We start from the raw sequence: 129249 nt of genomic DNA on the forward strand, positions 1-129249 counted from the left end.
CCAAAATGGTCACATACTCTTTTATGATTAATTATTTGATAAAGCCCATCAGCCACTTTCAATATGGAACTCAATTTTTTTGATCCACCCCCCAACAGGATTGTCGGGTGTAGTCGTACAGTAATGCTGGACCCCTTACAAAACTGATTACCCAGTTCTCCCTCATGGCCCCCAAAGAGCTTGTTGTTTATGGTGGCTCAGGATTTAGAGTGGGTTGTCTCCTCTTCAGAAGGTTGAGGGTTCAATCCCCAGCATCTGTATGCTGAAGTGCTCTTGGGAAAGATTTTGAACCCCAAAGACACCCTGATGAGTCCATCTGGGATCGCATCCGTGGATGAGCATTAAAAATGTGTCTGTGGATCCGGCTTTCATGTAAAGAGTGCTCTGAGTGCTGGTAAGAGTGGCACTACATAAATTACAGTCCATTTACTGTGGACTAGAACACTGATGGAAAAACTGCTTTGTAAGTTCTCACAAAAGATTAGCACACATTCGTGATCCCTGCTGAGAAACTCAGCTTGGGGTTCAATGCTGACAGTGTATACAGTGTATTTAGATTAATTACATGAGTTAATCAAATAGCTGATCACTACTGGTCACCTTGCAGCAAGAAGGGTCAAAGTTTGAAGCTGTCCAAATATGTTCTTGTGAGGTTAACTGGTGATTCTAAAGTGGTTGTTGGTGTGATGATAAATGGTTAGCCTGCCCAGGCTGTACCCACCTCTCACCCAATGTCTGGGATAGGCTCCCATGAACTGGATTCCCCGGGTGAATGTCTGAACCGAGTTGCATGCATCAAAGGGATAAAAGTGTAATCCCTCAACCTGCACAGCACTGAACAGCTGCAATTGCCATCAGACCTTTGGAGAAATGTGCAAAATGCAGTATGTGTCTATTCAATTATCTTGTTCTACTCGAAACAGAGAAGCTCTGAAAAAGCTTTAAGTTTTAAATTTGACTTACTTCTAGTCAGAAAACATTAAAAGTGAGCACTAACCTCTATCCTGCAGCTGAAATTCTGCCTTAAAACAGGCCAAGTTTTACATTTTTGGAAATTCAAGTGGCTAATGAGATTTTTTCAATGTAATACCTCCAAGGGAACAAACATGCAACATTTGAAAGGCTGTTTCAGTTATGAGATGCACTATATCTCTGACATGCTAGAAAGATTAAAACTGACATATTTACTCATTAATCTCACTTATCTGTCCATCCATCCATCCATTTTCTTCCGCTTATCCGGGGCCGGGTCGCGGGGCAGAAGCCTAAGCAGAGAAGCCCAAGCTTCCCTCTCCCCAGCCACCTCCTCCAGCCCATCTGGAGGGACCCCAAGGCGTTCCCAGGCCAGCCGAGATACACAATCTCTCCAGCGTGTCCTGGGTCTACCACGGGGCCTCCTCCCGGTGGGACATGCCCGGAACACCTCACCCAGGAGGCGGCCAGGAGGCATCCTAATCAGATGCCCGAGCCACCTCAACTGGCTCCTTTCGATGTGGAGGAGCAGCGGCTCTACTCCGAGCCCCTCCCGGATGGCCGCACTCCTCACCTTATCTCTAAGGGAGAGGCCAGCCACCCTTCGAAGGAAACTCATTTCTGCCGCTTGTATTCGCGATCTTATTCTTTCGGTCACTACCCAAAGCTCGTGACCATAGGTGAGGGTAGGAACGTAGATCGACCGGTAAATCAAGAGCCTCGCTTTTACGCTAAGCTCCCTCTTCACCACGACGGACCGGTGCAGCGTCCGCATCACTGCAGAAGCAGCCCCGATCCGCCTGTCGCTCTCCCGTTCCCTTCTCCCATCACTCGTGAACAAGACCCCGAGATACTTAAACTCCTCCACTTGAGGCAAGAACTCGTTCCTGAGCCGGAGATGGCACTCCACCCTTTTCCGGCTGAGGACCATGGCCTCAGACTTAGAGGTGCTGATTCTCATGCCAGCCGCTTCACACTCGGCTGCGAACCGTTCCACTGCGAGCTGGAGGCCCCCCCATGATGAAGCCAACAGAACCGCATCATCTGCAAAAAGCAGAGATGTGACTCTGAGGCCACCAAGGAAGAAGCCTTCCGCCACCTGGCTACGCCTAGAAATTCTGTCCATAAAAATTATGAACAGAATCGGTGACAAAGGGCAGCCCTGACGGAGTCCAACACCCACAGGAAACAAATCCGACTTATTACCGGCTATACGGACCAAGCTCTCACTGTGGTTGTACAAGGACTGAATGGCCCGCAACAATGGGCCAGACACCCCATACTCCCGCAGAACCTCCCAAAGAACACCCCGAGGAACACGGTCGAATGCCTTCTCCAAGTCCACAAAGCACATGTAGACTGGTTGGGCAAACTCCCACGCACACTCGAATATCCTTGAGAGGATAAAGAGCTGGTCCAGCGTTCCACGACCAGGACGAAAACCGCATTGTTCCTCCTGAATCCGAGGTTCGACTAACGGACGCACCCTCCTTTCCAGCACCCTGGCATAGACCTTACCGGGGAGGCTGAGGAGTGTGATCCCCCGAAAGTTGGAGCACACCCTCCGGTCTCCCTTCTTAAAGATGGGGACCACCACCCCGGTCTGCCAATCCAATGGCACTGCCCCAGATCTCCACGCGATGTTGCAGAGGCGTGTCAACCAAGACAGCCCTACAACATCCAGAGCCTTCAGGAACTCAGGGCGAATCTCGTCCACCCCAGGGGCTCTGCCACCAAGGAGTTGTTTAACTACCTCAGTGACCTCACCCCCAGTGATGGTCAAGTCATCCCCCTCATCCCCAGACTCTGCTTCCACTACAGAAGGCGTGTTAGTGGGATTCAGAAGGTCCTCGAAGTATTCCTTCCACCGTCCGACTATAGCCTCAGTTGAAGTCAGCAGCACCCCCCCCGCACTATAAACAGTGTGAGTGAAGCACTGCTTTCCCCTCCTGAGGCGCCTGACGGTTTGCCAGAATCGCTTCGATGCCGTCCGAAAGTCTTTTTCCATAGCCTCACCGAACTCCTCCCACACCCGAGTTTTTGCTTTGGCCACTACCCGAGCTGCATTCCGCTTGGCCTGTCGATACCTGTCAGCTGCCTCCGGAGTCCCACAGGCTAACCAAGCCCGATAGGACTCTTTCTTCAGCTTGATGGCTCCCTTCACCTCCGGTGACCACCATCTGGTTCGGGGGTTACCACCACGACAGGCACCAACCACCTTGCAGCCACAGCTCTGAGCAGCCGCCTCAACAATGGAGGTGCGGAACATGGTCCATTCGGACTCAATGTCCTCAGCCTCCCTCGGAATGCTGTCGAAGTTCTGCCGGAGGTGGGAGTTGAAGATCTCCCGGACTGGGGCTTCTGCCAGGCGTTCCCAGCGCACCCTCACAATACGTTTAGGTGTGCCAGGTCTGTCCAGCATCTTCCCCCGCCACCTGATCCAACTCACCACCAGGTGGTGATCAGTTGACAGCTCAGCTCCTCTCTTCACCCGAGTGTCCAGAACATACGGCCGCAGATCTGATGATACGATTACAAAATCGATCATCGACCTGCGACCTAGGGTGTCCTGGTGCCATGTGCACTTATGGACATCCTTGTGTTCGAACACGGTGTTTGTTATGGACAAACTGTGGTTTGCACAGAAGTCCAATAACAAAACACCATTCGGGTTCAGATCGGGCAGGCCGTTCCTCCCAATCACGCCCCTCCAGGTCTCACTGTCATTGCCCACATGAGCGTTGAAGTCTCCCAGCAAGACTATGGAGTCACCAGATGGAGCACTCTCCAGCACCCCACCCAGCAACTCCAAAAAGGGTGGGTACCCTGAACTGTCATTCGGCGCATAAGCGCAAACAACAGTCAGGACCCGTTCCCCAGCCCGAAGGCGCAGGGAAACTACCCTCTCGTCCACCGGTGAAAACTCCGACGTACAGGCAGCAAGCCGGGGGGATACAAGAATACCCACCCCAGCTCGCCGCCTCTCACCGAGGGCAACTCCAGACTGGAACAGAGTCCAGCCCTTCTCCAGGAGACTGGTTCCAGAGCCCAGGCCAGGCGTTGAGGTGAGCCCAACTATGTCTAGCTGGTATCTCTCAACCTCACGCACTAGCTCAGGCTCCTTCCCCACCAGAGAGGTGACATTCCATGTCCCAACAGCCAGTTTCGATAGCCGGGGATCGGTCCGCCAGGGCCTCCGCCCTCGGCCACCGCCCGACACACATTGCACCCGACCCCTACGACACCTCCTGCGGGTGGTGGGCCTGCAGGAGGTGTCTCAAGTTAACTTACCTTAACACTTATCTGTCTCAAGTTAAAAATAATGTTAATTTAAAATTTCTTTGCTAGCCTTTAAAATGACTGTATGTCAGTGCCAACATAAGAAAACACTGTCAGCTGCTTAGCATTTGTCATAATGCTAAGCAGCTTTCTCCAGCATGTCGGCATGAAGCGAAGAGCTGAGGCAGAGTGATGTGACAGTTTGACAGGAGGCAGGTAGGTGTTGATGGTTTAACACGGAGGTGGGAGACAGGTGGGAGATGTTGGGAGGTATGTCACTTTGTGCTCGGAACATGATGTATTTGTAGAGTGACATAAAAAAAGGTTCAAGAGCAAAAAAAAAAAAAGAAAAAAAAAGTTTGAAATGATTTGTGCAGCTCTGTTCTTCTAACTAACAATGAAAGACCTTTTCTTTTAAAGCTCTGTAGAGATCAATAACGACAGTGCATTCAGCGAATGCCAAAGATCTTTTGAAAGCAGATGAACATGCTTTTTCAGCTTCATATTCTTCCTCTAACATTCCAGTGATCCCTCAGCCACAAAAAGCAAAACCCAAATAAATGAGTAAAGCGGCATAATGTATGCAAATGCTGCTAGACAAGGTGCATGAGGCCACTAAGAGGTTTGATTAATATGAAAAAGATATGAAATCATATGCTACGGCCTTCACAGCCATTCAGGGGATTCCTCTGCTAATTTAAAATAGAGAGCGGCACGGTTATCACGTCATGGTAGCATCCCGACCACCTGCAACAGATTACATAAAAAATACATCAGCCTCAGAAATCACATGTATGTACTTTGACTTATGAATTCATTTCCCTTTTTGCTTATCAAAGTGTGACGATGGTGGGGCTGCAGCCTATGCCAAATGATACTGGGATGCAACATGAAGAGGTATAATTATAGATTAGAACTAGAAGGTGCAGAATGTTTAGTGGTACCTAAACCTGTCAGTGATCTGCCCACTGTTGCACACACATTGCAGGAAAAAAACAACAACGGGTAACTAATGCTGCATGCAGCTGCTTTTTTTTTTTTATATAGAATTCATTGTACTTCAGCTCTACCAAACATCCACCTGGAGTCTGAGTCTTACTTCTCCCAGGAGGTAAGAATGCTGCACTAAGCACAGTGTTTCCTTGAAGGGGGAGAAGATCACCCTATCCAACACTAACACAACTGCATACTTAACATTCACACACTGAACCTGTGTTGTTTTTCTGACTGAGTATGGGGTGGTGTGAAACATGTTGTAAAAAGATGCAGTGGCCAAATAAAAGTGTAAAGAAGATCACTGTGGTGGAAAGAATTAAAGGTCAAAGGTTTCAGACAAAGCTTGGTAAAGGTTATGAAACATGTGCTTGTATTTTTTGTTTTCAGTAACCAATGAAAGCTGACTTTATAACTTTATAAATGGGCAATCACACCTGAAGAATGAAGTCATTATAAACATTAAATGATTCATGGTTCTTCCTGGAAGCTTCATTCCAGAAATAAACTGCTGGTTCATTCTACACTGTCACAGGTAAATAATAAAGTCTGGGCTGCGGTTGGAGAGGTTGACATTTTCTGCAGAAAAATACAGCATGACAAGATTCCCATTAGCAACAGGAAGGCTTTTAGCATCGGATCAATGCTGGACTTGCCTTCCATTTAAAAATCTTCATATCTAACCACATAAAAAAGACAGAACGGTGGATTGATGGATTGTTATTAAGAGCTGCCGGCTCTGTCCATTTCCTTTGTGATTCCTTTCTAATGTGATTTTTTATCACAGTTCTCCTGCAGCACAGATAACAGTTCAGGTCACGAAAGTCTCGTGAGAGGCTTTGAGTGCCCGTATCAGTCCATCAGTATCAATCATTTTGCATCACTTGAATTATTTTCTAAAGGCCTATTTATTTAGTGATCCTGAACATCTCAATAACAAGAGATTTAGTTTGTTCCATTCATCATGTCTCACGTGGAACATATTACCAAAAATACCAAAAATATAAGATGTGACTTGAAGAGAAATCCAGAGAAAAAGGAAAAAGCATAGAAGAGGTGGGTCAGGTGCCCTCTTTGATCATGACAGCGTCAGGTTTCAGCTGCTCACAGGGGTCGCATAGAACAAATGGAGTCACTATGTAGTGATGCACTTTCTTTTTCCAGCATGTTTAGGAGCTGAGACGACCTTCAACCTTCAGCCATCTGCAATGAGTTCTTCTGTTCTCCTCCATTGTCTTTCTGAATTATTTATATGACAACGCTGACGTGTCAGCAGATTCATCTAGCGCACCACTGCTTGTGTCTCATTGTTTAGCCTGAGGAAAGACTTACTTAACTCGAATGTCTCATTCTCTGTGTTAACCCAGGTCTTTTAACCCTGCAAAGCCAAGTGTATCATATTTGATACCTGAATAAATTGCACAAGTTGTATCTTGTGTTTGGTGTCAAGCTAAATAATAAAATCCACCCATCCTTTCCCCTCATCTTGACCTTCATTTCACATTACAGAAAAAAGCATTTCAGACAGCGTGTGCATTTCATGCATTGGTGCATCAGTGCAACGGGGGTAAATGTGTCTTGAGGTGTTGTTGCACTGTGAGAAGAGACAGGACTGACAAAATGTGCATAAGCTGGAAAATCGGGTCCTTTTTAACTTTGCAAGTGCAGATACAGTCATTTAAACATGATCGTGCCTTATCGCAGAAAAGCTGCTCAGAGCACCAAGTACAGAAACACATGGCTGACATTTTGCACAGACATAAACCCACAAAGAATAAACAACGAATGGCCAGAATCTACTTATAAGAGAGCGAGGCATCAGTCAGAGCCAAACCCTATATTATACAGTATAACAAGGGTTATAAACAATCATAAAATTAGAAACAGTTTCTAAAGGTTAACTGTTGAAATCTCTAAAAGGTTAAACAAATAACACAAAGTAGAAATGTGACTGAGATCATGAAAAGAGGCGCTTATCAGACTCCATTTAATACTGATAAAATACAATTCTTGACTAGTCAAAGGCACCATCTCCGACAATCGAATTTCATTCCAGATAACTGCTGTCACATTTAATGTCAGACGTCTAAGACAAGTCTCTCTCGTAACATTTGAAGGACAAACTTCTGTCTCTTTCGCAGCTGATTTGAAATTAAAGTGGGAAAGCCGGAGAGCGAGTGGTGTGGGTTTCAGCAACAGTCTGAAGTTATGTCAAAGTTTCTTAAAGGAAGCTGCAGAATTTTAAATGCAATATGTTCAGGTGACTAGGGAAGCTTCATCCTCATGTGCTGAAATTCTGCAGTAAAGAAATGCTCTCCATTCAGTGGTGTCAGCGTTTCAGACTGGATTCATATTGGACCAAAAAAACCCATCAGGTCATGTCATCTTTAATTCCTAGAAATTGCTTCTTCTTATCACGAATATCTCTTTTTAGTACTTTTTCTAAAATTTGATGACAGCGACTGATTGAATCAACAGTTGTTTTGCCAACACTTAATGTCCCTGTGTCCACATGGCCTCTGGCTGCCTGCGGCATGGCAACACTCACAGACTGAACAACAAGAAACGGAGACACATAGTTTCTTCTGCAGTTGACACACAGCTGGCAGAACCTGAATCACAGAGAAAGATCCTGGTTTTGATGAATGTAAAAGTTATATGAGAACTCCTAAAGGTTTTGACAGGAATGGCTGAGCTGGTGCATCATGACACATTAGTGATTTGGTTTTTTTTCTAAAACGCTGAATGAAAATGAGCTGCATGAATATTTTTGAGGCCACTGCTAACACAAACGTGAAGCAAACTCCCCACAGAGTGTGGCTGCTCCTGAACAGAATGAAGTGCTGAATGAATGTTTTATGAACGTCTCTTCGTGCCCCTCCTCTCCCCCTGCCCGTGACGTAAAAGCGGCTGCAGCTTCCCATAAATTGCATTATCTATACCGACTCTTATGCTGTGGTTTCCTGCTTCTCCCGATTGTTGAAAGGAATCACGAAAACAATCAGGGGTGAATTTTTGCTACTATTTATCATATGGGTTATCATTTTTGTATAAGAACACTAAACATATTCAACTTTTGCTGCTACTGAAACAGTGATAATATCAATTATGCTGTGTGTATACTTTAAGAACAAAGTATACATAAAATATGAATAAAAAGGCTCACACCCCAGCTATTGTTGACTGTCTTTGGCAGAAAATAATCAAGCCCAGTTTTCTGTTTTTGGTGCCATCACTAGTTAGATAGAATGTCTATTAGAGTGGTAATATTTTATATCTGTCCATATATTGAGGTTTACACTGATAGTTCCGCTCAAAAATCCCCCAAACCTCCAAATCTGTTATTGTGACATCTCTTATTATATTTGAAAAATAAATCCTGTTTTTTTCAACTAGGGTCACGGGGCACCTGGAGCCTATTCCACTGAGAGACGGGGAACAGGTTAGGTCAGGTCAGGCTGCCAGTCCATCTTAAAAGTGAAAAAGAAAAACAACCACTCATTCTCACATACATCGATATGGCCAATAACAATTAGATTTCTTTGGACTGTCGGAGGACGCCGAAGAAAACCTGCACAGGCACAAGAAGAACATTCAAACTCCACACAGAAAGGCTCAGCTGACCCAAATAAAAAGGTTTACACCCAGAACCTCATTGATGTGAGAAGGTTCTGAAGGTTCTAGGTGCACCACGTTTATAGAAATGCGGTATCTGGTTTTCGAGCATAGCACATGAAAGTGACTGCACAAAATGTCAATGGTATGATGGGGGTCACACTTTCTTAAGGGAACCTACTCATCCATGACCTGATGCCAATTAGCGACACAGGTTTTGCGAGTGACTTTGCTGTCAGATCGGTAATGCGTGAGCTACATGTGGTTGTTATTCAAGGCCGTGAAAAATCTGTAATTAAATGCATTTGATAGGACTGAATAATTTAACTCTAAAACATGTGTGTGTTTGACTGTCCTTTGTATAAGCGCTTTGAGTGCTCATACTGAGTAGAAAAGCGCTATATAAGAACTAGTCCATTTACCATTTACCATTTACTTTGCTTTTCTTTCTAACTCATCATCCAATCTGCTGTACTCTGTGTGACCCAAGGAAGTACAGTGTCAAGAGTGAAGTCATTTCGATGAGTGAGCGGCTTACTTTCAGCACTGACGTCATGAGCCTTCATCATTAGGACCCACTGACAGAGCATTCACAGCAGCTGACTGACTGACTGCGTTCTGAACTGTTACTGAATCCACAACTACTGCCCTCCTCTTCCCTCGATGACAGGTTGTTTTGGGCGTTATCTTCAGTATCAGCCGTCCCACAACTTCTTTCACCAGCATAAAGTAAGACGTTTTTAGACATTATTTGCACGGACAGGAAGGTTTGAAAAAGAAAATGTGAGATTATTGCTGTTAAATGAATGAACCTCTTCTTCTTTCAGTTGCTCCCTTTAGGGGGTTGCCACAGTTGATCATCTGCCACCATCTTACCCTATACCCAGCATCCTCCTCTGTCACACCAACCCTCTTTATATCCTCCTTCACTACACCTGTTAATCTTCACTGAGATCTTCCTCTTTTCCTCCTGCCCGGCAGCTCCTGATTCAGCATACTTTGTCCAGTATATCCGCTATCCCTCCTCTGCACAAGTCCAAACCATCTCAGCCTTTCAAACATTGTCTCCAACTAGCTCGACTTGAGCCATCCCTCTGATATATTCATTTCTAATCCTGTCATTCTGGTCACTCTCAGTGAAAACCTTTGCATCTTCAGCTCTGCTGCCTCCAGCTTGGCCTCCTATGTTTTTTTTTTTAGTGCCACTGTCTCCAAACCATACATGCATCATATGTGGGATTAATGAACTTGATTTATGTGCATAGATAGTACTGTGCAAAAGTTTCAAGCCACCCCTCATTTTTTTATATTTTGCAAGGAAAATGGGAAATGGGTGCAGTTATTTGTTGAAATGTGCAAGCATAAATGGAAATACAGTATAGAAGGCAAAATAGAGCTTGTACAATTCCAACAAGTTTGAAAGTAAATATTTGGTATGACCACTTTTATTCTTCAACACAGCCTGGACACTCTAAGGCAGCTTTATTCTGATTTCTTTAAGTAGTCTTCAGGAATAGTTCTCCAGGCGTCTCGAAGGACATTCAAAGCTCTTCTTTGGATGTTGGCTGCCTTTTGTTCTGTTCTGTGTGAAGATGAGCCCACACTGCCTCAGTAATGTTGGGATCTGGGGACTGATATTGACTTTTTTTTAATCCAGTTTTCCAGGTGGCAGTGTGTTTGTGATCATTATCATCCTGAAAAATGAAGCCATTGTCAATCAGATATTTTCCACATGGTATTTCACAATGGAGCAAAATCTGACAGAACTTTTTTGCGTTCATCCATAAATTTTGACAACAAACCCAACACCACTGGCTGAAATGCACCCCCAAACCATCACAGAGTCTCTACCATGTTTTAAAGATGAGTGTAGGCATTCACTGCTGCACCTCTCTCCCAACCTCTCCCATACATATTGACAATGGTTTGAACCAAAAATTTCAAATTTGTATTCATCACTCTACAAGATTCATAGATTCAGCTAAAGAGATGGGGAAAAATTATGTGTTTTTGTGACAGGCAGCTAGTAACAAAGTGTCTAAAGATACAATTTAAAATTGATTCTTTGCTAAGTTATCTGTCAGTGTTAAGTGGCTTAATAAACAAAAACAAAACCATTCCTCTGAAAATGGTCAGGTACAAGGACTGGACTGAAAATAAATGATAAAGCAGCCAATGTCCAAAGCAAAACTATAAAAGACTTGTAGCAAGCCTGGTGAACTGATCAAAACCACTTTTAAAAAACATGACAAGAAAGTACTTTTAGTACTTATATGCTCTGTTTCTCTCATTGTTTCCTTCCTGTCACACTGATCTCACTGACTTTGCTTTATGCTTGTTTGATTACTTGAATGAAATCAGTTAGCTGTTCTTGGTGTGTCTTTTCCTCTTCTTCTTATGTTCTTCAGTCATAGCAGGACATTGTCATGACTCACATTTGGAGAGTTTTATGTAATCAAGCGTCAAATAATTATGTATTGTGAATAAAATGCTTAATTGCACAGTCACACTCTGAATGTGCTTAATCACACATCAGTGTTTTTCACACTGAATTGCAGCAGCTGCATTAGCAGCAGTGGATTCTCTGCAGGCAAAGAGATTAATATCATGCTAATCAGGCAAAACAAAAAAAACAACAAAAAAACCTTAAATTCCTTCATATTTATATGTATCACTCATATGAAGGAATTGGAGACCTTAAAGAGATTCCGACTGACCAGAGTGCATTCAGGATTTCTGGATGGGGTTATAAAGCACACAATTAAAGGGATATGCTGAGACTTTCCTTGTTGCAGAAAACAAAATGTTGTAAGTTCGGAATCAAAACCCACTTCTTCTCACACTACACACATATTGCAAGCACAGGTGCCCTGACAGTAAAGGTTGCCAGTGCAAACAATGCAACAACAAAGTCATGATCTCTCACTGGCCTCCGACTCATGAGTACGGTTTTTGTGGGGCCAAGCTAAAAACAATAAAGCACTGAATCTGATTTTTTTTTTTTTGCTCGCTACAACATACAGTCAACCACCACCTAAAAAACACAAAAAGTTAATAGAATTGGCAATACAAGGCTTTCACATCACATAACAACAACAGCTTCACTTATTGACGCTCCACAGTAGCCGACATCAATTCCCTCATTACATGGTAAAATGTGTTTGTCACAAAATGTGTTGTTTGGAGGATCCATTACTGTTACTATAATTTCAGCTTTTCATTGTCTTACTTTGGTAAAGCAGGAATAGAGCCATAATGTGTATGTAATCTTATATTACACAGAATTGTGTGTCTTGCTGACAGTCACCAATAAAGTGATAACAGAGGCAATATCATTTCACAATATCAACACTTTATTGCCCATTACCTCCATGTGAAGTTTTATGCCTCATTCATATATAGCTCTCCAAGAAGGACTCTGCAGTGTCTTTACACAATACAGTGACAGCATTTTGTTTTGTTTTCTTATAATTCACCTGGTTCTGTAGATATAGACACAGACAAGTTTGACCTAATGTTACACTATTTTCTAACAGTTAGTTGTTGGATGAAATGTATTAAAAGATCTGAAATTTCCTTGAACATATCAAGGTTGTGGATACATAAATATTGACAGCAGGTGAAATCAAAAAAATTAGTGTGAGTTTGGTTTGAGATGCAGTTTTATCTAAAGTTTTAAAACATGTGTTTAATACAGAACTGTCAGAACCTGACATGCAAATGCAAATACTAATAGTAAACAACAGAGAAATGCACCGAGCTCATTATTTATTCATTATTATTTTAAGAAGAAAAAAAAAAGAAGCTAAACAAAAACAGCCAAAACACAATAAGGCATAGAGAAAGGAGGTCTAACAGAGACTGGTTGCTGATTTGGATTTTATTCATTAGACACACTGGAACCCAGGTGTGTCCAATGCTGCAAATTAACCTCTGACAGATCTGCAGCCCTGGGAGCAGAACATCAACAGGGACTGTCGTAAAATCAACAAAACATGCTACTGTTACCTACTTACACTATATTGCCAAAAGTATTTGCTCGTCTGCCTTCACACCCAAATAAACTCGAATGAGCTCCTATTCTTAATCCATAGGGTTTAAAATTATGTCGGCCCACCCTTTGCAGCTATAACAGCTACAACTCTTCTATGAAGGCTTTCCATAAGGTTTGGGAGTGTGTTTATGAGAATTTTTGACCATTCTTCCAGAAGTGCATTTGTGAGGCCAGACACTGATGCTGGATGAGAAGGCCTGGCTCACAGTCTCCGCTCTAATTCATCCCAAAGGTGTTCAATCGGGTTGAGGTCAGGACTCTGTGCAGGCCGGTCAAGTTCTTCCACACCAAACTTGCTCATCCATGTCTATATGGATCTTGCTTTGTGCACTGGCGCGCAGTCATGTTGGAACAGGAAGGGGCCATCCCCAAACTGTTGTATAATCATGAAATTGTCCAAAAATGTCTTGGTATGCTGAAGCATTAAGAGTTCCTTTTACTGGAACTAAGGGACCGAGCCCAACTCCTGAAAAACAACCCCACACCATAATCCCCCCTCCACCAAACTTTACACTTGGCACAATGCAGTCAGACAAGTACCCTTGTCATGGCAACCACCAAACCCAGACTCATTCATCAGATTGCCAAATGGAGAAGCAGGATTCATCACTCCAGAGAACACGTCTCCACTGCTCTAGAGTCCAGTGGTGGCATGCTTTACACCACTGCATCCAACACTTTGCATAGCGCTTGTTGATGTAAGGCTTGTATGCAACTGTTCGGCCATGGAAACCCATTCCATGAAGCTTTCTATGCACTGTTTTTGAGCTAATCTGAGGGCCACATGAAGTTTGGAGGTCTGTAGCTATTGACTCTGCAGAAAGGTGGTGACCTCTGGACACTTATGTCCCCCAGCATCTGCTGACCCCACTCCGTGATTTTACATGGCCTACCGCTTAGTGGCTGAGTTGCTGTCATTCCCAATCACTTCCACTTTGTTAAAATACAGCTAACAATCGACTTTGGAAGATTTAGTAGTGAGGAAATTTCACAACTGGACTTGCTGCACAGGTGGCATCCTATCACAGTACCATGCTGGAATTCACTGATTTCCTGAGAGCGACCCATTCTTTCATGTTTGTCATTCATGTTTGTAGAAGCAGTCTGCATACCTAGGTGCTTGGTTTTATACACCTGTGGCCATGGAAGTGATTGGAACACCTGAATTCAATGACTTGGATGGGTGAGTGAATACTTTTGGCAGTACAGTGTAAATGGGGAATGCCTTGATGGGATGGAAAACTGTATCAACAACGATTATCTCTTATTTTACTTTTAAACTCTTCTTATTTTAAAACATCTGTTCAGAAGCTTTGTTTGTATTCATCCCTAAGCTGATAACATGACTACAACAATGCCATAGCCCTGAAATCTTTTATAAAATGGCTTTTTTGTTGCCTCCCAGACGTTATTATAATTGTTTGTTTTTAATCATTTGCAAGCTTGCATTAAACTTCACAGCACATGACTGGTGAATGCTGCATCTTCTGTACTCATGTTTATGCTCCTTAGTGTCTTGATAACAGCAAATTGTGCAACAGATATCTTCCCCCAACAAATACATTAGGGTTAGTGATGTTTGGAAAATAAGTAAGTGCACTGTCATGTTTTAAGTTGTTTCTCACATTTTCAGTTGCTTTCCATTACACTTTTGCCATGTATTGTACCCAGCCCACTCAACTGGCTAAAAACCTACAGTAAATACTTGGTGTGCCGATAAAGGCACTGTAGCATCCAGCTGGAAGAACTTAAGTATTCAGGGATGCCCAGATTGTAAACAAGGCCATGAAGTAACTTCTTGCCTATTAGAATGAGAGAGCAGGGGCATGGAAGCCTGAAGCCCGTGATGCTCATATGCCACCATAATAGCCTTTGCCAAGGAGTGTAACAAACATTGGCAGAACAGAGGCACAAATGATAAATAAACCTCCCACTCTTTCTAGAATATTAAAAAGCCTGTAAACTACAGTAATGCACAAAAGTCTTGAGCCACCCTTTATTTCTTTATATTTTGCAAGGAAAATGTATGCTGTGCCTTCTAACAACACTGCCTGAAGGAAACATGTATAATGTAAATACAGTTGGTCTTAGCATGGAAACCTGTGGAACTCCAAAATTAACCTTAGTCATTGAAGAAGACACCCCCCCCCCCCCCCCCCCCCCCCCATTTACATGAACAAATTGGAGTCTATTAGATGGACATGAATACCTATAGCATGCTCTAATCGCTCTAATAAAATATTACGGTCACCAATGGCAAATGCTGCACTGAGGCCTAGCAAGATTCAAGATTCAAAATACTTTTAAGAATCTTGTGCAGACCTCTCAAGTGACAGTGTAAAAATAGCTATAAATAGAAATATAAAATACAAAAACAGGAAATAACAAGTAACCATGCAAACATAAGAATTTAAGATTATTTAACTTTAACAAGGACAAGAATTTCTTACCTGGTACTCCTAATAAATATATATTACAACGTATCAGGTTAAGGGAGATTGTGAACTGCTGTCTAACAGCAGATATTGCACGGTAACACAGTAAGACAGTATGCTGAAGAGCACAGTGAAGATTGCACAGATAATGAAGTGTATATTGCACATGTAGATCAACAGATATTGCACCAGTGAGTGCTGTTAGAAAGGAAACATATTGCACAATAAATTTTAGTTGCATAAAAATAGTAGCACAGTGGATTTTGGTTGTAAACAGTCCTTTACTCTGATTCAAGGAATGCCATCAGTCTGACTGTAGCAGGAAAGAAGCTTTTATGGAATCTAGTCCTGTGTGTGATGATCCTGTCTACTCTAGTCTTCCTCAAGCAGTATGCTGTGAGTTTGGGCCTGAGAAGAAAGTGGGCAGGGTAGTGTTTGTCTGATGATGAGCTTTGCCTTCTTTTCACATTGTTGCATGTAAATTTTGTCCCGTGGATGGAAGCTCAGTCCTGATCATTTTTCAGCTGTTTTTACAACTCTCTGGAGAGCCTTCCTCTCTGCCTGAGTGGTGTTGCCATACCACACTGAGATGCCAGTGGTGAGAATGCTCGTGAGGGGAGTGCAGCTCAACCCAGCCTTCCTGTGACAAATTCTGAATCCTGACTGAAACTCTTCAAATAAATCATTTCTCTGCAGATGATCAGTTATCTGTTTTACAACTACTCTTTCAAGAATTTTTTTTAGATAAAAAGAAGGTTGGAGATTGGCCTATAATTAACTAAAAGAGGTGGGTCAAGTGATGGCTTTTTAAGTAATAGTTTAATTACTGCCACTTTCAAGGTGGTACATAACCCATTAATAAAGACAGACTGATCATATTTTAAATCTAACCATTAATTAATGGCAGAACTTCTTTGAGTAGTCCTGTAGGAATGGGTCTAATAGACATGTTGATTGTTTGGAGGAAGTAACTATTGAAGTTAACTCATGAAGATCAATCGGTGAGAAATAAATCAGTAGTATTGAAAGTAGCATAATAATGGTACATAATGATATGCCTGTAAGATGCTTATGAATATTTTTTTCTCTAAGTGTTAAAATTTTATTGTGAAGAAATTCTTGAACTCATTACTAGTTAAGATTAAAGGGAATACTTGGTTCATGAGACCTCGGACTCTTTGTCAGCCTGGCTCCAGTGCTGAAAAGAAATCTGTGGCTGTTCTTATTTTCTTCAATCAGTGATGAATAGTAAGATGTCCTAGCTTCACAGAGGGCTTTTTGATAGAACAACAAACTCTTTTTACAGTATAAATGAAGCTCTTCTAAATTGGTTAGACGCCATTTATCTCCAGTTTACGGGTCATCTGATTGAAGCTGCGTGTTTGTGAGGTATACCACAGAGTAAAGCACTTCGGATTTGAGGATTTCTTGTTCAGAGGAGCCATAGTATCCAGGGTCATATGCAGTGAGGATGTAACACTGTTAACAAGATAACTGACCTCTGTGGGAGTAGAGTTTAGGGAGCTGCTTTGCACTGTGGTGGCACATTTTCATTGAAGAAGCTACCAGTGGAGGAGGATCATCCCTGAACTTAGTTGCAGCACTTTCACAAAGACTTCTACTGTAATGAAATGTATTCCCCTCTGTGGTATAATCCATCATAAATTTGATTAAAAAAATGATCAGACATAAGAGGGTTTTCAGGGAATATTGTTAAATGTTCAGTTTATATGTCAAACTAGGTCTAGAGTGTGATTAAAGTGGTGGATGCTTTCATTTGTATTTTGAGAGAAGCCAATAAAGTCTAATAATGGATTAAATGCAATGTTGAGGCTGTCATTTTCAGCATCTACATGAATGTTAAAATTACCCACTAAAATTATTTTAGCTGAACTGAGCACTAAATCAGATGAGAAACCAGATAGAAACTCTAAGTAAGGACCAGGTGGACAATAGACAACAACAAATAAAACTGGTTTTTGGGTTTTCCAATTAGGCTGTACAAGGTCAAGATGCTTTCAAATGAATTAAAACTCTGTCTGGGTCTTTGGTTCATTGATAAACTAGAGTGGATGATTGCTGCTGCTCCTAGTCCTTTTCCTGTGCTTCGAGGATTCTGAGTTAGTATGACTCAGGGGCAGGGGTTCTGGAATCTTCATTTAACCATTTAACACAGTGTACTGTCGCCGACCTGTTTGAAAAAGTGCAGGCATTTTTCCACACCCCCTGCCACTCTCTACGCCACGAATGTGCTGGTGTGTGTCTGTGTGTGTGTGTGAAGGGCAGGATTGTGGGGTTTTCTGCACTAGTGCGAGGGAAATTAGCATAACAACCACATATTGGCTGTGAAAACTATGTGATGATACCCAAGGGGGAGAACCCCCCGGCATTGTGTTAGCAAAGCTATACATCAATTCAATATTAACTTCAATTGATGAAACCAAGTGTTATTACTGCCGAAGTGATAATAATTAATACTTTAAAAATTCTATGTTTAGTCTTAGCCAGCAGTTTCAGGGTTCCTTCTATGTCACCGGCTCTGGCCCGTGGAAGACAATCAACAATGGTTGCTGGTGTCTCTAGCTTCAAGCTTCTCAAAACAGTCTCCAATAACCAGTTTGTTTCTCGGCAGGTGTGTTCCAGAGTGGGGCAAACAGTGTTGCCAACTTAACGACTTTGTCAAACTTTTCAGACCCCGACAGCGGCTATTTTTTTCAAAAAGTGACTAGCGACAAATTTTGCAACTTTTCCCAGTGACAGACGACTTTTGGATAGTTTTGGAGATAGCCCAGAAACCTGAATACTATGAATATAATTTACAAGTGATTCATCAGAGAGTCTGCTTTGGATAAAGCATGCAAAAATTACATTATGAAATAATTATCAAAAGGTTTTGTAATTAAATGAGCTACACCACTGTGCATTTTAACAGGAACAAAAAATGATACCACACTGTGCGAACACCAAGTGAGAGCCAAATCCATGACTGTGTTCCACTGTGTGCTTCCAGGTATGCTTTTACTGCATTGGCAGTATGTTTGGAATAATTTTCATGCTGTTGCCAGTTTCCAGATGGTATTACATGATGGATCAAAATCTAATGGTACTTTTTACTTTTTTTCCCATCAATTTTGACAAGATTCCCAACTGTCAGCTGTGCAGTAGGCAGGATGTGAACCCAAATGCAGGACTCGGGAGGCAAAACATAAACTCAAAGATTTACTGCTGTTAAACTGTAATAATAAACCAAAACATATGCAGAGCAGAGCAGGTACAAACTGGAAAGTCAGAAATGAGGAACACACAACCATGAGAGACGAGATGAAAAAGGACAAGATTCAGACAATATAGACACTAACGAGGGGGAAGGTAGCAGGTGGGAACACAGCTGAGGATGCTTGAAATAATGACTGAATAGGAAGTAAAAATAAACACTAAGTAGAAGAGACAAAAGACTACCACAATAAAAATGGGAAGTGACTAAAAAGAGACAGAACACAAAGGAGGCAGGAATACATAGAATCAGAAGGAATTGAAAGTAAACCAAACTATAACATGAACAGAAACCACAGAGCCAGATGGATCAGATGCATCTCTCAGGTCCTGTGTCAGGTCTTACTGACTATTTTATGCCTGTGAAAGTGTGTTATCCTTGGCATTTTTCACACATTCAACCAAAGGAACGGGAACAAATAATATGCTTTTGCAATTGGCTATTAGTAACAAAGTGTGTATATACAATTTTAAATTGTTTCTTTGCTAAGTTGGCTGTTATGTGTAGACATATCACTTGAATTTGTTGCCTTTTTTATGCTTGAGTGATTCATACTGTAGGTCAGGGTTAAGTGGTTCAATAAACAAAAAAATCTTCTGAAAATGGGGTGAATCAATACTTTTGCACAGTGTTGTAAAAAAAAACAAAAGAAAAACCTCAAACCTCAAAATGCAAAATTTGTAATGTTACCAAGACAAGAGAGACAAACATAAGCAATGTTTCCTTTCTACTACCTTTTATTCAACACACAATTTTGAGCAATCTGCCACTAAAATAAATGATTAACTTATGCAGCTGTATATAATGTATATTTCTGCTGCACCCTGTAGTCTGCAAAAGCAACATGCAGACGTTTACTCACTTTCTTTCTGTTTAGTCTTTGGGGTTTTAATCTAGCATGAAGAAATGGATTTGCTATAAATAAGAAGCAGCAGCCAACAATGGCAAACAGGTAGGTAAACCCAACCAAGACAGAAGCTGCCAAACATTTGAGTGAAGAACATGTGCCATGTGTTCATGAATGCAGTATGCAGCCACAGATTACAGTTTGCCCGACATGACCTGGTATCCAAGGCAACAACACATGCATGGTCATTTGTAGCGGAGTAAAAGTCACCCTCCTGCTCAGATGAAGGGAGCAAAAAACGTAAGAGGATGAAATACAGTGAGGGGCCAATAATGGATGTTTCCATCAAGCTACAGATGCATAGGAACAGGGATCTGCTGCTGTGTTCTGCTTTTGTGAGTGACAGAATTTAATGAATTGCCATAATCCCTCAGACTGTATGTCACTACATAACTCTATCCTCCCACTCTGGCTTTTTAACTTACAGCTCTCTCAGCCTGCTTTGTGTGTTAATCACACTGCCATGCTTTCTTTCTCATTTGCATAATGATAATGACAGGAGTGCGTTTGGGAGTGTGTTTGGGTAATCTAAGTTCTTCTTCTGCTGACTCTGTTAGGACTGCTATTCCCATTCAGCAACAAAAGGCTAATTCTCTTAAAAGCTGGGGATCCTACAAATGACTCACTATTCATTATATACTAATTTAATTTTTATAGTCATACACGAAAAAAAAAATGAGATCATCCTCACAGTGATTCGTCATCGTCATCAACAGTATAAAAGTGTTACCCAGGCACTCGAGTACAGGAGCCCTGTACTCACATTAAAGCCCTCACATTAAAGTGATAAGCTCCAGCTTCCTGGCAATATATCATAGTCCCAGCATGCCCTGCTTTTCATTCTCTTTCAGCCTCTCCCTCTTCCTTTTGTTTCACTTTTTCTCTCAGGTGGAGTTTGGTTCTCTGGTTCTCAGCTCCATCTTTAGGCAGGGCTGTACCTGCCACTCTGACCCAGCCAGTACACCTGTTTTCCATTTACTCAGTGCTTCTCGGGATTTTAGGCCAGACTGAAGTCTCATCTTTTGCCAGGTTGTTGTTGGTGCCTCTGTGGTGGTAATTTGGCCTTACAAGGTGTACGCCTGTTTTTCAAACCTTACCTGTTCCTCACAAAGCTTTCTCACGCCTTTCCTAGTTCGTCACCCTGCTTGTGCTCAGATGGATCTCTCGGAAAAATCTAATTATTTTCATGTGCTTACCTGTGATCTTTTAAAGCCAGTCTCAGTAAGCCATACTCACCTGCACTTACCTGCCTGTCCATTCTCAATCATTTCATTCTGGATTCATTCTGAGAGTTCACCTTCACCTGCAACCCAAGGAAAAGATCCAAGCAACTACCCTGGATAATCCCAACCCAGTCCCAGAAGAAGCCTTTCCTGAGTTTAACCTGTCAGCCACTGAGTCCAGGTTTCTGAAATCCTTTCAAATAAAAAGTGTTAAAACTAGTCACTTGTCTTCTGGGGCTTGGTTCAGAGTCCTTCTGCCTTGGTATTAGACAAAAAGCTGAGTAGAAGGATACTTCCAGCTGTTGAATATAATCTTCCAAAGCACTTTACCTTCATTTCTAGCTGTGGATATGTTAATTTCATCATTAAGACCAAACCAGACAGACCTTACTGGATCACACACAGTCTGCAGGCTGCTGGTACATTAAAGAAAACTTTGACTCAAACACAATAAATCAAGGAAACCTTTGAATGCAGATGGCTTGCTTTACTGAAATACATGAAAAAGCTTTTAGCAATAAACCAAAAAATAATAATTCAGCAGTTACAGCAATAAAAAAAAACAAGTGTATATGAAATATGTATTCACTTTGGTTCAAATCCACTTTCATAATCCAAAGTCAATACATACAACCAATACAAATCATGCCGGTTATTTGTACAGTGTTTTTCAAAATAAGCTTAACACAATTACACATCAACACACGGACTTGCAAGCTTTAATAGTGCGTGTCCACATGATTTGTCATTTCCACACTTCCCACTTCCCCCATTTATCATCTATTTAACAGCCCTGCAAAGAATTTTGGTAGCACCATGCTGTGTTTTAAAAGATGCTGGATGCTCCTCATTGCAAATATCTCTCTCACACACACACACACACCTACACACACCCACACACACACACACACACACACACACACACACACACACACACACACACACACACACACACACACACACACACACAGCTTTCAACTTGGGCATTTCAGCATGGGATCTTATAGAAAAAAAATGTATTGGTTCTTGTTTCAGGGATGGAGACCACGTGTCAATCATTGATCATGACACCATATATAGTGTCGTGAGCATTCAGCATCAAACACTGGTGCAGCAGTGCATCCACTTCTTTCCAAAAACACCTCATAGACAGATACTCCTCACTGTTATTACTGAGACACCAGGGCAAACTTTCCTGAAGAATTAGCTGACTTGACCCTGTTGAGATATTTGTACAGTAGACTACATTTGTATATCCCATCCATCCATCCATCCATCCATCCATCTATCCATCCATCCTAGCTGCAGCCTATCACAGCTGTGGGCAAATTGCCAGTCTATCACAGAGCAAACACAGAGAGCCAGACAACCAGTCACGCATTCATACACATGGCCAACTTTAAATCACCAATTAACCCCTCTGGAGAAACCCTACACCAGGACAGGGAAAGCATGCAAACTCCTTGCCCTGTATGGAGGTTTCTGCAATAATTGTGTTTCACTACTTTTTTACAGTTTTTTTTTTTTTTTTTTCATTGATTGTTCTTATTTGGTAAACAGAAGATCAAAGGTCACAAAGGGGACAACAGGGATTCACATAAATCTTGTTTTCAGTTCAGTTCACGCTCATTTTTCTGAACTTGTGTCTTCCTCCTTCCTTGAAACCTGCACCACCACGTACAGACTTGAGACAAAGATAATGAAAATTGCATACTTGAATTAAATCAAGCATTATATTCCATCCAGACAGGACGGATAATTAAATCTCTCCAAATCCAGGAGTCATTCGTGGTAACAAACAAAAACATCCTCTCAGAATGAATTGTTTTTGTCATGCATTATATGTATTTTGGTTTGGATAGATCTCTGAATTAGAGGCAAAATATTGGTGTATGTTTACAGAAGCTTCTTAATATCACTGGCCTTGGTTTTTTTCTCTGTTAGTACCAAAGGGTTTCTTTCACACTGCGGAGGCAGTTGTGAGAACAGTGCATGCATGGGGAGAGGTTATGTAACAAAGAAAGCAAAGTGTTGCATGTTTTAGTGCTGCCTCAGCATTTTGTTTTTAAGATGTGGAGCACAATATGGGCTGTAATCCCAGACAGTGACACCCCCCCTGTGATATAATCCAAAATATAAACATTTAATTTTCTCTTAAAATCCCCTTTTTCCATTAGGGTGCTTATCCATTAGGGTTTTTGTAATTACGAGCTGCTGCATGCCTACAAATTACCAAAATCACTTCTCTTCTCAGCGGCGGATAAATTGGAGCATTAAGAAAGGTTGGAGGCTCTAATTTTTGTTCCACTGCTTTAGTTCATGATCTTTTTGTGATCCGCAGAGATTAGGTAGATGCTCAATACATGCATGAATTATTGATAAATTTGATGAATTTTACAGCAGACAGTTCAGGTATTCCAGGTCAATAAATTCAAAATGCATGCCCATCATAAGAGAATATATAAGGCCAGGAGCCTGGATCATGAAATCGCATGTAAGATTGAAATGGAGGCTGAATTTTACATGACATGATGTATGTAGCATAAGAGCTGAGGCAATTGGTAGCCCATTAAAAGGTACAATTGTATTTTCAATCTTAAATTTAATTAAAAAACAACTTAATTTCAACAATATAATGCCCCGCCTTATCGCAGATATGCTATTAATGTAATATATTGTGCACGCTTGTCATAAAAGTAGTTTTTATGATCAATTCTGCTGTTACCTATCAGTGACTGTTGATAGCCAACAGCAAGTGAATGAAAATTAAAATAATAGCTTAATTAAGCAGAGAGCCGGGAGCCTTGTTGCTCCCTCACAGTATTGCACCTCGTTATTGTTCATCCTCAGCATCGTGCCCTGGTTCAGCTAATACATCCCCAGATGCCATCAGTGTCTCGAAAAGAAGCGCTTGAAATTACAGTTCAGACCTCTTCACTGGAAAAGATGTTCAGCAGCTGGAGAGACGGCGTCATTAGTTCCACTGCTGTGAACAACACCCAAGTCTCACGGCTTGAAAAGTTCTTCTCCAGCACGTCAGCTAGCGGCATTTGAGGTACTACATTCAGCTGGCTGTGAAAAAAAATCTGCTGTTGGATCTGGTTAGCTGCTCCTTGACAGCTACATGCACACTTGAAAAGAATGAATAGCCCTCAATGGGGTGAAGAGATTGTGCAAGCAAGCTGTCTATTGTGGCAAACAGTGCTTGTTCAGTTATTTTTACAGTATATTGTTCTCTGAACTGTAGGAGTTAGAAAGAGAAAGTTGCTGGAGGAAAAAGTTGAGAGAGAGTGTTATCTCTGGAGCATTTGGGGTATCAGTACCATGATGATCTGAACCACATCCTCATCACTAAGAATTATCACTTATTAATTTCCATGTACTACACAAAAAAATACCCACAATATTTTGTCCTTCATAAGAAACCTTTTCAGTATGAAAGCTTCTGTGTTACAGCGGTTCTCCTGAAAGCTTGTTTTAGAAAAGCATCAGGGCCAGGTCATTCGTCTTGGATTTGCATGTGTCAAAATGGGGAAATACCTTATGAAAAGTGCACGACAGATGCTTTGTAGAGTGTCATTCCACAATGAGTTGCTATTCCTGGTATGTGTGTCTGTAATTTGGCAGACGGTTAGTTGCCCAGCAACACAAGCTGCAGTTATTGTGGTCTTTTTAACATGATGCTGGAACACAGGCACTGAAGATGCAAATACAGGTCAGTGAGTCAAGGTCCACTTCCTATCTCCTCTAAACTAAGCATAAACTAGGAAGACAAATGAGGGACTCATATACTAGAAGTCAAGTCTGTTCTTTGTTGAGTGTTGCATAACATAAATGCATGTTGTAAAACTCCAACATCACTTTTTAAAAAAAAAAAAAATTCAGCATCATATTTTTATGGACTGCTATAGTGCCAAAGCAGAGCCACATGTTTGCAAAGCATTTTACACCTCACACACAAACATGGCTAAACAGGTCAAAAAGCATCTATTATTTAAGACTGTTTGGCAGCAGCTATATTTTTTTGTTCCTAACACACTGGCTGATCTTTTTTTTACTGTAGAAACCAACAGACTCTCTGCTCCCTGCCATTTGACATTCAGTGACACGAGAAAAATTAACGTGAGATGATGAGTAGAGGGAGCCCCACAGGACACACAGGGGGAAAAAACGACTGCATTTAATTTAAAAACACATAAAAGAACACTGATTTTTGTGGAGGAAAAACACAGACCGGAATATTTCTGTGCCAACATCAGTATTCATCTTAAAAGGCTTTGGGTTAAGCGTCTGAGGCACTCGTGCCTCATTATTTCAGTCATGTTTAAATAAATGTGAGTGCTAGAAACAGAAAATATTGTAAGCAATACTTTAAAACATCACCCTGCCTGTTCTGATAACTGCCCATTTGGGAATTGCTTTTGGTTAGACCTCTGTTCATACCAATGACATGTTTTCCAGTTTGCTATAATAAGAAGCTCCGAGGGGAAAATAAAGCTAAATAATATCCTGAAACTGCTGGGTATTGCAGCTGATTCATCAGATATGCTTAATAATAATAAATGCATCAGACTTTATTTCTATTATGAGCAGCTACCTGATATGATGCAGCACGATAGGAGGTGCCGCTGTGGCAACGGCAGAGGAGATAATTGTTGATTAGCGTCACATACAGACTGTTACAGGTAAACAGGACACTTTGAATTAACATCTAGCTGGCCAATATCTATTCTGTGCCAGTTTCATTTCCATTCAGGCGGCACCTGCTTTCTGGCGTGCACAACAAGATAGTAGAAACACCTGGACAGGAACTACAAACACGTCCGAGCCGTTTCCCTTTTTTCAATTCATTGCGTGTGCGTGTGCGAGCAACAAAGTAAGCAATATCTGTGTTGTCCCACATGCCAGGGAGCACTGTGAGCTAACACCCTCGCTACTCATCGTCTGATGTGCAGCGCAGCGAGTGTTTGAAGAGAGCAGCAATGAAAATGTCTTTGCAGCAGCACAAGTTGAGAACGTAAAGCACTCTCCACTCATCTGAAACGAGAGGCACTGAAAGCACCAGATAAAAAGTCGAAGTGAATATTTCAGTGTGACGGGTTATTTTTTTGCAGGCAGACTGTTATGCAACGCTCATTTTGTACATATAGTTTTAAACAAAAGAATAAGGGCCTGATCACAGCCTAGAAGGCGTTAGATGGCGCAAATGAATTCACATGCGCACAAAAAGCTGCCTTCCAAGTATAGTATGTGCCACTGAGATGAACGCTATCCAGCTGATAATGAGCTGTTGGGCTGCTGCGGGTTGAAGTCTCCAAAGGGAAAATGGGTAACCACAAAGTCAATGTGATAGGAAGAGAGGGAGGACTCCTGTGGGTTCTTTCTTATCAAAGCCACACCACATAATCATATCCTTGGGCAACAGCTTATTATACAAGGTGCAAACCCCAGTGCTTCAGCAGACACAAACACACACTCAAACATAAGCCAGAAGTCTAAAAGCATGAGTATTTTTCTCAACAGACTTTCTGGGTTAGTAACTACAACAGCATCCTGTTTGTTAGAAGTAGGAATCAGGGGATGTTTTTTTGTGGTTTGGTGATGTTGTTCAGTAGTCGTGCTTGCAGGGAAGGACACAGTGGGAAACAAATACAAGAGCTCAGTTCACTTGTATGGATTGCCCACTTCAGCTCTCAGACATGTATTGATTGGTCCATCTTTGTCTGACTGCTGCATGTCACCCGCCTGTGAAGACAGGAGAGTGCATAAGAAACAAAGGGCTGATTCCTCCATGTGTGCACGTATGCATGTGCACATTTATTTCGCCTAATACAGACACCGAATGAGAGTGGGCATAGAGTGGACAGAACAGAATCAGGAGACAATTATTAAAACCATCACTTCTCCAAAGAATCCCACTTAATTAATGAATCAATCAAATGCCAACAGTGAAATCCAAACCACCAGAGAAAGACATCATTCTGTCAGCTTTGTAATAGAGTTCCTAATTTCACCACACAAACTGTTATTTAAAAAGCTCATCACCCCTGTGTTATTTGTCCGTGCTGCTGCGGTATATGTGGCACATATTTTTTAGTGTTGTGGGGACCTAAACCTTTTTATTCAGACTGAAAGTTATCCCCATAATGTAAATCACTACATTTTAAAGTGAAGGCATGGTTAAGATTTGGGTTAGGGTTAGTAGTAGATCTGAAAAAGCTTAGAATAAGTCTTAGAAAAGGAATGTAGGAAGTTGTAATGGAGACTAAGGTCATGGATGTGAGTGCTTCAAAGCCTGTCAAACAGGTCTTTTCCCCAGAGGAAAAGTTCCCCATCTTCTTCGTGACAGGACGCTCCACCAATCCCATAATAATCTTGGATCCTGCAGGAGAAAGAAAAGGCTTACAAGAGCAGACTCACAGTTAAGACGAGGACACACCTACGCTGTCTATTATCTGTGAGTAATATTGCGAGGGTACCTTTCGTGTTATTTCTCTGGGAAAAAAAAGAATCTAATTCTGTGATGTGCAGTTGTTATGTATGTTTGCACATCCCATTCTGAACAAGCAGTATTCGATAGCTTACGCAACTTCAGCCCCACCACCTGCAGCTCTCTGTGAGCACCTGTCGTGGTCCTCATTGGTTTTGTTGAGTTCCTTTGTTTGCCTCTGTCTTCATTATTTATTTATTTTTATTTGTTTACTTCCTGGGCAGCATGGTGGCATGGTGGTTAGTGCTGTTGCCTCTAAGCAGGAAGGTCCTGGTTTCAAATCCACCCTCTGGCCTTTCTGTGTGGAGTTTGCATGTTCTCCTCTGGGTACTTCCGCTTCCGCTCACATTCCAGAGACACGTAGTTAGTGGGATTAGGTTAACTGCTGATTCTGCATTGCCTATTGGTGTGGGTGTGAATGGTTGCCTGTTATCTCTGTGACAGACTGCCGACCTCTCCAGGCTGTTCCCTGCCTCTCGCCCTGTGGCAACTGGAATGGGCTGTAGAGACCCTGAACTAGATAAGCTGGAGAAAACTGATGGATGTTTACTTCCTGATAGAAGAGTTGTTACTTCTGCTGACAGAGATCCAGCTTAATAACTGCCATCTGCACCTCATTGAAAATTTTATGACTTTTTAGCCTATTATTATTCACATCTCAGTAAAGACACCAAACAAAGCATCTGAAAGGGGGAAGAAAGGTGATTTAATTGACTCTGAATGTGACATGGTTGGTGGTGCAAGACAAGTTTTATCTGAATATTTCAGAAACTACTGATTTACTGGGATTTTCCCACACAACCATCTCTAAACTTTCCAGAAAATGGTATGAAAAATAGAAAATGTGCAGCAAGCTGCAGTTTTTTGTGAGAAAATGCCTTCTTGATGCCAGAAGTCAGAGGAGAATGGCCAGACTGCTTCAAGCTGTTGGGAAGGCAACGGTTACTCAAATAGCCACTTCTTACAACCAAGGTATGCAGAAAAATCACCTAACACATTAAATCTTGAAGCAGATGGGCTACAGAAGCAGAAGACCTCACTGTGTGCCAAATGAAAGCTTCTTAAACAAGTTTTTTAATGCTCTATTCTCAGAGAGAAGCATGCTGTCAGTAACGATCAAAAGGACAAAGTTATGGAAACAAGTCCGGAAAATTATTGACGCTATGGTTCTAATTTGAAAGAGTCTGTGGACGGTAACCAGATGAATTTTGTTGAGTGAGCAGTTTGTGCAAGCTTACTCAGCGATGCCCTTGTCTGCCACCACATTAATCTGAATTAACACCCCCCCCCCCCCTGCTGAGGTGTACAGGTGTGACAGAGCAGTGTGGGGAAGGTGACACTGACACTGGTGGAGAAAAATAAACAGCTTTTCTCTCTTTCAAAGTCTGAACTGTGAGATAACAAGAAGTGGAAAGTACATGGGAGGGTCACTGCAGCCCTCAAACATGGTTCAAAAACAGCAACAAATATCTACTGTATGGAGGATTAAGCTGACATCCAAAATTTTCCTCTTCACAATTTTATGTTGAGAAACATTATTCTGAAAATTGTTCCACAATTTTTAGGTGTAGTGTTTGCTTCTTCTTCTTTTTTTTTTGACTATTTTTAGCTCTGAGAAACTCTCTGAGATGCTCGTGTTACTGACATGTTGCCAGGTAAACTAATTAGTTCCAAAATGTTCCTCCAGCTGTTTATTTTTTTTAGTACCACTTAATTTTTGCAGCCTTTTGTTGCCCTTGTCTCAATTCATGAGACTTGTTGCTGCATTTTGAATTTGATCAAATTCAAAATACATTACTATTAGTCATAAAATTGTTAAATGTCCCAGTTTAAACATCTGATATTTTTTTATTTTCAATTGTGAATAAAATATGGGTTTGTGGGTGTCTGAAATAAAACAGTTTTCATTCAAATACAGTATGTTGTCTTTGTTAGGTATTAATTTGCCTTTTCAAAGAGGTCAAACAACAATACAGAGCACAGTAGCAGTCTGCTAGCAGTTTGGAAAATCCAAAATTTAATTCAATTCAGTTTAATTCAATCCAGTTCAATTCAATTCGATCGAATTCAATTCAATTTTATTTTTATAGCACAAACTCAAAGAACAGTAACCTCAAGGCACTTTATATTGGAAGGTAAAGACCATACAATAATACAGAGAAAACCCCAACAATCAGATGACCCCCTATGAGCAAGTACAGTGGGAAGGAAAAACTCCCTTTTAATAGGAAGAAACCTCCAGCAGAACCAAGCTAACTGTCACGGCAGCCATCTGCTGTGACAGTTTGGGAGTGAGGGGAAGCAGACAGGACAAAGATAAGCTCTGGAAGACAGCCAGAGATGAATAATAACTAATGATTAAATGTAGAGTGATGTATAAATGCATATAGAGAGCAAAAGGGGTTGAGCAAAGACAAAATACTCAGGCTTAGGGGAAGCCCTAAGCCTATTGCAGTAGGGTTGAGGGTCACTATAAGCTCGATCAAAAAAAAAAAAAAAAAAAGCTAATTGTAATCTCTCCGCAGCATTTTGGATCACTTGATTTTTCAGGGAGTTTTTTTCAGACAACCTGATTCCAGTAGTCCAGCCTGGAAGTAATAAATACATGAACTAGTTTTTCAGCAACACTCTGAGACAGCATGATTCTAATTTTAGAGATATTGTGCAAATGCAAATAAATAGTTCTACATATTTGTTTAATATGTGCATTGAAGGACATATCCTTGTCAAAAATGACTCCAAGATTCCTCACAGTGTTACTGGAGGCCAAGGTAATGCCATCCAGAATAAGTATCTGGTTAGACACCACATTTTTAAGATTTTTAGGGCCGAGTACAAGAACTTCAGTTTTATCTGAATTTAGAAGCAGAAAATTAGAGGTCATCCAGGCCTTAATGTCTTTAAGACATTCCTGCAGTTTAACTAATTGATATGTGTCATCTGGCTTCATGGATAGATAAAGCTGGGTATTATCTGCATAGCAATGAAAATGTATGCTATGCTTTCTAATAATACTGCCTGAGGGAAGCATGTATAATGTAAATAGAACTGGTCCTAGAACAAAACAATGTGGAACTCCATAATTAACTTTATTATGTGAACAAATTGGAGTCTATTAGATAGATATGACTCAAACCAGTAGTTCGATTCAGAACAACAATAATGAACGCTGCACTGAGGCCTAGCAGGATCAGCACAGAGATGAGGCCACTGTCAAAGAAGCCATGAGAAGATTTGCAACCTTCACTAATGCTGCTTCTGTATTGTGATGATTTCTGAAACCTGACAGGGACTCTTCAAACAAACCATTCCTGTGCAGATGATCAGCTAGCTTTTTACAACTACACTTTCAAGAATTTTTGAGATAAAGGGAAGGTTGGAGATTGGTCTATAATTTAGCTAAGACAACTGGGTCAAGTGATGGCTTTTTAAGTAATGGTTTAATTACTGCCACCTTAAAGCCCTGTGATATGTATCCAGTAAATATGGATTGATCACATTTAAGATTGAAGCCTTAATTATTGTTAGGACTTCTTTGAGCAGTACACACAGGGAAGCAAAACCAGAAACATATACAAAACAATGCATTCAAACTGACAAAGGGCAGGCAGGACTATTTATACACACAATGAGTACTAACTGGGGATTAGAGAGAGCTAGGGCTACACCGGGGAAGATAAACAGCACAATCAGGAAACAACAGTCATGAAGTAACACTGGTAGAGGACACAAAAAGCATTCAAAATAAAACAGTAAAAAACAAAGAAGAGTAATACAGACATGAATACTAATAGTTTGTGAAATGGATGAGACAAGGAAACACAAAGGAAACAGGGAATAAACACAGAACACAACAGAGTGAGACACAAACAGAACACTGAGAGACTTCTACTGTTACTACAAAAATAAATACTAGCTACTGCTATTAATAATAATAATTATTATTATAGTAATAAAAGCTAAAATAGACAAGAACCAAGACAGGCAAAACAGGCATGACTATATTAACTAAGGATTCACAATTCAAAAACCAGCCCCAAGGACCGTGCCATATAGTGATGAGGTCTGAATATATATTGATTTAGTAGTTGGTCCTGTGTGGGAGATTACTTGACTTTTTCAACAGCAGAAGTGACCAGACTGTGTTACTCTTGCACCAAAAGATCATTAAAATATACACAATGGTGATAACTCTGTTTTTTGCTTACTAATTGAAAGCCTGAAACATTAGTTCAGACTTAATTGTTCTGAAAATGGTTTGTGGGAAATATTGTAACTGAACTAACACTAGCATTGATTTAATCTTAAATACTATAAATCCAGCCATTCCTTAAAACAAGCAGTTTCCACGGTTCAGGCCTGGCCATTAATTATTTTTTTCTGCAGAAACGTTTGTCAGGAGGTTATCGACAAGTAAAGCAACACTCATTTATTTAAACTGCAGGGAAAACTGTTATTTCATTTCATTAACATTTTATTACATGGAAATGTTGCCCTCAACTGCAAACATTAAGCAATATTTTTAAACAACACAAACTGCTTGCACCAGTCCAATCAGCTCATATGCAAATGTGTATTATTATTACATGGATGGATTATGTGCTTGCATCTGTGCACATCTGCAGGTGTTTTGTGAGAGCAGGCACTTTTGGACAAGTTCTTTTCGCTCAGTTGTTCATGGTGATTGATTTTTGCAGGGCTCAGTTGACTGAGCAGGAGATGAAAGACTTCAGTTGACTGATAACACAGCCGTACTCCTTTTGAGCTCTATTATGCATCAAGAACCAGTGACTAGAACAACCAGACCTGACAATGAACATGCAGCACAGGGTTAATTAGACAGAAGCTTGAGATCAGCATCAGCTCTAAAGATCGTTTCCACATGAATGCTGACTGTGTATCAAACTATGCATTATTTTCTGTCCCTGAATACAGTCAGAATCACCGATATGAAAACACTTTGGAAAAAGGCTGCAATTACAGTAACTGGACCCAGGCATTCACTGAAGCCCAGAGGTTGAATATGTTAAAGCTTTGTCTCATGCAAGATGTACAGTACCAAATCAAAACACACCTTCTCATTCAGTGTCTTTATTTATTTATTTTTATTTTATTTATTTTTTCCCTACATTGTAAATTATTACTGAAGTCATCCAGACTACGAAGGAACACAACTTAAAAGTGTTAAACCAGAATATGTCTTCAAAGTAGGCATCTTTAGCTTTGATTTCAGCTTTGTACATTCTTGGCATTCTCTCAGTCAGCTTCATGAGGTAATCACCTGAAATAGTTTTCCAACAGCCTTGAAGGAGTTCCCAGAGGTGCTGAGCACTTGTTGGCTACTTTGCCTTCACTCCACAGTCCAACTCATCCCAAACATCTCAACTGGGTTTAGATCAGTTGATTGTGGAGGTCAGGTAATCTGATGCAACACCCCATCACTGTCTCTCTTGGTTAAATAGCCCTTGCATATTACAGAGGTGTGTTTGGGATCATCAACAAATCATGGTCCCACTAAGTGCAAACCATAATATGGATTAGAACATTATTGAAACAGGGGTATTCACTGTACACCAACTTAATATGTTTGAGACCACAGATGGTCTCAAACATATTAAGAGGCCAAGAAATTCAAGAAATTAACTCTCGACAAGCCACAGCTGTTAACTAAAAGCCATTTCAGGTGACTACCTCATAAGATGACTGAGAAAATGTAAAGCCGTGCAAAGCTGTCATCTAAGAGGTGCGAGGGGCCTACTTTGAAGAATCTAGACACTTTTTTGTTTACTAAATAATTCCATATGCGTTTCTTCATAGTTTGGATGACAATGAAGACAATTTTTTAAATAGGTGTGTCCAAACTTTTGACTGGTGCTGTATAATTCTCTCTTTTTTTTTGTTTCAGATAGACTTTTTAAAATTTGTGTTTTGTCTCCATAGTAATTTTTTTTTCATATTTATTCAGAAGATTCACTTTACTGTCAGAGCTTAGTGTAGGCTTTAATTACACGTGCCTCACAGAAACATCTTTGTTTTGTGACAGTTTCTGTGGATACTGACATTGTCATACATGTTATGCAAATCTAATCACAGATGAAGATCGATCTAAAAGCGATCATTTTTTAATTCAAAAGTCCTGTGCTCCTGAAAAACTGCTGATAACTCTCTGTAGGTTGAGGAAAATGCAACGTCATTAGAAAATATTCAGGTATGTGTTCAGCAGGATTCAGACAAGAAACGGGATTCATTTGTTCAGCACTAAACCCTCTGAGCTTTTGCAGTGCAAGCTTGCAGTGAAGACTATATTATACAGATTTAATCACATGAACATTTAAGCATTTTTGTTTGCTGATGTTGCTGATCATCTATTTCCAGAGCCTTTTCTAACACCACTGCAGTCATATGTTGACCAGGCAGCAATTCTGCATGTTCTTGCATCTGTAAGCATGTGGGAATTGCAATGAGAAACAGATCTTTAACCATCTGTTCCTAAGATACACGGTATATTTGACACTTTTTGCATCAGTATCAAATGAGAAATCAATAATACAAACCATAATGATGAAGCACAGTGCACAAATCCTTTAACTGTACAAATTATAGGCAGTGAAAGGACACAAAAAATCCCATCAGGTTAATTATAATATAGGTAATAGAAAAAATGTGTAAAAAAAAAAATACATTCTCAATGTAAATCTTTAAAGCTTTGTGATTAAATTTCAATCAACAGAAATTTTATGTTAGCAGCTATTATGTAAGAACCTTTTGTAACAGCTCATGGGTGAAAGTGGCTCACTACAACAGCATCATTTCGCTGCACAATTAGGAGAAATTACTGTGGTAATATGGCCCATTAGTGCAACAATGTCACCCATAATAGGATTACTGTCTTGATTGCTGTCTGTAACAAAAGCCATATGTTCCAGTTACAGGTGCTGTCTGGCTTGAGAGAAACAGTCGGCAAATTAAGCTGAATTTGGAAGCACAAGGTTATACTTCATGAGGAGACTCATAATGAGACAAAAAAAAAAAAGCCTCTACATGTCCAACAATATCTGAGCAGCTCAAATGATTCTCCTGAGGTCAAAACTTGAGCTACACTAGGAGTATACAGTAACAGTTACTTTATTAGGTACACCTCTCAACTGCCTTAATGCTTCATGTCAAAGATTCAACAAGGTGCTGAAAAACTTCCTCAGAGATTTTGATTGTCATGTTCAACAAACCAGTTTGAGATCATTTGAGTTTTGTGACATGATGCGTTATCCTGCTGGAAGCAACCATGAGGAGATGGGTAGACTGTGGTAAAGTGATGGACATTATCACCAGTTAACATTCAGCATCAAACAACACTCATTTGGTTTAAGTGGACCAAAGTGTGCCAAGAAAATATCCTCCACACATTGCACCATCATCAGCCTCCATCATCCAAATGCTGCAGCAGAAATCAAGACTCATAGACCAGGCAACATTTTTCCAATCTTCTATTGTCCAATATTGGTGAGTCTCCTGTTCTTAGCTGACAGGAGTGGCACCCAGTGTGGTCTTCTGCTTCTGTAGCCCATCTGCTTCAAGGTTTGATGTGTTGTGTGTTCATAAATGCTCTTCTGCATACTGTACCTTGGTTGTAATGATGAGTAATGAGTGGTTACATGAGTTACTGTTGCAGTCGGGACCTCTCTCCGTAAACCCCGGAGATAGCCGTGTAGGAAAATCCCAGTAGATCACCAGTTTCTGAAATACTCAGATCTCTGCCCACCTGGCACCAACAACCATGCCAGGTTCAGTCACTTAAATCTTCCCATTCTGCTTGGTTTGAATTTCAGCAGGTCATCTTGGCCATGTCTAAACGCAGTGTGATGTGATTGGCTCATTTGTGTTAGAGAAGTTGAACAATGTGCCAACTAAAGTGTGTAAACTTCACAGAAAGCTGAAGAACATCATCTGAATGATGCATATGTTGAGGGTGAGGGTGTCAAATATCTGTAACACCCTCAGTCTCTTACCTCATTTATTCACCCGGTGGCTAACTTTCAAATGTCAAATTTTGGAAATAATCAAAATAGCAAGACCCTGAAGAAAAGTAAGAAACATCTGGTTCAAGGAAAAAAAAACAAAAACTTTAAAATATTTTATATTTCTGGCGTTTCAGAAGTTTTATGCACTAAGCAGTATTAAGATGGAGAAAAAAGTCCTGACACTTTCACACCAAGAGCAGCAAAAAGAGATGATTTCACTTTGACTACTGAACGATTTACAGCCACTTATAACCTATAGTAGTGTTATGGTTCTGTTGGCAAAACACTGCAGCATTAACTGCAAAAGGACTTTTCAGAGGGTCTTATTGCAGCAGAGCAACTATTATATTTTATGAATGCATTCCACTTGAGTGCAAATTAATTCTGCTCTACTGCTCGTTGAACTGATGCCCGACTTGGCTGAGGATACCAGCCCCAACAAAAGATTCAGCCTCAGTAGACTGATACCACCTCACTACAGCATGTCGACAACTGTAAGAAATAATCTGAACTGGCTCAGTCTCTCTTTTAGTACGGTTCAAAATTCTCTTTGGGGTAAACTGAAGTTAATATTTAATAAGTAAATGCTATCACTTGATTAAAACAAAGACTTGAAATGTTGAGTTGGTTATAGAGCTATTGCATCAAACTGCATGTAACATACAGTAAGACTCAAACATCATTATTTTATAGTTAGGAACACATTTTTCACCTGTTGAATGATGGGGGATTTTAATGAAACCATCACACATGTAAAGTACCTCTGCAATTAATGGGCTGAAATGATTAATTACAGACTGCTTGGATGCTGACAGTATGATCAGCATCCATCATAAACAATGAAACCATGACTTCCCTGTATGTAAGAATCAGGCCAAGAGAACCTAAAAAAAAAAAAAGCTCCCCAATTTTCTGAGCATGTGAGTACAGATTGGATGCTTCAGTGAATTAAAGTAATTTGGAGAAGGAGAAATGAACAGATGGCCAGAAAAAGAAAATAACGGATAAGGAAAGGATGGAGCAAATAGTTGGAAATCTATGATAGAACAAGTGGTTACTGAAAGCAGTCTAAACCATTTTAAAGGGTGTTTATGTACTACATGTTTATATTTTTTCATTTAGCTTTTTCCTTTCTTTAAAAGAGACATTTTTCCTCTTTAAGCTCAACCATGGTGCGAAATAAAATGGCAAAAAATAAGTGCCTGAATGAAAACAAAATAGAAAAAAAAAAAAACCAGTTGATATTAGTGCGTCATATACCTTGGAATATGAGTGAGAGCTATTTGATTGAAGCCATACCGGCTCGGATGTTGCCCAGATTAACAAGGTCCTTCTCTGGTGTTAAGGAACCAGAGCATACTGAGGATAAGGATTGGCTACTGGAACAAGGCTATAGCATAAATGGACACGAGATGAGAACTGGGAACTGCTGGAATGCCACTAATCTCTGTGGAAGGGGTTACACGGAGAAGATGTGGAACCTATAGATTCTTTGACACCCAACATCCAGACTGACATAAAAACAGCTAGTACTGTAGCTAGGAGAAGACAACATTGCAGACACTGAGGACAATTACAAGTACCTTAAAATCCCACAGGCAAGTGGGAACCATGAAGAGGCCGCTAGGAAACCTGCAATCGCCAAGCACCTGCAGAGCTGGCCAAAGGAGGAGATAGAAGCCACTGACATCAAGACAACAAAGCTCCTTGCTTTGCATGGACGGTTTTACCCCAAATCCAGCACCCTGAGACTGTACGCTAAGTGGAAGGAAGGAGGCCAAGGACTAGTGAGTGTCAAAACCACTATACCGGATGAAACAAGTTTCATGAGTACATCTGGAGGATGGTCGACGGCTGGGCAAAACTGGACTGAAAGACAGCACAGAGGCGCTAATCATGGTGACACAGGAACAAGCTCTAGGCACAATATTGATAGAGTTTGGGGTCTACCACACAAGACAAGACCCCAGGTGCAGGCTGTGCAGAGATGCCCCTGAGACAATCCAGCACATAACAGCAGGGTGCAAGATGCTAGCAGGCAGGGTGTACATGGAACGCCATAACCAAGGTCCTGGCATAGTATACAGGAACATCTGTGCCTGAGTATAACTTGGAAGTCTAGAGGTCAGAATGGGATACGCCCCCACGGGCAGTCAAGAATGACACAGCTAAGATCCTGTGAGACTTCCAGATGTAGACAGAAAAACCTGTGATGGCTAACCAACTGGACATAGTAGTGGTGGACAAGCAGAGGAAGATGGCTGTAGTGTTAGATGTTGCAATACCAAGTGATGGCAACATCAAGAAGAAGGAACACGGGAAGCTCGATAAATACCAAGGGCTCAGAGAAGAACTAGAGAGGTTGTGGAAGGTGAAGGTAACAGTGGTCCCCGTGGTAATCGAAATACTCGGGGCAGTGACCCCCAAACTGGGAGAATGGCTACAAGAGATTCCAGGAATGACATCCGAGATCTCTGTCCAGAAGAGCGCAGTCCTGGGAACAGCTAAGACACTGCACAGAACCCTCGGGCTCCCAGGCCTCTGGTAGAGGACCCAAGCTTGGAGGACAAAGACTGCCTGCAGGGCGAGCTGGGATTTTGTTTTATATAAAGACTTGCACATCTCATACTTTGATTATTCATTGATTAGAAAATGAAATAAACACAAACATTTTATAGCCAATGAAAAAAAAAAATTAAATGTTCCCATTTCTTTTTCCTATGGTTGGTGCTTATGGTTTTACTGTATTTTTGTTCCTCAACAACACACAAAAGGATTCCCATGAAACAGGAGAAAATCAAACATTTGTTAAAGGGATCGTGTTTCCCCCCAAAGACACCTTCCTGATTAAAGAATCAATCTAATGCCAGCAGTACATCAGTGTCAAAGCACTAAAAGAAAAACAGAACTCCCCCAATTCAATTAGCCGCAGCTGATCATGCATATATGATCAATACTGTGGACACATCTGCACACACACACACACACACACACACACACACACACACACACACCACACACACACACACACACACACACACACACACACACACACAAGGACATTTAAAGGAGCTGATCAACAACTGGCCATGGAATTACTGTAAATCCTTGTCAGCCTTGGTGTCCATGTAGCTGTCACATCTGCATGCCAAGGTAGGGATGACAAGCAACACCAGGAACATAAACCTTACAGACAGTCTCACAAATTCAAATTAATTTAATTAAAGCCGTGCTTCAAAGCCTGGAGCTGCAACCTGGGGTCTGCTTCTGCTTACTGATTAGCTGGCTTTTGCCTGGAGGTGAGATGGCCCGTTGACTCGGATGTTGCCAGTTTAAATAACTGGTCCAGAAAGGGCAAAGCGCTATTTTTTGTTTTTAGCCAAAAATTATAAAACTGTTTTTTCAGGAGGGGACAAAAAAAAAAAAAGGACAAAATCACAAGGATAGGAAAATCCTGATTATTTTGGGAAAATTCATGCTTTCTATGGTGATTAAAAGAAATATTCTATTTTCTTTTTTGTCGCAGCTTCTGTCATCTGTCATTGCGCATAAAATACTTCCTCCTTACATAGCAGCTCAGGGTTGGGAAAGAATTGGTTGTGATACAAGTCTGCGTTCTGGTTTTATTGCTGAATTGGATGGTGCTGGAAAGAAGAAGAGTGGTGGTCTTTTATAATATATGAACACGAAGAGATTTTTTTTTATGGCGTGGAGGTTTTAAGCAATCCGCATCTCCCTTAGGAGGAAGTTTCTCTCCCTCTCTCTCTCTCTCTCTCTCTCTCTCTCTCTCTCTCAACAAGAGCGCACACGGTCCACAAGAGCGCAGTGGGAATGCACCACAGCGCATCCAGCGTCTCACACTGATGAAGTGCGCCTCCTGACCCATACAGCCCAAACCTCTGCGTCCTTCCGCAAAAGCGCCGCACCGGACGCGATGCATGCAAACACCTGGTTAGATTTTACGGAGGCGGTCTGTTCTCCGTGTTCCTTTTACGCTCCGTCTTATCGTTCCTTTTGGTAGGAACGCGATGTCCTGGATGCATTTTCTCCAGTGACGATGAAGTGAAGGGAAGCGCAGTTCGCTGAAACCATGTGAAGAGAGGACATGTCTCTTGTTGGGAGCACCAGAGGCAAAACGCGAGTCCAATAGAGGAACCTTGTTTGCGCTTTACTGGAGAAAAAGATCCTTCCATGAGGAAACAAAGAGAGAAGAGATGGTAGAGAAGTAAGTTCAAAATTTAAACCTACTAGAAGGATGATGATTAGCTGCAATTATTCTGCGTGACTTACAATCTGTTATTAAGTTTGCACTTTAGAGACGATGGTAGAAGGGAAACTACCGAAAACGGGTTTACTGACAAATCTGATATGGAATATTTGAACTGATTATATATATATTTTTATTTCTCTATTTTGAACTTACTTGATGATACTTTTATTTCATTGTAGACTAAAATGACACATGTAGACCCATTTAAAATGGACAAATATAATTAAAGTGCTCGCCACAATTATATAAATCTGCAACCTAAAAACAATGATTCTTGTTTTTCCTGGTTTGCTTTGGAGCTTACTGTCGAGCGAGTGATCCTCTCCATAAGTTGTTTACTATAAAATACTGTCCAGTAGGACCTCTCGGGGTGGTTATGTAATTGCATCTACTGTAGCAAGCTGTTTAGGAAACGGGATTTTGGCAAAGAGCGTTTAATTTTTAATGAGCGTCCATTCAGTTGCTTTGCACATTTATACTGTGGAACCGCAAGCAACGAAAAGGAAAAAAAAAAGAAAAAATCGATGTAGTATTTAGCTCATGATAGAAGAGTGGCATCTCCCGTTGTTTATGTATTTTACATGTACTTGTTGTGTATGTGTATTTAGGAGTTTCATAGACATATTAGCAACTCGGAAGAGATACAGAGATCGCTCAGCTGATGTTGGAAAATTAAGGCGATTTTATTTTTTTTCAGCCTGAACACAGTTTGAATGAAAAGCGTCCAACCTGAGAGTGGAGTGGCGCTGTTTCTTAAGACATACAAGTGTAAATTAGAGAAACGGAATAAATAAAATAATTTGCTATTGCAGTTTTTTTTTCTTAAAAAAGAAAAAAAAACAGCCTTTTATGTTGGATTTATCTTTCTAAGACCTTTATGATCAGCTTTTCTGCCAGGATACTGACATGTGTGGCCCTGTGACATTTTAAGAAGGCATAAAATGACTGCAACAGCAGGTCTCACTATAATATTTAACATTCATGTTTCTGGAGTATATTTTATTTAGTTGGTATAAACCAAAGCATGGTTGTATTGCTGTATGCCACAGAAGTCAGAAATTCTGTGCACAAAGGTCAACTTACTGTAGGTGATTCCAGTCATTCAGTACAAAATGATACATATTCACTACCCACAGATCATAAGGTTCAAACGTTTTTCAACAGTGACGCTGTAGCAGCGGTAGCTGTAGCTTAGTGACGACACACAGCAGTAAAGCAGTGGCACTGGATGCAGCCCTGCTGCTACTATAAAGGGGGGAGTATCTAGTGGTGGCCTCCCTCACTTACACTGACATTTCTTTGGGCCTCATATTGAGAGTTCTATTGAAAGGTACCAAATACACTTCTGGGCCAACTCCAGATCTTTTAACAGCTTAATTTGTAATGAGATCACAAGGGAACAGACCTCACCTGGCAACGAAGCTGCTTGTCAGTCAAGTTTTCAATTAATTTTTAGTCTCTAAAAATGGGGGATTGTGTATGATAATGTCCATGATTCCTAAAGAGCTAATGCAAAAAAAAAAAAAAAAAAAGGTGTAAAACCCCAAATTATTTGTTGTGGTGTTCAGAGAAACAATTACAAAGATTATTTAACTGACAAAAAGCTTATGGACCTGACAGGATGCATTTGAAAGACACAACATCACCACTCAAACCCATTTTTCTTTTACTTTAGACCAGAATCTCTTAAATACATATTTGAAACAACCTTTTTCCACATCTGCTCCAACTCGGAAGGATTCTTTGTAGTTTGTGCTTCCTTAAGGAAATGAACGCCTCCCTGAGAGTAATGTGGGGGGGAAGATGACACCATCCTCAGATGGGCTGTAAACCACTTTGTGACTGGAAAAGGAGTTGTTAAAATGCCTCGTCATCCCATTCCACAATTAAAAAGTGTTTTTGAGGCTACATAAATTGCCCTGGCACAAGTTTTTTTTTTCTTTTTTCAGAGAGGTCACAGAGAAATGATAACAGTCCCCCAGTCCTGTGTAGTATGGATCAATTGTGAGTTCAGATATTTAAAAATATATAATTGAAAAACGATTTGCTCTCATTTACATTTTAAAGACAGAGGAATAATAAAAACAGTTATGAAGAACATTCTGCAATAGCGTTCAGGGACAGTCAGTCCTGGAACATTTTATGAGTTTAATATCAATAAATGAATGCTAGTATACTGAAGATGAAAGTTACTTAAAAGCATGGCGAGGTTTTTAAGATGATGATTATCTCACAAACTTTTTCCTTTAACTTATGAGCAAGCAAATAGTAATTGAATCGGTTAGTTAAATGGCAGAATAAAAAAATGGAAATTATTTTGTTAATTGGATGTCTTTTTAGACAGAAATATCAAACATCCTCTGGCTCCAGCTTCTTCTGCTTCACACATTTGTTAAAGGTTCATGTAAGTTTAGGACTGTTTGCTTTGGATGAAGAAAACATTTTAAGGTGCTATCCTGTTTGGAAAGTAACCGTGAGGAATTGTTGCCACCCTCTTTATTATATAAATCTTACATGGTACATACTGCTGCCTGTTGATGTCTGTGACACATATAGCACAGATGCAGTCACAGATACATTGACTGATGAATCTACTGCCAACAAAGACTGATCACAGGAAAGAGGAATGATGTGACAAATGAGTAAGCATGTAAAGACATTGATCCAGGTGAATCATTTCTGTCCTCGCAGTGGCTGCACCTGACCTCCTTGACCCAAAGGCTGCTGCCCATAACTCCAAGCCTCGCCTGTCATTCTCAGCTAAACCGGTGGTACTGAACACCCCAGAGGACGAGTGCGACACTCGGACTACAGTCATGAGGTGGAAGACTGTATCGGCCATCTTCTTCCTGGTGGTGTTGTACCTCATCATCGGGGCAACAGTGTTCAGAGCACTGGAACAGCCTCATGAGAGCTCCCAGAAACTGGCCATTCTCGCACAAAAGCTGGACTTCTTGGCCACGCACGCCTGTGTAAACTCCTCTGAGCTGGAAGAGCTGGTCAGGGTAGGTGGAAGCTTCAGTGTCATGTTAATAATTCAAATTTGTTCTCTTCTGCAAGTCTTGATGCATAGCAAAATACAGTTTGTCTGCATATTTTTAACATAGGGAGAGCACTGAGCAGTGTTGTATTTGATACTTGGCAGCTTAATGTTGTTTATGATGGTAATTAGAGTAACCTATCAGAATACGTGATTTTTGGTTTTTGAAAATTGTTCTCCCAAGTCTTGGGAATCAGAGACAATTAGTTCTGCTAGCAAACACTGCCAAAGTTATTTGGGCTAACTAGCTGCAATACAGCTAGTTTACGAATACATTTTGTGGCCCATGAAGGCTGTTTTCTCTCATCACAGTGTCTTAATTCCCATATAATAGTTTTGCATTTTACACCCTCCTGGATTATGAGGTATTGCACTTTGAAACTTCAACATGAAGGACAGTAGCTGGTACTGTAAAGATGGAGGTCTTACAGACTTTACAGAGTACAGATTTTAAATAAAGTCCTTCGAGAAGCAAGACACTCGGATCTTAGTAACACCTTTGGTTGGTTATCTTGAAGCACGCAGATGAGTGAATTCAGATCTGTTTTATTGAACTTTTGCATAAGTTTCATAGAGATGCTGTCCTGTCCAGTCAGAAGCCTACAAATGATAAGATGGCACACAGACAACAAAAAGGAGATATAAGCGCACGCCTTTGATGCTGCAGGACAAAGTTTTTATTTTCCTCGTCTTCATGTAAACGCAGAAATGGAGTTTCTGAATATGATCACCCTGGAAGGAGTTTTTCAAAAGGTCCAGTTTTGGTGGTGTAAAATGCAGGTTACATTTTTGTTTGTTTTCAAGGAAACTTTTTTTCCTTTAAATATTTGACTTGGGAAAAAAAAAAAAAAAAAAAGCTTTTTAGCTTTTTTTTCCCCACTGAAGTTATAGTTCTATCAAAATCTTTGTTTTTTTTCATTCAGGATTCTTTAAGTGCCATGCCTCTCTGTTAAAATGCCTCTGGTTTAAGGCTAAATAATATCATTCTTTAAACCTAAGTAATTTGAACTTTTTCTGTTCTTAGCCAAACCTGAGCCATTGCTACATCATAGCATGTTTTAGAAGACTCAGACAAAAGATGCAGGCTAGCAAATCGGCAATTACATGTGTTTTTTCTAAAGGGAACTTAAAACAAAATACTCTGATTTTTTTTTTTCCAGAGTTTCCTATCACAGTATATCTGCATTTACCTTTTAATGTGTAATTTCATTTGAAGGAATAGAATAAAACCATGCAGCTCACTTTGTAGTTTCTTGAGCTCATGCTATGCCAACACCAAAGATTACTACTTGAGGTTGAGGCCAGTGTGGGAGTACCTTAAAGAGGTTTTTGAGCTGTAAACAAAATGATATGAAACCCATCATTGCTGGAGGCTGATGCTAATTTTGACATTTCTATCAAAGCTATTCCAAATTAGCATTGGTTGAACAAAGGCTCAACAGGCCATCTACTGTTTCATCATCCTGAATCTTACAAGCTAGTGCTGATGTAAATTCAACCATTTGAAACTACTCTACACTATGAATACAGAGAAAAACAATTAGAAACATTGGATGGCAGCAAAATAAAGCACAACACCCCAAATTACCCATTTTGGGTCCGTGGGTTTGTGAAGTGTTGGCCCATCAGGTATTCAGGCTTTACTGAAAACAAAGTCAAAGATGTAACTACAATTCAAGCCAGAAGTCTCAACCTGAACAAAGTAAATCTCACTAAATGAAATCAGTCCATCAATTTTTTATGGCACATATGTGAGTAAAAATAAAATGCACTATAAATATCTGTATTGACTGTGCAGCCTTCTAACTCATGACTCTTCCTGTATGGATTGGTTGATCTCACCAGCAAACTTGTCAGGGTTGATTAAAAGCATTTCCTCTTGGGGAATCTTGTTGGAGCACTTGTGGATGATGATTACTTTTATAATGCGCCAAAGCTGAAAGGTCTTAAATCTCGGGGGATAACTGAATTTTCTACCTCTTCTAAGTTTGGCCATGAGCTGCAATTTCTCTGTAAGAGTCCGACACTGAAAGTGGACCCAACAAAAAACACATTTGTCCATCAAAATGTGCCAAGACCCGTGTTATGTAGTAAATAAGATAACTGGCGCAAAACACGTCAAATGAAAATCATAAAACTCTAAAAATAAAAACTTGGATCCTGCCTCACAATGAGAAAAAGCTCTTGATTTAACACGCAGGTCTTCACATTTCAACAACACACCTGTTTGGATTCAAAGATAAAAGTCTTATTTTTGATTTCACTCATGCATTTTAGGCTTTTATTGTGGAATACATAAAAGGCATTCAAAGTCTAATTAATGTGTGTTTACCTTTTGTGGCATTAAAATAATAAAAGTATTGGGATAAGTTATTTATAGTACATGCATGCTCTAACAAGCTCACATGCTGGATGGATTTATTACTGAATGTATTAAATAATGTTTCATGCCAACGAAGGTAACAGATGGCAGTTATTTATCTTTAAATTGCTGAGTTAATGTTTAATGGTGATGATGGTGCTTTTGGTCCTGAGATCATCCATCTCTCACACTGATAATGAGCTGTGGGCACAGGGAAACATTGGGCTCTGGACAATGGAAATCATGCTCCCAGCTCTCTTTTTCCATCCCGCCACCCTTTCGATGTTTCCTGATACATCCAGCTAAACTATGCAGTAAAGCTTCTTTACTGTTAAGGCAGACTTAGAAGCAATTATCAGGCAGATATATGAAAAACAAACAGTAGCAGCAGCTGATAATTTAAGGAAAGCGATTTTTTTTTTTTATTTGTTAACAGCACCCTCTGCCACCTTCAACTTTGAAGCCACGATTTTTATTTATTTATTTTTTACATTTATGGATTTGTTGGCCCTCAAGGCTTGAAACTTTGATCTATGAAATTACATTATTTATTTAGCTTTCAACTTATTGGAGTCGTTATGTCAACATCTGATAGATCACTAGATACTAAACTATAAAGCAGAGCTTAAAGAGTAGGGGCCAGTTATAGCGACTAACATGGCTATAAGAAATAAAAAATTGACAACATGCGCTGAGATTAGATCAGTCTGTAACAAACAAGAGCTCTTTTGATAAAACATCACCTGAAAAACTGATCAACACTGAAGATGATTTTTCCTGCCCACATACAACCATATCTGCTGTACTGTGACCCCTTTTCCTCTTATGCAGCTTTGTGCCTCAGCTGAGAGTAAACTGTCTTCTGTCCTCAAATGCATTTTTACCCAGCTGAAATATGACTCTCTGTTCCTGACCCTCTCCACTTAGGAAAGATCCGAGCTCATTACGTTTTACAAAAGCAAACCATTTGCATATGAGCATCAAACTCCTGGACCCCAGAAGCAAATTGGAACTAATTACTTTCTCAAGAACTTAACCAGGGCGAGTTGCCTCTGGCATGCATTTAGAATCCCTTGAATGTTTGGTGCTTTGAGGCTAATTGTAAGGCAGTTTGTACTGTTGACAGAAACCTTTTTATTGTGTTTTACTAGACTCCAACAAAAAAGTGGATGGGCAGCGGTGGGCAGAGTAGCTGCAGTGAGGCTTTCAAGCAACTATTTCTCTTCTGATGATTTATTGATAGGCAGCTTCAACAGAAGAACCACACACACACACACACTTTTACTTAATTATGTATACAAACACATAGACACAAACACCACACGCACCTTTGCAGGTTCCTGCTGATCAAACACCAGTCAGCAGAGGATTGAGGAGAGATGTGCTCTCAAAGGGAGTAATTAAAAAAGTGAGTGATGTCAAAAGCTCTGACAATTCAATCTCTCCTGGCTTTTTGCCTCAGCTTTGAGACATCCACTGCGGTCTTCCCATTATCCTGTCTTATCTTATATTAGTTTGCATATAGCTGAGTGCTAAAGCAGTGAATTAATCAGCTCACTTGGATGGGAAACAAAGGCGGCTGACTGAATCAAGCCTGTCTGATTGTATAATTGCTAAATGATGTTTGTAGAGGCACAGTGAATGTAGTGGATTATCTTTGACCCCCTCCTTGGTTTATTTGGGAATTATTAGTTGGAAAAAAATAATAAAAGTTGATCTTAGTACATGTATTTTTAGTCTCATATATGTCTCATCATTTAAGTGCTTATTAGTGACTGATAAGCAACATACAGTGTCTGTACACTTATTATAACAATGTTCTACGTCTCCAGGACATAGCGCTCTACCTTTTAACTTTGTCCTTGTGTCATTACATTAGTGTCTATTCCCTTCATTTCCGGTTTATTCTCATTTATGCTTTCACAATGTCACAAAATATCATTTTTGTGGTATCCAGCTCTTTTCTGACAGGTTTATCCATATTAAATACAGCTAATGGAGCTAATCAAAAAGTGTTAATTCTTTTTGAGTCAGCTCTTGCATTTGTTAAGAAGCACCACACAAGAATTAGATCCTTTTTAGATCTCTTTACTTGGTCTCACCTGAAAATGCATAATCAGGGTGGGGGGGCTTTAGATAAGTGAAGTATTCCTCTGCAAGTTAATGGCATCAGCTTTGTAGTAGAGTCTCTGCTCCCTGCTGTTTCGAAGTGTCAAAGACAGTCATCAGTTACCGCTTGGGCCAAGAAAATTTTGTCTTACTGCAGGAAATTGAACTGGTGGGAACAAATTAATCCAGCACACTAGTGAACTGAGTGAACTAATGTTGATCTTTTACCTTGTTTTATCTTGATGAGGGGGCTATGCTATACTCCTTGATACCAAACAACCAATATGAATCCCATTTGTTAACCTGCCATCCCTCCTCTCCATCTCCTAGTAGCAGAGAGAGCAGAGGGGCAGAGGCTTTGTTTGGTTATGTATATTAGTCAAGTCTGCCATATTTACTGATCCTTTATTTCACCGAAGTTTGTTCAAGTTGGAATCTATGGCCGTGGATCTGAAACATCAGTAGTCTAAATGTAGTGTGTCGTGATGAATCTGTGGCAGTGTCCATGGTGCTGTGTGCTGTAGAAGCATTTTTAATTGTGCCTTTTTTTCTCTGATTTCACCTTGGATCTAAAATCAGGGTTCTCAGAGTATGGCCCTTGGCCACTTTTTGTGCAGCCCATGAGAAGTTAAAAATAGCACTAAATATTTCTAACACTGAAATAAAAAATTTCATTCACTAAGTGGAATATTTTCCCTAGCAAACACTGGTTTCCAGGGGGTTGCAGACTGGTCTCTAGACCTGTTTGACTGGGCTTAAAGTGGCATTCAGTCATACGAGCTTTATGAGCCCCTGATTTTTAATAATCTCTAATCCGCAGTGTATACTCTCCACTTTACAGTATTTATCTTAAAATACTGAAATTTCAGTCACCAAAACTGAGGAAGAAACTTGTACCACATAGAAAACCTTTGTCACATAATCCCAATGAAATGCTCCAAAAGGGACAAACACAGTTGGTCTAGTAGTAAGGAGGTAAGGCCTAGCAGCTTCCTGTAGGGCACCTGTCAAAGTAGCAACAATAATTCAGTTATTTAGATGGCTGACTTATTAAGAAAATGAATCCCCTGTAGAGTTGTTATGAAGGGAAAATGATCAGTAGATTTTTTTTGTACCAGGCTATGAACATGCTGTAAAGTTGCCATTTGACTTGCTTTTGAAGCAGCCACTGAGGGAATTCAAACTTTTTGGTACAAGCATTCATGCTGCCAAGCTCTGAATGGCCATCAGGAGACCGGTCACTTATTAGGTTGTATTATGGTATCTTTGGTGCACATCTGTCACAGTAGCTGAATGGTGCAATCACCTTGAATTAAATATTTCACTTCTTCTAGAACACTTTAATGTATGGGCTTTCCAATGCATAATCTATCATAAAGAACGGTGGTAATACCACTCCTGCCTCCATCTGGCTTTATTTGTCCATTACGCTGTTTGACAACTGGGTGAATTCACTGTAATCAAATGCCCAACGTTCAGTATAGACTATGCAACACAGGGAAAAAACATGTTACTTGAGTGTTTCGATGTATAGAAAAATGTGTAAAAGTGATTTTTCCCAAACTGATCATTTTGATGTGTAAACACAATGACACATCAAATGATACAATGAATGATTTCAACAACTTTTGCAAGTACTAAGTTTCACATACCCTAATATTATTCCACTAAACATAAAGGGGCCAAATCTTCTCTCACAACTCTTAACTGGTGTTTTTTTTTTCCTTCTGCAGCAAGTGGTCATAGCAATCCGAGAAGGTTGTAAACCCATCAGGAAATTCATCCAATCAGACGAGCCTCTGGGATATGAGTTCCTCCTTTTTCTTTGCTGGGACTGTTATCACCACCATCGGTAAGAAGAGAAGCGTCTTATTCAGCATAGAAGCAATGTAGAAATATTGTTAAAGCAAGTGGATACAACCGGGTCTGAGAGCCCAAAAGTGTACTATTAAAGAACAAGCCTTAAATAGGTGATTTAGCCCTGACCCAGGCTGGTCTACAGCAGTCTCCCATTTAAGATTATCCCAATAAATAATTTGGTACCTCATCTGCAAATTTGAAGCACCATCCGTGTTAGGTACTATGCTATTTATACATAACAGAACTGTCCAACTTAAATATTTAATAATGTAATTGTGCATTATATGAGCAAAACATAGCCTGAAACACAGCTCCCCTTTTCCACCATGTCTTTTACACCATTTGCACTCTCTCTGTCACCTCCAGCTGTAAGAGCTTGCTAATCAGCAAAAGGAATGGCACACACACACACACACACACACACACACACACACACACACACACACACAAGCAGTCTTGACAGCTCATCTGGCTCTTCCAGTTGGACCGTGACAGATCGCCATGTCTGTTCAGTGGGCTGTTGGGCTCCATTTCACATCTGTTGCACCTTGTCAGAGCTCACCTTCCTTTTGAAAACACAAGTTATGATAAAGTGATTTGGCTCTCAAGCTGGAAAAAGATTGCTTTTCAGATTATTGACAGTCATGTGTAGGCCAGAGTTGATAAATATTGATAAATATATAAATTTTTTAGCAGATTTTACTTGCAAACCTTCTCCTACAACGACTTTCCAGATTTCTAAATTTTGGTGCACTGCACCAGGCTTGTTCTTCATGTACATCTGGACCTCACCACACACACACACACACACACACACACAGAGGATGGCGTAACATATCAGCTAATCTGTTTGGTGGGCTGTTGAGCTTCATATCATATTTCCTGGTTCTGTCGCAGCTCATCCTTGTGATAAAATGTTGCTAATGCATTGCATTACCATAAATGGATTTTGCCCCTGGCTTTAAAATATGCTTCCTCTTGAATTTATTACAAAATGTAAAAGCTGCACTGTGGGTTTTTCCTCTGCTCACCTGAGACTAAGTGTATTGACTCTCCCTTTTACACTCCTGTGCTCATGTGATTCACAGATGTTGATTTTTCTCATTGGGAGTAGGTTTACTAAGATTTCCCGTGCAATATAATGCAGTAAGTGATGCACAGAAATGGAAGAGCTCTATTACCTTAATTTAGAAACTAATTTAAAAAAAATGAAGCAGCCAAAAGTGTCTGAAATTTTACCTAAATCCTTTATTTGGTAGTAAACTATGCTTGAAATTTAATTTTACTGCAGTATCAATTCCGGGGTGTTTTTGTTTGTAGTATCTTTGATGCTTGTTCGTGCAAACAGCACATAATTGCTGCGTTGTCTGTTGACAATCATTTTAAATTTGCCTGACTGGTACAAAATGTTTCTGTGGCCCTTGTGCTGCTATGCAAAGAAATCTTACTTAGGAGAAGCTATTGCTTAAGCCATTATGTCATTTTTTGTCAGTGCACAGCCTGTAAAGAATCTTTTAAGAGTCCAGACAGGAAAACATCTGTGAAGGCATATCAAACATTACATTTCACACACCCCTTTGTTTATATGGAGATCTTTAATTGGATGCCTATTATTGAAGCATAGCATAACCCCCCTTCATCCTTGCCTTTATCGAGGAAATGAACTGGAATAACTTTGTGGGATCGGTTGCCTTTTCCTACCTCCTTCCTTCCCTCTCCTGGGAGTAAAAGAGCAGTAATCATTGATCTCACAGCATTTTCTCCTCCATGGGATTTTGTTATGTCTGTGTGACTGTTAGACTCCTGCTGAAATTCAATTTCTACTGTGTTTACACCAACAGATCTCAAATGAGTCATTATTTGTAGCTTGTTAAAAATATGTCATTATTCCCTCTCACAAATTTGCTCCTCTTGGATTTAGTTGGAAGGTTGTTTTTAGAAGAACATGTTTGTAACATGTTGTGCAGTGATTAGCCATAAAAACTTCTATTTTCATTTTTCTTGGAACTTATTATTGAGTGTCAACATCCTCATGTGTTTAATTACAGGGATTTGTACCTGTAAATACCACAGCGACAACAATAAGACAGTACTTTCCTTATCAGCTCGCTTTAACACCACCTCAAACCGACAGTAACAGGGTCTGATGTAAGGAAACAGAGAGACAACCAAACCAACAGCCTGTGTCTTTTTGTAGCTAATGAAGTCACTCTGTTAAATGGTTGCAGCTGTTTTTTCTCTCCCCTGTGTCACTTAATGAGTTTAGAAGGAAGTCGTTAAGCTTTTACTGTCCACTGTAATTGTCTTCACTCCTACCAGAGATTGTACAAACCCTGATGTGTTACTATATGTGATCATTACATAACCCGCTCAGTTGTGTCATGAATGAGATGATCCAGGACTCCTACTTCTAAAAGCTTTAGGTTAATGTACTGTTCATGAGGCAATGCTCTGAAACTAGATTAAGAAATGTTTATGGTGGTTGAAGTCTGATATACTGCAAGTCCTGCAGGAAAAACAGTATCTCAGTAGAGCAGAAAGCAGGAAATACATTTTTAATGCTTTAATCCATATGTTTTCAGATATTTTTAAGTACCCCCACCCCCCCCCCCCCCCACCCCCCCCCCCCCACACCCCCACCCCCCCCCCCCCACCCCCCCCCCACCCCCCCCCCCCCCCCCCCCACCCCCCCCCCCCCCCCCCCCCCCCCCCCCCCCCCCCCCCCCCCCCCCCCCCCCCCCCCCCCCCCCCCCCCCCCCCCCCCCCCCCCCCCCCCCCCCCCCCCCCCCCCCCCCCCCCCCCCCCCCCCCCCCCCCCCCATCCCCCCCCCCCCCCCCCACCCCATTTTATAGTATGGATCAACTCCCCATGCTCTAAAATTGGCTTATCATCAATTTAGAGCTTTAGATCATACAGTTACACAGTTTACACACAATATAGTCAGGGATATGTCAATCTTATTCTGATATCTGTGGAGATAATTTTTGAACAAAGTAGATATAATGTCTCTCAGTCATGCTCCACTTACTACATGTTTATTACATGCTACGCCTGCACTAAAGTCTTGAGCCACACCATTTCTTATATTTAATCCAAGAAGCCAGACTTTCTTATAATTTTTAACATCGCTTCGTGAGCAGTAGTTCTCCAGGCTTTTGGAGATCTTTCCAAGTTTTTCCTTGGCTGCTTTTTCACACATTTTTAGTTCAGTCCTCACTATTTTCATTAGAATGCTTTTTTGTTAATCCACTTGACACTGACCTATGACTCATTCGAGCATAAAAAAAAAAAATCACCTAACTCAAGGGATGAACCAATGTTCGACACATAACAGACAACTTAGAAAACAGCCATTTTAAATTGTACTGGCATTTTGTTACTAGTGCCTGTGACCAAAGATCAGTGTTCCCCTTTCTTTTGTTGAATCTATGAAAATGCTAAAAATAACACACTTTCACAGGCATAAAATAGAATTTTTGCACTATCAAAGTGATTCTCAAAGAGCTATGAGAATAAATTTGGCCTATCTCAGCATGGTGTGCAGCGTATCCCTAAAAGAAAGTTGAGGAAAAAGGACTAGTGGAGGACAAAAGAAGAAGTGGCAGGTCTAAAAAAAGATATCTACAGTAGATGAACAGAACAGTACTGTGATAGGATGCCACTTGTGCAACAAGTCCAGTCGTGAAATTTCCTCAGTACTAAATCTTCCAAAGTCAACTGTTAGTGGTATTAGAACAAAGTGGAAGTGATTGGGAATGACAGCAACTCAGCCACCAAGTGGTAGACCATATAAAATCACAGAGTGGGGTCAGCGGATGCTGAGGCGCATAGTGTGCAGAGGTCACCAGCTTTCTCCATCGTCAATCGCTACAGACCTCCAAACTTCATGTGGCCTTCAGATTAGCTCAAGAACAGTGTGTAGAAAGCTTCATGGAATGGGTTTCCATGGCCAAGCAGCTGCATCCAAGCCTTATATCACCAAGCTCAATGCAAAGTGATAGATGCAGTGGTGTAAAGCACACTTCCACTGGACTCTAGAGCAGTGGAGACGTGTTCTCTGGAGTGATGAATCATGTTTCTCCATCTGGCAATCTGATTTACAACTCTTAATGCTTCAGCATAAAAAGACATTTTGGACAATTTCATGCCCCCAACTTTGTGGGAAGTTTGGGGATGGCCCCTTCCTGTTCCAACATGACTGCGTGCCAGTGCACAAAGCAAGGTCCATAAAGACATGGATGAGGGCGTTTGGTGTGGAAAAATTGACTGGCCTGCACGGAGTCCTGACCTCAACCCGATTAGAACACCTTTGGGATGAATTAGAGCTGAGACTGTGATCCAGGCCTTCTCATCCAGCATCAGTGTCTAGCCTCACAAATGCACTTCTGGAAGAATGGTCAAAAATTCCCATAAACACACTCCTAAATCTTGTGGAAAGCCTTCCCAGAAGAGTTGAAGTTGTTATAACTCCTATGGATTAAGAATGGGACGTCACTCAAGTTCATATGCGTGTGAAGACAGACAAGTGAATACGATTAGTGTTTGAAGAAATTTTTTTCCCATTTATATCTCATTATATCTCTCAATCAACACACAATTATCATGACACTCCTGTTAATGTTAATGATTTGGTATTTGATGATTTATGCCAAACTTGGTAACAATATTCCCTAATGAATACCACAGATGTCTCCTACCACCAAGGGTGTGTAACTTTGGGTCTAATAATTTTGGGGGGTTAAGCTCTCTGCCTAGTTATTTATTGACTAAAATCATTTACTTTTCTAAAAGGATTCAGGAGAGTTTGGGTTAACCATATTAGAAATACATTGTAATACTTTTACTATGTATTTATTTAACTTCTTTGTATTTGCTCTGCACCTTCAACAATTAAGAAAGGCTTACATTTTTCACATTTCTTCCAACAGTAACAAATATTTTACACTTTTTGAATCTATTATATGACACACCTAAATTTCACAATTTTCCAAATGTATGTATTTACCTGGTGCACTCCCCAGCAGCTGCTTCCACAAGCAACGGTGAACGCGGCTGCTTGGTAGAGAAAGTGGGTGGGTGATACCAAGTTTTTGTGTTTGTGTGTGTGTGTGTGTGTGTGTGGGGGGGGGGGGGGGGGGGGGGGGGTCGTGGTGGATACATTACCGAATGATTAAACATGCTAGTATTTTACCCAAAATTGATAATGAATAAAGAAAATTAACATGTTATTCATGTAAGATGTTTTTTGAAAGTCGAAATTATGTGACTTTATTGGAGGGGTTATAGTGATATAGCAAATTACATGCTTGCCTACCACATGTGACTAACACCCTCACTGTGCCTTCCCAAACTTTTATATCTGCCACTGAAGTAAAACAAAGATGAGCTGAGAATATAAACGGGAATTAATTCAGGAAGAAATGAATTAAATACAGGTTCAAATTAGAGAGCTCCTGTTTCTCATTTGTTTTGCAGAGTCACCCGCAGGTGTAAAAAACCTAATCCGACATCCTGTCTCCCATTGCACTGATTTTAAAATTACTGAACTATGATTGACAATTCTTCTCACATTAGGCGTCACCCTACTCTAATGCGAGTTCGGAAGGTTGTTCGCAGGCACCCTGCAGCGCATTTCCTGAGACAGATGACTACATTAATGAAGAAAAGTGGATGTAGTTCATTATGCAGATGCCTTATTAAATGTTAAATAATGAAATTGACACTGCATTTTGATAGGTGTGTGGGTCAGAATCAGGAAGGTTTTGTTTTTTTAAACCATGTGAACTTCCATTACCTCGATCCGATTTTCTAGCTGCACGTGAATATCGGGCGCTGAACTTGCAATAGGCTCATTTTAGTTTCTCAGGTTTCATGGGTACAGCTCACTGTTCATCTTTTCACTTTTCCTCCCATTTTTCATTCATGTTAAGAGTTGGTTGAGAATAGAGGGTGTGAATAATAAACTCCGCTCTGAGTCAGACGTTACAGAGCTTCTACTGAAATTTCTCAAAGCTGTTCTTTTGTGCCTCTCAGCAATCATATCATAGCCACAGTCAGGCTCTGTGAAAAAGTTCTCTTGTCTGTCAGGTTTTGTTTCATGCAGCCTGTAATAAATTGGGGTGTTTTTCTTCTGAAATTCTTTTGTGTTGCCTCGCATTTCATTCCCCTCATAATATTTTGAGCACACTGCGCTTCTATTGGATGTGACAGTGGATGTGTTACTGATATGCTACAGGTTGGGAAATATGTTTCTTTAATACAAGGTTTAGCCAGCACAAGCATGCATGTAGCTACTTCTGTTTTTTTGATACTGTTTACTAAATTGCATTCATTGTGTTCAGTTTTATAAAGAATACGGGCTTAAAGCGTCATTGGCTGCAAATGATTCTCAAAGTAACACTAATCAGCTTTTAATGTATTATTTGCTATTTTGTCCAGTTACAGTTGAACCTTTGGCAATACTTTATTGTGTACAAAAATGGCTGTAATTCCTTACTGCCAATAAGGAATATACACTGCCAATATACAGTTACCAGCCACTTTATTAAGTACACATTGCTACTACAGGGAGGGACTCACTTTTGTCTTCAGAGCTGCATTAATTCAACAAGGTGCTGGAAACATTCAGAGATTTTGCTCCATACTGACATGATAGCATCACACAGTTGCTGCAGATTTGTCAGTTGCACATCAGTGATGGGTATTTCTCATTTCACCATATCCCAGAAGTGTTCTTTTGTATTGAGATCTGATGACTTTAAAGGTAATTTGAGTACAGTGAACACATTGTCATGTTCAAGAAACCAGTTTGAGCTTATTTGAGCTTTGTGACATGACATGTTATCCTGCCGGAAGCAGCCATGATACAGTGGGTACACTGTGGGCATAAAGGGATTGACCTGGTCAGTAAAAATACTCAGGTAGTCTGTGGTGTTTAAATGGTGCTGAGTTGGTACAAAGGGGCCCAAAGTGTGCCAAAAATATCCACCACACCATTACACCACCACTGATACAAGGAATGATGGATCCATGTTTTCATGTTGTTTACAACCATTTCTGATCCTACCATCCAAATGTTACAGACCAAATGTTACAGACTCAATCAAAGACACACGAGACTCATCAGATCAAACAGCCTTTTCCAATCTTCTGTTATCCAAATTTGGGGAGCCTGTGCAAATTGTATCATCAGTTTCCTGTTCTTAGCTGACAGGAGTGCCACCTACTACAGTCCTCTGCTGCTGTAACCCATCGCTTCAAGTACATTGTGTATTCTGAGATGCACTACTGTATACTTTGGTTGTAACGAGTGGTTATTTGAGTAACTGTTGCCTTTCTATCAGCTCGAAACATCTGGCCACTCTTCTCTGACTCTGGTATCAACAAGGTTTTTTCTCCCAGAGAACTGCCGCTCTCTGGATATTTGTAATGTAAGCCATGTAATTTCATGGCTGAAAGCTCAGTGAAAAGTAAACAGGTGCGAATCTTATTCAACAAAGAACTTTAACTTTACTGTTAGAAATCGTGCAAATTGTATATTAAAACGCTGTTCTGCTGGAATGATGGAATGAACATAGCATCACCAAAATGGTCAACAGCTACTCATTTTTCCTGTCTGTGTGTCCTTTCTCTCAGGATTTGGGAACATCTCTCCTCACACAGAAGGCGGGCGGATCTTCTGCATAATCTATGCCCTGCTGGGGATTCCCCTGTTTGGATTCTTGCTGGCGGGTGTCGGGGACCAGTTGGGAACTATTTTTGGGAAGGGCATCGCCAAAGTGGAGAAGATGATTGTGGTAAGTTATTTTTCTCTATCCATCAGTGACATTATAGATGAATAAAGTTTAAATTTGTGAGATTTATTGTGACTTTATGGTAGAAATTAGGACAAATCTGCCAATCAGGTAGGTAGGCACTGAACTTTGCTGTGTTGAGGAGTGTAGCATGTTGTAGATGTCTATAGGAGGAAGAGAAAAAAAAGATGAGGGTCGAATTATCAGTTGTTTGCCATTTCCTGATGAACTGCCGTGCTGTTTTCTCATTCTTTTCAAAAGAAACAAAACATGTATAATTTTCTTATAGAAGTCAGTGTAATCCAAAAAAGTGTGTTAAGCAAAGTATATAAAGGCCAGTCCTCTTCAACTGGGCAGTAGCAAGAACCCTCGAGATGATTTGGTTTGTTTACTAGAACTCATTTAATCTGTAGTTCTTCATGAAAAGTCAGAGAAAATAATAAGTCCCTTAGGTTTAAGAGCAGGGTACTAATTTTGATGTATGGCTGCCTCTTTTCCTCCCTGGTGAGGAAAAGACAGATTGGAAGGTCATGTAGTCAATGGAAAAAGATGGACTGTCACCTGCTGAAGTCACTGCTATGCAGTGAAGGTGCTGAAAACCATCACAGCTTTCCTTGAAATACAGTAATGCCGTTTTAATTTGTAGAATTTCAGTAAGGTTTACTGTTCATCTTTAAACTGTTCATTTCTGTACTCTTGTGCTTTTGCTGAGTGCGACAAGGACAGGAGACATCACAGACACAGTGATCTGAGGACTGTCTGCTCTTTATACTTCACCTCAGAGGTGCTCTGCTTTGGTCTTACATAACTGCAGAGGAAAAGGGCATGATACTATGAGAGCACGCTGAAAGCCGTCACCATGAGTCGAAGGGCAGCACAAAAAAAAAGGCAGCATGAAGAATATAATGCACAGTAACTGATTGAATAGACAGACTCCAGGGATCATGAGGAAATGATGTGTGCATGCTGTTGTTAAAGCAGTGCAAGCTCTGGCTGTAATGAATCCATTAACAAACACTATCTGTTACTGAAAACGTGGAAGAAGCATTTCCAAGGGATGTCGAGTCATGGATGGGCTTGCCATCTGACAAGTGACAGTTATGTCACACGAATTTCACAGCTTGATTTTTGAGATGCTAGAAAACAAGATGCATTCCTAGAAGGAGGTCAAAGGAAATGACTCACTGCAATGTAAAGAGAGCAAAAAGTGAATAAATAAAAGCATGTGGAGAAAACCAAGCAGTTCTAAAGGCTGCTTGGTTGAAGTTCTTACTTCATAATAGGATATTTCTTGATGTTATACACAGTATTGCTTCCTGATGGAGTGAAAGATTACTACATTAGAAGTCAAAGCACATGGTAACTAACCATAAAATTCAGGCGCAGTTTGCATTTAAAGCTTCTGCGCCGCTCTGAATATTTAAATTCTTTCAAGCGCTCCTTTATCACAGATTTAATCTAGAGATTTATTTTCCAAAAGTGGCCATCATGTGTTCATGTGAACAAATCTCCCTACAGAAGTGGAAAGTGAGCCAGACAAAGATTCGTGTCATCTCCACACTGCTCTTCATCCTGTTCGGGTGCCTCATCTTCGTGGCCCTGCCAGCCGTCATCTTCAAGCACATCGAAGAGTGGAGCACTCTCGAGTCCATCTACTTTGTCGTCATCACGCTCACCACCATCGGCTTTGGAGACTTTGTCGCTGGAGAAAAAGGTCCCTTGATTTTTATTTTTTTTTGTATTTATAGACTGTCCTTCATTTTTTTGCCTGACACCCGCTTAGAATCAGTGTATTTATAGCTGAATGATTTATCAGCCGGACTCAAAAGATCTGCACAGCAGTGACAAGCTTCCCAGTGCACTACAATTACATCCTGTGCATCACTTTAAAATACATGTACTTTGACGGCAGTTCTTATGAAACCCTAATACCATAAACCCTTCAGTTAAACCAAGATGCACAAACTGGCTTTGAATTTTTTTTTCATTCCCAATCCTATTAAATTAGCATATAGCTTATTATAATGACACATTCAACTGGGCATTTTCATTGTTAATCCAATATTCTCCTTTTAAGACTTAAACATAACAAAGCCATGTTGCTACAATGTGTTGCTCACACCTCAGGAGCTACTTGCTTTCTTTTTTTCCTGAAATCTTAATGTGATTTTGTTTGTTTTTGTGTACATCTAACTTACATAAACGAAAAAAAAACCAAACAAAAAAACAGTGTAATATTAAACATGTTCAGTTCTGTTTGTTTAAAAATAGACAGTGCAGATTTATCAACAGGAGCCTTTTGGGGGTCCGTTGTGTAAATGCAAAACATCAAAGCCAGAAGTGCATAAATAATAAAACAATGCCATAACAATTGAATATTTAAACAAACAATAACGACCACTGCTGCAGCCTTCAAACTTCTTGCCACTGATTCTGTGAATGTCTGGAGCTCTACCAGAACATCAGATCATTCTCCCAGATGTCGAAATGGGTTTTATATCCCAGCAAAATGACTGACCATTTTCAGAGGAATGTTTGTTTTGTTTGAGCAACTTAAAACTGGCCTATGAATCATTCAAGCATAAAAAAAGGGACCTAAACTCAAGGGATGAACCAGTGTTGCGTCTACACACAACAACTTAACCACTTATTAACAAATGTTATTTTTGGGGTAATTCCTGATTAATTTCATAGTAACTATCCCCATTTTGATCGCATTGTTTAATCTATGTGCGGCAGCAAACTGGTTTTACAGTTTGTTTTTTGTGCAGGATTAATACTGCAGATACACTGGTGTCATTTGGTGAGCTGATGGACTGGTTGGCATTTTGTTATCTTAAAATATAGCCTGCTTCCTGTTATTTTCACATTTTATACAGCTGCTCGAAGTAGATTCATTCTCCTTCCATAAATAGACATGCAAAGAGTGCTGATCATGACTCCCCACAAGAAATTTAACAAGCATACTGTATTTCTCAAAATGTCACAATTTCATGACTCAAGCCTGGAGACAGCATAGAAGGATAATATATAAAGAACTAATTGCATGCACTATACATAATACAGAGTGTCTATGTAAAAGTAAGATGGACAAAAAAAAGAGACATACTGTGCATGTTTTGTAGCGTGTGCGTATGTGTGTAGCAGGTGGTATTAGCTTGATTTGACCTTCTTGGCAGATAACGAAAGAGGCAGATGGGACGAATCACAAACACTTAGACTGCTAGATTAAACTTCCCCGAGCAGGCCTAATGATTATAGATTAGATTGTGCCACCTGTGCCAACCCCCGGTAGTTACACTAAACTAATCAACGTGGACTCCTGTTAGTTAAAATGCTGCTGTAATGGGCAGTTATCTAACCGCACAGTGAGCGGGCTGGCTCTGATGCTTCATCCTAGCTGATATTTAAAGGACTCATTGAAAGGTAAGGACTATATTGGGAGCTGAGGTGGCACTCAAATGGGCTTAAGGTAATATTTGCACATGGACAGGGCTTGAAGGTGAAAAAGCCCATGAACCGATTCAGCATTGAATCTATTATAGAAAAATTATATATTAAAACTCATATTCTTGGATCACTTGAGCTACAGACTTTTATAACACAATTGTGCTTGTGTTCTGCAGGTGGGTTTGAGAAACCAGAGTACCTTGATTACTACAAACCCGTGGTGCTCTTCTGGATTTTGGTGGGCTTGGCGTACTTTGCCTGCGGTACTCAGTATGATCGGAGACTGGTTTCGGGTCATCTCCAAGAAAACTAAAGAAGAGGCAAGTGGTGCTGTTATGTTTTATTGGTGTTACCGTCAGCCTGAAAGACGCAACTGTGCAGAGTTTGAACTACTCGAGAAACAACCTCTGTCAGCCCCTTGAATCGCAAAATTGTCTTAGAGTCTTAACAAGTTAAAACTGCAACCAAAACTACAGTACATGCATTAGACAGTTTCACACTGAGGCTGCATATTCTTCCTCACTGGCTTAACTATTCACAAATACAATACTGCAGGTGGAGGGATTTTTGCAGTTCCTGGGTATGGTCGCATCTATAGCCGTTTTTGGTGTTTTCTAGCTCGCTGTTTAAGATGAAATGATAAATCCCCAATCCTGGCCGCAGCCTGCTCAGTAAAATACCATTTCGTACAAGACTTGCATGAAATATTTGCTGTGTTTGCAGTGCCTGGTGCTGATAAATATGACACCGTGTTGCTGTGGCAGATTCATTATTTATATGCAAAAAGTCACACATTCATGCACCCATTGAAGGGTATATAGCAGTCTATAGTGGGAAATCCTTTCACAGCCATAATTAGGAGTACAGCTGTGTAGGCTGTGAGCTCTGCAGGGAATTGCATTACTGACAGAGAAGGTGGGAGACTGGGGGGAATAGATTAGCAGAAGGGATGAGGATGTGAGGGGAGAGAGAGTGAGAAGACAAGGGGAAGTCTGTAATGTTTTTGCTCCAGTGTGCACCATCATTTTCAATTCAAGTGGCACCTCAGAGCCTAATAAATAAACAAAACAGCCTGGAGAAACGGGTCTATTCGTAATGAAGGTGGGATCAATGATGTGTTGGCCTAACCCTCCCATCACTATTCAGGAACCATAAATAAGCACACTGTATAAATCAGATACAGTATATAGCCCTCAGAGGCCTGTTCAGTGGGTCACACACAGCTCAATGACAAAAAGTAATTTTTTATCTATTGCTTTAGGCTCCTACATTAATATTCTTTAGAGAAAAAAATTTCAGTAGGCCAGTGATGAATGGATGTGTGTGCAACATCTTATGTAGAAAAGCATCACAACACAGGACACATGAGACACAGACACAATTTCCTGCTTTCACATCCTTTAAGACCTCATATTGTCAAGTTTCTAATGATAGCACAAGAGAATGAGACAAAATGCACTAATGCTTTAAAGAATTGTTTGCAGTTTTAGTCAGATTTATTTCTCTCCTCATAAATTTCCACATCTGCTGTTGGCCTTTATGACAGATTAACATTTACCACAAATAATGGATGAATGTTATAAAGTTCTGTCATGCGCACTGTTAACCGGAGCTCGGGCAAGTCCAGTGGAAGAATCCTCGAGGTAAGAGCTATTAAAAAGTGCGCTGCACAGATTAATGCAGAAGGCGTTTTATAAGTCAAGTTCGTGTAAAAGTATTCAAGTTTTCTTTTTCCTGGATTTACTGCTTCAACTCCATGTTTACATTAGAGCTATAAAGAAGTACTCTCTCTTCACATGAATTAAACTTTTACCTGAATATGTGACAGTTACAATGGATGGCAGCAGCACTGTCCCTGGTGTAGGTGCTTAGAACTGTGCCAGAAAAAGAAAGTACCTCAGGAGCGCCATGTCTGTGTGTCAAAATCAGCCTAACAACCAATCATAACAAGACCGAGACCACATTGGGATCCCAATATGGGTTACAGCAGGGTGTGTGTGGTGTGTGTGTGTGTGTGTTGTGTGTGTGTGTGTGTGTGTGTTGTGGTGTGTGTGGTGTGTGTGTGTGTGCGCACATGCTGTCATTTTGGACGGACTTTGGTAGGAATGAATGAAATCAACAGTTTGAATGAATTAACTCAATTATTATTATGGATGTCTTACTATAAATACACCAACTCCTCCTACATGATCAGTTCAGCAACCAAACTCTGAAGGTTATCATATATATGACATCACCATGTTGCCTAGCAACCACATATCAAGGGATGACCCCCTTTTTTTTAACGTTTATGCACATTTAACACCTTATAAAAGCAATGTATCATTTTAAATTCAGGACAAAAACATCGCATTACATCCACAAAAGTTGAATATTATGCTATAAATGGTATTGTCATGGTCCTAGGTTTTTGAACCGTGAGTTTTTGTGTTACTGGACTTTGAATTTTCTTTAGCATCCTCTGTTTTGATTTTAGTTGTGAGTTTAGATTGTTTTAAAGTTCTTATATGATTATTTTTGTTTTTTCTTTTTTTTTTTGGATGGATGGATGGATGGATGGATGGATGGATGGATGATGGATGGCTGGATGGATGGATGGATGGATGGATGGATGGATGGATGGATGGATGGATGGATGATTTTAGTAGTCCTCTGTGTTTAGTCTTGAATTCATACAATCGTGGTAGTCTGGTTTGTGTTAATGTTTAGAATTGTTTATATTTTTGATCCTTTGTGGTTTAGTTAGTCCAGCCTCCCCAGGGTCCTTTTGTACCTTAGTTTTTAATCTAAATCTTTTTTCTGTTCCCCATTTGTTACTTCCTGTTTTATTTTGGTAGCTGGCTGTTTCTAGCATTTAGCTTTACTTTCCCTTGCCTTGTTTTTTAATTAGCTTCAGCCGTGTCACCCCTCCTGTGTCCACGTCCCTTAATTGACTCAGCCTGAGTATTTAAGCCCTGCCTTTCCCGTTTTTGTTGTCAGAGCATCTGTTGTCATTCCTATGTGTTCTGTTTCTGAGTTTAGTGGATTTACCTACTCTTTAAGAGTCTGGATTCTGCCATCAACCTGAATAAAGGTTCACTTTGTGTGCCTTTGGAGTCTGCATTTGGGTCCTAACCAGCATCACTCCAAGTTAGCATGACAGATATTTTATGATGTCATTATGTTGCCTGGCAGCCACCTAATAACAAGCTAAAATTACATTTACTATATACAGTAGCACAGGCAGTGGGCATGTATTAGTTCATGAAATTTGTAATTTTCTGTTTATAACCCACTCTGCAGTTAATCATTAATTGTTTTTAATCTCTGGCTCTTCCACAGCATGTCTTTTGTCCTGTCTCCCTCCACTCAGCCCTAACCGGTCGCAGCAGATGGCTGCCTCTCCCTGAGCCTGGTTCTGCTGGAGGTTTCCTCCTGTTAAAATAGAGTTTTTCCTTCCCACTGTTGCCAAGTGCTGGCTCATAGGGATTGTTTTTGGCTGTTGTTTTTTTTTCTTTTTTTTTGTATTATTGTAGGATCATTACCTAACAGTTTAAAAGCACCTTGAGGTGACTGTTGTTGTGATTTGGTGCTATATCAATAAAATGGAATGGAATTGAATAAAATAAATCTTCCCAACCTGAGGACAAATGAAATTCAACATGAGATGACATGTTAAAAGTAGCCCAAATCTGTGGCAAACCCACAAACCTGGCAACCCTGGAGAGGCTGCTCACAATAGATTTATTGAGCTTTTGGTATCACAGGTTTGTTTTAGAGTGACACAAACACCAATTATATGATTCTTTAGCAACACATGCAAATAAAGAGACATTTAGTGTAGCTAGACATTTCTAACAGCAGGTGTGTATATAGCAACATGTAAACATGGAGAATCGTATGTTTGACCACCTTCAGACATCAGCCTTCTTTCTTTTTCTGCAGGTTGGGGAGTTTCGCGCACACGCAGCTGAGTGGACAGCAAATGTGTCAGCAGAGTTCAAAGAGACCCGCAGGCGGCTCAGTGTTGACATTTATGACAAGTTTCAGCGTGCTGCATCCATCAAGCGCAAGCTGTCATCTGAGCTGGGTATTAATGCGTCCATCAACCAGGAAATGACCCCTGGCAAGAGGACGCTGTCAGCCAACCTTTGTGAGGACAGAGAGGGTTATCCCACAGTGAATCTCTCCCTCAGTCCTGTCCCGGGGGCCCTGGCTAGGAACGGCAGCCTTTATCTAAACGGCCTCAGTCCAGAATACGCTGACCGACAGGAGATCGCCATCATCGAAAACCTCAAATGAGGAGCAGCACGTATAATAAGATTTAGGAAACTGTAAAATACATCTGGTCAAGGACAGAGGTTACAATACAAACATGCTTTTATGCTAATTCACTGAGCGTCACTGATGAGATAAACACATTCATCATTCATTAAGTTGACTCTGTTCCAATTATCCTGCAAATCAATCATGAAGCTGTGTACCTCCATGTGTGTGAGCCTCACACACAAAAACTCACAGGTTGGATTTAGTCTGTGAGAGAAGTTTGAAGTCTTTGTTCCCATCAACGTGACTGACTGACTGCTGCACTAGTGACTGAGCCAAATCAAAAAAAAAAAAAAGCTCCAGACTGGAGCAGATGATTGTATCACAGGCATGAGCTTTAAAAAAAAAAAAAGAAAAGAAAAAAAAAGAAAAAAGCAGCCTCTCATGAGCAGAAAGGAAACGTAAGCCCCGTACTGAGGTAGCAACACACTGGACATCCTGTCCTCCTACCCCCTGCAATCGAAGAAATCAATAAAGTCATCAAACTTCTGAAGCAATAGATGCATGTACCTGTACAAAGCTCCTATTGAATTTCCAGAGGCCCTGAATCTGCATCAGATCAACAGGATCCTCACTGATAAAACGTCATCACAGTGAACATGTTCTCTACAAGGCAGCAGCCCTATGCTAACACAAATGAATGTCCCTTTTTTCTTTTGCATTACGCTTCTTACAGTATGAATTTATATGCCTTCCATCTGCTCTCTGCTATAGAGATGAATGTTGACATATTAGTTCCTTCATGACTGACGTTCAACTTTTCATTCTGAGGAATATTTCACTCGTGCCTTACTAAAAAACAGACTGAACCTTTTGAGGACGATGAAGCATGACAGGACTGAGTAGTGATTGTCTGACCTCTTGTACTTATGTTTGAGCACAACAGTAATAAAGACTTATTTAGGATGTGTCTTGGAAAATAAGCGGACACTCTTCTTTAACTTGAGGAATCTAGAGTTTGCATGACAAAGGCGGAGAGAGCATTTGGAGATTTGTTTGATTACTTGAGGTAATAAGTGACCTCTTTATCAACTGTCTTTGTTTTTTTCTTTTAATGCTCATCTTAATGTGCCGACAGTTACATTACCCACAGTGCCAGGCTTTCTGATCAAATCTCACTCCAGTATACCAAAGTTATGATCCTGCTTTCCTGACAGAATGAGATATTTCTTGCAGGGTTTTGAAAACTGAATTTAAATTAACTCCTGGCATATGAGGTACTGTAGTAGTGAAATATCTGGGGCTCTGAGGCATATCTCCACCATACCACTCTTCATGATTGAGTAGGTTGGGAAATATTTCCTCTGTTCATAAAGATAAGGCCTGTTATGTCTTGCTGTTACTGAATGTATACTATCAGAAACCCTTATTTACTGTGTCACATTAGTGACTGGATTATTGAGGCTTTAGAGGTATTATGAAATAATTAAAAGAAATGCCTCTCTTTAAAATTTACACTAATGGCAGGAATGTCATTCGGGCATAGTTTATTATCACATATATTTATAATCACTCTGAATTTGAATCTGTATCTTATATTAAATGATTAAAATATTAAAGTTATTCCATTTTTGGAGGGATATTTTCAGTTTTAGTGTCTCCTAGTGACTTTAGTGCATCTTGCCCGTCTGATTTAGTTCAGTGCATTTAAACAGCAAGATATGCTGGTAATGTTCCATTCATTTAATAGTGCCAATTACAGTTCTACAGTTTGTCTTAAAAGATGATTTGTCATGCTATATGAACCTACCCTCATTCTGATGGCATTAAATACTGCTAATTTGTCAAAGCTGCTGGCATCTTAGAGGTACACAAGGTGTCCTTTTGTCTTGACACACCAGTTGTGGCAGTAGTGAGACCGGTCACCACTGATGGGCTCTTGAACTGGACCCCCTTCAGTTCAAGCACACCGAGTACCCTTAAATGGCATTTAACACGCGGGGTTAATGTAAATGAGCATATTTTAACATAAACCACAATATTTTTTTAATAAAATATAAAATTAGTTTTGGTGGATAGACAAAGATTGAATCCAAAGCCAAACTAAGAGCACAAAGCCCCCCAAATGGGACACAAATGCAGTCTCATGGTTGATGGGCTTGTGATTTATGATGCCTCCTCCTGCATCCTTATACGGGCTTTGTTGTTCTTTGAGACATTACAGTTTGGGTTCATCTAATATTACCATCGCTGCTGTGTCAAGGCACAGACACACTGACTAATATCAGGGAAACAGTCTTTAAAATTGCATCCTTTAACTTAACAGCAGAAGCCATTATGAAAACCCAGCATATTGTTTACTTTTACAGAACAGCAAATTAAGAAAAACAGCTTGCACCAAATAAGGTCTTACATAAAGATTAGTTGCCAAATATTGATGCCCGGGAACTGCCAGTTGTAACTTTTAACTATCTTAACTCCAGATTATATTAGCTTGATATTTCATTACTCATTTGGAGTAATTGTGAGGATTGTGATATGGTCAGCAAAAGTGACCTTTTAACCTGACCTTGGGATTATGCCAGTTACAGTACAGTTTGTCTAAGTAACAATGTAACACAATTTCCATTTCATTAAAACTAAATAAAACAATAATAATGCAGAAACATGTTTCTTATGTGTATATACATTCATCAAATTTGAACAGCACTTTTACAAAAGATTGTGAATCATCAATTATTAATGTTTATCACCCAACCTCCTAAAGGTGTAAGACATTATATGGGTTTTTGTTTTTCTGAGGTCTTTACAAGCTAACATATTACTTCAGTTTTAATGGTACTCCCCATGTGTGAATCGAGCTAGCAGTCAGTGGGCACAACATAATCTGTGACATGTTTTCTTGAAATATTGTAAGAGGGCTGAATTGTGCAGAGCCTGGCTGTGTGGAATATAAAGACATGACCTATTATGTATAAGTCAAAGGGGCATCACCGGTCAAAATAAGGAGGAAGTTTTCAAAAATAAATACTGTTCTCTTATGTTCTAAAAAGCAATCAATACCATATAAACACTTGTACCATGTGTTGATTTGCAGCACACTGGGAGAAAGACTGCTAGTACATTGCTGAGTAGTCTGAGGAAAGCCATCCCAGCTTTAGTGTAGCTTTGCAAAGCAAAGGCCCCTAAAAGACACTGTATCACTGCTTCCCCAGTCAGCCATGTGATTAACAGCCTGTGAGTGCTGCAGAAAGTCAAGGAGGACTGTCAATGAAGTGTTATATAATATGCCAGGACATGTAAGACCACATGCACAAGGTAGTGTGTTATGACCATTAACGACTGCACGACTGAGCGTGTGTGTTCGGGTTTGAGGAAGCTCATTACGTTTCTGCCCACACACACACACATTATGTTTCCTCCTCTTTTCCCGAGGTGACAGTTTTTAATTAGACTGTGGCTCACATCAGAATCCCAATTCAAGCATATCTCCATGTATCCACCCATTGATGACAGCTGAGAGGAGCCTCATGGAGTAAGCACATTCCTCATTTAATGGTGTGATAAATATTTGCAGATGTTCTAATAGCTCATATGGGTATGCTGTGGAAGGCTTTTTAAAGTTCTGGCCCTCATTAATTCAAATTCAGTATGCCATAAACCAGAATTATGTATCAATCATAGAATGATATAAACTAATAAATATATATCAACTTGGGTTTGGAAGATGTATGAGCATTTTACCATTTATGATGGAAGGACAACATTCATTATTTTCACTGTAATTTTTTAATTTTTCTATTAGTTGAATATATGTGAAGGCTTCATGAACACAGATGGGGTTTTTTTTTAAACAACATGACTTCATCCAGTGTTGCATGCTACTTTAAATGTTACTTCCAGTGTTAACTGATCATGTGTGTTTACTATCCTCTGGGCTTTGCTTTGATTTTAAGAACAGTATAGCACTGTATATTTCCAGTATGTTAATGTATGGTATGTCACATCAAATCATGACACTTTTTTGAACATTTAGAATAAAAGATTTTATATGAAGAGTGTCATTTTGTTTTTGGTCTAAAAACAAAACTAATATATATATATATATATATATATATATATATTATATATATATATATATATATATATAATTTTTTTTTTTTTTACCATTTAAGAATAAGTGCAGTGTATCTATCTAACAGTCTGACAGCAAAGAACCTATGAGTGCAAGTAAGAATGAAAAGTTATTTCAGAAATATGAGAAGGTCCAGGACCATTTAGGATTTTACATATACCCAAGAATATTTTAAAATAAATTCTGTAGGATACTGGAAGTCAATATAGCGCACCTTGCATCAGGATTCTGGATAAGCTGCAGTCTGCTGCTGATGTTTTTGGGAAGTCCAGCAAAAAAGAGCACTGTAGTAATCCAGGCTAGTCTCTATGCATAAATGAGTTTTTCCAGAGTCATGACGAGTAACAAAGAGTTGTATCTTGGCAATATTCCTGAGAGGAAGAAGTTTTTGTGATAAAAATCAACGTGGGATTGAAAGCTGGCAGCATGGTGGTGCAGTAGTTAGAACTGTTGCCTCACAGTAAGAAGGTCCTGGGTTTGAATCCACCTTGACTGGGGCCTTTCTGTGTGGACTTTGCATGTTCTCCCCGTGTTTGTGTAGGTTTTCTCCCCAAGACATGAAGTTTATTGGTGATTCTAAATTGCTGTTAGTGGTGAATGATTGTCTGTCGTTCTGTGTTAGCCCTGCGACAAGCTGGTGACCTGTCCAAGGTGTACCCTGCCTCTCACCCTTTGACGGCTGGGATAGGCTCCATCCCCCATGTGACCCTGAAAAGAATAAGTGGAAGAGAATGGATGGATGGGTTTAAAGCTCAAATCAAAAATCAGACTTTTTTTTATAGGTTTACTCCATCAGCTAATGTTCCAACTTAGGGCCAATTAAAAGAATTTCCATTTAGTCTTTGTTAAGTTTTAAAAGGTATACGGTCATCCATTTGTTACTGCCAATCAATCATAGTGCCTGAAAGTTAATCTCTTCTGGCCCTACAGAGATATATAGCCGAGTATCATCTGCGCAACTATGGTAACAAATGTTATGCTGTGTGAAAAAGTTGCCAAGTGGCAGCATGTAATAGGAGAAAAGTAACAAACCAAGAAAGCTGCCCTGTGGAAGACCTCAGTAAAAGTCATGAGTGGTTGATACCTGATCTTCACCAGGTGATAAAGAATTTCCTCTATAACGAGACTGGAACCTATCAAGGATGCCATTTTGTTTAAAGAAAACATTGATTTGCATGGATACTGCTTTTTCTTAAACTTTACTTAAAAGGGAAGGTTTGATATTGGTCTGTATTTAGTCAATATACTAGTGTCTAAGTTTGATTTCTGTAAAAGCTATTTTAAAAGGGGGGGGGGGGGGGGGGGGCTCCAGTCTCAAGTGACATGTTAACAATTATGACAGACTCAGAGATACACTTAAAAATGTGTTTCAGAAAAGGAGAGGGGACTGAATCTAGCTATGAGGTGGAGTGTTTGCACTGCCTCACAAAGGCACAGAGTTCTGAGATAGAGACAGGAAAAAATGCCTAGATTCCTACCACTTGGATTTTAAGGTTTACCTCACTAACCCATTAATCTCCCTTCATAGTTGGCCTACAACCCTCATAAACCACATCACACATCCACAAACAACTTACCCAAAAGATAGTTCATCATACCAGTAACTCAGTGATTTGAATGTCAGCATTTACCTTCCCAAGAGTCTTTGCTCACACCAGAATGGGACAGTCCTCAGTAACCAGCTTCACATACGTTAGGCCTACTTTTTAATTTGTTCAGTCTAATTAAGTACTTAAGCCAGCATTAACTGTAAAATCATGTGTCAAAGACCTTTAATCTTCATTAGGTCAGGCTTTTGCTACAACTGCAATACCTGTCTGAAACAAAAACAAAATCATTTCTATTGTTGTAGTCCTCCTTGATTGCCATCTTTTACAGAATGAACTGTACTGCATTTCTTCCAGATAAACAACCTATGTTTTCTGTGCAGCTCAACAATAAGGGACACAACAATGCTGTAATCACATAAGTAATGACACACACCGTCTGATAACGGACAAGGACTGACAAACTGATCTGAGTCACAAGCTGCAAAATGCTCGTCATGGTTCACAAGCACAGCGTGGATTGAGAAGGCTACTCATGAGTGACTGCAGTGACACCTTCACTTACCTTGAACGTTATGTATTGAGAACTGTTTGTGCAATAGGACAAGTTTTCTGTAGTTCATCCTCATCGTTCTCCTGTGCTAAATGCATGAAGGAGTCTGCAACAAAAGCGAAGATGCCACTCTGTAACCTACTGCAGTGTTCCTTAATGAAAACTGACAGGTTACTTAATGACTTTCTAGATGGAGAGCGACATCGCACGTCACCTTCCAGCTTGTGCACTGTCACCAGACAGACAGGACCATAAGCACATTCTTGGATGCTGCATTACACCAAGAGGACAGCTTATGACTCTGCTTTTCAAAGAAAGACTATCATTCACTGCTCTCAATATAGACTGCCTTAAATATTGTAGATTTAATACAACGTGAGTATTTAAACACTCATAATCTACAGGTTTTAGAATATATTTAGCAAATATGTTGAATATACAGGAAAACTGCTTTGGCTAGAACTTTGTGAACCCTTTTTTTATTATATATCCCTCTATTCTCACAGCTGGCTGAATACTTTTATATATATGGCTGTAGTTGTGAATTTGTATTCACGCGACACACTCAAAAGGCTGCTTGTGATGTACTTAATAGCAAAAAGGTAGAATATTGTATCCTGAAAAAAGCAGCCACAGCCTGGTTGGAAATTCATTCATTAGTGATTCTGTCTGTGGCGACAGAGGAAAGTGGTGACTCAGCCACCAACCACAATCATCTCAAGTTGAAGCGGTACATGTTGAGGTTACCTCACACACTGAAAGCGAGCTTGAACTGAGTGTGTGGGTGCGTGGGTTGTGTGTGGAAAGACTCTGACAGGTCCTTTGTAGACTTTCCAGTTCTACAGTTTCTTGGCTTATAATTGGCCACATGATGACTTTTTCTTATTTAGATATTTTTGTTTCGTAGCACTTATTAAGGACCACTGAACTGTGCAGCTGTGACAGCAAAATAAAATCAAAGGTGGAAACTTGTTTTTAAAGAGTCACAGATATACACATTACTGGGTTCCCTTGCCCAACCCATTTAACAATCCTGCAGTATTTTAATGTTTATGTGTATTAAATGAATATATTGCTACTATTTAACACAATATAGGATGGTTGTATTTTACACCTTGGTTTTTCAAAAGAGCGAACTTGTCATAGTTGACAGTGTGGGCAGGAGGAAGTGGACGCATATGCAAGATTCTGGAGACTGATAAGGCAAAATCCAGAAGATAGAATCTTCTTGGCGAAACATGGAAAAACTGACACATCGCCACACAGGGCACAGACAACAACAAGAACACAGACAATATGTACACACCAGGTAATGGGCTATGCAGAAACAGCTGGGAGGGAAACACAGGAAGCAAAACTAAACCTAAAGCACAAGGACCAAAGACATGCCAAAATAAAACAGGAAGAAACTAAACACAGAGACCAGGAGTGAGACACATGAACTCCTGAACACAGAGGAGGAACAATAAACACAAATACAAGACACCAGCACAACCTGAAACACAAAATAATCCATAACCAAAAATCCTTCAGGAATCCAAACTATGAACCAAACTAGGAAACAACATAATATATTTAACAGAATATCAAAGAACAAAAACCACAAACAGGCAAACAGTCCTGGATCATGACAGGAGCAAGGAATTAAATACAAATAAATTATAACCAAGAACAAAACTCAGGTAACTAAACTAACTTATCTAAGAAGGATGCAAATAAACCGTAACTAAGACTCAGAACTTCGGAACTTCACATAATAGAAATCAAAGCCCAAAACAGAAAACACTGGTTTAACAGAGCCAGGATCATGACAGAACTAACGAGTCGTTGACTAACGAACGAGAGGCGCTGCTGCCATCTCATAGCGCCGTGCTAGCCACTTCCCCCACCCATTTACTTAATACATTATTGCAACCTGTTGCTCTGTGTGGGTTATGAAATTTACATTTACTGGGGATATTGAGTAGATGAGTTTTTAAGAAACAAACAAAAATATGAAGTCTATGAATGAGATCATCATTAAGCCAATTATAAAAGTTAAAATGGGAACAAAGAGCGCCTCTTTAAAGCCCGATGAACAATATTTAAACTCTGACCTCTCTCTCTGAATATGATTTTCCTATCATGTTCTGGCTGTTGCAGACAGGATATCCTCTCGTGCTGGGAAGATGAATGACATCCTGACTTTTACTTCAGTACTCACCGAGGAGCATAAATAGATATAGTTTAAAGACAGTGTCTCTGATAAGTAGAAATGATAATGATATGGCTTTTAACATGCCTTTAAAAAAACAAAACACTTTAGTGAGTTGATGTGTTCAGAGACATGAAAATTATTTAATTGAAAAACAGTAAGGTTCATCATTTTGTTCAGTGAAGCCAAGGCTTACTTTGCATTCTGTAACAGTCTCAAAGTTTTATGAGAATTTCATCACTTCAGACTCCTACAGATGTTACTGAGAGGCTGTGCAGCAGGAAGTCGTTTGCCCAAGGCATTAACGCAAGACTTCACAAGCGCTGGTCTGCAAAGATTTTCACTCCATTAGACAGGTTTATGATTTGATAGTACAGCACGGATTGTCAAGGAGCCTCTGTGACCTTGAAGATATTTGGTGACATTGTGTGAAGAGGCTGAAAGGATAAACAGTCCAAGTGCAATCCTTCTTTAAACAATTCACAAAATTAATGAAGGCCATTTGGGAAAAAATACCGCTGGCTAACAAACACACAGATACTGATGGCTGAATCTTCCAGCTCCTGTCTGCTCTTCAAACTGTTTTATGTTCACTCTCATGTCTGCTATGAGATCCATCTACAGCATATCAATGTTTTTTTCTGCAAAACCCACTCTACCGGAAAATAGAAAAAAAAAATGTTGACAACTAAATATTTTATTATTGCACAAAATATCTGAAGTATTGATTGCCTGGAAAGATTAAATGACTTTTAAGCTGATGGTAATGTGAATAAAAGCGTTCTAGTTTCCTTGGGGTTGGTTTTTCTGCACTTCTGTTTCTCAGAGAGCTGTCAAGGCTGATGTGGAGGTCAGTGTGGAGTCACAACAGTTGTCACAGTTCATATTTTTAATGCCTTTTACCTTCCACACCACCTAACCTCTGCAAGTTGAATGGATGACCTTTGAAAGGTGAAAAGTGTAGTATTAATGGCTGGTTCAGCCCTCTGTGCCTCTATTTCTGTCACTGGCCTGAAAATTTCCAGCTAGTGAGAAATGTTTTAAATTTACATGGGAATGGTACTGTACGTAATAGTTCATATTATATTCATTATTCCAACTGTCTTGGATAAAAACCTGCCTCAAAGAGAGGACAAGATTGATAAGATTCTCATCATATTCTGTACATCGTTATCGTTACACTCTTATAGCATAAGAATTAATTCCCCCTCAAACTAATATATTCTCTACACATACAGTAGCTTGATTTCAGTTTCCTGTTAATCCCAAATTATGGAAACTAAAAATCATCTGCATTGTGTAAGCTGGCTAGGATAGGTGACACTTCTGCTTAAGTTTTCCTTTAGTCCAAATTGGACAACCAAGACAACAAATAAATTGAAACTGATGAGTTTCTGCTATAATGGTTTCTTATCAGCCTAACAGCAAACTCTTCTAGAGATCACTGTGCCTGGCCACTGTTTGCCAATAAATAGTTCAAATATGCAATTAAACAAATGGAATTCAACTTGTTAATTATACTGTATCTGTGGATATAATTAAAGATGTAACTGCAGGTCTATATTTGAACAATTCACACAGTTTACCCTGTGCTTCTATTGTCTATGTTCAGCAAACCTTACCACTGCATGCACACACACACACACACATTTTTATACCTGCCGCACGGTGAGGACTGGGTAAAAAGATCCACAAAGTGAGGACATGTTTTAAATTTCATGATGAAAAAGAAAGCATACTTTAAAGCATTCCTTTAAATGTGCAGTGGGGGCTAGGACAAACTTCGCAGCAAGTGCTATTTTTCACAGCGCGCTAATTTGTACACTTTAAATGGGTGTAAGAACATATTTTTGAGCAGCTATGTACCACCCCCAATCTAACTGACAAGTAGTTGTTCCACATTTGTGACTAGACAGTTTTGCCACTCTGATTCTGGCATTTTCAGTCTGCTGTGGATGAGGACACGGTGTCTCATACAGCTTTAACTTTCAAGCTTTGTTACCCACGTTCTATCGACACACTGCATAAGACTGTCACTGATTTTTCACATTTCACTTTTGGGGCAAAAAAGCTAAACTACTCTGTTAAAAATGTTAGCATGTTTCTATTGTAAAACAATATAAGTTTAAAACATGATTAACTTTCACTAAGAAAATCCATGTAAAAATCCACGGGTCTGCTGTCACAGTAACATCACACCAATTGTGTTTGAGCCTTTTTGCCTGCTTGACCATGATTCTCCTTTTACATTCATCAGTCAATAAATAAGACTCTCTTATATTGGACTCTTTTCTCCTAACATACATCTGACAAAATAAAGTGTACTGATTATTAAGCTGGTCTTATAAAGTCATACTTTCAGGTCTCAAACTAACTCATTCAAACTAAATAAATATACTGTTCACAGTTTTACATTTTCTTATGTTTCTTCTTATTTCTTTCTTGTGCTGCCACGTATTCATGGCGTGTAGTTGGCTTCTTCTCAGCCAGCAGGTGTGGATCTTATCAGGTCCTGGTGTTGTCCAGTTTGACATGCTTGAGATTAATTGAATGTCTGTGTCTGTGATGTTGATTGGCTCTTATTCTGGGAGGTTGCTGTGGTCTGCTCTTAGCTCCACCAGCCACTTGGGATTGAGGTTGTGTGATGCCTCTTTCTCTCAAGTGTTCTTCCTGTATTGCTCAGTCACAGTTCTGAGTGAGTCTGTCTTTGTGCTGTGTTTTCTTTTCTTTTCTCTTGGCCTGTGCTTCTCTGGTGTATCTCTTCATCCTAGCAGCCAGCAGTATAAGCCTTTGTTTTGCAGTTTCTAGAGCTTCAGCTATGGACATCCTGTTCTACTTCTTATCCATCTCTCATACCACCCTTCTGCATCTCTGTTAGTCAACTAATGTCCTTACTGGTTTCCCTGATTCTGTCGCTCTCTGTACACATTCCTGATCTTATACCCAAGTGTTTCCAGAACTGTGCCAGTGGCATGTACAAGCTCACTGATTCCTGTGATGCTGATAGTGGGGAAGGTGAATACAGCAGTGTTAATATCTGCAATCATCCCTTCTGATGGGACTCTGTCGGCCACAGTCTTCATCCTCAGTTCAGTTGATGCACCTGTCATAGCTTAGTAGCACTTCTCTTTTCTACTAAGGTCAGCTCATTATGTCCATGATGTCCTCATAAGAATGAGCATCACTTTTTTGAAATACATTAGACTTTTTCACAGAAGATGTCTCACCTTGCCAAAACAGGTTATTCACATCTTCTAATAACCCGTTTTAAATAATGTCCAGTAGAATGTGATGACTAAAAAAAAAAGTCCTTTATATTCTGCTCTTTCAACCTCTTCTACCCCACCATACACTTATGCATCTACCACACTTACACCTACTCAGCTCCTATATTTATAACCATAATTTGAGTGTGCTGAAGAACTGAAATGAGACATTGTAGGTAGCTATAAGTGCAGCTGTTCCTGAGGAACTGAAGGGCATTCATGCATAAGAGCAACTCATCACTGAGGCCAAATTAGGAAGGAGCTTTAAATCCATCTGCATACAGAATTCATGCACGACCAAACTCAAACTGTAACTTTGATTGGTGTTTAAAAGCCTTGATCCTCAGGGAAATTTGAAATAGCTGTTAAGGACAGGAGCACACAAAATGTTGGCTTTATACGGTATATACAAAATAAACAGGCAAAGCTAAACTTTTACATGTGCAGATACTGAGTCTGAAAAAAACAGAATAAAAGAGTAAAAGGATCTGAAGAAAGCCATGAAATAATCTGTTACACAAATTATGGTCATCACTACTCTCCTTGTTGTAAATAATCAGCATTTTCATCAGCAATAAGGACCTACATCATAACAGAAAAGAAGGTCAAATAATACACAAAGAGAGGTACCTCAATTATTGTGATCAGTGTCTGAGGAGCAGTAATTAGTAATTTTTTCAAAAGTCAAATAAAATTACTGAGAAGACTGCAATTAATTAAAACACAGAGTTCCTCAATTTAAATGTTATATAACTATAGTTATATAATTATTGCTGGCAGGAAATCAGTGCATGCTGAGGGTTTAAAATACATATGCTCCTGCACGTATACTCCGCACACAAGCAGCTGCATTCAGTAAATTATAGCCAGTCATCACTGACAGACGTTATCAGGATATAATTAAAACCATAGACTCGGTCAGGAAACAGCTGAACTATTAAAGCTGAATAACATCCAGTTAATTTAGCACGATTTTAATAGTTATGCAACAGCAGAGTTTCACTATTTCTGGCCTGCTGCAACAGGTGGGGGGAAAAGTCTAATAAACAATAGTTTTTAGCACAAACACCCAGAAGAGTCGCGTAAAATAAGAAAGGGGGAAAAAGGGGGAAATCTCAAAGGTAATCTCACACATGACTTGACATGAATTGAGAGTCCTGACTCTAAACAGGAAACATGGGAGAGAGGTGAACACTGAGGAAAAGCTTTCATAGCTTTCACGTCGAATGTTAGCTTTCAAGTTCTATTTTTGTTTGATTTTTTTTCCTGCACACACCTACCGTCTGTATCCAGACACAGGCAAGCTTGTAAGAGAAGTGGAATTTCTGAGTTATTTTTTTTTTGTCTGTTTAGTGCAGCTGCACATTTATTTTTATACTGGCAGTCGATCAAAAGAGTAGTTTTAAACTGGAGTTGCAAAAGGGGTTGGCTGCAATAGGGAAAACAAAAGAATTACCAACAGACTGAAGTTCCTAATTTTAATTTTAGCTAACTATTTTGGGGTCGTGGGCATGTTGGGGCCTGTTCCAGCTGTCACAGGGGGCGAGGTAGGGTACATCCTGACCAGGTCACCAGTCCATCACAAAGCTAACACAGAGTGACAGACAAACATTCACACTTCCAATTTAGAGTCACCAATTAGCCAAACATGCATCTCTTTGGACTGTGGGAGGAAGCCAAGTACTCAGGGAGAACATGCAAACTCCACACAGAAAAATGCCAGGCTGGCCAGTGAATTGAATCCTGCGAGATGACAATGATATCCACTGCTCCACTGGGTGGAAAACTGGAAGCAGGCATATGGATGGATGGATGGATGGATGACATGCATCGTTCCTAATGGAAAGCTAACCCACTCTACATTACCTACATGACACCGTATGCAAAAAAATACTAGCTAATGTTGTATGTTTTGGGTTTTGAGGAAAAACATTAACATTAAAGTCTCCAAACTGGAGTGCTTTTAATAGAGCATCAAGCAGTTGGGAAGCATTATGCCTGCGTGGAGAAGTCAGATTTGGACCGCTGATTGAAGTGGTTACATGTTTCCTGCACTTCTCTATTCTTTCTCAGGGCAGCCAATCACTCATCAGGACCGCCTTACACAGAAACAGATGCCCACTCAGACCTCTCAAACATAAGTGACCAAACAAAGCAGCAAGCAAAGAGCGGGGCTTAAGTAGACTCAGCACAGGTGCAAACAATAATTAATCAGCACAGGTGTTAGCACTGAGCCGAATTAACTCAAGACTGCTCAGTGGAGAAAAGAAAACATTTAGTGAAAGAACACAGTGAGGTGCAAATGTTTGCTTTTCCCTGGTGTTTTTTTTTTTTTAGTGTTTCAGACTAAACTTCAGGCCACATGAGTCAATCCTCTCACACGGCGCTCGGTCAATATTTCCCACAAGAAAACGAGCTTGAAGACAGCGAGACTCACAGACAGGAGTCAGGATTAGACATCCAATTGTGCTGCAAACGATCATTTCAGTCTATCTGCCTCCATCCCTGTGCGCTCAATCTATTGCTTATATGTACTCATAGATGCACACGATGCAGCTAAAATCACTGGCAGGATTGGAAGAAATGCATTTTAAATAGATATGAAAGTTACTCGAGAGAGTGAAAAGAAATCAGAAAATCAATTACTGAGACACTGACTTACATAATCTTGCTGTGTTATAAAGTAAGACACTGGGATCGGTTGCCTAAAAATTAAAAAATTAAGACTTACACGAGTACGGTACATCCTGTTTGCTCTGTTAATCATGCCACATGTGCATCACAGGTAAAACAAAGTGATCCACAAACAAATATTCCTCCCACGTGCAAGAGAACAGGAAATCACAGTTTACTGCTGTGATTGGCCCAGAGGATGCACTATACTCTGCATCCTCTGGGCCACTTCTGTCATTGCTGCAGGGGTATGAAACTCTACACTTCAATGTGTTATGGCTCTTCCTTAGGAAGGAAACATCTGGTAGCGTGCGTTTTCCCTGTGGAAAATGTGGTTTTTATTCCTGTGAAGTTTGTGTCGTGATGTGGAAAACTGGTCTCAGCAGGCACATCACGCGCATTAACAGGAGGGAACAGGAAGACTCCTTCCTCCAGCTTTAAAACCTGCTGCCACATCAGACAGCTGTGCCCTTCCAGAGCCAAACAATCAGCTGCATCCATTGTCAAGAACATGAGATTAAACCCTTATTGTGTCACAGGCCACTTTCTACCCTGATAACATCTTTATAAGCACATTTCCACCATGTATTGTTATCTATCACACATCTAATCTCTAAATACTTTCATTGCTTGCTACAGGCTGCATGGCCAATATGGTGACAGGGGGGGGTGCATCAAATCAAGCTTAGTATTTTGTTGTAGTACAGTAACAAATTGAGCTGGTTCAAGCATATAAGAGCATTTTTTTTTTTTTTTATTGAACTTAAATCACATACGATTTTTTCATCATGACATTCGGATATCTTTTTATCCAGAAATCAAGGCCTAACCGCACAAGAGAGTAACACTTTAACATAAAAAACTTTATCAAGAGGATAAGCACATTTTTCTTTAAAACAACAAAGATTCAAAGGAACAACAGACATAGTCATATATTAAAGCAAAGGCATCAGAAATTATTTTATTTCCAGGTTTAATAAAAGCATTTTTTGTTGTTTGTTGTTTTTTTGTACAAGTGGCACCATATGGCACAAACTCTCAGCTAAGCTCAGGTATGGGTGTTTTTATTGAAATCAGTAAAAAGTGTTATATACACAATGTTATTGGCACTTCTTTACCAGACACCAAATCGTCTTGAACTGTATTTGGAAACAGAACGTCCTAACATGTTCTCTTAACACCTCTACATATTTTTGGCCCTTAGCCACCTTGATGTTTTAGAATAACAAAAGAGGAACTTTGGTACATGCCTGAAGCACATGATTCCCTACAGTTTCACTCTAATAATCAAATCTTCTTCTTTTATTTTTTTGTTTTGTTTTCCAATAGGAAGCTCTTCCTACCCTCATAAGTCATTAGCCCTGTTTTGGCCCCAGCTCAGGCCACCTAGAATTACCCTACATGGATAACTCTTCTTGCCATTGATCTTTTAACACAGACATCAAAATCAGAAGTCACGGTCCCAGCCAGAGAACTCCTCTTCTGCCTTCGTCTGATCATGAGGGAAGCGATCAAAGTTGATGTAGCAGGGACCCTGAAGGAAGATGAAATGTTACTGAAGCTCATAAAACAGCCTGTCTCTTAATCTATGTCAAATCAGATCTGAAATGCACTAAATTTTGCCAAAGTTTGAACATTTTCCTTGCTTGAATTAGTACATCTCTCTAAACAGCACCCACACAGTCCCAGTGAAGGAAAAAAAAAAACATAGTTTGGGAGTTTAAAACCTCTTATAAAGGAAGATTTACCTTTGAATGCTGCATCTATTAACAAATCTTTCCCACATTCTCACTCACTAAAATATAGTGATGCACTTTTGATGCGTAATGCTAATATAATCAGTCTGCAGAAGTTAAACAGAATTACAGCACAGATGTGGAAGCACTATAGAAACGTGGCGTTTCTGTGCTGTTTTTCCAGTGTTACCAACCACTCAGAGCTCTTTGAGCTATGAGCCATATTTACCAACTATATATCCATACAGTGCTTTATTCTCTATACTTCATCTACCTTGCAAACATGGACGGTTAAGATTCACCCATTAATCTAACATGCACATCTTTGGGAGGATGCTGGAGTACCCGCACAGACACAGGGAGAACATGCAACCATTCTTTACGCTAAATAAATAATGTCCAGGGTGGAAAACAGTGGCACACAGGGTGAGTAGGAGGTTGATACCAACCATTAATGGAAACAGAAAAAGTGCATGTATGGGGTGGTTCATGATGAAGAAGAAGAGCAAGAAACTCGAGCAACTCAGGGGGTGTAATAACTGCTGAGTTTTTCAGGTTCTATGTGAAATCCAAAAACACTGATTTTGTGGCGTGTTGAGAGGTTTTGTTAACGTAGCTTGAAAACACAGTGAGTTTTGCGTGTCAAAAAAAAATTGCCCCAGGAGCTGTGAAAAACTGTAATATTTGTTCCACATATCCTCCCGCCCGCGGTCCTTCTTTTGTTTTGCCTTTTTTACACGTCTCACTTCTCTTGTAAGAGTAACACTGGTGTGACTTGCCTTGCGGATAAGTCTTGCTGTGGGAGCCTCAAGCTGACCCACACGCAGCTTGTGCCAGTTCATGCTGCTGAACCACCTGAAGGTACAAAAAAAAAAAAAAGGTGGGAGATTATGCTATTATTATGCTGTTATTCTTGTAATAAGGTTAAAAAGGCTCAATCAGCAATCTAGGAACATAATACACTCAAAACTTATAGGTGAACAAAAATGCTTTTATTAAATTCACCAGCTTTCAAAGATTATTCATGTTTATCACTGCATGGTAGTAAATGTATGAAATTACACCGTATAGGCAGTAGGGGATGACCAAAACAGGAGTGTGTTGCCATGTTACCTGTGATGCCGGACTTCTTTGATCCCGTTTTTGGTGTTTCCTAACCTCTGACCGGGCCGAGGTCTGCAAACATGACAAAAGAAGACAGACAGAAGAGTCAAAAAATGTTTTGTTTTTTACAAGCGTTCACTTTTCGATACATAAATGCAGATGCATCTTATAATGGAATGCTTTGCTTTGCAGGCATTTTTGACATTTTTCATAATTCAGTGCTGTGCTCTGAGACACTGACATTTTCAAACAGCTACACAGACTCACCCACCAGTTTGTTTGTTTGTTTTTTAGGTACACCTGTTCAACAATGCAGTTCTAATCTGCCCATCATATGGCAGCAGCCCACTGCATTTAGGCATGTACACATGGTCAAGATGACCTTCTGAAGTTCAAACTGAGCATGAGAATGGGGAAGAAAGGTGATTTAAGTGACGTTAAATGTTGCGTGGTTGTTGGTGCCAGATGGGCTGGTCTTCGTAAATTGCTGGTGTACTGGGATTTTCCCACACATCCATCTCTAGAGTTTACAGAGAATGTCCAAAAAAGAGAAAGTTATCCAGTGAGCGTCAGTTCTCTGGGAGAAAATGCCCTGTTGATGCCAGAGGTCAGGGGAGAATGGCCAGACTACTTCAAGCTCATAGGAAGGAAACAGTAACTTGAATAACCACTCATTACAACCAAGGTATGCAGAAGAGCATCTCAATGTACAAGACGTTGAACCTTGAAGCAGATGAGCTACAGCAGTAGAAGACCTCAGGAAAATGAGGCATGGGTCCTGCCTTGTGTCAACAGTTCAGGCTGGTGGTGGTGCAGTGGTGGGCGAGGTGGGACAGGGCGGGGCACAGTGGGGGGTATTTTCTTTGGGCCTCTTAGTATTAATTTGTCATTTAAACACCCTACCTGAGTATTGCTGCTGACCATGTCCACGCCTGTATGACCACAGCGTACCCATCTTCTGATGGCTGCCACGTCACCAAGCTCAAATCTGTACTTAAATGGCCTTCACAGCCACCAGATCTCACTCCAATTGAGCACCTTTGGGGTGTGGTGGAATAGGAGCTTTACATTATAGATGTGCAGCTGCCTAATCTGCAGCAAGTCTGTGAAACCTATCATACCAATATGGAGCAAAATCTCTGAGGACTGTTTCCAGCAGCTTGTTGAATCTATTCCACAAAAAAATTAAGGCAGTTCTGAAGGAAAAAGGGAGTCCAATCCAATACTCACCGTGCTCTCAGTAGTCTCAAATGTTCTTACCTGCACAGTTTACTGATGATGGACTTTGCTGCTTCACTCAGGTAAGGTGGATACTTGAGGACTCCGTCCAGAATTTTGGCATAAATCTTCTGAGGCTCTGAGCTTGAAAAAGGAGGGCTGAGCATTTGAAAATAGGAAAAAAAGTTGTGTTAATGAATCTTTTTTTTAAATTAAATGATATTAAAATACACTCAAAAGTCAACCAGTCACTTGTTGTTCAGAAACCTGAATCTGCAAAAGCCCAAGATGCTGAGCTCTGCAAATGCCAGCCATACAGTGCTGCTGCCATCTGCTGGTCAACATTACGGCTATTTTTTATGTCTGTCATAAAAGAACGATATGAACCATACAATTATTAGTATTAGTATTACCTTCCCACCAGTAGTTCAAAGATCAGGATGCCAAGAGACCAAAAGTCAACTGCAAAGTCATGTCCCTGGTTCTTGATGATTTCTGGAGCCATGTACTCAGGAGTGCCAACAAAGGAGTAGGTTTTCTCACCACGCACCAGCTCCTTTGCAAAACCAAAGTCAACCTGCACACAGACAGACACCCACACACAACTGACATGTAAGTTATACACACCCCCTGATGACAAAGTCTTCATTAACTGAAACTCATATAAAAACAAGTTTGTGTGCTACATTACGGACTTCTTTGTGACTTTTGTATTTTTACAGTTGAAGACCCACCAGTTTGACGTAGCCCTTCACATCCAGCATCAGGTTCTCAGGCTTTAGGTCTCTGTACATGATGTTCTTCTTGTGAAGGTAGGTATAGGCCTCCACCACGCAGGCAGTGCAGAACACAGCGACAGGCTCATCAAACCGTCCTCTAACATTCATAAAGATACAACAGGTTGGACAACTGCTGCTCTCAAAATACACACATTTATGTATTTTAACTTGTGAAGGTTCATCAATAGTAGCAGAATATGTTTTACAATCAATAACTGTGTGACAGATTCCAGCAAAACCCATCTAAGCATAGTGTCATGTTACTGAGACTTTTCTTCTTACACTTCTTTGAGTTTGGTCCAGATTTCCCCGCCACCGCAGAACTCCATGACCATATAGATGTATCGTGTGTCTTTGAAAGCTGCATGAAGTCTAGAAACAGTGAGAGTGGGACACATTTTCAAGTTCTCTGTGTTCATCTGATGTCTTTAAAAGACTGAGGTCCGTGTATCTTTGATAGCAGATACCTGACAATGAATTCACACTGCACAGCTTTAAGGATCTTCTTCTCAAACAGCATGTGCTCTTCCTGTCTCTTGGCAACAATGTGCTTCTTGCTGACTCGCTTCACGGCATAATATTTCCCATGAGTGTGTGGTCATCTTAGAATAGCAAAAACAGTCATCAGTGGGAAACTCCTCGTGTTAAATGTTTCTACAACCCCGGCTCCAAAAAAGTCAGGACACTGTGTGAAATGTGTGTGGGACTATGCCAACTTTTTAAAGATGCACTGCTGCCATCAAATTTGAAAAGAGTGATTTTTTTTCTCAAAATCGTACATTTCTCACTTTAAACATTTGATGTTTTTTTTTATGTTCCATTGTGAATAAAATATGGGTTCTGGATTCTGTTTTTATTTACATTTTACACAGCGCCCCAGCTTTTTTGCAATTTTGGTTGTAGATTTACTGTTCACAGAGCTTTGCTGGCTAATTTAAACCACTATGAGCCAAGTAACCACGACTCAGTGCTCCATTTGAGGGGCTAGATGACCCCCCCACCCCCACCCCACCCCACTCACTCTGATGCAACAGCAACTAAAATGAAGGGTTAGGGCTAAGCACAAGTTAGGTGAATAACAAATTATAATTTTTCTGACTGTGGCAGTAATTACCTTTAATGGTTCACAGACTACCAGATACATCGCATCGCTGTATTTATAGCAGGCTGGCATAACCCAGCCACTTTGACATGTCAGTACAGGAGAAACATGGCTATAATTATTATGTCCTTTTTCCCTTTTAGATAGGCCAGAACTCTGGTGTTGTGCATAGTGGCTGAATGTTGTGGTCCCTGAGTTTTGGATCCTGGGTTTTGAGTTTTTGTCAAGTTAACATGCTTCTTTGCAACCTTGTTTGTATTAATTATTCTTTAATACCGCCATTGTGGCCTTGTATATTCGTTCATCTATCATATTTACTATTGGTCCTTGCCCTAGTTAGTGTTTAGTTTACTCCCTGTGTTTTTGAAATTTAGAGAGCTTGCCTGTTGTTTGTGGCACTTTAGCTTATTCCTTATTGAGTTTGAGTTCTTGTTAGTTTTGGTTTCTGTTGATGTGCAGGTGGTTTCTAGTTAATTCCCTTTTGTGTTTCTAGATGTCGCAGTCTCATCTGCTTTCCTCCTTTGTCTTTCCACGTTCCCTTAGCAGAGTCCTTCTGTTCTCGCTTTTGTCAATTGAACTTGTTTCCTGCTCAGTTTTTTCCTGTTTATTGTGGTACCTGTTTTCTGTGATTGGTGTTGTGTTTACATCCCTTGTGCTTATGAGTCCTTTGCCTGACCTTTATTGATTATAGTTTTGTTAGTTCCAGTCTGTTCCTTCAGCCTTGCCTCCATGTTCCCTTTCTGTCTCAGTCAAGTTTGCATGTGTCAGTCTGTTACCCGTTACTTGTACTTTGCATCTAATTTGATTTCCTCTGTCCTGACCTCTCTCCTTGTTATCTTGTGTTTCCCTTAGCTCCTTGTTGCGTCCTCCCTCATACACAGTGCTGTGTTCTGCTCCAGTTCCTAGTCTAACTCATAATTCCAGTCCTCAGCATTAAAGCTGTATTTTCTGTTCACGTTCTGATGCCTAAATCCAGCGTTCTGGGTCCAAAACCTGCCTGTTTTCACTGCACTTTATGACAGGAATGGTTGTGACACATGGGACCAATACACCTGTGTTTACACTGCTATGATGTGGAAAAAAAAAAACCTACATAACACAGTAAGGTTTTACCTCTGCAGTTTTTACCTTTTGGATAAACGGTAAGAAGAGCAAACTCATTTGTATTTTTAAACCCCAACAACATGCACAACTGACCAGCTCCACGCGGCCAAATCCTCCGACTCCAAGAGTGACAGGATCTCCTTGATAGCGACCCTCCTGATATAAGACTGGAACCAGATCCTTCAACCTCAGGCTTGAGCTAGGGCTGAGAAAGAGGGGTGGATTTTCTTTTTATTTGATTTGTTTTTACTAATAACTGCTTAAGGAGCTCATATGTGTGACTGTGTGACCTCCACTCACCTCAATTTTTCTGGAGCCGTTGCCTCTTGCATCACTTTGGAGCTGGAAGAGAAAATAAATTAGATAGGATATGAGCAGGAAACTAACCGGGGCAGTCTATTTCACCTCCACATCACACTCTCAGTAAGGTGGAGGAAAATAATTGTGGTCATGTGATCAATACTGCTTTTTGCAGTACATACTCATCAAATAGTTCCAGGTGTTCTACAGGAATCGTCTCTTCAAATACCCTAAAACAAATAGGCCACTGTTAGTCAATGTGTGCAAGTGGGAAAATACAGCAGACAGCAAACACACTGTAAGGCGACAATGACCAAGAGCAACTGAAGGATTGTTCTCTCCAGGAGCAGCAGCTGTCTCTGCAGAGCCTGAGTGAACAGGAATATCACCTTCAGTTTTGGTTATAGTCTAAACTGAATGTTGGGTCAGACTCACTCTTTGTCAATGGAGAAGCAGGTAACAGGGCCATCAGCAGTGCAGGTAGCAGTCCTCAAAGCCTCGCTGCAAGACAAAAAGCATTGCACAATTTCATTTTCAAGTCTGTATGTTGTTAGGGCACATATAATCTTTGTGGAAATGTATTTATTATAGCTGCTGAAAGAGAGCCTCGAGGAGAAACTCAAAATGAATAACATATATTACTCAATACTAATATGCAGATTAAAAAAACAGTTTTAATAAAAATGTGAGGAAAGACATTAGTGCATTATGTTGACAAAAAGACAAAAATTGCAAAGCTGCTACTTGTCCTGCAAATTAGAGGCAAACAGCACAAGCAGGATGATATTTGATATTTATTAAAAAATCCAGTATCCTCCTCGTATAATCAAAACAGTGTCTGTTATTCCACCGGAGGATCGCACACCCTGTTTCTGTATTCACGCACCTCTACTGACACCCACAGCAATAAATTTGCTTCACTGGCTCATTTGCATTTCAACAGAACTGTGCAATTTAGGAGAAATATTGTGTTTCTGCCGAATGGCACCGCAGAGTTCGCATTCAGAGGAAAATCTGCAGAATTTGCAAACAAAAACTGTCAGAGCAGCTGAGGAAGAAGCGAGGAGCAGAGCATGTTGAACGAGGCTCTCACAAATGTCCTCGGGCATGTGCTGTGTTTCCATGGTTACCGTATGAGGGCCTGTTCCCCGAAATGCTCCCCTTTTCCCATCCTGCGAATCTGCTTCTGATGACCATTCACGTTCTTAGTCACCAACACCTGAAGGGGAAACACACGCACACAGGAGTTTGTGAAATAGACGGGATATAAACACTGGGTATAATTGGCCGGGGGCAGCAGATCTTTGACAGTCTTTGTCAAAGATGCATTAAAGGCATTGTTACCTCTCCTTTGAGGATGATGTAGAATGCATTTCCTTCTGTTCCCTCTCGAACTATAATGTCTTTGTCCTGGTACTTCACCTGGAAAAGAGAAAAATTATGAAAACAAGGACCTCAGGGGTTGATTCCATATGTTCGTATAAAATTATTACTTGTTTGGCTTAAAAATATAGTTTCAGGTTCATTTCAGGAACTAAAAAAAAAACCATCCTTGTGTTCAGCTCTAGTGGAAGTAGAAAAAAAGACATCAAGATACACACCTCCTCCATGGAGTCGATGATTTTGGACAACTGGACATCATTCAGGTCCTTCAGAGTATGGGCCCTGTAACAGCAAGTGCACATTTAAGAGAAAAATAAGAAATAAGGGGATCACTTGTTCCATCAGTGCAGGAAAAAGTACTGAGATAGAGTTACATAAAGAATCCATAGGGTCATGACTACAAAGATCTGAAAACAGATCAAGTTTGTAGACAGATATCCAGAAACTCACGTCTTCAGGAAGCCCATGAGCTGTTCCCGTTTCTTCTTGGACTTGTTTGTCATGATGGTTCTGTAGGTCTGTCGCTCCATGTACCAGAGATGCACCGGTGTCTTTGCTGCAATATGAGTGTATGACAATAGAAATTCATTTTAAAAATGAGCACTGGATTAAGTGAACGTTGAAGCATACTTTACAAATAAGACATATTTTAACTCTTAAATTGGTTAAATTACAGCTGCAACAAAAACTGAGTGAATCTTTCAGAATTACAGGGGTTTGATTTGATTGAAAAATCATAAACGCAGTTCACATGCTGAAGATATTCCCTTAAGGCATGAAATACATAAGACCATAGCCAGATGCACTTTGTCACCATCGCAGAACATGTATGACAAAGAGGATGAGATAAGCTTGCTGCAGATGGGAGCAGAGTTTGCCTTCTAACATGTGGATAGCAATGGAAAAGGACCTGCTTGAATACAGAACATACACTGCTTTTCTAAACTGACCCAAGGAGCTTTGTTACAAACCTACAGTGACTGAAATTATTTTTTTTTTAACTTTTGTCATGTTTTACATTCCCTTATCCAGAAAGCTGCTGCTAAGAGTATATGACAAGCAGCAACATCAGGTGTTGGGTAGTTCAGGTGTAATTCATTGTCCCCTCAATGACTGTAAGATGTCCAAATACCAAAGCAAACCATGATATTTCCTCCACCGTGCTCTACAGTCGGGTTGAGGTTTTTGTGTTAACCTGCAGGGCATTTTTTCCTCCAAAGCAGTGCTTTGCATTTTTGCCAGAAAGTTCTCATCTGTACACAAAATATATATGGCCATATATCGTCATGTCACCAGATAAATTAAACAATAACTTGATCTTATATCTGTACAGTTAAGAACAAAATCTGCATAACCCTCCAGGAGGCATCATTAAAGAGTATACAGGCTGACCTTTGACTGTTGCTGTCCTTTTGCAGTTGTACAGAATGGCCAGCTCTCCAAAAACATCACCACTATTTAGAGTTCGGAGGTTGCGGCCAGACTGGCTGACAAAGAGCTCGCCCGCTATAAAGAGAGGGAAAAATCCTTTTTTTTAATATTAAAGTTTGTTTGTTTATGAAATTAAGCTATTCTAAAGAGAGGTTAATCACTCGGTTTTAAAAACAGTCCACATACACATGTAGCAATAGCAGACAAAAGACAGACATCCACACTCAGGTGTGTTCCCACCTGCCACTATGTACATGCTGTCTCCTTCAGAACCTTCCTTGATGACTTCATCCCCCGGTTTGAAGTTAGATACCTTTAAGAGCTCCACCATCATGGCTATTTGCTCATCATCTAGCCGGCTCAGGAAGTCATTCTTCTGGATAGCTTTGATAATCAGACTCGTCTCACTGTTGATAGAAGGTCAAAGAAGTAGAGCTTCCAAGCAACATGCAAAACACTGTGTAGTATGGAAGTTGTGGGAAGGTTCTGATACCAACCTGCCAGTTTTCTTGACCCTAGCCCCCTTAATCTCCAGGTTCTCCGGGATTGGCTCTGAAGCTATGACAGCTGCACGGCTCTTCCTGACCTCAGGTTCAATCTCATTACTGGTCTGAGAGGGAAAATCTGTAACAAAAAAATAAATGGAGGGTTACAGATCACCATCGGAGATCCCGTGAATCATGTGTTTAAGGAGTTGTGTGTGCGAGTCCCTGTTCCTTGTGCCCTTGCAGGGCTGCTTACCCAGATCATGATACTGACTCTGCAGTTCTTGCAGAAGTTTTTCTTTCTCGATGAGTCGCTGTTCTGTGGATGCAAAAGCAAAAAACTCATATTCAGTGTGCAAAATACATTACATGTGATGATTTATGTGTACGATTTTGGAATATGCTCCCTTTATTCTTCTAAAGACCAACCAGTACTCATATTTTGATGCAGAAACAGACTGATTTTTTGGCATATTTCTTTTTAACCGTAATGAAATAGAGCACTCCCTGACATTAAGTTATTAAAGAAATGTGTTTCTGATTATAGACTGAAGTCATTTGCAGCTTACAATTTAAAGGTAAATTTTTGAGTAGCTTTTTAGTGGATGAGCTACAGACAATATATACAAATTACTTAAATTTACATTCACAAACTGTATGTTAAAGATGGATGTAGCCTCTGAAAAGTGAAGCCAATGCTTCAGTCAATTCTTTCTAATGGCCACCAGGTGGCATCTCCTCTGAGTGCAAAACTATGAATAATCCTAGAATGACCCTAGTTCTCTCTCAATTTATGACTTCACTACATGCTTTCCTGCTGAGTTTATTGTCTGAATTACTGGTTTCGAGTCAATGTTCATTTTGTAAATTAGGGTTACATTCAAAGAAATCCAATAACACAAAGCATGCTTTGGACATCGCCCCAAAAATGTTCAAGTCCACAAACCAATGAGTGATTATGTGGCGGCTATATCTGTTTTTCATATACAGTGCATGCTAATAACTGATCTCTACCCATGATCCCAGAAAGAAGGTTTACATTTCTGCTTGATGCATCCCGTGTTCACATTTTACACTCATCAACCCCTTAATTAGGTGCTTTATTAGTACCATGCTCGACCCCCTTTCACCTTCAGGACTGCCTTAATTTTTAATGGCATGAATTCAACAAGATGCTTGAAACATTCCTCACAGATTTTGGTTCATATTGATATAAGAGAATCACACAGTTGTAGCATATTTGTCACTTGCTCATCCATGATATGAATTTCCCGTTCCACCACATTCCAGTGGTGCTCTTCTGGATTGTGATCTGGTGAGTGTGGAGGCCTTTGAGTACAATGAACTCACTGCAATGTTAAAAAAAACAGTATGAGATGATTTGAGCTTTGTGGCATGGTGTGTTAACCTGCTGGAAGCAACCATGAGAAGCTGGATGGAGATAGTCAGCAACAATACTCAAGTAGGCTGTGGTTGCATCAGAAATGAAGACTCATCAGACAAGGTAACCTATTTCCAATCTTCTCTTGTCCAATTTTGGTGCGTACATGCAAATTCCTATTCTTAGCTGCTATGGCCCAAGATTCAATGTGCTGTGCGTTCAGTGATGCTCTTGGTTGTAAAGAGTTTTTTGAGTTACTGTTGCCTTCATGACAGCTCAATGCAGTCTGGCCATTCTCCTCTGACCTGTGGCATCAAAAAGGCATTTTCAGCCCAGAGAATTCCCTCTCACTGGATACTTTCTCTTTTTGAGACTGTTCTCTGTAAACCGGAAAATCCCTGAAGATCATCAGTTTCCGAAATATTTGGAGCAGCCTGTCTGGCACCATCAACCATGCTACATTCAAAGTCATTTAAATCACGTTTCTTCCCCATTCTGATGCTCGGTTCGAACTTCAACAGTTCATCTTGACAATGTCTACATGCCTAAATGCACTGAGTTCCTGCCATATGACTGGCTGATTAGATATTTGCTTTAATGAGCAGTTTACCTAATAAATTGGCTGGTGAGTGTACACTCATCCACAGTTGCCACACATCCATGTCAGTCTATGCAACAGCAGTTCAGAACAATACCAAGAGAGCATTTCTCCTCAGTTGCAGCTCATTCATTCCAGCCATCATAGCAGACCCTCTGAGGTAAGAAAGAAAACACTCCACTCACTAATGATTAAAAGATATAAATCAGCACAAGAATAGCCATTACCAGCATAAGCTACCATAGTCTGAACAGACACATTACACAGCAAATGTCCTGTGCAGGCCTCATTCATGTGCTGGTTCTCTAAATCTGCACTCAGTCATCAGAGCTTTGAGAGCTCCAGCTTTTAATTCATTTATTTATATAGTGCCAAACCACACTAATAGTCCTCTTAAGGCACTTTATATTGCAAGGTAAAGACCCTACATTATTTAAAGTTTACACAGTTATTATTGTACTCACCTAGGTCCTTATTTTGCCTCTGCAGCTCCTTGTTGATCAGACATTGCTTTTCTAGCTGCTGCTTCAGCTCCTCTATTTGCTTCTCCATAGCTACAAAAGCAAACAAGATTTAAAAGAATTAAGATTTATGGGAGGACCTGATATAACAGGAAAGAGGAACTGCATAAATTATGCATCTGAACACAAGACATAAAATGTAGCCCCCAGTTGTTGTGATATTTGTGGGAACCTCCAGACACAAAGCCTAAAGGTGGTATTTAAACTGTAAACTGTGCTGAAGCCTTTTTCTCAAAGCACTGAAACCCCACTTTCGCTGCCAGAGCACAGCACGAGCCCCGCTGAATAATGCAGACTAATGATGGACAGTCAACAGGGTGCTTTCTGAATGCTTGTCACACCCTGCCGGCATTTCCTTGAAGATCTATTACAGTTTCTGTGACTGATTATGACACAAAACCTGTCAAAGCAGAATAAAAAACCCTTTAAATGTTTTTTGTTTGTTTTTTGCAAACTGTGTGTGTGTGTGCTTATCTGCATTTTATTCCACATTTTCTGCTTGTGTGTTGTTGCGCTAATGTAAGACATCAAAAACCTCCGTGACTATGTAACATATTAAGTGACTCATTAGCACTGCTGCATGAGATTAACAAGGAGGTTACCGCAGGCCAGGTTTAATATCACTCTTAACTGAGGTCACCTGGTTAGAGAAGCTCTGCATACAAGGTTTCTTTTCCTGTTTTGATAGGTTTAAACACTCTAATCAATACAAACACTGGGCCATTGGATATCTGACCAATTTACTAAATACACAGTTAACCCCCGAGCTGGACAAACTGTTTGGCTGTGATCGTGGCACACATCACGTGACCCCAGGTTACTGCTGCCTCACCCTGAACATTGGACGGACCTGAGATTAAACTAAATCATAAAGTCACTAGTAATACACCAGCAGATTGTGAGGGGGGGAAATATAAACAGCTCCTGTCCTGCAAAAAGATTGTTTCTGGACATATTGTGACACGGAGTTGGATGGACAGCCTGGGCAATTAAAAAAAAACAAAACTTAAAGAATTCACAGCAACCGGAATTAGATTTTTTTTTTTTTTTTTTCCCCAGAGATTCCAGTACAGGAAGCAGTTTAATGGTCATTTAAAGTTTTACAGAGATCATAAACAGATGCTCCTACATGCTGCAGCTTACTTGAAATCAAATTTGCCTCAGGGGTGGTTTGTTAACCTGTCACCAAGACAGAGCCGTGCACAAAAACTATTCCAAGGACCTTGTAGCCTGTTGAGAAAGGTAGTCTGAGGAGACTGAGATGATAACCTTTAGTGCCTGCAGGTTGACACTAATGAGGGAAATCGCCCTCAGTTATTCTTCAGCCTGGGGCAGCTGAAAGGTGCATACACTTCTGCTTTTGTATATTTTGCTGTTCTATTGGATCATTTTTGTTATTTGTGTTACAAAAAAACCCCTCAAAAAACAGGAATTTGTGTCTGCTTTTCAGCCGCACCAGCACAAACATGATGCCAACTACCATTATACTGATACAGCCAGCACTACAGTTCACTTCATACTGCTTCATTATTAATTGATGGCCATGTGGTAACTACAGCTGAAGTCTCACAGGATGCACTGTAATAGAAATCTGGAAGGAAGTCGTGCATTTTGTCTTTAACAGGCATCTTTTCTTAGATACGATGTTTGTTGGCACACACGCGAAATAGATCTACAATGTTAATCACTGTAGTAAATCCAGAAGACTTCACTGAAGACTGCACTGAAGCTGATCTGTACTTTAAACACAGTGATAATATATTTATGGAACTGATAATGTTTGTCTACCTATCCTATGACTCTGAGACACTCTCATGTAATCTGTGGACGAACAAACTGAAGTCACACTCACCTGCAGGCATTGTGTGATCAGCAGACAGGATGAGTGAATGTCCAGCCTATAAAGTCCGCATGGATCACAAGAGCCAAACAATGCCCCCGAGCTGCTCCCGATATCCACTTTCCGCTGCAGAGAAATATTGGCTTTGTATGCAGTTTCTCTGACCTGCTTGACCCCCAGATGATCTAAAGACTGGACACACCTGAGCACACACACCACATGCAGCCTCTATATCATTACTCCTTCTTCTACTTTTCCTGCTGCTGCACACTTTCTCCGCTCACATTTCCCCGTCTACAGCTTTACTATTTTTACTTCTCACCAGCACACTCTCTCTCTCACTCTTTCCTCTTTCCGTCTCTTTCTGCATCTATCAATCTCAACAGCTCTGGTGTTGAATCATTAACCATAACCCGAGGCTCCTCCTATCCCACCAGGTAGAGGAATACAGGCGGCAGGAGCATGAGAAGGAGATGAGGACGAGAAGGATGTGCTGGAGCTGTAAAAATTAAGCTCAGCTGAGAAAACACACAGCTCAAGTGTGATGTTGTGGCATGTTATTCATCCTGAAAGAATGCACTGGGCAAGCAGAATAACAGCATACTAGGGTGTTTAATTCATACCTCTTTATCGTTTTGTTAAAGAGGAGGAACAAATTTATGATTTCTGTGACATTTATTAGCAATAATTATTTCTTGCTGACGCAAATAAAAGAGGAGAGAGGGAAATAAAGTGGGAGCGCAAACAAAAAAAAAAGTCACTGTATAAGCTGACACAAAGAGGAAGTGCAGTTTAAGGTGACAGAACCATAAAAACTGCCCAAGTCACAAAAAATATTTTCTCACATGCATAAAGAGCTACATTCACGCAGGAGCTGGAGTTGTTTGGAACTATTTTAGTGGGGAGTAGATTATATCTGCCAGATTTGGAAAGTGCCTACTCCTTCAGGTTCCTGTTTTTCCACAAAGTAAATGCCACTGGATGCTTTCTAGGCTCTAAATGATGTTGGAGGGTTTCGCACTGTAACAGAGGGCGTGGGCCTTTATTGTTCGCAGTTAATTATTGATATCTTCCTGGTTAATCTGCGACACTGATGACCCCACGGCTCAGAGATAAAAGGCCTTGGATTACAGCGGTTGCAACTGAAGGGTAACTCGCTGACAGGCGGCACATGTTTTTCTACTTCAGGACCAACCTGCTGCTGTGCATTGTTATCGAACCGACCAAGTTCGAGATGTAAAAAACGACCAGTCGATTTTTATCGCCCTTTTATTCTAGAGTAATTACATGATAAACAATCAAAAGTACAATGCCCAAATATTGCAACCTTACATGATATTGCAAAAAATATTGTTGATTGTCTTTACAGTCCATACACAAGTGCAATTAAAAACAAAGTGTGAGAGAGATATTAAAGGTAGGTGAATGTGGTAAACATGCAAATAGCTGAAAATTTTAAAAAAAATAACCCCCTCACGCTGACAATCAAAAGTCACCAATTAGCACCATTAGCAGCTATTCTCTTCATGATGATTGAAAACACTTCATGTTAATGGTCAGCAGTGGCTTCTGTTAAAAACGATATGAATCATACATTAATACTACCTAGTACAATAAAGTGGGGTGCATTTTAATCAGTGCACTGTTGGTAATACAAACACGAAAGCGATGTACTGTTTACTGATAATAAAAATACATTCAGTACGCATACATTACGCATCTTGTCCTCGTGAGATGCTTACAACCTTTAATTACAGTTTATAGTGGCAGATACTGAAACACCACAAAGAGTGCTGCTGGTCTCTACACAGAATCAGCTCATTTACCACTGGTGTCCTTTACACACTGTACAGCATGCATGGTGTAAGACACAGGAAAGTCGAATCCTTTAAGGCATGCCACAAACTTCAAGGAAAACAATTCTTGCAAACCTGAAGAAGCATTTGATGCAAAAAGAAAAAAAATATATATATCATTTTCTCAAGGAAAACAACAATACTGCTGTTTCTTATTTTCAGAATCACTTCACTTCTTTAAATAGCAACAGATACAGCATTTACAGAGCACATGAGCTTGCATTATGTTGCAGTCTATACACTACAGGTGTGCGGTGCTGCTGGGACGGCCTTACTCTGATTTTGTGACTGAAAGCTTGTAGCATTCAATGGACAATCTTTTCAGATCCACTAAGTATTAAATACTTAAAAATAGCTTCAGAGATTTCACTTCACTGCCATTTTTTTTTTTTATTCAATAAAACTTGCCTGTAGAACATGAACCTGAGGTCATGAGGTAGATGTGCAGAGCTGCAGTTGTAAATGTTGGATCACTTCAGTGTCGTTGCCTTCATATTCTTTGTTAGTTCTTCATCTGCTCGTCTTCGATACCACAGGCCCGCTCGATTTCCTTCGGATGTTCAAAGACTGCATGCACGAACTGGCCAAACAGGCGCTCCATGTAGCTCTCCCCACGAGGAAACAAACCCTGCAAGAAGGCAATGTGTCCCCCGTGGGCTGTCAATACAAGGGCAACATTAGGAAGCTCCTGGACTATGTTCACTGGGAAGGCTGCGAAAGCAGGAAATACATTGGAAAAGAAAGTCAGAATTAATATAAAGAGACAACCGAGTAGACAGAAAGCAGAAGTAAGTTAGAAACCTCTCGTCCCCTAGAGATCTTACACAAAGGTGACTTCAACGTCCATAATTAAATATAAAAAAAGGATTGCGTTAGGGAAAAATACTATAAATACTCTGTGTTTTCCTCTTCATCTCAGTCCATCGTAAATGAGCTCAGACACAAAGGTGACAACGCTTTGTTTTCCTGAGCCCATGGCAGTGAATTTCTAACCTGATGGCCTTGAGATCTCAGCCTTGTTTTTTTTTAACTTCACATTTATGAGTAAACCAGTACAGCTGCTGTATCAGCGCAAACACCGACCCGCCTCTCCTGTTCTCTTACTCACCATTTTGGGGAGAGAAGGGGTCATCGGCAGCATTGAGACACAAGATGGGTACGGCTGTACTGGGGAGCTTTTTGTCTGGGCTGGCATCGTGGTAATAATCCGTACATGACTTATAACCAAACACCAGAGACGTGAAGCGTTCGTCAAACTCGCGGATGGACCGAGCCTAGAGCAGGGTGTGACATTAAATGACGATGAACAAAAAGTCAATTATATACATAAGGAAATCATAAACTGTGAGTCGTAATGTGCCATACCTTTAAGACATAGTCAACATCTACCACTTTCTCCAAAATCTTCCTGTGCCTGTGAAAAAGAGATTTTTTTTATTATTATTATTTATTTAACTGGGTTAACAAATGTAAACATTTAGGAACCACAACTTATCTGACCTGGTGACAGCACGATGCAAGCATCTTGTGATGTGCTTGTTGAAGAGCAACCAGTTGAGAGGTTCCTCCATCGAGTAACAGGACTTATGCGCATCCCAGGGTACGGAGATGGTGATACCTGCAACCATCCCTGACGCTGTGCGCTTACGGGCCAGGTAGTTTAACAATACCATGCTGCAGCAGGCGAAAGGAGAGGAATAAAACAGGCATTCAAAAAAAGAAAAAAAGAAATGGAAGGAAAGAGACAGACGGCAAATCTAGGACCAGAAATGCAGGACACTGGAAACACTCTGCACCAACTCACCCCTCCCAAAGACACACCAGCACCAAGCACAGGAGCACTGGGGTAGAGCCCTTTGACATGTTGCACACACGCTCGAGGTCTGAAGTGTTGGCAGCACAGTAGGTGACTGGCGTCTCAAGCAAGCAGAGGAGCACAGGAGGAGCGTTACATGCACGCATTTACATGCATTTCCGCTACTGCTATTGTTACTGTGAAAGCATGCAATGTGTATGAAGTTCTTCCATATTTATGTTATTACCAAGAAAAAAACTAAAACCAGCAATGCCTGAATAAATTCAGCTTTGAAAACTGGTCACAAATGTATCATTTTATTGGGTAGAATCCATGCTGCAGGGGCCTGGGTTCTAGTCCGCCACAGTCTGTTTCCTGCATGTCACCCCCCCCCCCCCCCCCCCCCCACACACACACACACACACACACACACACACACACTTTGCACATTTCTGTCGAACAAAGGCCAAAAAATGCCCAAAAATAAAATGTAAAAAAGGAAAATGCTTGACTTTGAAATATGACTTTCTTTGGGAAATGAGGATGATTAACATGCTTTTATTTTCAACCTGTTATCATTCTATAAAATTCAGGTAAATCTGATGAACTCCTTTCATATCAGGAGATCCCCTCTACATCATACATGTTCACATTTTCAGGCTCTAAATTGTGAAGCTACTTCACAGACTGTGCTGAAATGTCGCTTAGCAAATGCTGAAAATGAAATTTAGCATGACTATAACTTTATTAGGTATTCATTGTGCTTACCAGCAACTCCTCCCCTCCAAGGCCTCTATTGTTGAAGACCACACATCTAAAAAGGGATGCATTTATGAAAACAGCTTCAGGCAAATATCAGGCACAAGTTACATAACTTTTCTGCTTAAAGTAAACTTTCTTGTTAGTGTTGTTTTTTAATCCATTCATTTTATATGCACTCAGTGAGTAGAAATGGTTTGTGTGAGGAGCACAGCTGACCTGTAACCGTGGCGTGCCGCCTGGCTAACAGCGTGAAGCACATAGGACTGCTGGCTGTTTCCTGTAATCCCTGGGAGGATGAGTACTGTGGGGCGCGTGGAGGAATCTGGGTAGGTTACACTGGCCTGATTGTCCACCCAGTCAAGAGAGATCTGACCCCCATCCACCGTACGAATCAGCTCACTGGGAGATGAAGGAAGGGGGCAAGACATTCATTAATTCATTTAATTAGATCTTTAAATGAATGTTTTTAGCCCGCGTGTAAACAGTGTTAAACTGACAAAGAGGGTTTCTTCCTACTTGCGATAACTGACAGGGGGTCTGGACTTGAGGATAGCACAGACCAGCGTTTGAAGCCGGCCTCCCCAGCACCACGGAGTGGGACTGAAGCGCTCGGCTACCACGGGACAGTGCTTGTAGAGGAAAGTGCTGAAAGCCTCACTGCAAACCAGGGCTGGTGTCTGAGAGGAAACGAGACCAAATGAAGGTGTTATAAAAGCACAGGTGCTTACAGATTCATACCTGAGACAAGAACGAATGCAAAACATGACAGGTGAGGGGAACAAGGGAAAGGGAAAAGAGTGGCAGCGTGACAGGTATGCAGAAGTAGTGCATTTAAACACTTTGTGGAAATGTTAAACAACTGCCTGCATTCAGCAAGTGGCTCGCAGAAAACAAGTCTTACCAATCATTTAGATATTTGAAGATGATATTTGGATATAGTCAATTCAAAATTCAGTATCATTTGTTATTTCGTAGACAGAGTCTATGTAAATATTTTAGATATTTGTTATTTTTTCTGCATTTTATAAATAAAGAAATTCTACTTATGGAAATACTTGGAATTCATCTTCACTTTAGGTTTAGTGCTTAAACTTTAGCACAATGTTCAATGTGAAGATTCACTATATTGCCAAAAGTATTCATTCCCCCATCCAAGTCATTGAATTCAGGTGTTCCAATTACTTCCATGGCCACAGGTGTATAAACCAAGCACCTAGGCATGCAGACTGCTTCTACAGACACTTGTGAAAGAATGTGTCGCTCTCAGGATCTCAGTGAATCCCAGCGTAGTATCGTAATAGGATTATTACGATACTACGCTGGGACTGTGCAACAAGTCCAGTCATGAAATTTCACTACTAAATATTCCACAGTCAACCGTTAGTGGTATTAGATCAAAGTGGAAGTGATTGGGAATGACAACAACTCACAAAGGGTTAGGCCACGTAAAATGGTCAGCGGATGCTGAGGCACATAGTGTGCAGAGGTCACCAACTTTCTGCAGTCAATCGCTACAGACCTCTAAACTTCAGGTGGCCTTCAGATTAACTCAAGAACACTGCGTTGGATGCAGTGGTGTAAAGCACAACACCACTGGACTCTATTGCAGTGGAGACGTGTTCTCTGGAGTGACGAATCATGCTTCTCACACCAGTCCACAAAGCAGGTCCATAAAGACATGGATGAGAGAGTTTGGTGTGGAAGAACGTGACAGAGTCCTGAACTCAACCAGCTAGAACACATTTGGGATGAATTAGAGCGGAGACTGTGAGCCAGGCCTTCTCATGCAACACCAGTCTGACCTCACAAATGCACTTCTGGAAGAATGGTCAAAAATTCTCATAAATTTTGTGGAAAGCCTTCACAGAATAGTTGAAGCTGTTATAGCTGCAAAGGGGGGGCCAACATCCTATTAAACCCTATGGATTAAGAATGGGATGTCACTCAAGTTCATATCTGTGTGAAGGCAGATTGCACCAATATTTTTGGCAATATAGTGTAGCTGATAAGCTGGTTATTACTAAATTACCATTGGGTCCACTCATAGCCATAATCTTCTTCAAGTCTTATTTATGAAATCAATAAAAGAGTCTTTAATTTTGTAGAATAAAGTATAATATCTCATATACAGATTATACACATAATACAACATTGTTACCTCGTATTAGGATTTCGCTTGTATGCAAAATAAAGTTAATAAAACATTTTTTTAACTCGGAGCTTTGTATTCACCAAACATCAAAAAATTATCAAACAAAAATATTAGATAAGCTTTAAAAGCTAAAAGAACAGTAAATAAATAAATAAAATAGAAAAACACATATGTAATTAATTATAAAAAGGAACTAGCGCAGTATAAATTAGAATAAGCTCTAATCGGGTATAATGATCATCATTTTAAATGAAAGGCTTAAAATTAAAGCTAAATTGGATATTAAAGCGGGTTCAGCGCAGTCATCGCCGCTTACGTTGACCGCAGAGACTGACCTGACACTCGCGGCCCCACAGATAGTACAGTGCGGCTGTGAGGGAGCAGATGATCACCGTGTACGGCCTGGAAACACACTCCCAGTATGTTCTCCATAGCTCCGCATGAGTCAGAAACATGACAATGATCTATCTGAGTCCAGCTGCTAGCCGGCGATATGAAGCGGACTCGTTAACCGACACAACGGAACAATAGGACAGAATGACGTGGGTTAATATTTAATGCCCGACAACCTGCCTTCATCACTAACATCTATCGTTCAAGATGTTGTACTTCGATTCATCCCATCGGCCCCGGCGATAAAGATTAGACGCCGGTATCCATCACATCAGTCTGGCGATTTCTCCAGGAGCCGCAGCTGCTTCCTAGTTCTCATGGCCGAAGCTCCTGATTGGACAAAAGCTCCAACTTCAAGGTCAACGTCATGAGTTCGCTGCAAACATGTAGACTACAAATATGGAGATCCGGTGACGCGCAGGCGCTTCTCCCTTGTTTTTGGCCAACAAGAAATTATTACATTACCGCCACCAGCTGGTACGGAGTTTAGATCTGAATGTTTAGTATTTATTAAAAATAAAACTCATATTATCTTTGACACATAAGGCGGGTTTTTAAATATCTATTATATCTAAATCATTTCTGCCTCTTATTTTTGGCAGTGCATTCACATTAACTGCTCCTTTTTATGCCCACATTTCAACAGTGTGTTGTTTAGTTCAGGGGGTCCAGATCTGAGTCTCTCCTTTTCCTGCCCACTTCATTTCAATCAACTTCCACTTACTCTTGTTTATTCCACCTTTCCCTCAATTCCCTCAAATTCTGCTGAGTCCAGCTGTCAAATCACTTTAAAAGCTTTTTGTGGCTTCCTTTCCAGTCTCACGTATTTTCCTGTTTTTTTGTTTTTTTACACCAAATGTGCCAGTACATATAAAAGTATTCCTGCAGGCCCCATTACATGAATTTGCTCAAATGTAAATATAAAATGTAAATGAAAACAGAACACAGTGATTTGTAAAATCTCATAAACCCATATTTTATTCACAATAAAATATAGAAATAATGTCAAATCTTCAGACTGAGACATTTTACAGTTTCATGAAAAATATACGTTCATTTTGAATTTGACAGTTGGGACAGGGCAATAGAAGGCTGTAAGTTGTACTTAAAGGAAACAGCTGGAGGAATATTTTGAAGCTAATTGGGTTAATGAGCAACAGGTCAATAACATGACTATTAATGTATGAAAAGGGCATACATTAATAGTTTGGAAATCATTATTGGATGTCAGTGATCTTCAGGCCCTCAGGCGGCACTGTATCAACAACAGGCAACAACAGCATGGCTTCACAATAGAAGATAAACCATGAAACTAAAAATATGACAAAAAAGGCCCAGGACTGCTGGAATCCTATAACAGACAAGAATGGGACAACATTCGTCTCCCAAACATCCAGCAGCTGCTCTCCTCAGTTCCCAGACACTTACAGACTTTGTTAAAAGAAGAGGGGGATGCTACACAGTGGTAAACATGGCCCTGTCCCAACATTTTTTTTTTTAGATGTGTTGCTGCCATCAAATTCAAACTGACCTTAAAATTGTACTTTTTTTCAGTTTAAAGAGTTGATGTGTTTTCTGTTACACTGTGATTAAAATGTGGCTTGATGAAATTTGGAAATCACTGTCTTCTGTTTTTATGTACACCCCAACTTTTTTGGAATTAAGGTTGTGTAATGTTTGTTGTATTTGTTGCAGATCAGTATGTGAATTATAAAGATAGGTAAAAATTCACAGTACTGTCATAAAGTATCGAAGGTTGCATTGCTGCCAATGGCACAGTTGGACTAAAGTTTAACTGAACTATGTCAGAGGTTGTTGCTTTCTGTGTCACAGTTCACCCAAAGCTTTTTATTTTTCTCCCCTCCCCTTTCCAAGCCTTGTGTTGTGTAATCTTAACTATGGCCTTGAAAATGTATCCAGTGTCTGTCACATTCTTGTGTGTACCATTTCTTCCTACCATGCTACGCTTTTAAATGCACTTGTGCCTCATTTCTATTTCTTAGCATCTTTCTCTATCTTTTTACATGTAGGTCTATAATTTGTTGAACAGATACAATTTTTTGTATTTTTTTTTTTTTTGCCTCTGTGGCAAAAGTATGTGGCAAACAAACCTGGAAATTGCTGTAAAGAATTTAAAATAAAGACCAAGGAACAACAATTTATTCCCTCTTTATTGCATGAAATCTGTCAAAATCTGCCTTAAAATAGGAGCTCATGTTTAATGTTTCTTAGTTGATTTATTTCTTGATTGTCTGCTGCCAGGATCATTTCATCTAGTTAAGCGGGATTCCTGTAACCACCTCTGACTCAATACCACATTCATCATTTCCACGCTTGATCTTGAAGAAACCTGAAGCAAGAAGACAATATTGGAGGACACAGTTTTTGGCCAGCATTAACACTCACTGTGTAACAAAGGCTTTCATGTCACTGACTGTGTGACGAACGCTGTCATTCATACCTTCGTCTCCCCAGTCAGTGTTCCACGAGTTTGCAGCCAGCCAGTAGGGCGTCCCATTCTCCTCCCCCCAGCCCAGGATCTTAATGGCGTGACCACCCAGCATCTCCCCTGTCACATGCTGATACACACCTACATCAACACAAGAAGGTCTTTTCTCTTTTAAATATTACACATTTTCTCTACAGCTATTCTAAAGTATAAAGTGTTACCTAAGTTACAGTATGGAGATGTTTATGTTCATATAGAGAAGATATTTGTGTGCATACAGTCTGCAGAACATAAGCCTCACCGCTCTTATACAGCAGAAAGTCTGCATAAACGGAGAAAGCTGCCTCCACAGGCCCGTTCTTGTACAACTCCGTCATGATCTGCTCCGGCTCAGATGGGACGCTGTACGTGCGTTTACCTGAAGAGGAAGATTCAGGAAACGTCAAGGATAGCAACAAGAAAGTCAATCTATTCTAGGAGGCTAAAGAGTTTCTTTTAAATCTCTGTACCAAAATGTTTGTCCTTCACATATGACAGCGAGTATCCATCAATGCACTGCTGCACACACTTAGGAGTCTCTGTACTCCCACACGGAGGACGACTTCCATTCACATGATGCTCACAGGGAGCAATGGTGTAGGGTCGGCAGCCTGTAACACACAGTCACCATCGGTCCATCTGCAACAACACCTGCAACAGCATGGGCTGAATCCAGCAAGTTTATAATGGACTTACCAACTTCAGAGTCATACAAGCCTCCTGTGACGAGTCCTTTGTTTGCCCAGAATTCCCAAGCAGCAGAGGGAAAGCCACCAAAACAGCTACAGCACACACAAAAACACATGATGCACACTGTGTGTTATCTAATAGCTGTTTTACACCATTTGCAAACTATGAGTCAAGCAACTAAAATGCTGAATCCTACTCTGTCCACAGTGATTCTCTTCCACTCGTTTGGAAGATGATATCCACACATTTAATTTTTTGGGGTGGTTAATTTTTGCAGATTGTAATTATAAACCATGACTGTTTCTCCAATTAAAGTCTTCCAGCATCTTACCTGAACTTCATGTGTACCCCTAACTAATGCTCACCCCATGCCACATTCATCGCAGCAGGTTAGCAGATCTTCAGCGGAGATCTCCACAGAGACCTTACCACCACTTTGGATGCACAACCTGTCAGATATTGCCTCAGCTGCCCCGAAGGCCTGTGGAAAATCAAACAGGGAACACTGTTTTTATGCTCCTCCCTGTCACCTCAAATCTTGTCTTTTTATTTCTTCATGTGTCATACCCAACAGGACCCACAGGAGCCTTGATCTCTGATCTGCTGGATTGTGGCACAGTTGGGCCACTGCTGGCGTGCGTCAAAGCTGTCAGGAAGTTTAATGCCTTCAATATTATGAACCCTAAACAAGAGAGAAGACAGAATCACTGCAGATGAGCTGAACCTGCTGACAGTCACATGTGACCAGCTGTACAAACCACCTTATAAACCTACATCTCTGGCAGCTTGGGTCCTTTCAGTATGGTGCCACACAGCTGTTTGATATGACTGGTATCAACATTCTGGAAATTCTTGGTGGCCTGGAGCGAAAGCAGAGGAAATTTGAGTACAGAAATCATTGCTAACAAGTTGTTAAAGATGTGGAAACATCCAGGAAAACTGAATGGGCTCACCATCCAGGTGGTGTTAGCTTTGTTAATGAAGTCAACCATCTCTGAGGAGAGAAGGGGGAGGCGAGGGTGCGCCCAGGCGATGGACACCATCACCACTACGGAAAGGAGGAACAGCGGACGCATCCTGCAAAACAGTCAGACATCAGTGATTATAGAAAGTGACCGTGAAAAGGTTTACACACGCACAAAGGTGCATCACAAGGAAAGGGAAAAAGGCAAAGGAAATTTAGTCATTTCTATGTTATAATGCCTCTAAGGTGAAATTAAATGTTTGAATTTAACACAGTAATTTTGCAAATGCGTTTCTGTACATAGGAACTGGAGAATGTATAATTGCAGTGAATGTAGTTATTAGAAACTACCTTTCTGAAATATATCTAACATTGACTTTAAAAGTAACATGTATAATTTATGATAAATCTGCTTTTAAGTCCAATCTATAAGGAGGGAAATCAAGCTTAAAACGATTTTCTGGATCAAGTGAAGTAAAATGTTCCTACTATCAGATGAATCACAATTGCAGCTAGATTTAGTGTATCTGCATTAAATCAAGCAAAAAAAAATTTTAAAAAATTAATTAGCTTAATTAATTAGACAAATATCAACAAAGATGCATAAAAAACTCCTAACATGTATACAAGTAAACAGCAAATCTCCCAAATCCAAGTTTTGATTTTTACCTGTTGGCTGTTTCAGTAGATCTTCTTTGGGCCACTTCTTCACTCTGACTCAACAAAACGTCTTATTCCTTCTTAAAACACGAGTTGTGGATCATGTGTGAGTGTAATAAATACACCTGCATGAGTCTCAGGTGACTAGAAAACTGCCATTCCAAAGGTTGACCAGCGCTCTTAAAACTATTATCTGTCAATAAGAAGTTGCTGACTTGTTTCAACCTTTGGGTTCTTAATTTTTTTAAAAAATAGGTATGAACTTCCCCTGTCCACACACACACACAGTACAAATATTTCAAAACCAAAGTACTGCATCAAAAACATAAAATCTAAATCAGTGCAAACCAAAGCACAGACTGATCATCACAGGCTGGATAATGCTCTTTATTTCTTCAAATATGTACAAATCAAAATGTCACATTACATAGCAATGTTTGTAGCTCTCCTTTGGTTCTGTACAAGGTTACCCTGCGCTAGCCTTTCTACTCACCAAAGCAGTGTTAAGGACACTTACCTAAGTCTCAGTATGCATTGTTTTTATTTTGGCTGATGCTAAAAAGACCTGAAAATACATCTGTTCAATAATCTGCGTTCTCCTTTATTTATTTAAACAGTTCCATCTGTGAGCAAACTACCCTGGTATTGCATAAAATTGTTTTTTTTCCCTTATATTTAAAAACAAAATGAAACACACAGAAAAGGAGTGAAAAAGTTCTGTGACTGGAAGCTGTCAAAGCTTTAAAATGCACCACTGAAACTTTTTAGTGTTTCTGCTATGGAACCATGAGTGGAACATGAAGTTAGTTTGATTTGATGTGAGAAAAGGACTAAAAGAAAACTGAACAGAAACCAAAGTACAGACCACCTTCATATGTGCTAATTTAACTGGTGTTTTGAAATATTTGAAAATGCTGAATCATTACAATTCATCCAACAATATTTCAAATAAACTGAACAAATATTTAAAATTAAAAAAAAAAAAAAAAAAAAACACCCTGGACTGTTGCTGTGTACCATTTATGGCAACTATACCAACACACACACACACACACCACTGTGTGTTTATAATTTATCCACAGATCAAATCCTTTGATGACACCAGTCTGCTACCAGAACCCCACCATAGCTTAATGTGTCCACAGTTCTGAAACAGCCACAGCAAAACTGCAAATTCCTCTAATCAGAGGAAAACCAGAGCTCCAGAGTGGGCACGGGAGCTTCTTTAATATATAGGCCCAGGAAAGGTGGGGGGTTAAAGGAGTTCAAGGTCCCTGCATGTCACTGGTGCCCTGGGCCTGTGCTGCAGTAGTGCTGAGGTACTGCCAGCTGAGGGCAGCGAGCAGCATCGCAGCAGACAGGTACATGGGCGACAGGTGGTGGGTCCTGGAGCGGAGGCTGGACTGCGACAGAGCGGACTTTTCACGGATTACAGCCAGGATGTGCAGCGTCTTTTCCCGAGACGGGTCAGCGAGGGAGACCTTGTGTAAAATCTGTATAGAGAAAGAGCGAGCGAGAGAACTCAGTGCACCATTATAGTAGAAGCAGTAGAGAAATATCGTTAAAAATAAATAAATAAATAACCCACCTCCTGGCTGTACTGGGTGATAATTGTTTGCACAGCCCTCATGTTGGTAGCTTCCATCATGAGGGTGACTGCCTGCCCCTTTCGGATCTTCACCACTCCCTGAAACACCATGGGGTTGTTGTAGCACGTTGACAGTGTAGCTATTGCCATCACCTGGTCAACACAGGAATGACAGCTGGATCATTTTTCATGATTCATTAGAGTCCCTTTTCAAGCACAAGATTTTCTATCGTTTATATAAAACGTGCACAGAATTTCTTCGGGACATTTGTTGCCTGTCGAGTGAACATTTTTCACCATTTCCATATAACTACAGAAATATGGACAATTAATAAAATATTCAAGTCAGTTTCATGATTGGCAAACGTAAAATGATTATCAAATTAAAGCCTGTCCTAGTAAGACTGTAGGACATGAACAGAATGTTTGTTTTTATCCAGAAACAAAACATGTTTACTTTCCACAGACATGCTGTTCAGTTCAGCTTTGTGCAAATATCACGGTTGGTGGACCTAATGAAACAGCCTTTACCTGTGGAATGGCACAGAAATTGAAGACGCTCTGGTTGCGCAGGCGGGACAGGTAAGCGATAACATCCGGGACGTGCCGCAGAGCGTCAGTGACCAGCATGTTGAGACAGGACAGAGCCGACTCCAGCTTCTCAGGCTTTGCCAAATCCTCGAGGCGGCCTGCAAACTGGCTCCAAGCCTGCACACAGCAAACACAACATCACATGCAGTACAGTGTTTAGTCTGTCTGTACTGGTAACAACTTTGGCTGGACACTGTTCATTATATACTTCTCAGAAGCCTTGAACAAATTTCTTGAAATCTGGTACAAACATTGATTTGAGGATACTTTTGTTCTGTTCTCTGTCAAGATGATCCCACACTGCTTCAGTAATGTTGAGGTCCGGGCTCTGGGGAGACCAATCCATTGTCTGTTATTCTCTCCAGCTTTCAATCTAATAGCACTTTTCTGCTTTCATAACTTCAACAAGATCTCCAACATCACTGGCAACCCCAACAACAATGATTGAACCAAAACTTTTGATTCATCACTCCATCAGACCTGTTGCCACTGATTTTCAGTCCAGTCCAGTAATTCAGCATATCTCAGCCTTTCCTCCCTGTTTCTTTTCCTTAAGAATGGCTTCTTGACACCCGTCCTTCCACTTTCTCATGATGCTTCAGTGAACAGTACATGGATCAACTGAAGGGCCAGATACATCTCTCAGGTCCTGTGTCGGGGTTTGCTGGATTATTTTCCTATTTCTTAATTACATAACTTTCAGATACTGTTCATCTGCTGTAGATAGTTTGTTGTTGTTTTTAGGCCTGCCACTTCTTCTTTTGTCCTCCACTTGTCCAGTTTCCTCAAATTTTTAAGGACACACTACGATGGATGGATGGATGGATGGATGGATGGATGGATGGATGGATGGATGGATGGATGGATGGATGGATGGATGGATGGATGGATGGATGGATGGATGGATGGATAGATAGATAGATAGATAGATAGATAGATAGATAGATAGATAGATCTTCCAAAAACCCTGCAGAATCATCACTCAAGACCACTTTAAAAAAAAAAAAATTTTAAAAACATCTGGCTCATTTTTTTTTTAATTTTTCAAAATTACAGGTGGCTCAAGACTTTTGCACAGCAGTGTATTTTCTGATGTCAGTGACCTTTGACCAATAACAGTTTGTCCTGGAGTCTAAGTGAACGCTTGCACCAGACTCTTAGAAATGGCTGACAGGCCTTCAGTAGCCAACACAAACTAAAGACTCTGGTTTGTGTACAACCTGAAAACACTATGTGCAGGACCACAGTGGTCACTGGCATTAGGGCATAAATAAACAGACACTACACAGTATAAAGGCCATTTTGTACAGAAACTATTTTCACAACCACACGTTATATTAAGAATATAAAAAGTAGTGTTAAGTATTAAGTATTTATTATTGTACAGACAACTTAGTTCAATGAAAAATATCAAATTTCCTGGAAGATTGCCCCTTTCATGTGAACATGGTCACAGTTAGATTAGGAAGCCCTGGGTTGACTTATTGAGCTGATAACCGCCTTCGTGTGGCTGCTTAGCCTGATTGCCAGAGTTAGGGTTAGCAAGCCCAGATAACTGAAAGATGACTCGGGCATTTTAAACATGCTTCATAGTTCAGGCCTCTGGTCAGGCACACTGATATTAGACAAAAGATTTAGTTTCTACCTCTTGCGGCCAGAAGGCACGCCCCTCTTGTGTGTCTTCTAGATAGTCTCGGATGATGTTAGTCTTTTGGAGGAACAGGCCCATGGAGTTTGCAAGTTCAGTGTCCCGCCCCACTTCAGGGTCCTCCAGCTGAGACGCGGAGAACAGCCGAGACAGGCCAATGCCGACCAGACCAGCAACATAGTGACAATACTGCACAAAAACAGAAGAACAAAAACACACTGCAGCACTTTTTAGAGTTACAAAATACTGGCTTGTTATTAAACACTCGCAGATATTTGTAATACTCAAGGGGCCTTACATTTATACATTGCTATTAGTCAGGGACATACTGAACCTAAATTTTTCTGCAGTCTTAACATTTAGATACAGCACAAAAATGGAAGTACTTGATTCAGATGATTCAGTAAAACTGTAAGTGCCCGTTAAAATGACCGTCTGTTCCTGAGCAGTAGAAGTGAGTCAACAGTTTGTGGCTTTCAAACCTCTGATAACATCCCTGCTGTCAGAGGGCTGACACATTTCCTTCAAATCAAAGAAAGATTTTAAAACTGTATTTGCATTGTAATATGTTGCCCTCACACTACTGATTTCTTTTGAGTCTTTATTCCAATAAGTTTAGAGTTTACTCTTTATGCCCCCCCCCAAGTGGTCATTTATTTGGTCGTTATGCTGCCAAAAATGACTAACGGGAGAATAACATTTACCTGGTCCCACTCCTTCATAGATCCCACTTTCTTCTCAAGGAATTCAGCCATTCCCACTCCCATATGGTGGCAGATATCCGAGATGACGTCCCTGTATTCCTGAGCAAGGTTTCTGAATTCCAGTGATATCTGGTTTCAGAGGACAACAGTTACAGTTACTAATTGCTCACAGTCTTAATTTGGCCAAGGCTGAACCTACTGACCGTGGGGAAATCTTCCAGGACCTGACGATCTTTCTCCTGGCTCTCGGTGAAGCACCACTCATCCTGGTACAGGTAGGTGTGGAAGTCATTCAGCATGGGCACCTTCTTGTCCACAGGAATAGTCATGTCATCCTCCACCGTGTCCAGCGCACGCAGAACCAGGTAGAAAATGCAAACTGCATGTCTGGATCACAAACACAGGAAGGAGGATTTACAGAACTGCCGATTTACACGATGATAAAAGTAGCAGGCGTGTCGAGCATTCGTATGTAAAAGATTCCTCTAAAATTCCTTCTGCATGGCTGCATCAGAGAGATTTATTTTAGATTTCCTATTAACACTGCTTAATCATAAACTATGAATGCAGAAAAGAAAAGATAGATGGCAGCCTTCACCTCTGTGACCTCAAAAAGCCGGCACAGGGGTATTTTATATTCTCATGCCGCCCCTCAAAACTCCAGCATTTATACACTACGATACATTTCATCTTGCCAAAGTGCTTATGAAAATGTAAATATACACTTTAAAAGAACACAGGCAATTATGTCTGATCTGTGTGTTTAAGCATGAGGGGCAGCACAGCGGTGTGGTTGTCTCGCCTCACAGCAAGAAGGTCCTGGGTTTGAATCCAGGCTGTGGCTTCTCTGTGTGTTTGCATGATCTCCCTGTGCTGTTCTCTTCAGGTACTCCGGCTTCCTCCCACAGTCTGAAGTATTAATTGGTGATTCTTAATTGGCTGTAGCTGTTAATGTAAGTGTCCAGCCTCCAGCCCAACTGTAACCCTGAACTGGATACGGTTGGATCGATATTTAATTATAAGGGTAAAAAGGCAGAAAATGGCACAGTGAAGCTGAGCTGATGGAGTTTGCTGCTGTCGCTCTGTGAGCTGTCCCATCCTCAGAAGTCTGGACTCCTGAGGGTACTTTCCAAGTACGAACTATTGGGTGGATGGATGGAAGGAAGGAATTGACTCTAGACCAAAGCATTGGTTTTAACCACTCAGCATTACGGCACCCCCTGACTTTGTTGGGTGAGGTTGATAAAAATAAAATAAATTCATGGTGCACTGCAGCACAGGAACCATGAAATAAATAATTAAATAGTGAAATAATTAAAATAGTTTTTACCTAAAATTAACTGATTTTAATTAATTAATGACACCTTAAATTAGTTATTCCATGATATATTTATAAATGTCATTTTGGCACTTTTGGTCCTCCATACACAAACATCTTATATGTATTTTTGTGAACTTTCTGATTTTTTTGCAGTATCCCAACAGGACACAATCACGTGGCTCCACTCCAAGAAGATGTAAGCTTCCCACATTAGTTCCAAAATTGTGACTTTTTTTTTTTTAATTTTGCACAGAAATATGTTTCAGACCAAAGTTATTATACTCAATTAAAACTAAACTAGATGACAACTTTTTGAACTTGGAAACCTAAAAGTTTAAAAAAGGAACTAAAAAAAATAGAGGAAATAGCGCGAGTTTCTGCATTTGTTTATAAAAATTGTTAAAACTTGTCTGGCGAGTCTTTGGCATGTTTACTGATACTTTAGATGTCTCAAAAACTGAGTCAACTGCTTTCAAAACGTTTGTGTTTTTATTGTAATACCCATACTAAAGCTTGCCTCAAGCATATGTCCTCATACTTAATAATTTTTAAAAAAGACTAAAACTTAAGCTGAAACTAATAAAAACTAATGATTTTCAAACAATAAAAACTAAACTGAAACGAGCAAACACACTCTGGAAAAACTGAATTAAAGGCAAAAAGTCAAAACAAACATGTAAAAATGACATTACATATAATAACTCTGCTTCAAACAAAGTGGTGAAAGGGGGAGTGTTTCAGACAACGCCTCTTGTTTTGCTCCAAAGAAAACACACTTGCATGCACACGTGTGCATACCTTGAGCCAGTCCCAGTAAAGTTTACTCACCTCAACTCTCCGTCCAGCGCCTGAATCACAGCTGCAAAGCTCCGGCTGGTTTGGTTCAAGTACAGGTAGCAGGTCCGCAGACTCTCACTCATGGACTCCTGGCAGGAGAGACAGAGGAAAGCGGTTTGTCGGTAGAAGCCTGCAGATCTGAGGGCGCTGGAGGGTCGGGCGGCCTCCTGCAGGCCCCTCTCCCCGAGCCTACACCCCGGCAGGAGAAAGCGTGGCGCGGACCCGCAGCCCCGCGGCGCCACCGAGAGAGAGCGCTTGAACACGGACAGAGAGAGCGGGCACTTGCAGCAGGCTCCGGCCATACGAAAAACCGACAGCAAGACCGACCCCGCAGCTATGAAAACACACTGTCCATATTGACGCCACGCCCGGGGAGGAAGTTTGAAACGTGAAGTCCATGTAGAGGACAAGAGAGGTGAACTACGCTGTGGAGGACGCTGCGTGGAGTTCAATAAGCGCCTCGCGGGTCTTTAAACAGTTTAACCTTGAGCTGTGGCCGAGAAGTGCCAGTGCGCAGCGTTTGTAGATCTGCTGTTATGAGCAAGGCGCACTCCTCCCACCTCTACCCAAAACAACGCCAGCTGAAATTCAGTTTCCTACTCTGCTTCCTGCATGCAAAGGCAGCGTGGTCACTTTACTGCACCGAAGAAGTGTTATTCAACGCGGTGTACTGTTTTTAAAGGAAAGCACGCACTTTAACTGCTAGTTGTAGCTGCATGCATGCATGCAACTAGACATGTTGCCTCTGTGCGATAAGCAAACAGTCATAGTGAGTCAAATGCGACTTGAAGTATAAAGTGTAAAGCCTGCATTATTGTAGAAAAACAAATTGTAGCAGGTTTGCACCCCGCCCCGATTAAAAAAACAACCAAAACAAAAAAGCAGAAATAATGAAAGCTGTGTTTGCTGACATCTGGTGGGAGACTGACTGAACGACATAAAAATCAGTGACCTGCAAGTCTGAGATGCTGCGGGAAAAGAGTAATCAGGTCAAAAATACATGAAACAACCGTGATCTAAATGTTCCGAAAACAAACAGACAACTGACTTTTACTGGTTACGTCGTTTGTGATCAGACATCTGCAATTGTGCTGCTTTTTGCACAACAATTTGGCTTTTAAATATAATCTGACAGATCGCAGACGTAAGCTCTAACATCTCTGTCGTCTTGGTGTATGTTTCCCCTTTTGCAGGTTTGTTTTTGCGGTGCTTTAATCCTAATCTTAAGTTAAGAGCCTCTTTAGTTTTGCTGCTTTTTTAAATAATGATGCCAATCCGCATGAAGACTCGTTGCCATGGTGCAGCCTGCAGGCTCCGTATTTCTCTGGGTCACATTGGCGTTAAAACAGTGGGATTATCCGTCAAACATGCGCACAGCATCTCTCCCCACTGGTGAAACGCTCCAAGCTCATTATGTAAGGTAAATCCCACGTCAGTGGTCATCTCTATGCCAGTGTGAGCGCAACACGGAGCACAGATCTAATTTGACAAAGTCCAATTAGCCGTGTCTCTTTCCGCTGGCTCAATTAGGAGCAAAACTGTAGGTCAGTCCGTTAGGTCTGCGATGTACATTGCAAGCTGCGTGTGCAAATCTATTTGTGAATATGGCTCTGTGCTTTCCTGCGCAGCCTCTCTGCGATGATGCTCTGAAAAGAGGAACTGTCTGCTTCTTGATCGCTGACACAAATGCAGACTCGCGTTCTTCCTGCATTTGGTTGCTGTCAAATCTATAAATGTGACCTCAGCATGTGTTTTCTAATAGATTTTACTCACATAATCCAACTTTGGCATGACAGCTCTGCATCCTCCCATCTTGAATTTAAACAGGTTGAATATCTCCTCCGGATGGCCCAGCGACTTCAGGATGTCCATGATGCTTCAGGTGTTTAGCGGTTACTCTGGCAGACAGACGAGATGCCCCCCCCCATGAGATGTTTGAGTCGCTGAGGCGCAGCAGCACCGGAACATTAAGGGAATACAGTTTGCAGCCGGGAATCGCGTCAGATCAACTGACGTATCTGATTGGCTGGCGAGTCATGGGCTTAGAGGTGAGCGTCCAATGAGCGTTTAGAAGGTCTGGTGTGATGCTCCGCCCCGCCTTGGAGTGTCAGTGGAGCGCAGCGTCTGATTGGTCCGTTAGTTAATCAAAAAAACGAAATGAGCGAGCTCAATGAAACCGTGATAATCCCGGCTGCGTCTGATACCTGTTGACTGTGCATGCACAGTTACACCTTTTACCATTTCGGAAAAAAGTTTGAAGTGATTTGATTAAAAACACTAATGCAATGCTGGACAGCATTAAGGAAGGTGAGAAATTGATGCATCAATCCGCAGTTTGGGGACATACAGTAATGAGTGGAAGAAAAATTAGATGTGTAGCAACTGTGCAACAACCTGTGGCAAACTAAAGCAACTTAATTATTGTGCCATATATGAGATTTACTAATTGGATAGAAAGGTGTCAGCTGAACCGGCACTGAGATCAGCTGATCTGAAAGGACTGCAACTGAAGCAATCTGAACTCACCGAGCTCAGCTGAATTGTCAAAATTGTGCCATGTATGGAGCAGCAATGTCTCTATTAAGCCAAAAATTACTGAATGTTGTGCTTATTACTAAAAAAAAAAAATGTATATCATCTCCAGTATTACTCACACCAGTTTCCATCACCTATTGTGTGTCCCACAGTGAAACAGTTGGAGCAACCCACTGATTTTTTTCCTCTTTGAAAAAAAAAACTGGAAGTGTGCTGTGATACAATGTAAAATTAAAACCGCAAGCGGTGATATCGGGCCCTCGCACTCCCTGCGCGTCGACCCGTGGCGCTCGTCGACCCGTGCCGCACTCGGAGGTCTTTTGATCGTGATGGTGTACAGAAGGTCTGAAGAAAGTTGAATTCTTTTATAGGAAAAGATATCTTTTGCTCTCGGCATAGACGCAATGGAATATTTGGGGGTGGGGTCACGGCTCCAGCATGCAAAATAGGGCATGGGTCTGATAGACTGTTTTGATCAGGATGATGTCAAGAATGTTGAAACACATTTTCATACATTTCCGAGAAACTAAGTTTGTGGATGCTATACAAAATTTCATTTGCTTCTGTAGGGGGCGCTCTTGCAGCTACGTATAGCCTTGAATCCATAGTTATGGGTTCAGAGTGGCTGTGTACATGAGTGATTACATTTTCAGGCAGATCGGGCAAAGCATGTACGAACACGTGCCCAAACAATTTTGGTCGCCATTGAGAAAAATGAAAGCCAACTTCAATGGCCTGGTGTGACAACACCGTTTAATATTTTGTCAAGATTTCCACAATATTTGATGGGCTGTTTGTCTAGATGATGTGGAGCCAATTTGGTCTCACTGGGTGAAATGCCCTAGGAGGAGTTCATTCAAATAGCAGGCCTGAAAATGGCAAAAATTGACAAAAATTGACACTTTCAATTGAAGATGCTGGACTTCCTGTAGGGTTTGGAGTATGGCTCCAAGAGACTTTTTTGTATGTCTTAGGATGTTACATGAGTGTGCAAAATTTCAGAGCTGTAGATAAAATGTAACTCAGGGGCTAGCTAAAAAACATGGTATATTATGATATTTAAAGCTGCCAGTAGGGGGCGCTCTAACGTTTATGGACTTTATGCATATCAATGTGTTCAGGGCAGGAGGCTTATCAAATAGATGAGGATTTTGTAAGGAATGGTGAAAGATATTTCATGTATTTCAGAGCAAAACTAATTCTGTGGACGGTCATACAAATTTTCATTTGCTTCTGTAGGGGGCGCTATTGCGCCTACAGTCTTGAATCTGTAGTTATGGATTCAGCCTGGGTGTGTACATGAGTGATTAAATTTTCAGCCTGATCAGACAAAGCATGTGCGAACAAGTGCACAAACAATTTTGGTGGTGAGGGAGAAAAACAAAGGCCAAATTTAATGGCCTGGTGTGACAAGGCCGTTTAATATTTTTTAAAGATTTCCACAATATTTGATGGGCTACTTATGTAGATGATCTGGAGCCAATTTGGTGTCAGTGGGTGAAATGCCCTAGGACGAGTTCGTTCAAATAGCAGGCGTGGAAATTGCAAAAATTGACACCTTCAATTGAAGATGGCCGACTTCCTGTAGGGTTTGGGGTATGGGTCCAAGAGACTTTTTTGTACGTCTTAGTATGTTACATGAGCCTGTACATTTTCATACATGTAGATAAAACGTAGCTCCGGGGCTACTCAAAAAACATGCTATTTTAAGATATTCCGAGCTGCCACTAGGCGGCGCTCTAACGTTTATGGACTTTATGCATATGAATGTGTTCAGGGCAGCATGCTTATCACACCACTGAAGTTTGAGCCAGATTGGGCAAGTTGGCTTTGAGTTACAGCCATTTTTGTGTTCATGGCGAATCATCGAACTTTGCCGTCCCATAAGGGTCACGCCCTTTTGTCAAAAAGTCACAGTTTTGAAAACACAGTAAGTCCAAGTTCTTAAGGCTTTCCAGGTGAAATTTGAGATGGTTCTGCTAAACCACCTTGGAGCTGGACCTCCAAGTGTAAAATATGACATTTCCTGTTCCCACTAGGTGGCGCTGCGACTGATATTAAATATTGTCATATGTATGTGTTCAGGGGGGCACCCTCATCCTACTGGAGAAGTTTGATGCACATTGGATCATGTAGGTATGAATGAGAGGCAATCAAAATTTCATGGCGAATGATCAAAGTTCAAAGGGGCATAAGGACCCCTCCCCCTTGGCAAAAACTCACCATTTTCGAGATTTAGATTCCCCTGGGGGTGTAGGTTAGACAAACCAAATATGAAGATGATAACGTCTAAAACCTCTGAGTTATTAGAAAAAGTGTGAGGGCTGCAAATCGCCAAATTTGCATAATTAATTCGAAATAGCGGACTTCCTGTTGGGTTTAGGGCATGGCTCCAAGAGGATTTTTTGTGCGCCTGGACATGATATACATGTGTATGAAGTTTCATTCATGTACGTGAAACACAGCGGTGGGGCTCCAGTTTAGGGGGCGCTAGCGAGCCATTTGGGCGCGCCCTTGCCCGAGCCCATTAAAATACTTAAATTTTCACCAGGTGTGACGCATGTGCCAAGTTTCATGAGTTTTTGAATATGATAAAGCCCCCAAAAAGCCAATTCATTTGCCTGAATAATAAAAAAAAAAAAAAAAAAAAAAAAAAAAAAAATAATAATAATAATAAACGAAGCAATTACAATAGGGCCTTCGCACAGTTCGTGCTCGGGCCCTAATAAGTGGGTTTAACACTTTCTGAGGGAGAGTGGACACCTGTGTGGGTGGACAGCAGAGCCTATAAATGATCTGAGCCACAGTTCTTTCTTCTTCTGATCTTAGAGAAGAAAATAATCGCCTTCAGATCAGTTAAGGTCAAACAGACTGACACAACTGGTTATATAGGATATGCAAATAGCTCTATAGCATATGTGTGAAAAGAAAGTGGTTACATTAAAACTGTATTTTAAACCAAGTGATATGTTGGATTTGAAGCCAGGCCTGGTTGCACAGCATGTAATGTAATGAATTATGCCCAAGGCCAAAAAGCTGTTAACTGCAGCCTTCAATCAAGAGTCTGCATAAATTACTGTGACATAAAATAAAAGCATTCTTTTTAATTTATCTTAAACTTCTTTTTGACTGTTTCATCTTTAACTCTCCTTTTATGAGGCGAAGAGGAAAGAAACAGGCACCAAGGATACCAGAAAGCCACAAATACCACCTGAGCAGTGATATTTAATAAAAGAGGCAACACTTCAACTCTGTTTGGGTTAGCTAATATTCACAAGACCCTGAGCATTACTGAAAGGAGGGGCTAAGTACTGATAAATAAGAGGGTGAGTAAAAAAAAAAAAAAAAAAACTAGTGCAACAAATCAACTTGTGACACTTTGTGAGACCCTGAACTGAGATGGAAAACGCAGGGTTATAATTATGGCAGACATGAGACGACTATGGATTTCCCCATGTGAGCAAGCTCTGAAAAAACGTTTTCATCCAGGTTCAGCTGGAAGCAGCCTCTGTTTGAGGGCATGAAGAGCCCTCTTGGCTTTATAAGAAGAGCTGCTTGGCCAGTCTGAGAAATCTTGTTGGACAGGTCAGTCTGCGCAGCCTGCAAGGCTGAAGCAATGCTGACCGAAGAGCTGCATTAACACTGCGCAGCGTGAAACCGTTTCCACAAACGTGTCATAACAGGAGGATCACAAACTGTTGCGTGCTTGGATTGTTTTAGGCAGTAGTGACTCAAATGCAGTTACACAAGCAGTCTAATAACATATGAGTTGCTGGTAATAGTGAGTTAGTGAGTCAAGGAGCACTTTTTTCTGTTTAATTAACTATTAAATCTATGAAAAAAAGAGCCATATAAGGAAAGGATTTTATTTTTTATTTCTTTACCCACCACTTTTCAGCTGTGATTGAAACAATTTGATAAAGCCTTCTCCTTTCTTCGGTCATGGTCCTGACCGCTGTGAAGACGTTCCCGAACAGCACATCCACTAGCTCAGAGCGGCGGTTCTCCAGCGTTTTCTGGCATGCTTCAAAGCTAAAAACAGTTCACACACCACACACGCTGTAATTTTTAGCAATCATTAATGATATTATATGTGAATCCAAGTTGGAGTTTGCTTAAATGTCAGTGCAACAATGTTTGTTTATTTTCCTGGCTCCCCGCTCCACCTGCGTGGCCTGCCCCACAGTTTGAGACACTGACCTTGAGCAAGAGCTGGACATTGTTTACTGGCTAAATAATGTCATCATGAAAACACCTTAATAAAATATGGACTACTTTTGTTGATTAACAAAAGCTCACTTTTGGATGCTGTTTGTCATTTGTGTGTGTGTGTGTTTGCTACAGATGCAACATATTATTTGTGCTTGTGCATTCACTTCTTTTTTTCCTAACTTTCCCTTCTTTCTGTTTTGTTTTCTTTTTTTTATTTTGGTCCATAGTGCTAACATCACACAGTTGTTGGTTGAAGATCCATGAATCTTCTGTTCCACCACCTCCCAAACGGTGCTCTGTTGGATTTAGATTTAGGCCATTTGAGTACATCAAACTCATTGTCAGATTTAAGATACCTGAGCTGATCTGATTGTGGCATGGTGTTATTCTGCTGGAAGCAGCCTTCAGAAGGTGAGTATGTTGTGGTCATAAAAGGATGGAGATGGTCAGCAGGAATACTCTAACCCTAGAGATGTTTATGTAGGAAAATCAGTTTAAACTTCAGCAGGTCATCTTGACCATGCCTACATGCCCAAATGCACTGAGTTGCTGCTATATGGTTGCCTGATTAGATATTTGTGTTAATGAGCAGTTGAACAGGTGTATCTAATGAAGTGGTGGGAGTGCAGTTTTGCTGTAGCATAACTCCTTCCAGTGTGAAGTAATTAATAAGCATCAAACTACCAACTTATATCCCCCAAACAATAATTTTAGGTTTAAAAAAAGGTATTTCAGGTGAACTGCACAGCTCCTACTCATGACTCAAAAGTATTAGGTTGTGATATATATCGGTACAAAGTGTATATGTAACTGTATTTTTAACCATAGAAATTTTAGAAAACACACTTAAAATTGTCCATTTTTATATTTATGATCAGTAAAATGGAGGTAAATAAGCTTTTTTTGCAATTTTCTGTAACTATTTAAAAAAATTAATAATATGTTAATTGGTGAGCAGTAGAGGCAAAGTTGTGTGGAATTTATTAATATTGGATGTTTTTGCACCTCAACCTGTGGTCACCCCTTGACATGTGCAGCCTGCGCGACTAGAAGGGCCAAACTCCTCTTTGAGCCAACATCATCCTGGGCTCACACGCAGCATTCTCTGATGAAGGTTTTGGGCCATCTCAAATTCAATCAAGCCACAGATCACTTTTTTACTCGATGACTCAGCGAACTCAGTTTTTACAGTTTCATCACGACATCACTGATGAACACTGTGAAGGTGATAGGCAACATTCATGGGCAGTGACTGAGGAACATGAGGAGATTATCACCTTATTGTCCTAACTACAGCAGTAGGAAACACAGTAAGGATGTCATTATTAGGTAAAACCATGAACCTCAGGAGTCAGAGGGTTTCTTGGAGTGAAGACTCATATTGGCTATATGAAGCACTGGGGCTTTAAACTATAAACAGGTGAATTTCATAAATCAAACTGTGGAATATGCGAGTTACATTAAAGCAGCTGAAACGTGCACCGATTTTAATCTTTGGTGTAATCTTATTAAGCGCTTGCTGAAGTCTCAGCAAGAAAACTTCCCTCAGCAGCCACCATGCAGAAGCAAAGTATGCACTCTATTTAAAAGCAAACCAGAAGATGAGAAAAAATCCTGCAGCAGGAAGTGAACGCACTGGTCGAATCTGCAGAAGTTCTGATTTCAGTGAACACTGAAAGTCTGCAGGGCATGTTTTTTCACTCGATTACACTTTTAGCTCACAAGCGTGTGATGCTGGCCTTCAGGATCAAATGAGATATGCAGTACGAAGAGTTCATCAGGCAGAAGATGACTGAGGACTTTAGCCACTGTACTATTCTTTTTTTTTTTTTTATCAGAGACGTGAACATCACAGAGAGGTGTTTGAAAATTGGAAAATAAAGGCTCCTGCTGAAACAATAATGAAGTTATTGTAAGACTTTGGCATGCATTAGAAACAGAATGAATGGCACCACCTTTACACCATGTATACTGTTCGCATTATGTCAAAATGCTGTGTCTTTATTAGTGTCTTTACCTACAATATGTCACAGGTCATACTGGAGTGAAGTTTTTACATAGAAGCTGTAGCAATATCCTACATTTACAATGGTTGCCTCCATGCTTTTAAAAAGCAAAAAGAAGTAATGCTAACATCCTGTACAGTTAGTCCTTTATACAACTTATCAGACAGTCCTTATATAATAGATGATAATCTGACGATGATGTGGTTTGGCGCTTAAGGTCTAGTGGCTGCATATCTGCGCTTGTGTCAGCAGGGGGAGCTATGTCCACATCACAGTCGTCAGGTGCATTCTTGCACAGGTAGTTCATGTGTTGTAAGAAATGTCAATACTGACATGTATTTTTCATACTTTAAATGAAAGAAAGAAGTGATACGGAGCTGTTTTTATTGCACTGAGTAGTGGATCATATAAAGATGGCACTCGGGAGTGATGGATGCCGTAAAGTAAGTTTAAGTGGAAATGTCATTACCAAGTTAGATTTCAAAATTTTGACCCATATATATATATATATATATATATATATATATGTTTTGTATATCAATCTTTTCTTTTGGCAAAATATCCACAATCATTATGCAAATCAAAAGAGATTTTGATTTTCTTTTTCAAATGACCATAACTGTTATTATCATTGTATTAAGTTACAGTATTTGTCAAGCAGTTGACTCTCTGCTCTGTCTCTGCAGAAAGGGGACAGAAAGATCATTTCCGTCATGTTACTGAGTGACTCTAGTCTAAATCTAGTCACTGCTCTGCTTTCAGATTTCTAAAACAAAGTCCATTCATGTCCTTGAATGCTCTGAGTTTACAGTGTGTTTGCAGTACTGTAAGGCCTTATTTCTTCTGTAGTTGCTCCCAGGTTTCTTTTCCTGCACTGATAACACTGCACAGCGGGCAGGAAACAGTGGGATGATCTGATCCCAGAGCCTGTCGGGAGAGTTTAATGAGTATTCTGTGGTTAGGTAGGTTTTTGACATGGTTGGTTTTAGGTTTTTCTAAGCGAGGATTAGATTGTTCCAGGGTTCAGCTTTGGAGCCAGAGGACCCGCTGTGTCCCCCAGGGGACATCTTGAGAGGAATGGCGCCTCCCTGAGTTGCCATGTAGGCGGGCAGGGCAGAAATCTAGAGAAATAAAGAAGAAGATGATGAGCACAGGAATTTTTTTGTGCCTGTATTTCCACTTCCCACTAACTTCCTCTGGCACTATGATAATACAAAAGCACTTTTCCCATTAAAAAGTATGATTCAGACCTTTAAATGATACATGTTTGGGGAGGTATTGTTTTTGGCAGCAATGTGTAAAACAAAATCAGAGCTTCTCATAAATTTCTTGAATATAAATGTACTCTAAGATTACACCATCAAGGTGTCTCACCTGTGCATGTGCGCTGTGATGTGTGTACAAGGTGTGATTTTCTGGCTCTGTCTTTATTTGGCGTGGCTCCTCCGTGTTGGTGGTGGTGGTGGTGGAGGTGGTGGAGGCGCGGGGAGTGCTGCTTGGTGTAACTAGAGCCCCGTCATTGCCTGGTGTCCCTGCAGGGTACGGCACAGCTGAGGTTATCGTACGTGTACAGATGTTGTACACATGTGAAAGGACCTGGATGCTTAAACCTAAACCTAATACTGTATTTTTAACGCACAAAATATTTGCACAAATTTTATGCATCTGGTGTGTAAAGGCCTTTAGTCTCAGAGAAAGGAGATTTATGGCTATGCTCCTGCTTATGGAATTATTGTATCTAAACATACATGCATGGATTTGATCACATGTGTGTCTGAAGCTCACCAGTTTGGGATTTATTGAGGTTCTTAGGTTTGCGTTTGCGAGTCTGGATTCCCTCTTTCTTCATAGCCAAAGGTCGAGGGACCTGTTGAGACACCAAGACAAAGAACGAACCTTGAAGAAACTACTTTAAAAATATATCTAACAATCATAAAGGCTGAGAAACTACTTTCAAGGCAAGTTAATCGCTGACTCAGTAATGTAGTGAAGGAGGATATGAAGAGGGTTGGTGTGACACAGGAGGATGCTAGGATAGGGTGAGATGGAGGCACTGTGGCAACCCCTAAAGCAGGGATCCTCAAATCCAGGCCTCAAGGGCCGGTGTTCTACAACTTTTAGCAGGACTCTGGAGAACTTGACTGCATACTGAGGAGGTAATTCAGCCATTTGATTCAGGTGTGTTGGATCAGGGACACATCTAAAACCTGCAGAACACCAGCCCTTGTGGCCTGGATTTGAGGATCCCTGCCCTAAAGTGAGCAGCCAAAAGAAGAAGAAGAAGAAGAAGATCTGTGCAGGTTTAAATCTATGCCCTTTCAGATGTCTTCTTCTTACCCCGTGGAGCTTCATGTAGAGCCCACAGGCGTTGCAAACCGGCTCTCCCTCTGCGTTTCGTCGCCACAGGGTGGTGGTGGTGGTGTGACAGTTGGTGCAGGACAAGCCCACCCTCCTCGAGGCAGACTGCAGCAGATCAAACATGGCGGTCGTCAGTGGAGTGACATTTAGCAAAGAGATAAAAGCATCTGTTTAACAGGACTTGACGAAGGAGAAGATGAAATCCTGTGTCACCCACCAGCCGTCTTTGGGGTTTGATAAGAGGTCTGTTGATGCCGTTCATCTTGTGGTACAGCCCGCAAGCGTTACACAGGTAGTGACCGGTACCATCCCGCCTCCAGAGGGGGGTGGACATCGCCCCGCAGTTCACACACTCTCGGCCCTCAGCGAAGTCATCAAACAAATCTGATAATAAATTATAAATATAAAACACGATAAGCCAAAATTCTTTTCAGATTACAAGGCAAACACTATATGAGCTGAAGTAACACCCACACCATGTTTCTGTGTGTTAAGTCCACCGGTCACTTCTATCATTACACTTCATAGTATTTTTGCTACTATATATTTTAATATATTTCAATGTATTTCAACTTTTTAAAAAAAAAATTTCATCCTGCATCGAGCCAACTGCAACAAAATTTCATTCCTTGTATACTTTTTGTGTACTGAATGACAATAAAGTCTGTGCACGACTTGGAAAACACATTAAATACTTTGCTGGAATCGTTATGTAATTCTTAGAGTAATTAACTTCCAGCTGATCTAATACCACAAACATCCCTTTCTGCACATTCAAACCCCAGCAGTGATCAAGCGGTGCAGTGGCATGCACACACCAGCAGGAGGTGCAGGCGGGCTCCACTGAGGGGCAACCTGGAATCCCTCCTTATCTCACAGCCCCCCCACCCCCCACCCTCAGATAAAAGTTGGCTAGAAATAAAAATGGAATAGAGCTCCATCATATTGAAATACCTACTCTGTGTCTATCAAGTCTCTTTCTCCTTTTCTTTCTCACTTAGCGTGACATCTGATAAGTGTGATAAATGTAATCTTCACTCTCTCATCTGGCACATAACAAAGTGTCTCCCAAGAAGCTCTTAACTATTCGGGATAGGAGACATCAATCTTTGGAGTAGAGGTAAGAACATCACTAGCCTTCCTTCATATTTCAGCAATACCACCAGCAGCACCAGCTGTAATCTAAAATGCGTGGCAGGTCTGAGAGAACCTCGATAAGCAGCAGAAAACAGCAACATATTAACTGTGGACGTCCCATTCAGGTCCTAATGTGTTTTAATCACACACACTTCACTGTGCATAATTACTCTTCTTCAGATAGCGTAAATCTGGCCCGCATGTGTTCCTCCCTCACTGCTCTGTGCAACTGGACAGGCAGTTGCACACATGCGGGCCTCCTCAAGGCTGAGAGCCAAACAGACAGGGCAGGGCGAGCTAACCTTGAGCTAGGCAGCAATTGTAGCCAACACAACGCAGTAATACGAGACAATACACAAAAGAAAGAGCGCAGTGCGCACCTCCGTCTAAGTGGAAGTTTTCTTCTTCGCTGTTTAAATGTTTATCACGGTGCAGTTTAAAAACACAAACGCTTCAGGAGGCCAAAAGTGAAAATGGAAATACGCAGCGTACACAGTGTCAGCTGTCACGAGCAAAAAGTTCATGTCAATAAGATAATACTGGTATCTGTAAACAAATCTTAAGTACTTCAACGTTATGTGGATATTTTCCTCTTTTTAATCTGCTACATTTCAGGAAACATAATCAGATTAAGTGCAGCAGATGCAATGAGTCTGTGTTACTTTAACTGACATAAATCTTTCTGTTTGATGAACAAAAATGAAATTTGAATGAAACTCTGATCAACAATAGTTTTATTTTTGGAGGTGCCAAAAGTTCCTCTATGCAGGAAATACAATGTGATGAGTTATTATAAGAGAAAATAATAGCATCACACTGCGTATGTTTTCAGTGAAAGAATGCAGGAACTGTCCTAAAGTAACATTTAAGGTTCTTGTAATCTGGAGCTTTCCCATTTTAATTCTGATTTACAAGTTTATCTGGACATTTGACATAAAAAAAAACAGCCATTTGAAATTTGAAAAGAAATGAGATCAGCATAGAAAATATGACACATTGTTACAAATTACGCAACACAGGCCTCTAACACTTTTTAATTAGTCCAAAAGTAAAAGAATGAGATGGGTAAAATATGTGCTTTAATGCAACACAATTAAGTAGTTTTTAAAAATATATAATTTTTCTGAATGTAGTTTTGATACCTTACATAGCCTTCAGTTTGTTAATATTTTTTTACTATGTATTGCTTCTTTTACCTATAAGTAAAATAAATAAATATACTTTATCTTTTGTTTATTTAATTTATTTATTCAAGATTTACTATTTACTATTTGGAGGGGGTATTTTAGATTTTACTTTAATAAAAAAAAAACCATTTGATTGTTCTTTATCATCCAAATTACATCCGAACTGCTTTGATGACTTCCAGAAACATATCAGAGTGATAACACGGCTGTCATCTTTTTAAAATCTGAAATCATGACACGTCCAACAAATTATTGTTAAATGCTGTGAAGAGGGTTTTTTTCTCAGTCTAATTAAATTTGAGCAAAGAATGATAAATGCTTAAATTGCTTAAATAAATCCAGAAATTATTTCCCACATTTAACAAATACCTGTTGTTCATTTTGTTTGTTTTTTTAGTTTAATTTTTATAGCTGTGACAGTTTCACACAAAAACAAAACAAAAAATTTAGTTTTCTTTGAAAATCAAAACTGATTTACAAAAGTTTTTAGTTGAGTGCGCACATGCATTAAACTAAATGCCACTGAGCATTTCTGTGGGATACTATTAAATGAATTTTTATTAGATTTTATTTCCATAATTACTGAACAGATGAGGGAGTTTCCCTTCTCCAGAACAATGAGCTTTTAGCAACTGATTGAAAGCCACTTAATCAAACACAGTGACTTGATTGAATTTGGTGTGATTGCACAACAGTCAGGTGTTACTGAAAACATCTGTAAACCAAATCATTGAGTGAGCACAGGGCTCTTTGTGATGAGTGTGATTGCAATAAGATGAAGAGTTCAGACTGGATCCGAGCGGTCACGTCTCACACGACTGAACAAATGATTTTTTTTTTCTTTCCTCCTGAAACTGTTGAGGGGGACGGCTGATGGAAACTGTACATGATATTTTAGAAATGAGGAAGTAATGAGCTGTTAATCAGCTGTGAATAATATCTGATGCATTAAAGAATGAGCAATAACAAGGTGCTAAACTGGAAATATGCTCAGCTGGACGAGCAGGTTTAAAAAAATGTGAATTCAAAGACTTTGTCCACCATCACTCTGCAGCAGTTCAGAAACTGTAGATAAAAGGAAAAAGACAGCTTGAACAGCCACAATGCTGATTAGTAATGTAGACTATACAAGGTGCAAGCCATGGAAAATCTGACAGCCTTTGCAAAAATCAATGTGTTGTGAAATCTCTGTCATCTATATGGTTCATAGTGCACTGCAGGCTGCAGCTATAGGCCAAAATCACATCCAGCACATAAAGGACCCATCGATCAGATATCAGATCTGTTCAGCTCAGAATCACTTCTGGCAGCTTCTTCTTCTTCTTCACAAAAAAAAAGGACATCTTTGCTAAAAGGTAGAGATTGATATTTCATGCATGAGATTCCCATCAAATAAAATCTGATCTGATCCAAGAGGCCACAGTCAAACACAGCTCATAAACCACAATCCCCATAAACGCTGTTATCAATTCAACTTGTGTTAAATATTAATTTCTATCTCACCAATAATGCTGCTCGGATTCATTCATAACTAATAGATCGCATGTTTGATATATGTTGTTTATGTTAAGCAGTTGTAAGTGACTGACTTTGGGTGTTTGGAGTGAATTGATGGATTAATTCACTGAGTTGAAAGAAAAAAATATATATATATAATCAGATTGATTTTCATTAAATTATGCAAAATAAAATAATCCAAAACCTTAAAGGTGTTGTGGGCCACACATTTAATACAAATTTTGAAATTAGCTTTAAAAACCTTTCTATTAATTTTTATTGAATTACCTCATGAGTTTTAAATGGTGCAGTCTACGTAAACCATATGAAATAAACTGAAGCTGTGTGGATTTGCCTGAATGGCTGCTTTACATGTGAGGCTGTTTTTCTTTTGTTCCATTATGCAACACACCGAAATCCACATTTAGATTGAGTAATCATGTTAATTTTTGTGCCCAGCATAAATATAATAGTATGGGCTGTGATACCTTTTATAAAATAGTCCGAAAGTCTGTATGATAGGGTAACTTTATAACCTATCAGAAATTGAATATTAAACGTGTAAAGTAAAAAGGAGTAAGAATGTACTCTTAATGTTGTTAATGTTAGCTGTTATTTTAAATCATATTCAGGCCCTTTACAACAGCGTGAAAGTAACTAAACGCTTTTCCTTTAATCTTGGAGGGTCTCACTTAAAACACACTTTGTTTTCCTCTACATGGAGCCAAAATTGGTGTTGAGCGTCATCAAATAATACAGGTTTATATTTTAAAATTGGTGCCGCAGGCAGTGTGGTTTTCCGCCAAGTAACTCAATTAATTAATTAATTCCTCCTATAAGCCCTAATTTAAAAAAAAAATAATTAGACATGTTGCACTTGTTTTACTCTCTTTCATCGCTGCATTTTTCTTCATAAAATATTTAAACATTCAAATAAAATTAGAAAATTTTTAATTTTATTTTCTCACCTATGTTTGGGTGTCGTGTTGTCCCAGGAGGAGCGCCAGTTTGGAGACCGTGGAGGACAGGACTTTCGAAGGGGGACGCCGGCCACGTTCCACCCACGTTAGGGCTCATGTAGGCCGAATAAGGGCTGTGATACGACCCGCTGAGACCGCGAGCGCCGTAGTGGTCCCTCCCGTTAGCAGAGATGTTCAGCGGGCTTGTGTAAGAAACTGCCGTCTCCCGGGCCGTGGCCACTCCGGAAGACAGAGGCGGGCTGGTGGAGAAAGTGAATCGCGGAGACACCGGGGAGTGGTTGTATGAGGGCACGGAGTCTGCGCCCGGCTGTGACCAGGCAGAGTGGCTTGACGCGGGGCTGCTCTGCTGCGGCGCACCGGGCGTCTGAAGGTAGGGCAGCGCAGGAATCATGGGGGTGACGACCCGGGTGGTGGGAACATAAACCGGAGAAGTGCCCGCTGAGGCGTTATGGAGAAATCCGGCCTCGTAAGAAGAGGGTCCGTGATTGCTTGTCATTATGCCCTGGTACATATCCTCAACTTGAAGCTGGACATCCGTGTTGATTAAAGGGATAAACGGTGCGGACGCAGTTACGCGCGGGACTGCTGCGTATTACCGCGAAACATCTGGTTTAAAACGACACGAAGTTCACCGAAGTCAGGCAGCTTGTTAAAATCTGATCGTCTCAAGTCAAGCAAAACAACGCAACATTCAAAGAAGTGAAAATAAACGCATTGGAGGGGATACACGAGAGAGAGAGGAGGAGTGACAGACTATTCCCTGTGATCAAGATCCAGCTGTTATTCTCTCTCTCTCTCTCTCTCTCTCTCTCTCTCCTCTCTCTCTCCTCTCCTCTCTCTCTCCTCTCCTCTCTCTCTCCTCTCTCTCCTCTCTCCTCCTCTCTCTCTCCTCTCCTCCCTCTCCTCTCGCTCTCTCTCCCTCTGTCTCTCGCTCTCCTCTCTCTCTCTCTCTCTCTCTCTCTCTGTCTCTCTCTCTCTCTCTCTCTCTCTCTGAGTCTGTTGGCCAAAACGACTCTAAACATTTTGAATGAAGCATCCAAAACTTTACAATATTTTTCTATTCCTTCCAGATAGCCATATCCATCTGATAGGCCTAAAGCCTCGCACATTCATTTTTAATGCTATGTCTGTTTTTTTCTTAATTACCTT

General features: G+C 40.4%; 6 protein-coding genes across 8 annotated transcripts; 1 reads left to right on the forward strand and 5 right to left on the reverse strand.

Moving 5' to 3' along the window:
• Window positions 1-39102: 39102 nt before the first annotated feature.
• Window positions 39103-68358, forward strand: LOC115773871 (potassium channel subfamily K member 2). Its single transcript, XM_030720791.1, is given in 9 exon segments — window positions 39103-39485; window positions 42222-42535; window positions 48775-48801; window positions 48803-48893; window positions 56537-56697; window positions 58213-58408; window positions 60321-60403; window positions 60405-60464; window positions 64069-68358. Coding segments are annotated over 9 exon segments (1290 nt in total). The 5' UTR covers window positions 39103-39484; the 3' UTR covers window positions 64426-68358.
• Window positions 68359-79816: 11458 nt separating this feature from the next.
• LOC115774689 (cGMP-dependent protein kinase 2) lies at window positions 79817-94082 on the reverse strand. The gene is given in 23 exon segments (XM_075074352.1): window positions 79817-80291; window positions 81273-81348; window positions 81607-81669; window positions 82858-82974; window positions 83229-83392; window positions 83550-83691; window positions 83877-83966; window positions 84062-84187; window positions 84189-84196; window positions 85894-86005; window positions 86101-86142; window positions 86283-86330; window positions 86536-86601; window positions 87231-87319; window positions 87445-87522; window positions 87702-87765; window positions 87934-88039; window positions 88876-88989; window positions 89155-89321; window positions 89412-89538; window positions 89656-89718; window positions 91843-91932; window positions 93752-94082. Coding segments are annotated over 23 exon segments (2049 nt in total). The 5' UTR covers window positions 93762-94082; the 3' UTR covers window positions 79817-80204.
• A 950-nt stretch (window positions 94083-95032) lies between these two features.
• Window positions 95033-101008, reverse strand: LOC115774267 (phospholipase ABHD3-like). The gene is given in 10 exon segments (XM_030721458.1): window positions 95033-96306; window positions 96704-96869; window positions 96961-97009; window positions 97096-97269; window positions 97392-97470; window positions 97473-97512; window positions 98159-98204; window positions 98369-98551; window positions 98669-98829; window positions 100640-101008. Coding segments are annotated over 10 exon segments (1227 nt in total). The 5' UTR covers window positions 100760-101008; the 3' UTR covers window positions 95033-96097.
• Window positions 101009-102951: 1943 nt separating this feature from the next.
• On the reverse strand, window positions 102952-105569 carry ctsbb (cathepsin Bb). Its single transcript, XM_030721653.1, has 10 exons — window positions 105509-105569; window positions 104829-104952; window positions 104650-104735; window positions 104443-104557; window positions 104241-104356; window positions 103882-103967; window positions 103656-103796; window positions 103448-103564; window positions 103159-103287; window positions 102952-103047 (listed from the first exon to the last, which is right to left on the reverse strand). The coding sequence occupies exons 2-10, from the start codon at window positions 104949-104951 to the stop codon at window positions 102971-102973; spliced, it is 990 nt and encodes a 329-aa protein (XP_030577513.1). The 5' UTR covers window position 104952; window positions 105509-105569; the 3' UTR covers window positions 102952-102970.
• Window positions 105570-105859: 290 nt separating this feature from the next.
• On the reverse strand, window positions 105860-114155 carry fdft1 (farnesyl-diphosphate farnesyltransferase 1). 2 transcript variants are annotated; one of them, XM_030721722.1, is made up of 8 exons: window positions 113962-114155; window positions 112180-112277; window positions 110234-110417; window positions 110031-110159; window positions 109324-109515; window positions 107619-107795; window positions 107088-107240; window positions 105860-106992 (listed from the first exon to the last, which is right to left on the reverse strand). In XM_030721722.1, exons 1-8 carry the CDS (start codon window positions 114058-114060, stop codon window positions 106765-106767), a joined length of 1260 nt encoding a protein of 419 aa, XP_030577582.1. In that variant the 5' UTR covers window positions 114061-114155; the 3' UTR covers window positions 105860-106764. The 2 variants fall into 2 exon arrangements, with proteins under 2 accessions (XP_030577582.1, XP_030577580.1); XM_030721720.1 differs by lacking the exon at window positions 113962-114155 and having other exon boundaries at window positions 112180-112490.
• Window positions 114156-121477: 7322 nt separating this feature from the next.
• gata4 (GATA binding protein 4) lies at window positions 121478-128840 on the reverse strand. 2 transcript variants are annotated; one of them, XM_030721689.1, is made up of 6 exons: window positions 128089-128840; window positions 123517-123683; window positions 123279-123404; window positions 122727-122808; window positions 122316-122473; window positions 121478-122062 (listed from the first exon to the last, which is right to left on the reverse strand). In XM_030721689.1, the coding sequence occupies exons 1-6, from the start codon at window positions 128609-128611 to the stop codon at window positions 121937-121939; spliced, it is 1182 nt and encodes a 393-aa protein (XP_030577549.1). In that variant the 5' UTR covers window positions 128612-128840; the 3' UTR covers window positions 121478-121936. The 2 variants fall into 2 exon arrangements, with proteins under 2 accessions (XP_030577549.1, XP_030577548.1); XM_030721688.1 differs by having other exon boundaries at window positions 122316-122557.
• Between the last annotated feature and the right edge of the window lie 409 nt (window positions 128841-129249).

This window comes from Archocentrus centrarchus, chromosome 24 (assembly GCF_007364275.1).
Source record: "Archocentrus centrarchus isolate MPI-CPG fArcCen1 chromosome 24, fArcCen1, whole genome shotgun sequence".
In the NCBI taxonomy this organism is placed as follows: Eukaryota; Metazoa; Chordata; class Actinopteri; order Cichliformes; family Cichlidae; genus Archocentrus; species Archocentrus centrarchus.

Bases quoted from the DNA above. Each gene is read 5' to 3' on its own strand.
- fdft1 (XM_030721720.1), bottom strand. From the start codon at position 112,490: ATGGCCGGAGCCTGCTGCAAGTGCCCGCTCTCTCTGTCCGTGTTCAAG. The intron at 107,796-109,323 runs GTAGAAACTAAA...TGCTGTGTGCAG, and splicing joins GTGCCTTCTGGCCGCAAGAG to GCTTGGAGCCAGTTTGCAGG. The intron at 107,241-107,618 runs GTAAAGGCTGTT...TGTGTTGACCAG, and splicing joins ATTTCTGTGCCATTCCACAG to GTGATGGCAATAGCTACACT.
- gata4 (XM_030721688.1), bottom strand. From the start codon at position 128,611: ATGTACCAGGGCATAATGACAAGCAATCACGGACCCTCTTCTTACGAG. The intron at 123,684-128,088 runs GTGAGAAAATAA...ATTTATTATCAG, and splicing joins AACACGACACCCAAACATAG to ATTTGTTTGATGACTTCGCT. The intron at 122,063-122,315 runs GTGAGACACCTT...TTATTTCTCTAG, and splicing joins ATCACAGCGCACATGCACAG to ATTTCTGCCCTGCCCGCCTA.
- ctsbb (XM_030721653.1), bottom strand. From the start codon at position 104,951: ATGCGTCCGCTGTTCCTCCTTTCCGTAGTGGTGATGGTGTCCATCGCC. The intron at 104,736-104,828 runs GTGAGCCCATTC...CTTTCGCTCCAG, and splicing joins AAGCTAACACCACCTGGATG to GCCACCAAGAATTTCCAGAA. The intron at 103,797-103,881 runs GTAAGTCCATTA...TGTGTGTTACAG, and splicing joins CTTGTATGACTCTGAAGTTG to GCTGCCGACCCTACACCATT.